The 144,179-nt window shown below is 46.8% G+C and overlaps 4 protein-coding genes, 1 long non-coding RNA gene and 2 pseudogenes across 5 annotated transcripts; 4 read left to right on the top strand and 3 right to left on the bottom strand.

Annotated features, from left to right (window-relative positions):
- The first annotated feature begins 19,038 nt into the window (after positions 1–19,038).
- On the top strand, positions 19,039–24,022 carry LOC109744914 (G-type lectin S-receptor-like serine/threonine-protein kinase At4g27290). The gene is made up of 7 exons (XM_020304051.4): positions 19,039–20,439; positions 20,797–20,907; positions 21,632–21,756; positions 21,966–22,182; positions 22,820–23,057; positions 23,128–23,260; positions 23,422–24,022. Exons 1-7 carry the CDS (start codon positions 19,080–19,082, stop codon positions 23,731–23,733), a joined length of 2,496 nt encoding a protein of 831 aa, XP_020159640.2. The 5' UTR covers positions 19,039–19,079; the 3' UTR covers positions 23,734–24,022.
- A 4,900-nt stretch (positions 24,023–28,922) lies between these two features.
- LOC141041304 (uncharacterized) lies at positions 28,923–29,390 on the bottom strand. The gene has a single exon (XM_073507441.1). It carries the CDS (start codon positions 29,388–29,390, stop codon positions 28,923–28,925), a length of 468 nt encoding a protein of 155 aa, XP_073363542.1.
- Positions 29,391–34,535: 5,145 nt separating this feature from the next.
- LOC109745100 (receptor-like serine/threonine-protein kinase SD1-8) lies at positions 34,536–42,328 on the top strand. The gene is made up of 8 exons (XM_073507440.1): positions 34,536–35,572; positions 35,668–35,924; positions 38,788–38,919; positions 40,444–40,736; positions 40,848–41,061; positions 41,179–41,401; positions 41,489–41,621; positions 41,708–42,328. The coding sequence occupies exons 1-8, from the start codon at positions 34,536–34,538 to the stop codon at positions 41,999–42,001; spliced, it is 2,583 nt and encodes an 860-aa protein (XP_073363541.1). The 3' UTR covers positions 42,002–42,328.
- Positions 42,329–69,088: 26,760 nt separating this feature from the next.
- Positions 69,089–120,144, bottom strand: LOC109745089 (S-locus-specific glycoprotein BS29-2-like; annotated as a pseudogene).
- A 4,863-nt stretch (positions 120,145–125,007) lies between these two features.
- On the bottom strand, positions 125,008–126,156 carry LOC109745078 (BTB/POZ and MATH domain-containing protein 2-like). Its single transcript, XM_020304220.1, has one exon. The coding sequence runs from the start codon at positions 126,154–126,156 to the stop codon at positions 125,008–125,010; it is 1,149 nt and encodes a 382-aa protein (XP_020159809.1).
- An 8,378-nt stretch (positions 126,157–134,534) lies between these two features.
- LOC109745061 (receptor-like serine/threonine-protein kinase SD1-8) lies at positions 134,535–139,610 on the top strand (annotated as a pseudogene).
- A 761-nt stretch (positions 139,611–140,371) lies between these two features.
- Positions 140,372–142,714, top strand: LOC120973775 (uncharacterized). The gene is made up of 2 exons (XR_012203381.1): positions 140,372–142,079; positions 142,403–142,714. It is a non-coding gene; the product is annotated as an uncharacterized lncRNA (long non-coding RNA).
- Positions 142,715–144,179: the final 1,465 nt, after the last annotated feature.

Raw genomic sequence — 144,179 nt, 5'->3', positions numbered from 1 at the left:
AGATGGTGAAAGTTGGAATTGGTTTTTAACTCAATTGAGATGTTGCATTGGCAGTGGCAACAAATTTGGAACATACACTATCATTTCTGACAGGCAAAAGGTTGGGAAGAATTTCATTGAGCAATTTATGTTATTACTTTTTTTAATTATTTCATTTTTTCAATTGTATTAATAATTTGTGAATGTGCAGGGCTTGCTTAAGGCAATAAATGAGGTATTCCCTGATTCACCTCAAAGGTATTATCTTAGGCACATATATGCAAATTTTCAATCTGCTGGATTTAGAGGCCAGGAACTAAAGAAGTGTATTGACAAAGCTAGCTACTCCTACACTAAACATGGGCATGAACTAGGCATGGCAGAGCTGAAAGCACAGTCTGAGGATGCTTGGAAATGGCTCAAAAAAATTGAGGTCTCTACTTGGGCTAGGTTTGCTATGGATCATACTTGCAAAACAGATTTAGTTGTGAACGATCTAAGTGAAGTCTTCAACAAGATGATACTGGATGTTAGGGCCAAACCAATAAGGACAATGTTTGAAGGGATTAGGACCAAGCAAGTGATCAAGAGGCAACAAACTAGGGAGAAGGTACAGATTAGCAGGTGGACAATCACACCAACCTACTCAGAGATTTTAGAAGAGAACAAGCAGTATGCCAAGTATTGTCAGGCTGACAGAGCTGGTCCAACAATTTGGCAAGTTACTAGCAAAGAAAAACAGTATTGTGTGGACATGGAAGGGTATACATGTGACTGCAAGAGATGGAACATGACTGGTGTACCTTGCAGTCATGGCATATCTGTACTGACAAAGCAAAAGCTGCATCCTGAGGACTATGTCAATGACTTTTTCAAGAAGCCACTTTATTTGGAGACATACAAAGAAATTATATACCCTGTTCCTGGTCCAGATTTCTGGCCTCACACAAACACTCCAGACATTGAACCTCCTGTGTTCAAAGAAAAGGCAGGCAGAAAACAAACTGCAAGGAGGAAAGGAGAGTTTGAAGTTCCTGCCCCAAGAGACACCAGTAGGATGGGAACAATTACCTGTGGAAATTGTGGGTTGGAAGGACACAAGTATACAAGTTGCAATAAGACTCTTAGGCCTAAACTGCAAATGAGGAAAAACAAACACCAGGTAATTATCAAGCATTAGAGCAATGTTTCCTTTTACATAGTGTAATCTAAGTTAAGTTGGACCTTTAATGTAGGAAAACAGGGCAGTCTATGCACCTGCTCCATCTACTCCAGTACAAACTCCAAGAGCACCAGCCCCTAGTGCAAGAGCACCAGCTCCTGCTGCATCAGCACCAGCACCACATGCAAGAGCACCAGCTCCTGCTGCATCTGCACCAGCTCCTACTACAACAGCTAAAAGGGGTAGGCCTGCAGGTGGAGGGAGAGGCAAGGGATTCAGTGCACCAAGATCTGTTGCTGCAACTTCAGATGTTTTGGCTGGTAACAAAAGGAAGAGGTTTGCAAGCAGCAGATTGAGGGGTTATTTGTATGCCAGTGGTAACTGACACTATAAAAAGGTAGAACTTCTCTCTTTGAACCTGTTTGAATTAGTTTAGAACCCGTTTCACTTTGTTTTGAACATGTCTGTACTTTTCTGCATGAGTATGTCTGAATTTGTGTGAACCTGACCGAACCTGACTGTACTTCTATCAAATTTGTGGTGTAACGTGGGCCTGATGGCGGGCTTCCGTGTTGGACCTAACTAACCCACCAAGCCTGCCACACTATCTACATAAGAGAGGCCACCAGAAACCACTGGATCCCTGCGCCTCATTCCCCTTGACCAAAACCTAGCCGCCACTGATGGATCCACAGTTAGGAGAGGTAGTTGATGAACAAGACGAGGTTGCTAGGGCTGAAAGGAGGGCCAACTGTCGAGCACAGGCACAGGAGCGATGCCAGAGGATTGCTGCCATGATTATGGCGGAACGCAACCAGAATGACGTGAAGCAGTTCAAGGAGGTGTTCCCAGAAGGAACAAACATCACAGATGAACTAATCATCTGGTGGGCCAGAGACAGGGCATCTTTCCATCGATTCCAAGCAACAAGGAAGAGACGGACTCAGATCCTGGCTGCAGCAGAAGGAAGACAAGATTGGGATTAGTTCAACGCGGTAGTTTCTGACTAAATTGTGGTGTTTCTGAATCTGCTTGTCTTGTGCTCAATATTGCCCTGAATCTTGTTCTTATTCTTGCTTTGAATCTTGTCTTGTTCTGAACTTTCTGAACTTTATGATTGCAGTGAAGGATGCAGTTCAGGAGATGCACCAACCATGATGAAGACGATGCAATGTGGCTGCCTGAATCTATGTTAAAGACTATGCTTATTTTCTGAACTATCTATGTTTGGGTTGTTGGAAAATCTATGATAAAGACTATGCTTATTTTCTAAGAAATGTATCCATGGCACAATATTTTTAAGTCTGAACTTATGCCTGAATCCATCTACCTGCATTTATCTGAATGTTTCTATACTTGGGCTTTGCTGAAATGTGATTTTTTGGTCACTCTAATTTGAGCACACAAGTTCCAAGTTCCAAGTTTGAGCACACAAGTTCCAAGTTGCTGGGTTTCAACAAAGACTTTTATTGCAACACAACTACCACCATTTCTCATCACTCAATCTACCACTTCCCCACTGTCACACTCCACCGCACTTCCTCCACTCCAACATTTAAGTAGCCCAACAACTCACTATATCTCTGCTCACTCTACCTCTCTCTCGAAAACCTCACTCCACCTACATCCATGGCTGGTTCTTCCTCTACGCCAGACCCATGGCTAAACCCCTTCCCCACCGGCAAGGGCTGGGTTGCCATGCTTTTTGGGTCGGCTCGCGGTGACGAAGACCTCTTCCTGGACTACATGAAGATTGCCATGAGATACAGCAGCGCACAAGGGCTCGTGGATGCATCAGAAGAGGTGAGGAACAAGGCGACGACTGAGGAGAAGCAGCGCATGGACCAACGCTATGCAACCCCAGGTAAGGGTATCATGCCCATCGACATGTTGCTGTGGGCAATGAAGGAGGCGGACTCCGGCGATGCTGGGCAGAGGGAACGGTGGGCAGCCCACTGCTATATCCCTCCAGCACAAGCTACAACTCCAACTACTATGGGCAACGACGACGAGGACCTACAGATCGTCGCCCCACCAGCACTGCTGGCTCGCCGACGTCCTCCTCCCATCATCGTCATCGATGGAGACGAAGAGGAGGTGCCAGAGCTGCCACCTACCACTCAAGTCAAGAAAGAGGTGCGACGGTCAGGTCGCATAGCAGGGCAGGGGCCTAACAATCTGAAACTGTAAGTTTCAGATTCAGTTACAGCAGTTATCGCCAGATCTATGTGAGATTCAGTTCTGTCAGTTTATGAAAGGATCTAGATGACGACTAGAGGGGGGGGTGAATAGGCGTTTTAAAAACTGTTACGGATTTGGCTTTATCCTAATGCGGAATTAAACTAAACGGATACCTTTCAAGCACAAATCCTAAATATGTTAGGCTCAACTAAGTGCACCAACAACCTATGCTAAACAAGATAGGCACTTAAGGAAACTAGCAAGCACAAACTATATCACAAGATATGGAAATGTAGGAACAACTAAGCAATTCAACTAGCACAAGATATATCAATATGAGCAAGTATGAATTGCGGTAAGTAAAGGGTGTGGGTAAGAGATAACCACAAGTGAGTCGGAGACGCGGATTTATCCCGAAGTTCACACTCGTGAGAGTGCTAATCTCCGTTAGAGCGGTGCCGAAGCCAAAGCTCCGGGGCGTCACCAAGTGACTCACCGTATTCTCCTTTTTGAGTCACCCCCAACGGATGAGCCTCGATTCACTCGGGGTTGGTCTTGAAGGCGACCACCACACCTTTACAAACTTCTCCTGAGCACACCATAAACAAGGAAGCTTCCGGAGGAACTTGACCACCTAGGCCACTTCAACACCCTTCCCCGGAGCACACCACAAGAGGAAGCTTCTGGGGGAACCTTGGCCACATAGGACTCTTTCACAATCTTCTCAATGTATCACCAAACCGTCTAGGAGGCGGAGGCCTCCAAGAGTAATAAACTCACGGGATCAGACTCGAACAAATCGATGCAGGGAGCTCAAACAAATGCAACCAATGCAATGCAAGGTCAAGAAACAAATGCTCAACTCACTCTCTCAATCTCATAAGATGCACTCTTGAAGGTAGGAGATTGAAGAGAGGGGATGCCTTGGATATGATCAACAAATGGCTCACTAATCCATCCACAAATCCCCCTTCACATAGAGGGGAGATAGGGGTTTGGGAGAGGTGGAGAGAGGCTCAAAATGGTGTTTAGAATGTGTGCGAACCAACCCCCAACCGGTTGGAGGAAAGGGCCCTTAAATAGCCAAACTCCGAAACTAGCCGTTGGGGCTCCAACGGGCATTTCCTGGGCACCCCGTGCGCACGGGGGTTGATACCCCGTGTGCACGGTACGAGCCCGTGTGCACGGAGTACCCAGAATTCTGGACACCCCGTGCGCACGGGGGTCAAAAGACCCCGTGCACACGGGGTCCCCAGGACAGCCAGCAGCAGCCCACTAAAACATCGATAACTTTGGCATACGGACTCCGAATTCGATGATCTTGGGCTCGTTTTGAAGCTATGGAAAAGCCCAAGGTCCTCACATAGAGAACCACCCAAGATCAACAAGAAAGAATGATGCAAGAAATGCAAAGGTTTGAGCTCTCTACATGCGACGTGATCAAGCTACTTGCCCGAGAGTCCCTCTTGATAGTACGACTATCAAACCTATAATCCGGTCTCCCACCAAGCGCTATGAGACCGGCAAAACTAGGAAAACCTAGCTAAGGTATACCTTTGCCTTGCACATTCAACTTGAGCTTGATGATGACTTTAATGCTTGCCTCAAGTTGGAATCCCTTTCTTGTCCATGACCACTTGGTGAAGATACTCGAATTGCTTCCTCATGATGCAATGAGGGAAGCCTTATCTCAAGCCCATCTTCACATGCACATTATCATGATGTGGACCGCAAGCTTCAAAGCATATAACCTCCGGCTTCTCATCTTGCACCTGGACTCCCCGAACTCGATGACCATCACCACCTGATGTCATCACATCTTGCACTTGGACTCCTCGAATCCGATGACCATCACCACTTGATGTCATCCACACATAGGCTACACGAGATCTTTCCTTTTGATGCAAGCCTATGAGAAACACCTAACCCACATAGACATAACAAACATATAGCATGGGTTAGGTAACAAAGCACAATTCACAATTACTTACCATACCACTAGATCACTTGATCTCACGTGGTACATTGTTTGTGCTTTGTGAGTTGACCACTTAGATATACTCTTCGAGCTTCATCTTGGTCAACCAACATCTTTACTCCAAGCTCCATCTTGGTTTCTTGAAAGCCACAATGAACTCTTCATTTCCCTTCATTGCTTCAAGACTATATCACCAAAGACTCTTCCATGACCATATCAAGTTCCACTATGAATATCATCTTGGTCACCACTTGCCCTTCTAAAAACTCCATCACAATCTCTTGAGAGGAATAATGAATTCGTCACTCTAGTTGCTTGCTTCAAGACTTGATCAACCGAAACCCAACACATGAGCTCCCCATGATCTTGTCTTGAGACCATAACTTGAATTCTTCTCTTTGATTATTCTCTCAAGCCCTTGATCCTTAAAAGCCCTCCATCATAATATCTTGAGAGGCACAATGAATTCTTCACTCTAGTTGTTTGCTTCAAGGCTTGATCAACCTAAACCCAACACATGAGCTCACCATGATCTTGTCTTGAAACCATAACTTGAATTCTTCTCTTTGATTACTCTCTCAAGACTTGATCCTCAGAAGCCCAAATATATCAATCTTTGAGATCCTCCAATGAACTCCATCATGAACATAATTAGATTAGGCATTGAAACCAATCTTGATGGCTTCAATAGAAGTACCCGAAGACCAACTTGAAACATCACTGGATATGGGATCTCGAGAGCCAACACCTAGGCCCCATGAGCACGGGGTATCCAGGGAGTTGACACTCGACCCCGTGCGCACGGTATAAGCCCGTGTGCATGGGGTATCCAGAGAGGGATACCATGAGGACTTCTTCGGATGCTTTGATGGCAATCTTCACATAACAACCCAAAGAACTTCAAGAATCACTATTGGAACATATCTTCATATAAGATCCAATGCACTTGATGCTCCATAGGAATTGTCATTTAATACCAAAGCTTAGAGCAAATATAACTTCATCTATATGGACTTCATCCTTGATTCCATCCAATATCCTTGAGGCATTATCTTCATATATATGGACTTCATCCTTGATTCCATCCAATATCCTTGAGGCACCATTTATGGACAAAACCTTCAAATATATCTCACTGAAAACATTAGTCCATAGAGATTGTCATTCAATTACCAAAACCACACTTAGGGGCTACATGCCCTTTCAATCTCCCCCATTTTGGTAATTGATGACAATCTCAACAAGAGGGTTTATATAATGAATTTAAAACAAGTATGCAATCTATCCGAGAATAAATTGAATACTTGAGGTGGTTTTGATAGCCTCAAATATCACAAAGATAGTTGATGTTATCAAAACCGGTTGTACTAGCATCGAAATACTACACAAGAATTTGATGCTAGTAGAACCACACTATATAGAGCAAACTCCCCCACAATATATGCATGGAAGAACTTGGTGGAGTTTCCTCCATATACACATCCATGCAACAACCACAAAAAATGTAGATATGCATGAACCAACATACTTTACCTAAACCCTCTAAACTTCTCCCCCGTTGGCAACAAGTGGCAAAATGGAGAAAAAAATCTAGAAGACCAATATAGTATGAGTTCCTCCTTAATTTGTGCATTTCTCATATTGTGAGTGGAATCAAATGCACATATCCAGTTATGAACAAATGAAGAAATTCACACTATATTGAGGATCCATAAAATGCACCAAAAAGATATTATGATATGAGCATAGGAGTGTTCTAAAGAACATAGAGAAGCTCCCCATGATTTGTGCATTATTTAGTTTTGTACTTGGATACAATGTGCACAAAATAGGATCATCACTTGACTAAGCAAGGGTCCAAAATATATCCAACAACTCATGAGTGCAATGATATATGCAATACATACAAGCACTCACTACTCAACCTCTTACCGGATCCACCAAAGAATAAAAAGAGACAATTCCAAGGACCGGCAAGGAAACGAAAGGATATCAAAGAGGGATATGCACTTTCTCATGTGTATAAGTTTCTTACGTGGCCAATAATCATCAAGATGAGCATCCACAAAGAAACTTGCACACACAAAAAGATACAAAAGATAAGAACATGATATCCAAGAATGAATCCATTATTTATACAAACTTGATCTTAGCGTAGGGCTTTGTCACATGGCACATGGCACAAGGCACATGGCGCAAACTGATCTCATTTGCATAAAAATGAATTACTAAGCATGAGAGCAAATACCACAACCAAAAAGATTGTTTCTTGCAATTTTATCAATATTGCACATAAGAGCACTTTGAGGAATTGGTATGCAATAAATTGCTTAATTGGCATATTTGGGATAAGTGAACCATGAGCATGGTTTTATAGATCCCCATGATATGCTTCTTCTCAAAAGACTCATAGATGCAATAAGGAGGTTTAAGCTGTTGCAAGAAACACAAACTCAACAAGTACTAAACATGCCATGATGCAACATACACAATGTTGACTCTAATTTAAACAAACGCATGAAGTAAGTACTTGTTACCGAGAGAGCATTGGTTCAAGGGGCCCTTGATCTAGCCCATGAACATGAGGGACTTGATCTTGTTCTTGGATAGGTAAATGATCTCCCATAGCATCTTGCTCTTGTGTTGGGGGTGATGACTTCCCTTGTGGTGGATCCACAAGAGGGGCTCTTACTCCTTCTTCTTCTACATGGACAAGGGGTGTTTCTTGTGGAAGAATACGACCAATCCCCATTGTACTTGTAGCTTGGGAAGGAGCCTCATCACCTACAACACTTGAAACAAATTGCTCCGCATGGAAGCTGTTATTCTCATCACACTCCACATTCACCATTTCCTCAATACATCCCGTGGATTTATTGAGAATACAGTAAGTGTGGGAGTTTGATGCATATCCAACAAAAAGACCCAAATTATGTTAACCGGGTTGAATTGATGAGAATGAAACACTTACAACCGAATCGGGTTTTCATTTATATTCTCCCTCAAGTCAAAGAATCAACCAAGCTTGGCTCTAATAATTTTCCATGGTGTCTCCACCTTCCTTGTGAATAAGCCAAGCATCCAATGCTTCTCCACAGTACCTAAAACACATTAAGGTACAATTTGGTCCCCAAACATATTGGGTCCGAAGTAGTTAGGACAACCACAATATATAGGGCAAACTCCACATTAAATATGTGCAAAAGGATATGAACTTGAAGTTCATGCACACTTTTAACCATTAATGATTTTATGGAGTTTACCCTACATAGAGGATCAAGTAGCAAGCAAGGCATGAAGAAGAATATAAATAAATATGCATGCTCATGCCTACCAAGATCCAGAGAGATACGATTTGGACAAAAGAACACTTAACCTAAGAATACTCCGATAATATCACAAAGTATTCAAGTTGTCCAAATTATATCAAAGTGACGAATCCACACAGGACCGCACACAAAGTACAACATATGAACTAATCAAAAACCAAAGAGCATATAGGATATACAATACACACATGCTCAAAGGCTTATCTTACTCAAGTAGATAATAGATAGCACAAGCAGTGAGATAAGGCAAGTTGAAGCACAAGCCGAGAAGAAGATGATCATAAGGTTCTACCACATGAGGGAATACCAATTGTAAGAGTATACAAATGGTATTTGGAATTAACACTCGGGGGTAGATTACGAAGATGCATAGGATCATCAACAACTCCAAAGCAAAGAAAGATAAATAAAGCGTACTTGGCCGGGTGGACATTTCTGCCCATAGGACCCCGTGCGCACGGGCTAGGTCAGCCCCATGCGCACGGTGTGTCCAAAGAAAAAACACCACCCCGTGCGCACGGGGGTCTAGGACCCCGTGTGCACGGGGTGTCCAGTGATTTTCACCCACCCGTGCGCACGGGGGTCCAGGACCCCGTGCGCACGGGGTGTCCAGTAAGTTTCGTGGTACCCCGTGCGCACGGGGGTCAGAGACCCCGTGCACACGGGGCGTCCAGAAACTTACTGAAGAACCTCACAGTACACCACGACGAAGCACGCAACAAAGGTAAATAACAACCAACAAGAGATAATTAGTGGATACTCTGAGAATTTGAATTTCAAATGAGCTTGACATACCACATAGTGACTAGATAAGATTGAATATAAATACTATGTGGCATTTCTCATATTCACATTTTGGGTTTGTGATGTGCACACAACAAAACACTCCCCCATAATGTGATGATCCACTAATATCTTGCAAGAGCCAATCATGATACAATACAGGCTTAAAACAGCAAACACCACTATATAATGTGCAATGCAACCTACACATGCTAGATAACACAAATCAAGCATACTAAGAAACACAACATATAGATGCACATGCTAGATACAAAACCTAAGCATGCAAGTGGCGAGCAACTTTCAATGTAAGCAATATAAATACAAGTTACCGCAAAGAGGAACATTGGATAGATAATATGAAGATAATCCACATGACTTGGCTCGAACAAATAAATGGTGGATATCCTTTTCTTTATGAACTAGCCAAATCTCCAATGTCCTCCACACACCTATTGATCAAGTTTGAGCTTGATGGTACCCAACCAAGTTGGGTCCTAAGAAGTTAGTCACAATAGGCTTGGCAACCCAAATGGCCTTTTCCATTTCCAAGCCACTTTGGGCGCCAACAAACTTGGCAAACAAATTGCCAACAACATCCTTCCTAAGCGAATAATGATCATTGACTAGAGGAGGCTTAGGGATGTTACCGTTGGGACAAGATGAGGATATGTGTCCCTTCTCACGACAATTATAGCAACATGTGCTCCCCCTTCTCTTCTTTATTTTCTCAACTTGGGGAGCATTATCTTGGTTCATCATTGGTAGTGGCCTTTCTTCAAGTTGAGGTTGACCTTGAGATTGAACTTGAGGCCGCTTCCCTTGTTGCTTCACATTTGAAGCCTTCTTCTTCAATGGACAATATCTCACATGGTGTCCAACATTCTTGCACTTGAAGCATGTAATGTTGGAATCATTCTTGACTTGGTCTTGTCCCTTCTTCTTTTTCTTGGACTTCTTGTTGTTGGAGATGAAACCAAGTCCACCCTTGTCATGAGGCGATTTTTGAACACTCAAGATAGTGTTGAGAGTGGAATTTCCTTCATGACACATTTCCAAGTCTTTCTTCAAATTAGTGACTTGGGCCTTGAGCTCTTTGTTTTCCTCTATAGGGTTAGTATCAACAAAAGTACTAGAGGAAGTAGAAACTTCATTGTTAGAGCAACAAGGCAAGGAGAGCAATTCATCACAAGAATTGGGAATAGTATGTCTAGATGAATCACTAGGACTAGCACATGTCAATAAAGCATTTTGAGTAGAAATAGTGCTAATGTCCACATGAGGCTCACAAGATGTTACCTTAGTCACAATAGCCTCATGAGCTAACTTTAGCCTTTCATGGGAGATTAGAAGGTCATCATGAGAGCCCGAGAGCTTTTCATGACTTTCTTCTAATTTCCCATAATTGCTAGTTAGCAAAACAAGTTGAGCCCGTAGCTCAACATTCTCCTTCAAGATAGATGCTTCACAAGAAGTAGAGTTAGTAGCACAAGCATCATTGACAATATGAGAGGAACTAGAAGAAACTAGAGACTTCACATGAGTAGCTTGAAGTTCCTCATAAGACTTAGAGAGTTTGGCGAGCTCTCCTTTGACATTCTTGTAGCCAAGGTCAAGGTGCTCAAAATCCTCTTTAAGTTTATCATGAGCAACTTCAATCTCTTCTTTGGACGATTCTAAGTCTCTAAGAGTTTCTAGAGCATTAAGAAGGTTACAATCAAGTTTATCATTTTGTTCTTGCTCTTCGTGAAGTAAATCATTACACTTTCCAAAATGAGTAATAAGATCTTTAAATATCTCATAAGTGTTCTTATTTACTCCACGAAGAGAATTACCAATTTCATATATTTCTTGACTCATATCCCTATCACATTCATCATCACTCTCATCATTATCATTACTAAGAGTAGATGATACCTCGGTAGTACCTCTTGCCATGAGGCACATGTAAACATCGGAGGTTGATGATGATTCTTTTGGAGAGGGAGATTCTTCATCATCAAGAGTAGGATATCCATGTCCATCCTCTTGACACTCATAGCATTTCCTCTCCAACATAGTGATTTCCTTCTTTGCTCTTCTAGCAAATTCTCCATTAGTGATGTGTGCACCATTTTCTCTTATTTCCTCTACATGGTTAGTCAAACAACAACTAGAGGAAATAGAAGCATAGATATCATGGCAACAAGGAGAATCAAGCATATCATCACAACAAGTATTCAAGGAATCTCTATATGATATGTAAGGACTATCAACACAAGAATGTATGTCATTTTTGCTAGATGTGTTCAAGTCCAAAGAAGCTACAAAATTAGCATTTATGCATGAAAGATCATCAATGTTGAGCACAACATCATCATCACAAATTATATTTCCACTCACCATGTCATTACCTTGGGACATGTCATATGATGGTGAGGTGGAAGAAGTTGAAATGTCCAAGCACACGGAGGAAGAAGCAATATGGAGTTCTTCATGATATGAAGATGTGGAGAACTCCTCAAGAGACACCTCCGAAATATGATTGACCTCATCAAGATTGGACCCACCATATATTTCTTCAAGTTTTGTCCACATCTCATGAGCCGACGCACACGTCATAATTGACTCAAACACTTCGAGGGATATAGACCGGATTAAGGCATTCTTTGCACCATACCCACAAATCATATCATCATTTTCCTTAATAGATGGAAAAAGTTCATCCTTCCATGGAGAAGCCCCTACAAGAACAATTCGCACAAAATTTGGACCCATGGCCCAAAAATGACAAAGCATGCGAATTTTCCACAAGTGATAGTTTGTGCCACTAAACCAGAAAGTGTCATCGTGCACTATACCACTAGTTGACATCTTTACTCTCTAGGCGGTGAAGCCTAGCAAGGAGAGACCAAAGCTCTGATACCAATTGAAAGGATCTAGATGATGACTAGAGGGGGGGGTGAATAGGCGTTTTAAAAACTGTTACGGATTTGGCTTTATCCTAATGCAGAATTAAACTAAACGGATACCTTTCAAGCACAAATCCTAAATATGCTAGGCTCAACTAAGTGCACCAACAACCTATGCTAAACAAGATAGGCACTTAAGGAAACTAGCAAGCACAAACTATATCACAAGATATGGAAATGTAGGAACAACTAAGCAATTCAACTAGCACAAGATATATCAATATGAGCAAGTATGAATTGCGGTAAGTAAAGGGTGTGGGTAAGAGATAACCACAAGTGAGTCGGAGACGCGGATTTATCCCGAAGTTCACACTCGTGAGAGTGATAATCTCCGTTAGAGCGGTGCCGAAGCCAAAGCTCCGGGGCGTCACCAAGTGACTCACCGTATTCTCCTTTTTGAGTCACCCCCAACGGATGAGCCTCGATTCACTCGGGGTTGGTCTTGAAGGCGACCACCACACCTTTACAAACTTCTCCTGAGCACACCACAAACAAGGAAGCTTCCGGAGGAACTTGACCACCTAGGCCACTTCAACACCCTTCCCCGGAGCACACCACAAGAGGAAGCTTCCGGGGGAACCTTGGCCACATAGGCCTCTTTCACAATCTTCTCAATGTATCACCAAACCGTCTAGGAGGCGGAGGCCTCCAAGAGTAATAAACTCACGGGCTCAGACTCGAACAAATCGATGCAGGGAGCTCAAACAAATGCAACCAATGCAATGCAAGGTCAAGAAACAAATGCTCAACTCACTCTCTCAATCTCATAAGATGCACTCTTGAAGGTAGGAGATTGAAGAGAGGGGATGCCTTGGATATGATCAACAAATGGCTCACTAATCCATCCACAAATCCCCCTTCACATAGAGGGGAGATAGGGGTTTGGAAGAGGTGGAGAGAGGCTCAAAATGGTGTTTAGAATGTGTGTGAACCAACCCCCAACCGGTTGGAGGAAAGGGCCCTTAAATAGCCAAACTCCGAAACTAGCCGTTGGGGCTCCAACGGGCATTTCCTGGGCACCCCGTGCGCACGGGGGTTGAGACCCCGTGTGCACGGTACGAGCCCGTGTGCACGGAGTACCCAGAATTCTGGACACCCCATGCGCACGGGGGTCAAAAGACCCCGTGCACACGGGGTCCCCAGGACAGCTAGCAGCAGCCCACTAAAACATCGATAACTTTGGCATACGGACTCCAAATTCGATGATCTTGGGATCGTTTTGAAGCTATGGAAAAGCCCAAGGTCCTCACATAGAGAACCACCCAAGATCAACAAGAAAGAATGATTCAAGAAATGCAAAGGTTTGAGCTCTCTACATGCGACGTGATCAAGCTACTTGTCCGAGAGTCCCTCTTGATAGTACGGCTATCAAACCTATAATCTGGTCTCCCACCAAGCGCTATGAGACCGGCAAAACTAGGAAAACCTAGCTAAGGTATACCTGTGCCTTGCACATTCAACTTGAGCTTGATGATGACTTTAATGCTTGCCTCAAGTTGGAATCCCTTTCTTGTCCACGACCACTTGGTGAAGATACTCGAATTGCTTCCTCATGATGCAATGAGGGAAGCCTTATCTCAAGCCCATCTTCACATGCACATTATCATGATGTGGACCGCAAGCTTCAAAGCATATAACCTCCGGCTTCTCATCTTGCACCTGGACTCCCCGAACTCGATGACCATCACCACCTGATGTCATCACATCTTGCACTTGGACTCCTCGAATCCCATGACCATCACCACTTGATGTCATCCACACATAGGCTACACGAGATCTTTCCTTTTGATGCAAGCCTATGAGAAACACCTAACCCACATAGACATAACAAACATATAGCATGGGTTAGGTAACAAAGCACAATTCACAATTACTTACCATACCACTAGATCACTTGATCTCACGTGGTACATTGTTTGTGCTTTGTGAGTTGACCACTTAGATATACTCTTCGAGCTTCATCTTGGTCAACCAACATCTTTACTCCAAGCTCCATCTTGGTTTCTTGAAAGCCACAATGAACTCTTCATTTCCCTTCATTGCTTCAAGACTATATCACCAAAGACTCTTCCATGACCATATCAAGTTCCACTATGAATATCATCTTGGTCACCACTTGCCCTTCTAAAAACTCCATCACAATCTCTTGAGAGGAATAATGAATTCGTCACTCTAGTTGCTTGCTTCAAGACTTGATCAACCGAAACCCAACACATGAGCTCCCCATGATCTTGTCTTGAGACCATAACTTGAATTCTTCTCTTTGATTATTCTCTCAAGCCCTTGATCCTTAAAAGCCCTCCATCATAATATCTTGAGAGGCACAATGAATTCTTCACTCTAGTTGTTTGCTTCAAGGCTTGATCAACCTAAACCCAACACATGAGCTCACCATGATCTTGTCTTGAAACCATAACTTGAATTCTTCTCTTTGATTACTCTCTCAAGACTTGATCCTCAGAAGCCCAAATATATCAATCTTTGAGATCCTCCAATGAACTCCATCATGAACATAATTAGATTAGGCATTGAAACCAATCTTGATGGCTTCAATAGAAGTACCCGAAGACCAACTTGAAACATCACTGGATATGGGATCTCGAGAGCCAACACCTAGGCCCCATGAGCACGGGGTATCCAGGGAGTTGACACTCGACCCCGTGCGCACGGTATAAGCCCGTGTGCATGGGGTATCCAGAGAGGGATACCATGAGGACTTCTTCGGATGCTTTGATGGCAATCTTCACATAACAACCCAAAGAACTTCAAGCATCACTATTGGAACATATCTTCATATAAGATCCAATGCACTTGATGCCCCATAGGAATTGTCATTTAATACCAAAGCTTAGAGCAAATATAACTTCATCTATATGGACTTCATCCTTGATTCGATCCAATATCCTTGAGGCATTATCTTCATATATATGGACTTCATCCTTGATTCCATCCAATATCCTTGAGGCACCATTTATGGACAAAACCTTCAAATATATCTCACTGAAAACATTACTCCATAGAGATTGTCATTCAATTACCAAAACCACACTTAGGGGCTACATGCCCTTTCAGTTTAGTTCTATCAGTTATCAGGGTGTTTGCAATCTCAGTGAGATTCAGTTCTGTCAGTGTAAGTGTCTTTGAACAATTTCAGTGTCCATGTCCTATCTATGTAAGACTAAATGCTATCTATGGGAGAGTAGATGTCTTCCAAACTTCTCTGAATTTGTCTGAACCTGTGATGAAGCAATTTATGAAGTAAACAGATCTCAGCAAGAACTTATGATACAAGACACACAAATAAACTACATCAGACTTAGATAATTTAGTTCTTAACTTAACTTAGCACCAGTTCTCAGCAGCAGGATAATATTTGGGCAGTACAGATCAGGGCAAACACCACCCCCACACCAACCAAAATGATCTGAACCCATTACAGTTCTTAGGTAGTTCAAAGGTAGTTCATAGGTAGATCAGGGCATACTTGCATCAGACTGAGTATTCCTAGGCCAATTATATATGGCCTCATATATACTTACCATCTAGAGCTGCCACTTCACTCCTCCATCACAACTTCCTTTATCTTGTCCAGCTTTTCCTTGCACCCATGACCAACCTTAAGGAGCTCAGCAATGACATTCTCCAGCTTCTTCTTCTCTTCTAAGGAGATCTTTCTCCACCTCTAGCTCCTTCATGGCCTTCCTTGTGTTTTGGATTATATCAGCTTGACTCTGAAGGATGCACCTTTGTTCTTTCTTGAGCTTAAGCTTCTCCATTTGAAGCTCAATCTTTGCCTGCTCCTCAAGTTGCTTCTTCTTCTCCTTCAGTTCATTGATTGCCTGGCTTGTGCAATCCATGTCATGAGATTTGATTCCATCCTGAAAATCAAACAACTTGGACACATCATCCACCAGCTGGCTATACTGATTGGCTAGAGAATCAAGCTCCTTCTGCAGTTTTGCAACCTCTATCCCATGAGCCTCATTATCCTGGGCTCTACCAAGGTTCTGCTCATGATACATATCCCAGAGCTTGCTTAAGCACCTTTGCAGAATTACAGGCCAGGGGGCATCTACCCACTCCAGAACACCACAGTTCACACCATCCTGAAAATCAATTTAAATTTACAGTGAACAAGCAAATTCAGAATAACAAATCATAAACAATAATGATATAAGCTACACTAGCTAGTTAGTTCTATACTAAAAATACAATATATCAATATGTTTCATATGTTTCCAGTGCTCTTTACTACAAGTACAGTATTCAGACATACCAATGTTTTCAGACTTAAGGAAAATTCAGAAAAACAGCAACTAAACAGTCTGTTTCCACTACATAGCAGAAATTCAAGCTAATCAAATCCACACCAACTTGGTCCATTACCTCAGTAGCACATCCTATGAATCTCCTGCCAGTGTCAGTGCCTTCAAATGCCACAAACTTGCCCGCCCTCTGCCTGTGCAGGATGCACCTACTGTCAGATTCAGTCACAAGCCCACAGAAACTAGGGTCTATCACAGTGTCAGGAGTTTGCTGCAAATGCAAAAGCATATCTATATCAAGAACAACTCACATATATCAACTTAAATAGAAAAATCTCAAATATCTTCAAACCCTAACCCTAACCCTAGAACAGAACAGACAGGAGAGGGAGAGGATAGACTGAGCTGACTTACAAAGTACTCCATCTGCATGCTGCTGAACTCGCTCATGTACTCGTCATCGTCGTCCGACGTCTCGTTGCTGTTCGGCCACGACGGCATGGTCGCGGCGTCGCCGGAGCGCGAGAAGAAGAAACAGAAGCAGAGGAGAGCAGAGAGGAGTGGAGTGAGCTCGGGGAGAGTGAGAGAGCTGGTGGGGACGAGCGGCCCGGTCGGCCAGGTTATGACCTGGTCCCGACCAGGTGCGACCGACGAGCGGCTCTAACGGCCCCGCGCGCGCGCCGTTAGCCGTTAGGCGGGCCGCCAGCCTGGCACGTGGGCCACTCAAGTCAGAATCGCGGTTAAAACGGTCAAAACAACCATTCAGTCAACCTGGTAGTTTTTAGTCACGTTTTTACGTATTTTTGGTAGTTTTCGGCCACTTTTAAAAAAGTGGTAGTTCTGTGGGACGCGAACCCCTAAACTGGTAGTTTTTTTGTCAAACACTCAATTGCAGTGCTACTGCCTCTTGACCAGCTCCATAGTAAACAAAGCTTGCTTCCATCTCTATCAAGTACTCTCTTTACAAACGTCTTATATTTTACAGAGGTAGTAGTACGTATTATTAGAACATTTCCAATAAAAGATGTATATTTTGGTGCTTCAAACCGATGATGTAAAAAATTACATCACCAAAAAATGCTTTTTACATCTCCGAAAAAGGTTTAACTCCAACCGATGGTTCAAAACGGAGATGTAAAAGAGCAACTCCAACAGATGGTCCAAAACGAAGATGTAAAATTCTGAAAATGACCAACTACTACTTCATCTCAACATAGTTCATACATCAAAATCAAACATAGTTCAAACATAGATGACATAAATTTAAACTAGCAGAACTACTCGTCGTCCGAGGGCATCCAGTACGACTCTTCGGAGTCATCCGAGAGCCCCCAAAACTCCTCGTCCTCCGACGATAACTCGATGGGGATCGCCGTCGAGGGGCCGGCCTCGTCCTCCTTCTTCACCTTCTCCTTCTTCTTCTCCTCGGCATCATGCTTCAAGTAGAACTCCTGCTCGGTCTGGACGTACTCGGGATGCTTCTGCGCAAACCGAGCCATCGCCGCCTCTCGCTCTCGCCGGGAGTGACGACAACCGCCGGTCTCTTCTTCTTCTTCGCCGCCATCTCCTCCATCCGGATGCCCTGCGGTACGAGCCACTCCGCCACCGCCCGGGTCTCGATCTCCGGAAAGTTGAGATCCGTCTTCGGCCGTACGGCACGCCACACAGCCACGTCGTAGGCACGCGCGGCCTCGTCGGCAGTAGGATACGTGCCAAGCCACCAACGCCGCCCGGCGTCGGAGAACTCCACTCCGAAGTTCCCGGAGGGCTTCTTCGGCGCCATTGGGTGGCTGTGGTGCCCGGAGAGAGTCGGGGAGGCGGCGGGTGGAGAGAGGTCGGGGCGATGGCCTAGCGGGGAGCGGGCGGCGGCGTGCGGCGGAGGCGAACGGGGCAGGGCGGCGGCGTGCGGTGCGGGCGTGCAGAGGCCGGAGCGGAGGCGGACGGGGCGAGGCGGGGCTGAGGCGGACGGGGTCGGGCGGCGCTGTGCGACGACGGCAGGCGGCGGCCCAGGTGGGGTGGAATCGGCGGTGGGGCGGCATCGGGGAGCTGCGGCGGGGCGGCGGCGGGCGAGGGGAAGAGGGGAGGGGGGGTTGAACTCAAGGACGGTTGGGCGTTGGAGCGCCGCCGCGGTTTTTACATCTCCTGGCTTCGGAGATTTAAATTTGCATCGCGAGGGGTTCTATTTTACATCTCCGGAAAACGGAGATGTAATTTTTTTTGCATATGAACCATTTGTTGGAGAGCTGTTTTTTGGTTCAGAAGTCCAAATGTTGATTATTTTTACATATGGACCGCCAATTGAAGATGTTCTTACTTACCAACTAAATTGGCCAAAGTAACTAACATGTTATATTTTCGATGAAAAATGTTATGTTCTCGGTCCAAGCCGAGTACCAACTTCAGTGCATGACCATCCTCTCAATTCGACTGTATATATTCCATGGCCCATGCATGAGCTCTACTGTGCAAGGCCAGTGCAAAGCAATGAGGGCAACCAGCCAACTTCTGGTACACCTCCTACTGCAGCTGCTCTTGATCACTCTCTTCCTCCTTTCGGTCCAAACCCCCGCCGCCTCCGGTGTCCGTGACAGGTTCGAGAAGGGCCAGAACCTCACCGACGGCGACACGCTCGTCTCGCCGGACGGCTCCTTCACCCTGGGGTTCTTCTCTCCCGGGGCGTCCACCAAGAGGTACCTCGGCATATGGTTCTCCGTGTCCAACGACACCGTCTGCTGGGTCGCCAACCGCGACCAGCCTCTGCCCGACAAGTCCGGCATGCTGGTGTTCGACGACCTGAGCAGCCTCGTCCTGCTTGATGGCTCTCGCCGGACGGCGTGGTCACCGAACTTCATGGCCGCCTCCGCCGCGGTGGTCCAGCTTCTCGACTCCGGCAACCTGGTCGTGCACAATGGCAGCAGCAACGCCGCCCTGTGGCAGTCGTTCGACCACCCGTCGGACACCTTGCTGCCCGACATGAAGCTGGGCAAGGACCTCTGGACCGGAGCCGAGTGGCAGCTCACGGCGTGGCGCTCCGCCGACGACCCGTCTCCGGGGGACTACCGCCGCACGCTGGAGACCAAGGGGCTACCGGACATCGTCCTGTGGCAAGGAGACGTCAAGAGGTACCGTACGGGCCCGTGGAACGGGCTCTACTTCAACGGCGTCCCGGAGGTGACGGCGTACGCGGACAAGTACACGCTGCGGGCGACGACGAGCCCGTGGGAGGTAACCTACGGGTACACCGCCAAGCCCGGCGCGCCGCTGACCCGCGTCGTGGTGAACTACACCGGCGACGTGGAGCGGCTGATGTGGGACGCGGGCACCCGGGCGTGGACGCCCTTGTTCAAGGGGCCGAGGGACCAGTGCGACACCTACGCGCGGTGCGGGCCGTTCGGCCTCTGCGACCCCGAGGCGGCGTCGTCGGGGTTCTGCGGCTGCGTCGTGGGGTTCAGCCGCCCCGCCGCCGGGACCCCGTCGCAGTCGGCTCAGGAGGTGAACGAGACCGCGGCGGGCGGGTGCCGACGAGACGCGGACCTGGACTGTGCCGGCGGGGCGACGACGGACGGCTTCGCGGTGGTGCGGCGCGTGAAGCTTCCTGACACGCAGAACGCGTCGGTGGACATGAACGTCACCCTAGAGGAGTGCAGGGCGAGGTGCTTCGCCGACTGCTCGTGCCTGGCCTACGCCGCGGCCGATATCCGGGGAAGCGGCGACGGCAACGGCTGCGTCATGTGGGCGGATGCCATCGTCGATCTACGTCTCGTCGACAGGGGGCAAGATCTCTACCTGAGGTTGTCAAAATCAGAATTCGGTATGTACAGATTATCCAACCACCTACCGTTGCCATGCACCTTTCTTCTTTGTCTTGACACAAATTGACTCAATTTTTTGAGAGGCAAATTGACTTGATTTACACCTACTGGACCCAAAAAGAGTTTCTATATTTTTAGTTCATGTTTGAACTGGTTGCTGCCATAACAGATGACCAGAGAGAGTTTCCTACTCTGTTTGTTGACTCGATTTACATATGCATGTAAATCAAGTCACAGTCATACACCTTGACCAAAATATTGACTCGATTTACACATGCATGTTGGGGAAGAAAGAGTTTTAATTTTTAGTTCATGCATGTTTGAACTCACAGTTCACCGTTTTGCTGCCATAACAGATGACCAGAAAGAGTTTCCTACTCTACTTATTGTCGCACCTGTAGCTTCTGGTGTCATTGTTCTTCTGGTCGTCTCTCTGATTTGGTGGAGACGGAAACGCAGAATCATAGGTAATTTCTACTCTGATGGGATGGCTCACTGTTACTGTTATTTCACATGGAGAAAAGGAAAAAATGCAAGATAATTGCACTGGTTTAAACTTAAACATGATTTCATATTTCGAAAAAAAATCAAAAATTACAGTGGGTGACATATAAAACGCTTTGAATTTTCTAGACTAGATTTAAAGTATATTCATGATTTCTTTGATTTTTTTGGTTATTTTGGCGAGGGAAAAATATCCCCATTTCTAGAATTTTAACACTCAAGTCCATAACCTCGTTAAGAGCTTTTTTTAGGGAACAGAGATATAATGTTATTAGGGATACAAACCGGGCTAGAGATATGTGGCAAACCAAATATGCCCGCCCTCAGAGAGGGAGGTCACAAACTTAACTAGCGCATGCGCATCTCTAACATGTTCTTGCCGTTCAGACTATGGAACAATTTCTCTTAGAACAGTTGCATAGGCTGCCATGAAACTTCTGGCAGGGCCTGAAGTTCTCCAAGTCTTGGTCTAGTGAACTTAGCCACTGCTAGATTAGTCTCGTAAAAATCCTTTTTTTTATCCCATGTAATTTGTTTTCTTTTGTCAGTGATTGTTCAATGGAGATCCAACAACTCACTATTAATCGTGACTTGATTTTCTTAGATCTCATACCACTGATGCCTTGCCAGACTTATACATGTTGTAACACAATTTCGAGCATAATAATCAATATGTTCTTGTTGCAGGTGCTATCCCTCAGAATCCTGCTATGGCCGTTCCTTCAGTTAATCTAAGCATTATAAAGGATGTCACTGGAAACTTCTCTGAAAGTAACATTATAGGCCAGGGAGGATTTAGTATCATTTACAAGGTAAGTTCTTTTTTCTACTAAAGAGATATGAGCAAAACCTCGTGTATAAGTGTGATGTGGGGTTTGTGATGTGTGTGGGTCTATCTTGTACTGTTCGAGAAACTCATGCATGGCATGACTATATCCTTCACATGATTTTTCATATATGGAAGCATCCATTGCAAACTCTACAGCTCAATTCTTATCATCTAAAATTTCAAAATCAACAGGGGCTACTGCCTGAAGGAAGAATGATCGCTGTCAAGAGGCTTAAACAGTCAGCACTAACCACGAAAGGCAAGAAGGATTTCGGGAGAGAAGTGGAAGTGATGGCCGGGCTCCGGCATGGCAATCTTGTTCGTCTCCTTGCTTACTGTAACGAAGGCAAGGAGAGAATACTCATCTATGAACATATGCAGAACAAGAGCCTGAACGTCTACATATTCGGTACACACTGCTACAAGAACTTGAGAATTTTCTCAAACTTATCATGAAAACTAGACCGTCTAATTCTGGTGTGTGTACCATCTCTCAAGTTTTATTAATCTTCTGTCTACATGCATGCACCTCCTAAGTCCACTCTTCCCTTATCCCCGAATTGTCCCCCTGACTTGTTAGCTTGACTCACTTACCCTCTCAAATTATATTTGAGCGCACCTAACACCATAAGCTATCACATCCAAGATATTTTTTCGGTCATGGGGTCAGTATATACGTGTCATTTGGTTACAAAATACAGCTATCTATGCAAAAAAAATAATTATTAAGTAGGTCCGTTAGGTCAGAAGTTGCCGTAGCATTTTTTCTTCAAATAGTTACTCTTATGTACTTCATGTTCAACTAACATATATGATTTTCTCCGGACTTTTGAAAATCTTTTTACAAAAAAATTCATTTCAAAAATATTTAAAGGGTGATGTGCTCTAGGATGGACAGTCAGGGTTTAAGTGAGCTAGAAACAACTAGAGAGTTAAGTGTGTGCAATTAGGGGAGTAAAATGAACTTCTACCTTTTCAAATGCATTATTTATGAATATTATCATAGTAGGTGTAGGTATCTAATAACACATATTTGGCACTCACAGGTATACCTAAACTACGTGCTTTACTGAACTGGGCAAGAAGGTTGGAGTTACTGCATGGCATCGCGCATGGTGTTGCGTACCTACATGGAGGATCGGGTGAGAGTGTAATCCACCGGGACCTCAAGCCTGGGAACATTCTCCTAGATGATGAGTGGAAGCCTAAAATTGCCGACTTTGGCACCGCTAAGTTGTTTGTCGTCGACCAGGCGGGGCCTGATCAAACAATTGTAGTTTCACCGTAAGTAGTCAAATATATATGCATCTTCACCACCAGATATATACCTAACATTGTTGAGTTGTTTAAAAAGGGGATACGCAGCTCCAGAGTATGCACGGAGAGGGGATATGACGCTGAAGTGTGATGTCTATAGCTTCAGAGTTGTACTCCTCGAGACGCTCAGCGGGGAAAGGAATGGTGGCTTGCAGAGGCTCCTTTCTCATGTAAGCTCAGATACTTAAGGAATTCATATTTATTCGCAAACTAAGGCATGAGCATCCATGTACAATATATATTGATGTTGGTGTTCCGGCACTCAGTCTTATTTTAATATTTCTCTTCATGAGATGAAGCAAGACATAACTTGGCAAAATCTTTTTGGCAGGCATGGGAACTGTGGAAGCAGAACAGGACTGCGGAGCTTCTTGACACCGCAGTGGTGCCACTCGCCAAATCCGAGCCTGAGCTATTGTCTGAGTTAAAACGATGCATCCAAATTGGGCTCCTCTGCGTCCAGGAGACGCCATGCGAAAGGCCAACCATGTCCACAGTTGTCGCTATGCTGACTAGCACGGCATCGCAAATCGATCGGCCGAGAAGGCCGGTGCTGGATAGCGGAGGAGTTGTGCAACCTTCGAATTCGTCACTTGGGCTTGAGACGGATCTTTTGAGCCCCACTACTATTGATTTGACGTAAATTTCTATTGGGTGCCATTAGTTGTTGCTGCAGCCTCGCTTGCAGGCGATTTACTAAAGGCTCGGTTTGTGTTTGTAAAATTAGGTTCAAAAGTGGTCCCTCAAAAAAATAAAAAGGCGGGTGAAGCAAACACTAAAATTGGGGGGGGGGGGGGGGGGGGGGGGGGGGGGGGATTGGTTGGGCAATCGTGATTATGAGAATCCAGCGCAGTGTAAAACGTAGTCTAAGTTGCATATAGGAGTTGTCTTTGTTCATGTGGTTATTCTTGAGTACACGCAGTTACTTACTGTACTATATGTAGACATGGATTTGTCTGTCAGTCTTTCTTTTTTGGGCAGTGATAGGCGCCGGCAGTCCGGCCGAACTGTTCGGCCGGACTAGCCCCAGCCACCCGATGCGCGGGATAAGAGCCGTTGGATCTGGCGGAAAAAAAACGGTTGGCTCGCTGCTTCTTCTTCCGCTCGCTGAATCGCATCTCCCGCTCGGTGCGCACCTCCTCTCCCCTTCCGTAGCCATCCTCGTCGCCGCCCTCCTCCCCCCCCCCCCCCCCCCCTCCCCGGTCGCCAGTCACCGTCCCTCGCCACCGGACGTTGCACCTCGCTGGCGTCGTCTTCTGCGTTTCTCGCTGACTACGCGCGTGCGCTCGTGGTTGTAGCTCCCCATGGTGACAGTCGCAGCTCCGGTGTGAGGCCTTGGCTCCGGTGGTGTCGTCGCCGGTCGCGGCACCCTGCCGACGAGCTCACCGTGAAGGGTCGCAACAAATTGAGTCGCTGGTTGTAGCAAATGACGCCGCTGGTTCCAGCAAAAATGACATCGTCGCAGGTCCCAACATTTTGGTTGAAGCTTTCTCGGTCTTTGGTAGAAGCTTTTTCATCTGCGGGATGAAGCGTTTTTGTAAACGGTTGCAACTTTTCATGTGTACCTAAAAGGCGATTGAAACTTTTGTAGTGGCTGGCTGAAGATTTTCAATCTCTGGTTGAAGCTTTTTCATCTGCGGGATGAAGCTTTTGTTAAAACGGTTGCAGCTCTTCATGTGTTCCGAGTCTGGTTTGAAGCTTTTTGATCTACTAGATGTAGCTTTTTGCATTCATGATTGTAGCACGAGCATTGCCGTCTGCAACTGCAGTTCCAGCAAAATTTAGCGCTCGTTCCAGCAAAACAAAACTCTAACCTAGCAAAACTTCAGTAGGGTCGGCTGTAGATTTCATGAATCTCTGGTTGAAGCTTTTTTCATCTGTCGTTGAAGCTTTTCTTCCAACAGTTGCAGCTTCCTATTTGCCAATGTTTGGTTGAAGCTTTTTTTTTATTGGATGTAGCTTTTTGCGTCAACGATTGTAGCATAGGGCACCACCCTTTGCAGCTCCGCGGCCGCTGCCATTGCAGCACGGGAGCACAGCCGCTTCCCCGAGGTTCCAGATCCGCCAGAAGCTGACTCCAGCAAAAAATGGACGCTGACATGCGCCTCGCCGGCTCCTACACAGGAGAGAGAAGAAAGAACGAGAGGAAGAAGAGAACCAGAGGAAAGAGATGATAGCGATCACCAGAGAAAGAAAAAAAAGAAAAAAAGGAACGGTTGGTGGCGGGCCCAGGCGATAAGTCAACTTACACGAGGGCGTGCGCGGTCGCAGGATCCTACACGATCGAACGCACAGCGCGCGTCCGGCCGAAGACTCGGCCGGACTGCCGGCTATAAACATTTCCCTTTTTTTTGGCAGGTAACGGGCAAAGGTGCTTTCCTTTCTTTCTTCACAACTAATCCCCTGCAGCCCATTCATCCAGTGAATCCTATCCAGGTCCTCTTTGACTGTCAAGTTGCTTCGGCGAGCGAGCAAAAATAACCCCGGCGCAAGCAGCGCGAGCACGTTGCCATGCAGCCATCTGTCGACCCAGAACTTTGCGCGAGCTCCATACCAATGAATATTTGAGTGCAAGGAGAGAATATTTTTTTTTCGAGGGTAAAGGGAGTTTTATTGCAAATTCACAGAGTTACAGTCGAGAGGCCACACATCCTCAATATAAGGAGGAACTGAGCGTAGCCAGACAGCAGTGGCTCGCTCCGGACGGCTATAGTTTGCCAGACGATCGGCAACTCTATTTTGAGAACGACTAAGTTTTTGAGGAACAAACTCCCTACTACCAGCTAAGTACTTGATCTCCAACACTAAGTGGCCATAAGTTGAACGCTAGAGAGCATCCGTAGATAGGCATGACAACGCTTCAGAAGAGTCCGATTGTAGTATCACCGGAGCATCGGAATGTTCAATAGCCAGCGCCATACCTTGCATCATCGCATGTAGTTCCGCCTCCAGAGAATCATTGTAGTGAAAGACATATCTGTATGCTGCAAATAGAATCACCCCTTTGTGGTCCCTTAGGACCATCCCAACCGCCGCAGTGCCGTCCTCCGGATGGAATGAACCATCGACGGACAGGGCCACGGAGCCTTGCGGTGGTGCCGGCCACGGCGTGACAGCCGCTGAAGCTTTTTGGCGCGGCGACACCAGGGATACCGAGGGCATTTTGCCTTTAACAATCTCCTCCACTGTGAACCTGCCCGCTAGGTTAATGGATTTATAGTAGCTATCCAAGAACTCTACCGAGGCCAACACAGGAGGGGCTTCCTTGCCATGGTATATATCATTACGGATCTGCCATATCTTCCAAATCAGCAAAACCACCATGTCTGCAACCGCCTCAGAACAGGAGCTGAGAAGGAACATGAGCCATTCCTTCCCATTATCAATGAGAACATCATCATTAGGTAGCGGCCATCTCCTACGCATATTAATCCACAAGGTCCTCGCCTGTGTGCATGCAATCAGAGCATGAAAAGTAGTCTCCTCCTCTACCCCACAGAGAGGGCAGAGAGAACGTGTAGCCAAGTGCCTATGATTTTTGCACTGTTGAGTTGCCAATGTACCGGTTGCCACTCACCAGGCATTGATTTTCATCTTCTGAGGCACATTTGCCGACCAAATACGGTTCCACACTGAGCGGTTACCCTCCGGATTTGAGCTAGATGATCCATTAGCAAAAGCGACGTTATGATCGCATGTGGCCAACTTGTAGGCGCTCCTTACCATGAAAGCGCCACACTTCTTCGGGAACCAAGAGACGAAGTCATCGCGATTGCGGGGAGATGTTCTGATTTTCAGTATGTAATCCACGTCCATAGGCCAAAAGAATTCCCGTAGGCGATCCTCACGCCAAGCACCGTTGTCATTGATAAAATCCGCCACCCGGTTTAGACGACAGTTACCCTTGGGTGCAATAGGGCGAAACGTCGACGGGCGAGGGATCCAAGGGTCTCTCCACGTACGAATATCTGCTCCATTGCCAACCCTCCAAATAACACCTCTCTTTAGCAGGTCAAGACCATGTAAAATACCCTTCCAAACTGAGGAACCGTTGCCTGAGAAGGACGTATCCAACAGCTGTCCCGAGGGGTAGTATCTGGCCTTCATTAGTCGTGCACAGAGGCTGTCCGGCGTGTCAATCAAGCGCCAAGCTTGTTTGGCCAACAAAGCTTGGTTAAAAGCCCTCATATCCTTAAACCCCATGCCACCCAGAGATTTAGGTAGCCTCAATCTGTCCCAACTCATCCAGGCCATCTTCTTCTTCCCGTTTTCAACTCCCCACCAATATTGAGGGATCATACGAGTCAACTTGTCACAAACCGAAGCAGGAAGCTTAAAGACACTCATGACATAAGTAGGCAGGGCTTGTGCCACAGCCTTGATCAAAATCTCCTTATTGCCAGACGAAACATATTGCTCACTCCAATCAATGAGTTTCTTGCGCAATCGATCCTGGATGGTTTCAAAATTTCCTTTGTGTATTCTACCTTCCGGGACCGGAAGACCCAAGTACTTTGGTTCAAAAACTTCTTGTGTAATCTCCAGAACAGATTTGACCTCTTGCACCACACTTGGCAAGCAATTATCTAAGAAAAGGATGGAGCACTTCAACGGGTTGATTAATTGTCCAGTCGCCGCCGTATACGTGTTCAACACACCTTTAACCAAACGAGCTTGCTGTTCTGATGCGTGAAAAAACAAAAGGGAGTCGTCCGCAAACAAAAGATGTGATATAACCGGAGCACTTCTGCATATCTTGAGCCCTTGTAGTCCTTCTTTTCTCATTGACTTATTCAACAGAATAGAAAGAGCATCAGCCACAAAGAGGAAGAGGAAGGGGGATAACGGATCACCTTGGCGGAGCCCTCTTGAAGGGGAGAAGGGCTCCAACAATTTCCCATTGAATTTCACTGAGTACTTCACTGATGTAACGCATGCCATAATGCGGGAGATCCATTGATAAGAGAATCCCCACTTAGAAAGCGCCCTCTCCAGGAAGCTCCAATCAACACGGTCATAAGGCTTTGACAAATCCACTTTATAAGCACACAATGATGGTGAATTTGCCTTGGCGGTTTGGATGTGATGGATGCACTCAAACGCAATGATGGAGTTATCAGAGATGAGCCTCCCGGGGATGAAGGCACTCTGATTTTCAGAAATAAGCTCAGTTAATAGAGGCCGAAGCCTATTTACCATGCACTTTGACACGATCTTATACACCACATTACACAAACTAATGGGCCGGAAATCCTTCAGCTCTCTCGGATGTGGCACTTTGGGAATTAGCACAATGGACGTGTCATTAACCCCATCCGGCATGACACCAGTGGTAAAAAACTCCTGCACAACTGCCACTATCTCATCCTTGAGAACGGCCCAATTCCGTTGATAAAACCTGGCCGGAAAACCATCACAACCCGGTGCTTTCAACGGACCGATCTGAAACAGCGCGTTGGATATCTCCTCCTCCGTGTATTGTTGACACAAGGCCTCATTCATCTCCGCGGAGACCTTAGGGGCGATACTGTCCAGCACTTCGTTCTTATCCAAGGTCAGATCTTTAGTAAAAACCTCCTTGAAGTATGAATTGGCCATCCATTCCATCTCTGATGGAGCCACGCACCATGAACCATCAGCCTTCATAAGTCTCTGGATAAAGTTTCGCCGAGCCCGCCAAACTGCCCGGCGGTGTAAATATTTAGTATTGCGTTCCCCCTCTTTCAACCATGTAATACGAGATCGTTGAAGCCAAAGCATCTCTTCTCTATACAACAACTCATCCAGTTGATTCATCTTTGCACAGATTTGTGTGCGGTCCGCACCTGACAGCTAGAGTTCTGCTAGCTGACCACACAAACTTTCTATCTCTTTCAAAACATTCCCAAAGGTAGCTTTTCTCCATTGCCTCAAATCGTTCATAACTTCTTTCAGTGAGAGGGCCACTGATCCCAAGTTGCCATCTGGGCGGTGCTTCGCCCAGGCCTCAGAGATGATCGTGGGGAGCTTGACGTCCTGCTCCCACATGATCTCATAACGTGACGCAGGTGGCCTGCGCCTCTGCTCCTGCACCCCTTCTAGGTTGACCAACAGTGGGCTGTGATCCGAGCAGGAGGTAGCTAAGTGCACCACCCTAGCCGCGGGGAAGAGATCCCGCAGCGCCTCATCCGCACACGCCCTGTCCAGGCGCACCTGAACATTGCGATTCCCATCCTGACCGTTATTATATGTGTAGGGGAGGCCGGAAAACCCTAGGTCCTGCAGCTCGCAAGTCACCAAACAGTCCCTGAACACTTCCATTTGTGTCTCCGACCGAGTCGTCCTTGAGAGATGCTCGTGCTGCCAGAGAGCTTCGTTGAAGTCGCCACAAACCACCCAATGTTCTTGCGAGATTGCCCGCAGCCGACAGAGATGATCTCACATACGCTGACGATTTTCCAGATGCGGCTCGCCATAAACAAAGGTTCCTCTCCATGAAATACCGGAACCACCATCAAGAACTCGAACATCAATGAACCTTTTACACGAATCGAACACTGTCACTGTAAGCGTCTCCTCCCAGAATAGTGCAAGACCGCCGCTTCGTCCATCAGTACTAACACCGTGAAAGCCCTTTAGGCCCAACCTCCACTTCAACTTCTCCACTTTAGTTGCATCTTGTCTAGTCTCACAGAGAAAGACTAGCTTGGGGTTATTGGCTTTTGAGAGGGCCAAAACCTCACGAACTGTCCGGCGGTTCCCCCCCGGCAGTTCCAAGACAAAATATTCATTGCGTCCGGCGGTCCTCCTCGCGGGAGGCCGCCAATATCTCGTTGTTGTCGCTGTCCATGGTTACTTTCAACCTCTTGCTGCTTGAACTACTATTTGTGGGTGAGGCACCACCTTTCAGATCATTGCCATTGCCATCAGTTATAGCCAACAACGCCTTCGGGGCCCCAGAGGCATCCCGCGGGATAATCTGGGCCTCATCCATGTTCAGTCTCCTCCTGGGTACATTATCAACTTCTAATCTCTCTCCAGATTTCTTGACCGGGCTCGAAGCCATATCCATGACCTCAGGATCATATGGTGCGTGTTCCGGATCAGATCTGCCATCCTTCCGGGTTTCAGCCTGATTAGACTCGTTGCATGTCGCCTTAGTGGGTCGTCCTTCTGGCCATGGCTTATTGGGGGCATATGCATAGATCCAGTCCCCAAACTTGAGAGCCTTCTCATCATGGATACCTAGGCCACATTCTTTGTGCTCATGGCCAATAAGGCCACAAAACTTACAAAACCTAGCAAGTTTTTCATGTCGAACCAGGTATACCTGGCGCTCCTTAGCCCGAACAAAACTGACGTACTTTGTGAGGGGCTGTCGGATATCATGTTTCACCCTAACCCTAACATAACCACCTCGGGTGTTCCCATTCAGACGCATCTCCATAATCTCTCCTGCATCTTTCAACATCTTCTCCACAATATTTTGCTTGCAATATGGGTCTGGTAGCTTGTGAATCTGCAGCCAAAATGGAATATGAAAGAACTCCACGTCCTCAGCCTTACTGAAGCTGTCATACGGGCACAAGAGCACAGCCATATTGCGGAACAGCCAAGGTCCTTGCATCATGATGCGTTCCCAATCCCCCAAGAAGCTTGGACGACAAAACGATTAGGGCCAACCGGCCGAAATCTCACGTTCTGCGAGCGGTTCCATGCCGCCCTCATATCCTTGTAGAAGGCAGATGGGCTGAAGTTCCTGCTTGTATGGACCCTGGCTAGGGCAAGCCAGCGGACGCTTTCTTGAATCGCAGGATCATCCTCATCGATCTCCACATCAGCAAAGTCATCATCGTTCAGATCCAGTTGTTCGAGGAAGTCACCCAGATCCGAACGTGCAGCCGCGGCGGCGCCGCCGCCACCCGTGGCGGAGTGGGCGTCGGAAAGAGTCGCCATCACCGGTTCTGTCTCGTTGCGGGCACAACAGGGACAAGGTTGGCGAGGGCGGATGTATCTCGGGGGCGATCGGGCGGAAAGTATGCGGGCAAGACTCAGAGGCGATCGTGATCGCCTAAGAGGAGAGAAACCCTAGCCGCCAGGCATAGGGGAAAGTTGCAAGGAGAGAATAGTTGTCGGCCCGAGGAATCGCAACGGATGGCAGTGTCTTTCCAATGTATCTGGTTTTTTTTTGCTCCACTCGTACCAAGCCCAACGAACCCGAAGTGCTCTGTTGTAGCACTTGATGACTTGATTCCTAGACCACCAACAAAAATTCGTACTACATACAAGCCGAGGACCACTATAAAGATGCATACAGATAATGACTTTGCCAGGTAATGACTTTGCCAGGAGACTTCCTTGGTGAGCAGCGTGGCTAAAGTTTCTTCAGCCCTCGTATCACCTTCCCTAATTCATTTGCTAGGTAATGACTTTGCCTAGTTAAAATGTTCACATGTCATATTTCTTGTCAATTTTTTTGGGGCGGACCACCCTGATGTCAAATGCTAGCTCCGCCACTGCGCACCCCTGCATAGTGGTGGAGACCGGATCCCGTCAGGAGGGAGCCAGGGAGGATACGGGATCAAAGGCGGACGGATCTGGAGTGGAGGCCAGTCGCAGCCAAGATTTTGGATTTCTTTTTGGTTTTTTATCGGGCCGAACGAAAAGGGCAAAATCCGGTTTTCGCTAATTTTTTTGAAAAACTTGGACGAAATGCATAAACTAAAATTTGAAATTTTGAACGAAAATGAACGGAATTTCTCAAAAAGGTCCGAACCAAGCAGAACAAAAACGTATACCGGGGGAATACTGAAGCAAAATCAACGAATTCCAGAATTATCAATCTGAAAAGTAGTGAACAAGCTAGGCCTTTCATTGTCATCAAGCTAAAAGAAGCAGTATAAATGATAAAGGCCTGGCTTTGTAGTGCTGCAGCTCCAACGCCGGCCTTTATCTCGTTCTCTATCACCGCCTGAGCAGACATTTGGTGATGAGTAGATGCGAAGTGAACGAGGCTGTCGACTGCCAGAGGAGAAGTGGATGCGAAGTAGGAGAACGAGGAGGATGTGGACTGCCGGAGGAGAATGATGGGAGGAGGAGGCGCTACCGTGCTTCGCTCGGCTTCCGTCGCCAACAACCGCTGCCGCGCTGTAAACAGAAGTGGAGGACGAAAGGATGAAATTAGGGTTGGAAGGCTTCAGTACGGACTTTTATACCATCGGGTACACCAGCGACCTACGGTGGATCCATGGAACGGGCCAGAAGTTTGAAAAGGGCCGAATTTTTTGGCCGGCCTATATTTATACCGGGCCTTGACGAAATTGACGGATTTCGGACAAAAATAAAAATCTCGGACGAAATCCAAAACTCTGGTCGCAGCGCCCCATCGCTCGCTTGAGGGTGGAGGAGGTGCCGAGGATGATAGGGACGCCGAGGTCACGACCACAACGGCGGATTTCTCCCGCTCCCAGCCGTCTGCATGGCCCCTGGTGCCCCGGACGCGTTTTGCGAGCGTGGGTGGCAGCGGCGGATCTCACCTGATGTTCTAGGGTTGTGTGCGGCGGCGACTGGCCGGCGGAGGGAGGAGTGGAGCGGTGGCGATGCAATTGGAGGAACCCTATGAGTGAGGGCGTCAAGGAGATAGGAGCGGCAGAATCGGGGTGGTGCATCAAGGAACGAGTTAATGGGCCGGCCCAAGTTGGCCGCTATGAAAGACGGGTGAAACATAGAAGTGGTGGGTGAAAAATAGGAGTGGTGGGATAAGGTGAGAGTGAGGCAAGACTACCAACTGAGACATTACGAGTAGAAGATTTGGTAAGTGCAATTAATTATTTTGATAAGTGTGGGAAGGCCACAACGTACCATTATATGGAAGAGTTGAATGATGAATCATCATTCACCAATTTTTCTTTAATAGTAGAAGATTTGGTTGTTAGGAAAGGTAAGGAGATGCATTAGGAAAGTCAAGATTTTAGCATTGATTGTCATGAAACTGGATTTCATTGTTTGATAACGTGCTACCGGTTCCTACCCATTTAAAAAGTGGCTAGTTAGGAAAGTTTTTTTTAGACGATGAAAAAACCAATGTGAAGGGGGTGGTGGTGGGAGGTGAGACGGAAAAAAACCGGACGAAAAAAAGCCAGACGAAAAAAAACCATGAACGGAATCCTACCAACTGCTTCATTAGGAGTAGAGATTATAGTAGACTTAGCACATATAATCACAATACGCTCAAACTTTGCGACATCATATACACTCAAACTTTGTAGGCGCTTGTAAGATTTCATGCAAAAAAAATCAAGAAGCTCTATACAAGAAAGAGATTTGAGTGCTCACAGTTTTAAGCACAATTTTTTTTTTGTGTGTACACCTTTCTCTAAAAGGTGTGGCTAGGTCTCAGTCGACTGATACTTAACCTAGTCTCAGTCAGGTGACATAGCATATAAGAAAAAAAAAAAAATTGTAGGAATCTCCATGCAAGATTAAAGGGATATACCATGGACTAAGACATAACGAAGTCTCAGTCGACTGAGACTTAGCAAAGCTGTTTTCTATATGGTATTTCTTGATGAAAATTTGCATGTGCCTAAAACGTTTGAGCATATTCGATGACGCAAAATTTCAGAATTTTTTTATCTTGTTTTCTATTTTGTTTGAATTTACTATTATGGAGGTGTAGGGATACCCGGGAGCTACCACACCTTTCTCAACAAGAAAACGTCTCGGTCTTCTGTTGTTCCTTTGCCTGCTCCTTTCTCCGAGAGCTAGGCCTTCTGTAACCGGCGCACAGCAGGAAAGAACTTGTCAACGGCCATTTTTCTAACTCGGCAAATAGAGAAGAACTCGACAAGACCATTTTTTTTTCAGTAATGGGCGTATCTGATCTGTTGAACGGGAGCAGCAATATTACCGACGGCAACACGCTTGTCTCAGAGGCAATTACGTCAGTAGGTAGGTCAGAACTCAGAAACATGGCGGGAGGGGGTGGGGGCGCCGTGGCGACGGTGCGCTGATATGTTCTTTTTTGCCTGTTTTTGTATCGCTTGGCCCAGGGCTTGGACCAATCCTAGCTGCGCCACTGCCGACAATGAACCTTCCTGGCAGCATTGAAGATGCATCTTGTTCCTTGGAGTACTTTTTTTTTTGTAACCTTGGAGTACATCTTGTTCTTTGACAAGTTCAAACCTCTACCAGGTGCTTCTCAGCCTAGTTGCCGGTTGAGTTGTAGCATGTATTTTAAACACTAATTCTGGCATTGTAATGCCCGTTTTATTCCGGATTAAGATTAGTGTTTATATTCCCCCGCAAAAAAAAAGATTAGTGTTGATATTATCACTCTCATCTTGCAACCTCAGAATGGATGGGGATCTCGCAAGGAATGATTGCTTGTCAGTTTGCGGACATCACTTTCCGGCGCCAGCCTTGAAAAGCCCCTATCTTTGCCGTCAATCATACTCGTAAGTCGTAATGGAAGTAACCAGAGACCATCTCGGTCTTACTCTTCCCCTGTTCCTCTTCCTGCTCCTCTCTCCGGGAGCCTTGGTAACCGGCGTATCCGATCTGCTCAACGAGGGCAATAACATCACCGACGGCAACACGCTGGTCTCAGCCGATGGGTCGTTCATCCTGGGCTTCTTCTCTCCCGGGGTGTCCACCAACAGATACCTCGTGATATGGTTCTCCGTGTCCAACACCACCGTCTGCTGGGTGGCGAACCGTGAAAGGCCCGTGAACAGCACGGCGGGGGTTCTGGTGTTCAGCGACACCGGAAACCTTCTCCTGCTCGATGGCTCAGGCCAGACCGTATGGACATCCAACTCCACCACAAGGGCAGCTCCTGGGGTTGCGCAGCTTCTTGAATCCGGCAACCTGGTCATCCGTGAACAAGCCGGCCACACCACCGTGTGGCAATCCTTCGATTATCTGTCTGACACGCTGCTTCCTGGTATGAAGATGGGCAAGAACCGATGGACAGGGTCCGAGTGGTACCTCTCGTCGTGGCGTTCAGCCGACGACCCGTCTCCGGCCTATCGGTTCGTCACGGAGGCGAACGGGCTACCGGACAACACCCTCTGGGACGGGAGCACCAAGGTCTACCGCACAGGGCCCTGGAACGGACTACGGTTCAGCGGCACCACGGAGGACGCGACGTACACCGACATGTTCAAGTTCGTCGTCACCATCAACGACGGGGAGGTAACCTTCGGGTACACGGCGACACCCGGCACGCCCCCTTCCCGCATCGTGGCGACGTCCACCGGCTTTGTCAAGCGGCTGGTGTGGGAGGAGAGCAGGAAACGATGGGAGACCTTCTTGCAGGGGCCGAGGGACGTCTGCGACGCCTACGCCATGTGCGGGCCGTTCGGCCTCTGCAACGCCAACGCTCCTTCCACGTCCTTCTGCAGCTGTCCCAGGGGCTTCACGCCCGCGTTCCCCGCGGAGTGGGACCTGAGGGAGAACTCGGGTGGATGCCGGCGAAGTGCCGCGCTAGACTGCGCCCAAGGGAACGAGGGCGCCAGCACCAGCAGCACGGACGGGTTCATGGTGCTCCAGGGCGTGAAGCGCTAGACTGCGCCCAAGGGAACGAGGGCGCCAGCACCAGCAGCACGGACGGGTTCATGGTGCTCCAGGGCGTGAAGCTCCCCGACACGTTCAACGCATCGGTGGATGCGAGCACCACGGTGGAGGAGTGCAGGGCAAGGTGCTTCGCCAACTGCTCCTGCTTGGCCTATGCCCCTGCTGATATTAAGGTAGGCGCTGTCGCTGGGTGCATCATCTGGACAGGAAACATCACCGACCTACGCTACGTGGATGGAGGGCAGGCTTTGTACATGAGGCTGCCAAAGTCTGAACTAGGTGCGTACAACCTCCTCCTCTCGCCATTTTCACCGAAAACAACAATTTCAATTACAGTGGGTGGTTAAATAATTTTGCTTCACATAAGTGAAATGCCAGTGGTCGGTCACCGACTCAACATTTGTGTAAGAGCACCATGGGCGAACAACCCGATCACTGACCGATAAAAAAAGCCGACTTAAACAGACGCCTCATACCCCCCCTCCCCCCCCCCCCAAACTCCCGGGCGGACGGCTCGGTCATTGACAAGCCAAATCCGACCCAGACAGACGCCTAATAACAGCCCCAAATGTCCGGGCAGATAGTCCATCACTAACCGGTCAATAAAACCTGACCTAGATGAACGCCTCATACCGGCCCCAAACGCCCGGGCTGACCGGCACCCCACATATCCGGCCCAAATTTGGAGTAGATATGAGGAGGCATGGATGCGTCCGCCACATCGAATCCGGTCCATGCTGGACCACCCCCATCCCACATACATAGAAGTAGATGAGCGAGTGAAGTTAGATAACCCCGTTGCTAACCGGGAAGAAGAATGAGATCCAACTCAATGTCAAGGATCTTTGTCATCCGCTCCTTGAAGCAAACCCTAATAACTCCACTCCACTCCACTTCACTTCGCGCGCAAGCTCCCCTCTGATGATTTCTGGCCCTCTCCGGCATGCCGGGCAGTGGATTTGACTCTGACGACTGCCGATCCGTCGTCTGGGGCGTCCTCCCATGCGTGCCAGAGGAGGCTATGGCCGTCCGCCGCTCCCGGGAGGAGTGCGTCCGACCGATGTTGAAGTTTGTCTGTCACGAAACCATTGTGACGGCGCAACTGGCGCTCGGATCCGGCGGTGCTGGAAGCTCGAGGTCCGTCTACGACACCCTCCGGTCTGCCGGTATATGAGTGTTACAGGGATTGGTGTTCGCCGTAACAATTAGAGGGCGCGGGAGCGCGAGGCCCAGCTCGCTGCCGATGTGGCGGAGGCGGAGCATGCGCTGTCACGAAAGAGGAAGCCATCCGTTCACACATCCTCAGAAGCGGCAGAGGAGGAACACTCGTGCCCTTGCCCGAGAGCAAGCTCGGGTGGTCCATGCCATGACTGGGCTGCCCCAAAGAGGAGGAACACTCGTGCCCTTGCCCGAGAGCAAGCTCGGGTGGTCCATGCCATGACTGGGTTGCCAAAATGAAACTAGTTTAGTTGGGCTCTCGTATCAGGGAACACTCGTGCCATGAATTCAGTTTTCGAGGGCTTTTTCTTCCAGCTCCTACTAAACTAGAAAATGATTGGCGGGAGGGAAGTTTTAGGAGAAACCGCGTTCGCCCCTGCGCCTCTGCCGCTGCTAACCTCGCCGGCAGCTCACCGTAGCACCTCCCTCGGCCGGCCACGCGTCGCCATGGAGCAGCCGGAGCCTCCTGCATCTAGTTCCGAGGTCGCGCCATCGGAATCGAGTCTGCATCCGCCCCTGCCTCCCGTAGCCACGACCACAACCGTGACACTGGAGTGTGTGTGGAGGATGTGGTGTGTGCGCGCGCCGACCGTCGTCTGTCGTGGCTTGGCCGTCCTGGAGGGTCACCACGCGCGTGGAGTGCGCCATCGTTGAGGGACACGGCGAGCATTGGGTGCGTAGTCGTGGAGGCCTGCCGCGCGCGTGGAGTGGACTGTCGACCGCCGTGTGTCATGGAGGACCACCGCGTTGAGCATCGAGTGGCCTTGCGGCGGCGAGAGACACGGTGGGCTATGGCCAGGGACCCAATTGTTAATTGGTTTTTGTTTTGAGGGTGCTTTGTGCTATTTTTCAAGGACCATGATGTAAATTTAGCTACTAACAAGTGGGCTGCACATCTGAACCGAAGCAATTTTATGGTATCTGCTCTGGCACGGAACACATGCCATACTGTAAAACATTTTGCAGTATACTGAAAATAGATTTTGTGGTATGAGAATTTGAGGTATGTGCTAGAGTTGCTCTTAATCTAAATGCACTTCTCTTCTATTACCTCTTCTCTTTCTTTCAATTAAGAAAAAAAAGTATTTAAATCTTTTTAACCCACTTACATCATCTTATTATTTATACCTGTTAATAAAAGAATATGTATTCTTTGTCCGCCATGTTATTTTATAGAAAACCCTCTGATGTTTCTATTAATCAATCCGCAGGCTAGTTTTAAGTCAGATTTTCATTTTTGGAGAAAACCCTGTGATGTTTCTGATAATCATGCCACATGTCAAATTTAAGTCAGATTTTCGCTTTTGCAGGATAGCCCCTGGTATTTGGGTTAATCAACCCACAGTGCAAATCAAATGCTTTTTAAAAATATCCATATTTTTTAAATCCAAACTCCAACAACTTTAACATATTATATATGGAATTTTATTAGCAAAATGTATAGAATCTGAATATGATATTATTTTACCTGCTAACCATTTAAAAGAAGCTATTTAGGGTGCAACCTTAATAAATAGTGCATGATACGTATTTCTTTCATACCGGTGCTGACCTGGATAGAAAACATACTAGCAAAACTAGGATTGAAGATGAAAGAAATCATATATAACCATGCATGCAAGCATCGCAAAAACCTCATTGAAAAAGCAGATTTCTCATCTTATGCCGAGAGAGAGACGCCTTAAGATTGACAAGATTCAAATACGTTCTAATTGTGTGAGCACTGAACCACCATCGGCGAGGGTGGGAAGGAGGATAAGTGGCAATACAGATGAAAAGCTATGTGTTAAAATAAAGGATGTGGACCTACTGGAGTCTTGAGTCATGATTACTAGGTTAGGAGAGTGTGGTATTCTTTTTTCCGATGCAACAGATGGGCTCTTTTGTTAATACTCGTTCTAATGCGAAACTACTTTGCTCACAGGTGATGCGCCACATCATTCGTTTCCATATGCGATGGTTATTGGTGGAGCTCTAGCCTTCCTTGTTGTTTGTCTGTTGATCATAGTTGCGGTCTGGAGATATGGCGGGCAGCGACAAAACAATTCACCTATAGGTACAGTTAAAATGCTTCTCATATATATATATAGACACACAAGATTGACTATTTCGTCACCCTGGGTCAGGAATAATTATTCTTCACCCCCCTCTATTTTCACATGAATGCACCATAATTTTACGTGTTATGTAAATTTTGTCTTATTTCTTACGTAAAAGGGAATGTAAGAAAATATAAAATTGTTGTAAAAAATGTTTTATGTTACGTAAAATTACGAACGTAAAAATTACGTGTAAAATATACATAAAATACAATTTTTATGGGCTTATGACCTATATTTCTGTTTTCTTATGTCAAATTTTACGTATTTAATCAATATGAATGCAATTATCTGTATTTCAAATGTAGGTTATTTATGAAATAATCATAAGATTACCTCGGGTGAAGAGTAGCTTATTCTGCATCCTGTGTGATGAATAGTCAATCTATACACACCCATTGATCAGTGTGTTTTATGTAGATCAATATATTACTGTGTCTCTCAACTGCAAAGTGTATATATATTATATTCTTTCTGTTTCTTTTTGTCTGCATCTAGACTTTGCCAAGTCAAACTCATTGTAAGTTTGACCAAGTTTCTAGAAAACAATTAACATTCATAATACAATGTCAATATCATTAGATTATGAGGGAACATATTTTCATATCATAATTATTTTGTATTGTAGATGTTGATATTTTCAAATATAAACTTGATCAAACATTACAAGTTTGACTGTAGACAAACCTAAAACACTGAGTAAAAACAAACATACGGAGTATATAAGAACATACTGTGATTCCTGTTTTCCCGCTAGCTGCCGACGACATCACATGCCTTAAAGAAGGACAACCTACTATATAGTTGAATAGAAGATGGGCATGGTGTTTTGGCTCTCGGGAGCATTTCTTCATGTAGCATCCAACTTGTCAAGATTAGAATTTCATCAATGGAGAAATGCCAAAAATTTGTTGTCCCATTTGTTTTGTCTTTTGCACGGGGCATCCTACATTCTTCAAAAGTTCATCTCCACTATAAGCAATTCTCAACGTGTAGCGATCCGCCTCACCAAGTGTGCCATGTTCGCATCCACTAGCACTATTTTTGAGACATGCACCACATCCATGACATTTAATTCCTACAACATCCACTCTCTCATCTCACCAAGTCATGCATGTCTGCCACATCATGATTTGTCATTAGCATGCCACCTTATTCATGTGGTATACAAAATTAACTAGAATTGGTGGTAGCAATTGATCGTTATGATGGATTAAAGAGTGAAAATATGAAATGTGGAAGGCAATACGTGCATACAATTATTCGATGGTGTGTCGCCCATTTGTAAATACTAAAATATTTTTTCTTATAACTACAATGCTACTAGACTTCTCGAAGATATGTTTATGGAAATTAATAAAAAGGAATATCAAATCTGACAGTCTGACTTGAGATGTTTTTTCATTAGAAAAAAATATTTTTTTAGAAAATCCCTTGAACCATTAAATTGCTAACTTATCAAAACGACTGTTATGATGCAGTAATAATATTTCATACCTACATGTCGCGTGGAAACTGTCTAGTTTTGTACTACATCTCATATGGTCAGAGTCTTTCAGATGCTACCGACCCCGCTGCTAGTCGTCGAGATCCTGCTTCGACTGTCGGGTCGGTCCCTGCAGCTGATCCATCGACTATGATTGAAGCCACGGAAGAATTTTCCCAAGCCGGCATATGTGTCCCTGCAGTAGATCTGCCTTCTATAAAGGCGGCCACAGACGATTTTTCTGATAGCAATATCATTGGCAAAGGCGGATTTGGCGTGGTTTACAAAGTATGTTCTTTCTTTAATTCCTCTCTATATATACTACTATTACTCCTCCAATGTAAGTTGGGATAATTTTTGTTGGTTGACTTGACTGTATTTTTGTTGCACAATCATCAGGCCCGACTAAATGGTGATATCGTCGCTGTAAAAAGACTTAGACCATCTGGCCGAACGGAAAAAGGCAAGAATGACTTCACAAGAGAAGTGAAAGTGATGTCAAGGGTCACGCATATAAATCTTGTGAAACTAGTTTCCTACTGCCAGGAAGAGGACGAGTGGATACTAGTCTACGAGTACATGCCCAACAAAAGTTTGAGCCCCTACATATTTGGTACTACTCAATACTCACTTGAACACACAATTGTGCTAGACTAAATATATTTATTTGCTAATTCTCTCATCTGTGCGTTGGCACATGGACCTATTAATTTGTACTACTTGACAGGAGAAAACTCATCACCCCGTCCATCGTTGACTTGGTTTCAAAGGCTAGAGATAATCCGTGGTATTGCGATAGGTGTTGAGTACCTTCACAACAAGGAAGTCATCCACAGAGATCTTAAGTTGCCGAACATACTCTTGGATCACGAGCTAAAGCCTAAGATAGCGGACTTCGGCACCGCAAAGCTATTTATTGATGATCAGACGAACCCAACATTAGTACAAACACCGTATGGTTTAAACCTAAAATTTCAAATGCTCCCTTATTTTTCTGCATTTAAGATTTCAGCCGACTGACATGTCTGTGATTTATGAAGGGGATACATTGCTCCAGAGTACGCAAGGGAAGGCAACCTGACGCTCAAGTGTGACGTATACAGTTTTGGAGTGGTCTTGCTAGAGATAGTCTCTGGCAAAAAGATCACTTCCGCAAAAACGTTTCTTCTTGATGTAAGTACTGTACTGTACAGTATCACACCACATTGTTGAATGAAATTTCCTTTATCTAAAAAATATCTCATGTGCGTTTGTTGCAGGCATGGAGGTATTGGAACAAAGGAAAAATCAAGGCCCTTCTTGATTCGCAGGTGGCTGAACCTAACCATCAGCTCTCGTTGGATCTATCCAGGGTTATCCAGATCGGGCTTCTCTGCGTTCAACCAATGCCCAATGACAGGCCTACCATGCCAGAGGTGGTCGTAATGCTAACCGACAGCAGTTCATGGCTCGCTAGGCCCAAGAAGCACGAGGTCGGCCCTGGTCAAGCAACCGGATACCCACAGACATCGAACTATTCTCTTGCACACTGTCTCTGTTTAGAACAGAGATAAATAGGGGAGGGAGGTCTAGAAGCACCCCGGGCAAACATTGCAAGAACAAGTTTTTGTGATTTTTTTTTGGACTGGATCCTTTCAGATTGAATTCTTGTTTAAACATACTGTCCATTTCAGTTTAATGGCTATATGTCACAATGACAGTGGTCTGTACATACCTCTAGCACGCATCTTGCTCGCGAGCGCTCGGGACGAATCAACCTATTTTTAAGAAAGGTTTTACCTGTCTCACCTCTCCTGGACCGAAAAAGAAAGGGAAATGATATCTAGCGAACTTTGCGCCTGCTGATCATGCTTCAGGATCATTTACGCGTCCGAGGCCTTTTGTTCTTCTTCACATCTGTTATTTTTGCACCAGTTTTTTTGTTCTAAAAAAGAAACAGTTTGAAAAGGTTCAATTGTACGAAATGAATCTCTCTCTCTCTCTCTCTTTCTCTCAATAAGCTTCCGCCCCGCTTCATAGATAAAGCATGAATCCACACAAGCAAGTTCCAAGCACCCACACTAAGAAGACTGCTGGAGCAACATCACAATCGTGCCCAAGAAGCAAAAAAGAAAGAGAAAACAAAGCCACCGAGTGTCAACCTAACAAGCATCCGTACGTCGCGGAGCAGCTAGATGTGCGTCCAGCAGAAGCCCAAGGCGGTTGCAGTCCCGACTCCTAGCAAGCGGGTGTCAGTGCAGTAGGAGGGCAAGAAATTTGAAGTATGAGTCAAAAGCCTGCCGCAGAAATATCCACTCAATCACCATTTTATTGTGAGTAGTCCCCGTATTTCTTACCATCGAATTGGTAAAAGGCCTCGATTTATTGGCAATTGCTAGAATTATCTATGATCAATTTTGAAAATCCTTTCTTGTTTAGACTGTTTTTGGTTTACCAGATGTTTGGAATTCCTAATCTTGATGTGAGAAAAATTGCCACATGACGGTTTTAGGAGAGTTCGCTCGGAACAACTCGAGTGCGAACGGCTCACTCGCTCACCTTGTCCACCACACCTGCCACAATTCCCCACCCGTCGGTCCTCTTTCTCAAATGCATAGTCGCAACTCCATCACACCCATTGCTCGTCGGCTCCGTCGACACCGTGCGCCGCTCTCTCTGCTAGGCAACGGGGAGCTCGGCAGTGTCAGAGCTCGAAGGAGCGACGCTGATGGAGGTGGCCTCGGTGGCGCGGCAGGCGAGTTGGGGCCGGAGCGGCCGGAGGCGTCTCGGGCATGGGGCGCGCAGCGGCACGGCCATTTTTAGCGGCATGTCGAGTATGCTGCCTCTGCTCCTTTTTTCCTGGTTCCATTCTCCAATGCATTGATTCAAAAGCTACGAAGTTGAACATTCTTGTGTAGATTCATTCAAATGTTATACATCCATGGCAATATTCATAAAACTATGGAACATATTTATTCTAGGTACATGGCATTTTCACATGCTAACTGTTTCAATGCATAACCATTTTTATAAACAAATTTATTCTAGGTACCTGACATTTTTATAAACAAATTTATTCTAAATACATGGCATTTTCCGAAGCAAATATATTCTAGGTACATGCCATTTTCATAAAGATATTGAAATTTAGAAAAAAAATTGTTTCTCTAATAATATTTTTGACACAAAGACTGTAAAGGAGTCCTCTACAGTATAATTGGTGCAACAAGCTCAAATTACAAGTATCATTCCTTGAACCTAGGTGAGTAGGAAGGCATCATTTCCTTTCCACCACTAGGCTACGCCTTAGTTTGTTGTTTCCGTAATAGTTACATGGCAATTTCAGTACCATGGCAAGTTATAGATAAGACGGTCTTCTTTTTAATAGTTGTTCGGCCTACATGGCTATTGCTGTAATGGATGATTTTAATAATATTTTACTTAATTAATATATGGAAAGGTTTTTGTCAAAAAATACCATGGCAAGTTTACTACTTAGACCATGGCAATTATATTAGTTCGGCCATGGCAAATTTATTAGTTACACCACGCCAATTTCTAAACTACACCATGGTAGTTTATCTTTGTAGGTTCCATGGCAATTTTATTTATTTTACCAATGGCAAGTTTTATTTATTCAGATAATTACAATTTCAATTTAGGTACCATATCAAATTTATTCTTTTTTAGATCATGGCATTTTTTATTAATTATATTGTGTGCATTTTCGTAGACACCTTGGCAAATATGCTACATGATTTGTTATTAGAGCATCATGGCAAGTAGTATTTATGCATGATGGCAATTCTCCAGAAATTACAATTTTTTATTTCATTTTTTGATCATGGCAAATTTTTAGTAGACTTAACATGGCAAATTTACTAGACTTAGCATGGCAAATATACTAGACTTACCACGGCCTTACCATGGCAGATATACTAGACTTACCATGACAATTATATTGTAGGTAGCAATTTATTTTGGCATCCTTTTTGATTCCAAATTCCAAATACATCATATCCAAAAATTTGAATTGGCATTGAAGCTCAATATCAATGTCTGGGATAATTGGCATTGCAGCCAATTGAACGACAAGTTTTTGAATGCCTACATTGAAACAGAGCATTATGTATTGCCAAAATATTTTTTTCATGTCCAAATATTGTTTAAATATTGGTACAATGTTGTTTTACCGCAAAACATGCATTCAATTGTGCACAAAAATAATATTTCTTCATATATCATAAATATTGTGGTAACCACATCTACCTCGGGTACGGACTACCAAACAATGTGTCAACACAACATGCCTCAGTAGATACAACACACCATACAAGATCTTAGCTCAGCATGTCAAAATATGCACATGCTACCAAACAAATTGCAGTCATATGCAGCAGGCCTATCACCAGGTAGCCGTTGCACTCATAGGAGGCCGATTTTAGTTGCTCAAAAAAAAAGGAGGCCGATTTGAATGCACCTCCGCGACTCACCCGAGAGCTCGGGATCCAAGCGATGCCTTGCCGGCACCACCCTCACGTCCAGAAGATCCCATCATCCTGCGCTCCTCCCATAGTTTCCAGGCCTTCAAAACTCAACCAACCCGACCATGAAAAAATAGCATGATACAATGCGATGCTTTATCTGAATGGGTTCATCTCCTTGATAAGGCAACACGAGTAATATGGTTTCGGTGTAGTCTAGTGTAGTTACCAACGTACGTAATAAGGCTTGGCACATCACTATTTCTGCGACCACTCATTATCTCCAGCAATACGACGCCGAAGCTGAAAACTGATAGATCCTCTGGATCACTAGGCTAGATTAGATCCGGTAAACCTACCTTGTGCAGCAGAGGATGAACTCGAGCTGGAGGCCATCGTGGTGCTAATGCGCACGGCGATGGCGGAGAGTAGGTGACGGTGGTGTGCTTCCCGTGAGCACCGCGCTAACCCTAGATCGGTAGGGCGTGTAGGTAGGGTTTGTGGCAGCGTTCAACCTCGTGAATTGCGCCCCGGCCCCCACCTCTGTTTATATAGCGCGGGTCACAGGGGCCCACCAACCATGGTTTGGTTGGGCGCCCCCGATCAGGGCGCGAGTCAAGGGCCCGTTCGACCCGTTGGGCTCGAACGGGAGAGAGATCAACCTAACATTCTCCCCCTTGATCTCAACTTTACCTTTAACTTTATACTTTCTAGTTTATCTGTTTCATTACATATTGGTACATAGAGCATGTTTCATCGTCACGGCTTAATTGCCGTTAGAATCATACAGCTACAACATACTTTATGTTCAGAAACAAATTCTGTTCCTTTTGGGCCTATCCAGGAATCATAAGGCTTTCCCTTAAACCCATGCCGGCTAAGTGTTCCTTGTACACATTGGGTGGTAAGCCTTTCGTTAGCGGATCCGCAAGCATATCCTTTGTCCTTATATGCTCGAGACTTATAGTTTGATCCTGGATTTTATCTTTCACAACATAATACCTTATCTCTATTGTTTTGGCAGCATTACTCGACTTGTTGTTGTGAGCGTAAAATACCGCGGGCTGGTTGTCGCAGTACATCTTTAGTGGTTTGTGAATACAATCTACCACTTTCAAGTCGGGTACAAATTTCTTTAGCCATATCGCCTGCCCCGTGGCTTCGAAGCATGCTATGAATTCTGCATACATCGTGGATGATGCAACTATCGACTGTTTGGAGCTTTTTCACGAAATAGCTCCCCCAGCGAGGGTGAATATGTATCCTGACGTGGATTTTCTATCATCTCTGTCCCCCGCAAAATCTGCGTCTGAATACCCTTTTATCTCTAGGGAATCACTTCTCCTGTATATTAGCATGTAGTCCTTCGTGCCTTGCGCATAACGTAATGCTTTCTTTACCATCTTCCAGTGCTCTAGGCCTGGATTCTCTTGATATCTACCGAGTACCCCGGTGATAAAAGCTAAGTCAGGGCGAGTGCACACTTGTGCATACTGTAAGCTGCCAACTGCCGAAGCATATGGTACTGCTTTCATTTGATCGATCTCATACTGGTTCTTGGGACATTGAAATTTCCCAAAACTATCGCCCTTAACTATTGGAGCAGGTGTGGCTTTACTCGCATGCATATTATACTTTTTAAGAACCTTTTCTAAATATGCTTGCTGAGATAGTCCTAAGACTCCATTGTTCCTATCTCGGTAAATTTCTATGCCAAAAACATATGATGCTTCATCAAGATCTGTTATGTCAAAATTTGAGGATAAGAATTTCTTTGTTTCTTGTAGTAGACTAACATCACTACTAGCAAGCAGGATATCATCCACATACAAGATTAGGAAAATATATTTCCCATTTTTAAACATTGCATAAATGCAATTATCCTCAATATTTTCTTTAAATCCAAAACTTTTAATCGTTTGATTAAACTTTAGATACCACTGCCGAGAGGCTTGTCTTAATCCATAAATGGATTTCTTCAGGCGGCACCCCATATTTTCCTTGCCTTCCATGATAAAACCCTTGGGTTGTTTCATGTAGACCTTTTCTTTTAAATCACCATTCAGAAATGCCGTCTTAACATCCATTTGATGTAACTCTAAATCAAAATGAGCAACTAATGCCATTATGATTCTGAAGGAATCCTTACATGAGACTGGAGAAAATGTCTCATTGTAATCTATCCCTTCTCTTTGTGTAAATCCTTTTGCCACGAGTCGTGCTTTATACTTTTCTATATTCCCTTTAGAGTCATACTTAATTTTGTAGACCCATTTACAGCCTACTGTTTTGGCTCCTTTGGGAATTTCCTCTAAGTCCCAAACATCTTTGGAACTCATCGATTTCATCTCATCTTCCATTGCCTTCATCCACTTCGATGAATGAGGGCTTCTCATGGCTTCTTCATATGAGGTGGGATCTTTTTCCATATGAAGCATTTCTGTGTTATAAACTTTAAAGTCAGTAGAAATAGCTGACTTTCTTGGTCTTGTAGACCTTCTAAGGGCCTCAGTTTCTGGCACATTTTGTGCCTCAACTTCTGGCACTTCTTCTAAATTTTGCTGTTGCACCTCCCTTTCATGCTCAACAACGGGTTCAGTCGGCTCCTGACGGACAGGTTCCGGATCTTTCCCCATAGCTGTCATGGGTGGAGTTGCAACTGGTAGTGAGAAAAATGGCTCCTGAATCATCGGATTAGGTGCATGCACCCTCTTCTCCTCAAGATCAATTTTCCGAGCTACCAAGCTCCCCCTCATCATTTCGTCCTCTAAGAAGACTGCATGTCTCGTTTCTACAAACTTTGTATATCTGTCAGGGCAGTAGAAACGAAAACCTTTTGATCTGTCTGGATAGCCAATGAAGTGGCAACTTACTGTTTTGGGATCTAACTTTGCAATGTTTGGATTAAACATTTTGGCCTCAGCAGGGCACCCCCACACCCTGAAGTGTTGTAGGGAGGGCATCCTTCCTGTCCATAGCTCGTACGGTGTTTTGGGCACCGACTTGCTTGGTACTCTATTGAGAATGTGAATGGCGGTTTCAAGCACCTCCATCCATAATCCCAATGGCAAGTTGGAATAACTCATCATGCTGCGCACCATATCCATAAGTGTACGGTTGCACCTTTCAGCTACTCCATTCTTTTCTCCCAGAGTGGGATACATTAAAAGGACACGAGTTATCATATCTTTCTCTTGCCAGAATTTCTCCCGCCATACGGGATTTTTGACATAATATTATGTCAGCTTTACCCCGTTACGCAGGTATTTTCCCAAACTTTTCCCGTCATGCAGGTTTTATCATAATCATCTTTTCCCGCCATGCGGGTAATTCCCTGTAAGGGAACATAAATGACAGAATTGGCTCTTTTGACTGCATATTCAATCATCAAATTTAGGAATAAATCCGAATGCTCTTTGACACACATGCTTGATCCGACGTTGGTCAAATTAAACACGCATGTTACTTGTTTCATCTCAAATCATGTTGACTGAAGAAACTTCTTCATAGAGAGTACATGAAAGACATTCATCAACCAAGACTCTCAATGATATATTTCTTTCCTTTTGATGCCATTCTTTAGAGAGAACATACTCCCTCACGTTATGACCTTTCTTTCATCTTTCGGGTCACAAGTACCCAGCCATTCGCTTTCACGAATGAAAGCATGAAAACTTTTAGTCTGAGAAAACTTAGTCAATAATCAACAACAATGGGCATAAAAATAACCCTACGTTGGTCTAGTTAAAAGAAATGCACATTAAAATTTTGAAACTTTCTTTTATATTCTAAATCACCATTGTGGTAGAATTAGAATAAACATCATCTTTCTACATTAATCCCATATCACCGTTGGGCGGAAATGGAAATAATGCATATAACTCATAAACAATGTGATGATAGTATTTGTATTAAACAACTTTGCTAAGAATTAATCATCATCATCAACTTTATTGCAGCGGGAACATAGCAATATACATTTCTCTAGTTCAAGAGCATTTCTTGAACTTTATCCGTTCTCTAAAAAATTGATCACTTTGATACCAAATTTATCAGAGATTTAAACTTTAAACATAAGACTCATAGAATTATAGCATTGTTATCATCAACGTTGGTCAGAAAATAACAATACCATATTTTTAACTTTAAAACAAATATCTTTTCCTTTGTCATAGCGGAAACTATCTGCATCTTATTTCACCCACAGGGGAAAAACATTGCTTAGAGCATTTCTTCCAATTAAACTTTCCCGTTGGTTCCAATTTAATTGGAGGATAAAACTTTTACTTTGCAGCGGAAACTTTACAATATTCTACTCAAAAACAATCTGTACTCTTTTACTCTTTAAGGAATTTTAACCGGTTGGTTAAAAAATGCATTACAGAAGCAACAATTTAATCTTTTACTTTAGTTCTATTCACTTTTAAAAGAGCACTTTTATTTTCAATAATAAACATGATCATGTTATTAACAACGTTGGTCATAAAAATAAAATAACCATATTCATTTTAATAATCACTTTAACATGCTCTTAAAAACTTAATTCTATCTAAACTTTTATTTCTTTGTAAAAGAGCACTATTAATTGTTTACGCAGCGGAAAAACATGAATAAAAATTCATGAACTTTTTATGCTTTACAGAAACTTTTCTTTGACAAAATAATAAATCACGAGCTTTTTAATTTTCTTTATAAAATTCATGAACTTTTCTTTTCAGAAAATTTTTGTTCTCTGAAAAAACAAAAATTAACTGCCGCAGAGCCCAGCACGCGCAGCCCGAAACGGAAAAACCCCTGTCCGCGGCCTGGCCTGCGCGCCGCCCGCGGCTGTGGCCTCGGCCCAGCGCCAGCGCGCGCGCCGCTGCCGGCCTCGTCCACTTTCGGCCCAAAAGGCCCCGGGCGGAGCTAGGTTTTCAATCTGCACCGTCTGCAGAGATCCGACGGTCGCGCACGCGTTGCGGTCGAACAAAACGACCAACCGTGCCGCACGGGACAAACCCTAGGCCATTCTCTTCCACGCGCGCCGCTCTCCTCTGCTCTCTCGCTCTCGCTCTCTCTCTCGACGGCGGAGGCAGGAGCTGCACCCCGGCCGCCCGGTCCGGCCGCCGGCGGCGGCGGCGAAAGCCACCGCGCCGCGCGCGCCTGCTCTCCTTCCCCCTTTTTCCCTTTCTTTTCTCCGGTCCGCAGCGTTGCGCCTCCGGCCGTCCAGCCACCGCGCGAGAGCGCCGACCGCCGGCCGCCGGCGACGGCTCCACCACCGCGCCGCGCGAGCCCGGCCACCGTCTCTTCCTTTTCCTCCCTTTTCGGTTTTCACAAGAGAGATAGAGAGGTTCAGCGAGAGGAAGCGGAGCTCGGCCAGGACGCGCCGTTGCCATCCTCCTCGCCGGTCGCGCGTCCTCCCTTGCGGCGGGCGCGCCGCTGTCGAGGGACTTGGCCGCGGCGCTGCCCCCCCTTTCTTTTGACTTTTTGACTTTCTTTTCCGGCGAGCTTGGTAGCTCCGGTGGTTCTTCGTCCCCGCACCTCGGCATGCCGATGCGTGTGGGGATCGAGAGGAACAGGCGCGGCCGATGCGGCGGCACTCTTTGCCGTCGAGGCCCAAGGCCAAAATTTGGTGGTTTACTTTGCCCTGTCTAGGGTTCTTGGGGGAGGGGAGGGAGTTCTTTTTCTTTCTCTTTTTCATCTTTTTACCGAAAATCATCTAGCCAAGATGGCTCTGATACCATTGATAGATCCTCTGGATCACTAGGCTGGATTAGATCCGGTAAACCTACCTTGTGCAGCAGAGGATGAACTCGAGCTGGAGGCCATCGTGGTGCTAGTGCGCACGGCGATGGCGGAGAGTAGGTGACGGTGGTGTGCTTCCCGTGAGCACCGCGCTAACCCTAGATCGGTAGGGCGTGTAGGTAGGGTTTGTGGCAGCGTTCAACCTCGTGAATTGCGCCCCGGCCCCACCTCTGTTTATATAGCGCGGGTCACAGGGGCCCACCAACCATGGTTTGGTTGGGCGCCCCCGATCAGGGCGCGAGTCAAGGGCCCGTTCGACCCGTTGGGCTCGAACGGGAGAGAGATCAACCTAACAAAAACGTCGCACTTCAGCGTCATATCCCCATCCCTGGCGTGCTCCGGCGGCACATATCCCCTACACATAACTCAGTCATGTTAGCAAATTCAGTCCGACTAAAAAAAATGCTAGCATATTCAGTGCTCTCATTAATTCACCATTCGGATGTTGAAGAACATACTCCCTCCGTTTCTAAATATAAGTCTTTTTAAAGATTGCAATATGGACTACATACGGAGCAAAATAAGTGAATCTACACTCTACTGTGTCTATATACATCCGTATGTAATTCATATTGAAGGCTCTAAAAAGACTTATATTTAGGAATGGAGGGAGTATAATATAATCAAGTGATAGATAAGGATATACGGGGCATGAAATAGACTGAATGTGTGAGGTTCGGTGTAATCACTACTGTCTGTGTTCCCGTCTGATCGTCGCGGAACAGCTTCGCGGTGCCGAAATCTGCTATGTTTGGTCTACACTGGTGGTCCAGCAGCACATTGGATGGCTTGAGATCTCTATGAGCTACATTTTTTTCTGAGCCGTCGTGAAGGTACCGGACGCCCTGGGCTATCCCACGAATTATCTCCAATCTCTTCATCCAATTGAGTGAAGCCCGTACGCTGGGCGTGCCTGTCGGTTCCACCATTCACAGATAGTTCAGTTTATGGTTATCAGATCATCATTATGTTTGCAATTGCACTTCTACCAATTTGATTAGCAAGAAATACATACCGAATATATATAGATTCAGGCTCTTGTTCTGTACATACTCGTATGTTAGTATTCGCTCATTGCCTTCGTTACAATATGCGAGGTGCCCTCAATTGGACCTTGAAGGCTGATGCTATGACGGCATATTTCTTTGCGATCGCGAATGGCAGATGCCGCAGATGTTTCATTGACACTCTGTTGATTGACGGCGTCAGAATTTTGGACCAGTCCCTCATCATGAATCACATTGTTAGCTTCTATTCCAATCTACTCGGCTCTAAGCCGGATCCTGGGCTTGACCTCTGCTCTGGCTTCTGGGATGAGGGTTCTAAGATTTCTCCGGGCGAAAATTTGGGCCTGATGGTCCCTTTATCTGACGAAGAGATCTGGCAGGTGATTAGCTCGGCTAACCCGAATGCTGCTTCCGGCCCTGATGGTTTTTCTATCCCCTTCTTTAAAAAATTTGGCCGCAGTTGCGGGTTCTCATTTGTACAATTATCCAAGGGTTCTGGTTGGGTACGGTGGATATCTCTCGCCTTAACTACGCTGTCATTACCCTTATTCCTAAAGTCAAGGGCGCGGACTTGATCTCGCAATTTAGGCCGATTGCCCTTATTAATAACTTCGCCAAGTTTCCGGCCAAAGGGTTAGCCACTCGCCTCTCCCCCATTGCCCACCGTATCATCAGCCCTTTTCAGTCGGCTTTCATTAAGGGTCGTTTCATTCTGGACGGGGTTCTTTGCTTGCATGAAATCGTGCATGACCTTAAGATTCGCAAGTCGAAAGCGGTGATTCTTAAACTAGACTTTGAGAAGGCCTATGATTCGGTGAGTTGGCCTTTTTTACGTAGAGTTCTATTGGCCAAAGGGTTTGAGGGGCCCCTTGTCCATAGAATTATGCAGTTGGTCTCGGGAGGCCACACTGCCATCAATGTTAATGGTCAGGTTAGCAAATTCTTTGCCAATGGTAGGGGCCTGCGGCAAGGCGACCCTGCCTCTCCCATTCTATTCAATTTCGTTGCGGATGCTTTATCCCGCCTGCTCTCCAGGGCAGCTACTTGCGGGCACATTACTCCGGTTAGTTCTAATCTTATTCCCCATGGTCTGACCCACCTCCAATACGCGGACGACACTATTATTATGGTTGAGCTGAATGAGGCCTGCCTTGCCCACCTCAAGTTTATTTTATTATGCTTCGAGGCGATGTCGGGGCTTAAGATTAACTTCGCCAAAAGGGAAGTGGTTTTTACTGGTGTGGACGAGTCGGAAGCCGTGCGAGTGGCCCACCTTCTCAACTGTAAGCTGGGCTCATTTCCGTTCAAATACTTGGGTTTACCAATTTCCCTGGACGTGCTTCATGCCAAAGATTTTGCCCCGGGTCACAAAGGTGGGCAACAGGGTCCTTCCCTGGCGGGGTAGATATAATACGAATGCGGGTAAAGTGGCTCTAATTAATGCTTGCCTCTCCTCCCTCCCATGTTCCTGATGGGCTTCTATCTCTTGTCGGCTGGGATTCATGCTGGTTTTGATAAACACCGTGGGGCGTTTTACTGGAATGCGGCGGACAATCGTCACAAATATCGCTTTGTTAAATGGAAATTGATGTGTAGGCCCAGAAACCTTGGGGGTTAGGGATTCTTAACACTTCCATCATGAATCAATGCTTGATGATTAAATGGTGGTGGAAGATTATGAGCGCTGAGGATCAGCCCCTCTGGCTGACGATCCTTAAGGCTAAATATTTTCCGTCCTCTAGCCTGATGTTTGCTCTGGCGCGTGGTGGTTCTCAGTTTTGGAAGTCTCTGGTCAAAGTTAGACCTGTTTTCAATCTTTCGTTAAGTTTGTTGTTGGGGACGGATCCTCGATTAGGTTTTGGCTAGATTGGTCGTGTGGAGAATCACCTCTCTCGGTGACCTTCCCTACCCTTTTCTCTTATTGCTCTGATCCAAATATTTCTATTGCGAAGCTACCTTCCCAGGGGTGGAACCTGGCCTTTCGCCGCTCCCTGTCGCCTGTAGAGTTTGAAGATTGGCAACGTCTTACTGCCCTCTTCCCTACGCTCTCGACGGTCAGGGATTCGGTGCTTTGGCCGTTGTCTGCCTCTGGACGCTTTTCTGTTAAATCTCTTTATTCTAAGCTTGTTGGTGGCACGCCTACCAATCGTTTCTCCCAAATTTGGAAGGCCCGTATTCCCCCTAAGATTAAAATTTTCTTGTGGCAAGCTTTCCGAGGCCGGTTGCCCTCGGCTGGTCAAATTCGTAAGAGAAATGGACTGGGCTCCCAGTTTTGTGCCCTTTGCGGTGATGTGGAAGACATGGAACATATTTTTTTTCACTGTCACCTGGCTAAGCTCATTTGGAGTTGCGTGCGGGACTGGCTACGTGTTTCTTGGGCCCCTGCCTCCTTTGCCGAGTTGCGCAACTTGGCATCCAACCTTTCCGGTGTATCCAGGCGCATCTTTTGGGTGGGCTTGGGAGCTTTATGCTGGTCCCTGTGGACGACTAGGAACAAATTTACTATCGAGCACGTGTTCCCGGCTAAACCGGCTGACTGCTTATTTAAATCGTGTGCTTTCCTGCAGCAGTGGAAATCATTGACTAAGGTCGACGACCAAGAGGCGCTCTCTATGCTGATCTACAAAATCCGGGCGACGGCGTCTCAGTTATGCAGACAAGAGCAGGATGCTTAATTGCTTCTTTTGGGCCGGATGCTTTAGTTTTAGCTGGATCTTTCTATTCCGGCCTGCGTGCCGTGTACTGGCGAGGGTGCCATGTACTTGACTTTCTCCCCTGTCGTCTCGCCCGTCGTTGGGGCTTGGGTGTTTTTGACACTTTTCTGTGTGGTTGTTGCTACCTTCCTGCCTTTTGGCTTTATTTATAAAGTCGGGCGTATGCCTTTCCTCTAAAAAATATGCGAGTAGACGGACAAGATTGTCATGCCGGAGCTCCGACACGAGCTCCACTTCCCTTGTGAAGTCATTTAGGACTCTGTTGGGTAGAGAAGAGACTTTGAGCCTCTTGACCGCGACTTTTCTCCCGGGAAATCCTTTTACAGAATGATCACTCGGTAGTTTTTTTAGAAAAGGAGGATGATCCCCGGCCTCTGCATCTGGGCGATGCATATGGTCACTTTATTAATTATTCTCATAAGACCTTACAAAGCCATACAACAGCAAGACTAAAGCCACCGTTTAAGCAACAACTGTCGCTACACCTATCCAATTGATGAAGGGGTGCAGATAGTCTGGGCCTAATACCAAACAGACATCGCAGCCAAACCTAAACATCTAAGACCTGAGGTCCTAACCAGGACGCCTGCCGGGTATGGGGCACCTACCAGTCCGGTGCACTCCTCAACCGGGACGCCTGCCGGGTATGAGGCCGCCGCAGCCACCTGCCACCAATCCATCTTCAGAGCTGTACTGTTGCCTGTACCGTGCCAGGTCTCTCTGCCATCAATGCCACCATGACGCCCGACAGCGTCGTCCTCCTGCGCGAGTCCATCCTCCCACAGCAAACTCCGAATCTGCACTGCGCCATGCCGTCAAGATCCGTCGCCATCAGTGTGTAGGATGAAGCACCGCTCCACCAAAGAATCCGTCCTCTGGTCCCTCGATCACGTGTGTACCTCCAAGAATGACGCCCCCAAGGGAGGAACGACACCAGAGTGCCGCCGTCATCCGATCATCCGATCTAGGGTTTCCCCCGGAGGTAGCAGAGAGTGGCCTTGAACTTCTCCATGGCGATGCCTTCAAGAAGGGAACGACGCAGATAGCGCCGCCACCGCCGGCCTTAGCAAAAGCCGAAGGCAAGCTTTCACCCAGATCAGTTCGAGGGGATCCAACTCTCGTGCACGGGCCGCCGTCACCACCAGCACCACCAGGCAGACCCTGGAGTACCGGCAGATCAGCGAGCCGCTAGCACCACCGCATCCAGATCGCCGGCCACGCCGGGCCGCCGCCATCCCTCGCGCCGTCCGGGTCAGAGACGGAGCCGCTGACCGTGCACAGGGACCGCCGCCGCCTGCACACGCCGGAGCGCCGCCGAGAGCCCAGCGCCCGCCACCGCTTGCCGAAGCCAACCGCCGCCCGAGCACTGGCGCCACCGTGGAGCCATCAGATCGGGGAGGAAGACGTCGCGCACCGACCACCCTCGCGGACCCCGCCGCACGCTCGAGCGCTGGCGCCACCGCGGAGCCATCAGATCGGGAGGAGGATGTGACGCCCCCGATTTGACCGTACACTAATCATTCACGCAAATGTGTACGATCAAGATCAGGGACTCACGGGAAGATATCACAACACAACCCTACAACATAAATAAGTCATACAAGCATCATAATACAAGCCAGGGGCCTCGAGGGCTCGAATACAATTGCTCGATCATAGACGAGTCAGCGGAAGCAACAATATCTGAGTACAAACATAAGTTAAACAAGTTTGCCTTAAGAAGGCTAGCACAAACTGGGATACAGATCGAACGAGGCGCAGGCCTCCTGCCTGGGATCCTCCTAACTAACTCCTGGCCGTCGTCAGCGGGCTGCACGTAGTAGGAGGCTCCTCTGGTGTAGTAGGAGTCGTCGCCGACGGTGGCGTCTGGCTCCTGGGCTCCTGCATCTGGTTGCGACAACCAGGTAGAATGGAAAGGGGGCAAAGAGGGAGAAAAGCAACTGTGAGTACTCATCCAAAGTACTCGCAAGCAAGGATCTACACTACATATGCATGGGTATCTGCGTAAAGGGGCTATATCGGTGGACTGAACTGCAGAATGCCAGAATAAGAGGGGGCTAGCTAGTCCTATCGAAGACTACGCTTCTGGCAACCTCCATCTTGCAGCATGTAGAAGAGAGTAGATGGTAAGTTCACCAAGTAGCATCGCATAGCATAAACCTACCCGGCGATCCCCTCCTCGTCGCCCTGTTAGAGAGCGATCACCGGGTTGTATCTGGCACTTGGAAGGGTGTGTTTTATTAAGTATCCAGTTCTAGTTGTCATAAGGTCAAGGTACAACTCCGGGTCATCCTTTTACCGAGGGACACGGCTATTCGAATAGATAAACATCCTTTTACCCAACACGCTCGATCCCATTTGGCCGGACACACTTATCTGGGTCATGCCCGGCCTCGTAAGATCAACACGTCGCAGCCCCACCTAGGCTCAACAGAGAGGTCATCACGCCGGTCTAAACGCTATGCGCGCAGGGGTCTGGGCCCATCGCCCATTGCACACCTGCACGTTGCATACGCGGCCGGAAGCAGACCTAGCCCCCTTAATACAAGCGCGAGCTTACGGTCCAATGCGGTGCGCGCCACTCAGTCGCTGACGTCAAAAAGAGCTTCGGCTGATACCACGACGTCGAGTGCCCATAACTGTTCCCGCGTAGCTGGTTAGTGCGTATAGATCAAATGGCCAGACTCAGATCAAATACCAAGATCTCGTTAAGCGTGTTAAGTATCCGCGAACGCCGACCAGGGCCAGGCCCACCTCTCCCCTAGGTGGTCTCGACCTGCCCTGTCGCTCCGCCATAAAGTAACAGTTGGGGGCCGTCAGGAACCCAGGCCCACCTCTACCGGGATGGAGCCACCTGTCCTTTCAGCCCCCTCACCAGAATCACTTGCGGGTACTCAACGAGCCGACCCGACTTTAGTCACCACATGTGTCATGTATATAAAGTATATAGTATATACCCGTGATCACCTCCCGAAGTGATCACGGCCCAGTAGTATAGCATGGCAGACGGACAAGAGTGTAGGGCCACTGATGGAACACTAGCATCCTATACTAAGCTGTAGGATAGCAGGTAAGGGTAACAACTGTAGCAACAATGATAGGCTATGCATCAGAATAGGATTAACCGAAAGCAGTAACATGCTACACTACTCTAATGCAAGCAGTATAGAGAAGAATAGGCGATATCTGTTGATCAAGGGGGGGCTTTCCTGGTTGCTCAGACAAGAAGGAGGGGTCGTCGGTGACGTAGACGACCACAGGGGCATCAGCATCGTCACGGGGTCTACCGAAGAGAAGAGGGGGGAGAAACAGTAAATACATAGCAAGCAAGTGCATAACAGTACACAGGCAGAGCTAGACGTGTTCTAACGCGGTATGAGGTGATACCGGTGAAGGGGGGGAACATCCGGGAAAATATCCCCGGTGTTTCGCGTTTTCGGACAGATGAATCGGAGGGGAAAAGTTGTGTGTTCATTATGCTAGGGATGCGTGGCGGACGAACGGGCTGCGTAACCGGATTCGTCTCGTCGTTCCGAGCAACTTTCATGTACAAAGTTTTTTCATCCGAGCTACGGTTTATTTTATATTAATTTTAAAAGATTTAAATCATTATTAGGATTAGCAGAATTAATTAAATCAAAAGGCATTTATGACGTCATCATGACATCAGCGTGATGCAAGCGGTCAAAGTTGACCGTTGACCAGTCAACTAAATGGGTGGGTCCCGCATGTCATAGGCTGTTATCTAATTGACCGTAGTTAGATTTATTAGCAGGTTAATTAGGTTTAATTAACTAGATTAATTAAGTTAAATAATTAATATTTAGTTATTATTATTATTATTATTTTAAATTCCTTTTTTTAACGTTCAGGGGCTGGGTTCGGGCGCTGGGTGCGAGCGTGGTGCCCGTGCCCGAGACCGAACGGGGCTGGCCCCGGACGCAGCCCGCGGCGTGGGCGCCAGCAGCCAGAACGCCGGCCAGTGGGGGGGCGATCCGCGGTGGACGGGGCGAGGCCAGGGACGGCGATGGGGCGGCGGTGTCGGAGCTAGTGACAGAGGTGGGTGACGGCGGGCGAGCCACGGCAATCAGTGGCGAGGCGCGGGGAGCAAGGGCGACGGAGCGTGCAGAGGAGGGCGAGGCCGTGGTGAAGCGTGTAGTCGCCGGTGGGGGACGCCGGGGCCCTAGCCGTGGAGGGCGCGCCCGCGGGGAATGCGGTCGCCGCGGGCGAGCGGCTTGGCGAAGGCCGGCGCTGGCCAGGGGGCAGCGCGCGCGGGCCGTCGTCAAGCAGGGGTGCGCGGGCGCGGCCAGGGCGGCCGGCGCGTGCGGGCGTCGGTGAGCGAGGCCATGGCCGATGCGGTGAGCATGTTCGGGGCCCGGTCGGCGAGTGTGCACGGCGACGAAGGGGAAGAGGTGGAGGGGGAGAGGCCCGGGGCCTCACCGGGGTTCGCAGGGTCAAGGGCCATGGTGCTCGAGTTGGGGGGACGGGGACGACGTGGACGGAGTGGAGGCAGACCGGTGGGGAGGAGGTAGCAGGCCGGCGAGGGAGAGGACGGGGCGGACGACGGCGAGCTCCGCGCGGCGGTGGCGTCAGGGCCGAGCCCGAGTTCCAGATCGGGGCGGAGGGGATGGGGCGGTGCAGACGGGCGTTGGGGCCGGCTCGGGGCTGCAGAGGTGCAGAGGGGGGAGACGAGGCGGCGTTACCGGCGTCGTGGCCAACCGCCCCGATCCAGATCCGATCGGGGGGGGGGCAGAGAGGAGAGGTGGGGGTCGGGGGGAGAGGGGATCGGGGGGGTGGGGGGTTGTGCGGTCGTGGGTTAGGGTTACGGAGTAGTGGGGGGAGGGTAGTAGTGGGTTAGGTGGACCGGGGTGGGCCGGCCTGTTGGGTCGTGGCCCAGTGGGCCAGGGTTTTTTTTGACTTTGTTTTATTTCCTTTATTTTTATTTATTCTTTCCTATTTTATTTTAGTTACATTTTATTTTAGTTTTAGTAAAAATTATCACTAACACCTAAATTGGTACTTCTAAATAAACTACTGCCACATTAATTCTTATCCCAACTAAAATAGTTTAACATTTTATAAAATTTAAAAGGCATTTATTTTATTATTTAACCTACAGTTTTAATTATTTTGAACACTTAATCATTTTATTAAATTTAGGTTTCTTCACCACTATTACCCAGGATTTATTTAACACATTTACAACATTTTAGTTTTCACTTTTGAAAACTTTAACTATTCGACTTGATCTTAAATTTGAATTTGGATCGGTTCTAAACTAGCACGAGATTAGCAACAGTAATCGTGGGGACGTGGCATCATTACCAGAGGGTTACTGTAGCTTGATTACCCGGGCGTTACAATTCTCCTCCACTACAAGAAATCTCGTCCCGAGATTTAAGCGGTGGAGTAAGGGGGAAAAAGTGCTGGTAGCGAAAACCTAACGAGTCTTGTCGGTCTTGGCTGCCCCTTTCAAAGAGGTTGATCCCTTTCGTTGATGTCTTCATTACTCTGCTTCAAGTCACCATGATCAAGTCGTCATCCTTTCTTCGGGATTTTCATTGTACATATGAAGGACAAGGGGTAACTTCGGAAAAACGGACCTCTGAAAGGTTGACTATCTGGTTGATAACATCGGGGATGGTGGCGGAAAGTAACTCTTGAGTGGAAACTTAAGACAATATCGAGAGCAAGGTAAGTAGGTACCATGAGAAGTTTCGAGCGGGTGAATCGTTCGATGCCCGAAACAAAGTGTGAAAGGGGTTCAAGCAGCGAGAGTAAGTATTGCGTCTGATACTAGAATAGATCAGTAGGACGGTGGTCCGTGAATTACATACGAGGCCACGTGCGATGAATAAAGTTGGGAACAGGGGGTGCACAGGAGAGTCAGGTTTTGATCCTATGGAACTGTGGGTTATGGGCCCACCATGTGGTTAAAGTAGGAAGGGCGGTGACATCTTGCACGATCATGATAGCAAGGCATGTCAGAGGGTAGCCTGTCAGTTATATGTCAGCAACATCGTCGGTACCAAGGGCGAGGGACGAAGAGAACCATTTTCCTGCTCGTTGAAACGAGGCGGACCAATAGGCAAAGTTCTCGTCCATGGGTGGTTACCGGAATGTCACAACAATAGTAACAGGGTCTTAGTGACAGAGTTGTACACCGAGGTGTTTGCACAAGCAGGGAATTAATACTGCTTAGATCATAATGATCACCAGAAACGTTAAACCAACCAATGGAAAGGAAAATATGATTATCAGATTAAATAGAACAAGGGAAAGGAAAATGTGTTTAAACACACAATTATTAGGAGTATATCCTTCCCATGCACAAGCAGAACATGGCATACAGGGTAGGAGAGCAAGTACCCAACCATTCAGATAAGAGGCAAGGATTAATCGAGATGTTACCCATACATCAGTGTTTGGATAGTTGAGCAGGAAACATTTAGCATTGGGCTTCAAATGTTCCTGTTGAAAATCGGAGTACCATAGACATGCATCAAGATAGCCTTGACATGGTTATCAGGTGAAGATCAGACTTTAGAAACAAAAAGGGTCCATCGGGAACCGCTTGTAGAATAAGTCTTACAATTTCCTCATGGAAGAAAAGGATAGCCTTGCTAAAAAGGAAAACTTATAACAATAGGTCCTCCGGCCAGGTGTGTTAGGCATGACATCACCTTACCGGGTCATAAATAGACCAATGTTATAACTCTTGGAAATATGTTCCAACCATCATATCTGACCGAGATTCAGATCTGATTGGTGTCAGGATAACTCAGATTCAGGATGCCTGAGAAGAAAAGGTGCAACACAAATTGTCGAGGTGACATCGTATGATTCTCGGGAATTAAACCATGGAAGCGAGTTTCAAAACAAGAGTTCATCATTAATTTAAGGAGAGGATGAGGGGGTGGCTGATGGACTCAGCGACAATTCCTCGAGATTTCCAAAAAGATGGATTTCCATAATCATGTGAACAAGGAGATAACATTTGTCAGATCAAATGGTATAATGATGTATGCTCGAGGAAAACATACACAATTAAACATTGGTTGAAAGGTGCACCCGAAATATGGGCTGGGTTGCACGACCAACGTCGGAATGGTGATTCAATAATCAATAGTCTAAGAATGAACGGCCGACCATTAACTTCAAAGCAATAGGGTTGCTAGAAGGGCAGGATCCAAACAGCACCGCTCACTCGTTGGTACCCCGGTTGGAATCAACACGAGGACCCAAGAAGGAATGGTGATGGTGAGAAGTATCACCATACCAAGATTTCTTAAGAGGTGGTGAAATTCTCACAACATTGAGGACAAAAGAGATGTTAATGTTCCAAGGTAAAGAAGAACAATTGGTGGATAGCAAGGAACTTAAAGTTCATTCAAAACAAGAGCAAGTCTGTGTTTGAAAGGAAGGCATGGATGTGGTCGATGATAACACAGATCATCGAGGGACAAGCATGGAATTTCTCATCATGAATTCAATTGATATCTCGGAAGAAGTTAAAATGTTGACGATGATCACGACACACTTGTCGAGAGGTTTCTTGAAGATGTAATCGATCGGCAATGACATCAAGTCAAAGGAATGGTGAAGCGAAAAGTTATTGGAACCAAGGGTACGACACAAACTCCAAACCAAGCTTGTTGTTGGAGGTGAAACGATAAGATGAGGAAGATCGACATAAGGTTAGCTCATCATCGAAAGTTGTGCTCCACGGTTAAGGACCAGGTAGCACAGTTAAAATTTAGCACGCTAATGATATAGCTGATCAGGCTAGGAATGACTTAAATGATTATTAAACTCATAAGCAACAAAAATTACTTAGAGTTATTGAATCGGAGTGTGGAATTGATTCACTTATCGGTGTCCTTGAGGGGTTCTAACAACTCAGAACCCGTTGGAAAAATGGAATCGGCAAGAATATTAGTTGATGAAGAACTCATAAGAAGTTAAGTAGTTCCTTGGCATTCTCGAGATACCAGGGGGTAATACTCGATGACAGACCAAAGTAGAGGTTGGACGGGGTATTGCTCTGCAGAGGACAAGTGCTTAAACTTGCACGAGAAATGGTATTTAAAGGAGAACATGGTCGGAACCACGTCCGCGGATACCAGATGAACTTATAACAAGGGGATAATTATTTTAAGAGAAGCTTCCATGATAAGGTATACATCGTGTCCATGGGCATGAACTCAGGGTTCAAGGTCGACTCCCACTAGTTCAACGCATAACCTTTCATTCACCTCTAGTATTTCGAAAATGACATTAGTTGTTGAAAGTTTTTACCTGGTGCAATACCAGATAAGTATGAACCGTGTAATCTTTCAGGTTCACACGGATTAGGGAAGGCGTAGGTTCAACCGTTAGGGTATCGTGGAAACATATACCACAAGCTTCAATAGTAAATATTACAAGCTCGAAAGTAGAGCATTGTTCAAAAGCAGATGATACAATTTACCAAAGGCATTATATACCCATGGAAAGGCTCGCAAGGTTATTCAATATGACAGACACTGTCGGATAAAATCCAACAAAGGAACCGATGGTCCACAAGGGATCTGATGTGCGCATCGGTACTCAACCAGAGGAAGAAGAATGCAAGGAGATCTGATTATAGAAACAACTGACTAATTCAAAGTTCAAATGCAAAAGAATTATGATTTCCAAATCAGGGGATCAGGAGCAACGCTTTGATCAAGGATGGATAAGTTCAATAGACATAGGGGCAAAATCGACGACAATTTGATTGGCGAGAACCAGCTCACGTTTCAAATGATGTCTGAGCCGGAAGGATGAATTCTAGGCTCTGATTGAGGATTGCGAGCATTCAAAACAGATTGAATCAACGGACTCAAAATGATAATGACAAGAGATGCCAATAAGATTACGAGACTTAAGATTAATCATAATGCAAGTAAGCAAGAATTTCAAGAGCAAAAGGCTCCTGAGGATTTTCGGAAGATCGAATGGTATTTTGAACACTTTTGTGAAATACTTGAATCAACTGGGGATGAGCGGATACTCGGTAAGTGTGAGAATTATCCGTAAGGGTATTCAGGTGACAAAGAACAGCAAGGCAGTAAGCTCAAAGGATTCTCGGAACAACAGAGAGAATTTCGGGGTATCTTGTAATAACAAGATCAACTTGGAAACATTGTATGAATGGCGAGTATACATGGTTATCCATAGGAGTTCATCGATGAAAGGGAATTGCAAAAGCGATGAACACAAGTTCTCGGGTTATCAGCGGAGAGTATCTTCAGGGTCTTCACGTGCAGCAGACGATCATCAGTAATAAGGGGCTCTCCGGGTGAAAGTGATAACGAGATCCTAATGTTATATTTAGTAAAATCGTTTAACCCGAATAGAAGAGATGTCAGAGTCCCAGAGTACAGGTTGAGGAATAAAAGATCCTAGTACCACCCAATGGCGACGTGGGCCCGTAAGCCACACAGCCATGTTAGTAAAACAGTTTTCACTGACTAGACTCAACTTCTGCCAAGGAGTTGGAAAGGGGGATTCCTACAGGCAGTTGGCTCTGATACCAACTTGTGAAGCCCCCGATTTGACCGTACACTAATCATGCACGCAAATGTGTACGATCAAGATCAGTGACTCACGGGAAGATATCACAACACAACTCTACAACATAAATAAGTCATACAAGCATCATAATACAAGCCAGTGGCCTCGAGGGCTCGAATACAATTGCTCGATCATAGACGAGTCAGCGGAAGCAACAATATCTGAGTACAGACATAAGTTAAATAAGTTTGCCTTAAGAAGGCTAGCACAAACTGGGATACAGATCGAACGAGGCGCAGGCCTCCTGCCTGGGATCCTCCTAACTAACTCCTGGCCGTCGTCAGCGGGCTGCACGTAGTAGTAGGCTCCTCCGGTGTAGTAGGAGTCGTCGCCGACGGTGGCGTCTGGCTCCTGGGCTCCAGCATCTGGTTGCGACAACCAGGTAGAATGGAAAGGGGGAAAAGAGGGAGAAAAGCAACCGTGAGTACTCATCCAAAGTACTCGCAAGCAAGGATCTACACTACATATGCATGGGTATCTGCGTAAAGGGGCTATATCGGTGGACTGAACTGCAGGATGCCAGAATAAGAGGGGGATAGCTAGTCCTATCGAAGACTACGCTTCTGGCAGCCTCCATCTTGCAGCATGTAGAAGAGACTAGATGGTAAGTTCACCAAGTAGCATCGCATAGCATAAACCTACCCGGCGATCCCCTCCTCGTCGCCCTGTTAGAGAGCGATCACCGGGTTGTATCTGGCACTTGGAAGCGTGTGTTTTATTAAGTATCCAGTTCTAGTTGTCATAAGGTCAAGGTACAACTCCGGGTCGTCCTTTTACCGAGGGACACGGCTCTTCGAATAGATAAACTTCCCTGCAGGGGTGCACCACATAACCCAACACGCTCGATCCCATTTGGCCGGACACACTTATCTGGGTCATGCCCGGCCTCGTAAGATCAACACGTCGCAGCCCCACCTAGGCTCAACAAAGAGGTTAGCACGCCGGTCTAAACCCTATGCGCGCAGGGGTCTGGGCCCATCGCCCATTGCACACCTGCACGTTGCGTATGCGGCCGGAAGAAGACCTAGCCCCCTTAATACAAGCGCGAGCTTACGGTCCAATGCGGCGCGCGCCACTCAGTCGCTGACGTCAAAAAGAGCTTCGGCTGATACCACGACGTCGAGTGCCCATAACTGTTCCCGCGTAGCTGGTTAGTGCGTATAGACCAAATGGCCAGACTCAGATCAAATACCAAGATCTCGTTAAGCGTGTTAAGTATCCGCGAACGCCGACCAGGGCCAGGCCCACCTCTCCCCTAGGTGGTCTCAACCCGCCCTGTCGCTCCGCCATAAAGTAACAGTTGGGGGCCGTCAGGAACCCACGCCCACCTCTAACGGGATGGAGCCACCTGTCCTTTCAGCCCCCTCACCAGAATCACTTGCGGGTACTCAACGAGCCGACCCGACTTTAGTCACCACATGTGTCATGTATATAAAGTATATAGTATATACCCGTGATCACCTCCCGAAGTGATCATGGCCCAGTAGTATAGCATGGCAGACGGACAAGAGTGTAGGGCCACTGATGGAACACTAGCATCCTATACTAAGCAGTAGGATAGCAGGTAAGGGTAACAACTGTAGCAACAATGATAGGCTATGCATCAGAATAGGATTAACCGAAAGCAGTAACATGCTACACTACTCTAATGCAAGCAGTATAGAGAAGAATAGGCGATATCTGGTGATCAAGGGGGGGGCTTGCCTGGTTGCTCAGACAAGAAGGAGGGGTCGTCGGTGACGTAGTCGACCACAGGGGCATCAGCATCGTCACGGGGTCTACCGAAGAGAAGAGGGGGGAGAAACAGTAAATACATAGCAAGCAAGTGCATAACAGGACACAGGCAGAGCTAGACGTGTTCTAACGCGGTATGAGGTGGTACCGGTGAAGGGGGGGAAACATTCGGGAAAATATCCCCGGTGTTTCGCGTTTTCGGACAGATGAATCGGAGGGGAAAAGTTGTGTGTTTGTTATTCTAGGGATGCGTGGCGGACGAACGGGCTGCGTAACCGGATTCGTCTCGTCGTTCTGAGCAACTTTCATGTACAAAGTTTTTTCATCCGAGCTACGGTTTATTTTATATTAATTTTAAAAGATTTAAATCATTATTAGGATTAGGAGAATTAATTAAATCAGAAGGCATTTATGACGTCATCATGACATCAGCGTGATGCAAGCGGTCAAAGTTGACCGTTGACCAGTCAACTAAATGGGTGGGTCCCGCATGTCATAGGCTGTTATCTAATTGACAGTAGTTAGATTTATTAGCAGGTTAATTAGGTTTAATTAACTAGATTAATTAAGTTAAATAATTAATATTTAGTTATTATTATTATTATTTTAAATTCCTTTTTTTAACGTTCAGGGGCTGGGCCCCTCCTGTCATTGGCCCTAGGGGCCATAGTGGGTTCGGGCGCTGGGTGCGAGCGTGGTGCCCGTGCCTGAGACCGAACGGGGCTGGCCCCGGACGCAGCCCGCGGCGTGGGCGCCGGCAGCCAGAACGCCGGCCAGTGGGGGGCCATCCGCGGGGGACGGGGCGAGGCCAGGGACGGCGACGGGGCGGCGGTGCCGGAGCTAGTGACAGAGGCGGGCGACGGCGGGCGAGCCACGGCAATCAGTGGCGAGGCGCGGGGAGCAAGGGCGACGGAGCGTGCAGAGGAGGGCGAGGCCGTGGCGAAGCAGGCAGTCGCCGGTGGGGGACGCCGGGGCCCTAGCCGTGGAGGGCGCGCCGGCGGGGAATGCGGTCGCCGCGGGCGAGCGGCTTGGCGAAGGCCGGCGCTGGCCAGGGGGCAGCGCGCGCGGGCCGTCGTCAAGCAGGGGTGCGCGGGGGCGGCCAGGGCGGCCGGCGCGTGCGGGCGTCGGTGAGCGAGGCCATGGCCGATGCGGTGAGCACGTTCGGGGCCGGTCGGCGAGTGTGCACGGCGACGGAGGGGAAGAGGTGGAGGGGGGAGAGGCCCGGGGCCTCACCGGGGTTCGCAGGGTCAAGGGTCGTGGTGCTCGAGGTGGGGGGACGGGGACGACGTGGACGGAGTGGAGGCAGACCGGTGGGGAGGAGGAAGCAGGCCGGCGAGGGAGAGGAGGGGCGGACGACGGCGAGCTCCGCGCGGCGGTGGCGTCAGGGCCGAGCCCGAGTTCCAGATCGGGGGCGGAGGGGATGGGGCGGTGCAGACGGGCGTCGGGGCCGGCTCGGGGCTGCCGAGGTGCAGAGGGGGGAGACGAGGCGGCGTCACCGGCGTCGGGGCCAACCGCCCCGATCCAGATCCGATCGGGGGGGGGCAGAGAGGAGAGGTGGGGGTCGGGGGGAGAGGGGATCGGGGGGGGGGGGGTGGGGGGTTGTGCGGTCGTGGGTCAGGGTTACGGAGTAGTGGGGGGAGGGTAGTAGTGGGTTAGGTGGACCGGGGTGCGCCGGCCTGTTGGGTCGTGGCCCTGTGGGCCAGGGGGGTTTGTTTGTTTTTTTTGACTTTGTTTTATTTCCTTTATTTTTATTTATTCTTTCCTATTTTATTTTAGTTACATTTTATTTTAGTTTTAGTAAAAATTATCACTAACACCTAAATTGGTACTTCTAAATAAACTACTGCCACATTAATTCTTATCCCAACTAAAATAGTTTAACATTTTATAAAATTTAAAAGGCATTTATTTTATTATTTAACCTACAGTTTTAATTATTTTGAACACTTAATCATTTTATTAAATTTAGGTTTCTTCACCACTATTACCCAGGATTAATTTAACACATTTACAACATTTCAGTTTTCACTTTTGAAAACTTTAACTATTCGACTTGATCTTAAATTTGAATTTGGATCGGTTCTAAACTAGCACGAGATTAGCAACAGTAATCGTGGTGATGTGGCATCATTACCAGAGGGTTACTGTAGCTTGATTACCCGGGCGTCACAGAGGAGGAGCCCGCGCCTCGCCGCCCCGCGCAGACCACGCCGCCGCCATCGCCGCAGCGCCACCAAAGGGGAGCCCCGCAGATCTGCCGACGGCCCGACCTGCCGCCGAGCTGAGCGCCGCCGCGAGGGCCGGCCGTCCCGCGCCGCCCAGGAGCCTCGCGAGGAGGGATGGAGCCCCGCCGCCGCCGACGCACGCGCGGGCTTTGCCCGGCGGCGTCCCCTGGCGGCGGCGAGGGAGAAGGAAGGCGAGAAAGGGGAGCGGCGCCGGCGATCTAGGTTTCCGCCCAGGCCGCTCGCGGGAGCGGCACGGGGGACGGGCTATTTCCCCGGGGGAGACGTCAACGGGGGAGAATAAACTGATGAACAGAAAGGTTGTCCGTGAAATTGACCCTGTAATTGTATGATAGGACATGAATTTCATGATGACATCGGGGTTTTTTACACGAAAAGAAGGATAGCCCTAACCTATATTTCAGGTACTTAATCAGTGTTTGTTATTTGTGCTACTGTCACAATATATACAAGGGAACTGAGTTGTGATGTGACCTGGTAGACGACGAAAAAAGCACCTCGACCAATCACATTCCTCGTAGAGAAATTTCTTGTTGCGGTCTTGATGGTGGCCAGATCAATGGAGGCGACATTCGTAGGACCCAGGGGTTTCGCTGCTTCTAGACTAGCCGCAACAATCTGCGTCTCCTCTTCCTCCAAATTATCAAGACCACAAAGAGAATGATGAACACCGCCACACACACGATACATATGGTTATAATGGCTGCCGTAACTGCCACACCAATCTTCCTCGTCCTCGTATCTTCAGCTGAATGAAAATAAGGTTCAGTATTTCAATGGAATTTCCACGATGGTGGATACCTCAGCTGAATGAGAGTAAGGTTCAATATTTCAATGAGACTTCCACGATGGTTAGTACCGAAATGTTTGTGACCTCAAAACTTCAGGCCAGAATCAAACCAATTTTAAACAAATACTATGTACTATGCTAGTTCATTGATAGATAAAATCCGAAAGAATTTTCAAAATCTCTGAAAAATTTTATATCTCGTAAGACCAAAACATTTCCGTTACCAAATTTAAAGTTAAACCTTTGAGATTGCCGAAAACAAACAAAAACTGGGAGAAATTTCTGTGAAATTCAGAGTTTTTTACACATCATACAGAGTCAAAAAATTCCAAGGCCTCGCCTAGTTCAGACCTTACCAGTCTAAGGTATAAATCTTCTCCTTTGTCCATGTACCGGATATCTACGATGTTATACGACCAAATCATGCACCCACGGCGAACACCTCCTCCTCGGGCGTAGGCCACGCACGAACAGTTAGCGAGGCACCTCTCCCGGCACTCCTCCAGCCCGATGCCCGCGTCCACCGACACGTTGTGCGTGTCCGGGAGCTTGACGCCGCGCACCACCGCAACCCCGTCCGTGGTGCTCATGCTGCCGTCGCCGGCGCAGTCCAGAGGCACTCTCCGCCGGCATCCGACGGAGGTCTCCCTCATGTACCACGCCGACGGTGACGCGGGGTCGAAACCCTTGACGCAGCTGCAGAACGACATGGACGCCGCGTTGACGTCACACAGGCCGAACGCGCCGCACCGGGCGTACGCCTCGCACACGTCCCTCAGCGCGCTCACCCCTAGTGAAACAACACAAAGAAAAGAACCTGATCTCACTCCCCCCCGTCACCCCCGCTCGGGCGGGATCGCAACCATAGCCGCCGGGGCTCCCCGTCCTTCCATCCCTCCCTCCGCCGCCGCCGAAGGACGCCGCCGGCCTATAGCCCGGGGGCTGATGGCGGTGGCGGGGGCCTTTCCCTCTCTCCTGCGTAATGGGGGCGGTGCGGAGCCCCGTGGCGTGTGGTGGCACGGCCGATCTGGCCTTGGTGCCGTGGCGGGCCTGCCTTGACCGGTTGCGGCGCGGCGGCCGCCTCGGCCTAGGGCGGCCATGGTGGCGGGTGCGGCGGCCGGCCCTGCTTCGGGCAGCGGCCTTGGCTGCGTTCGGCGGCGGCGGCCGGGTCTGCCGCGACGGACCATCTGAACTCGGATCGGCGGTGACGGCATGGAGGGCCTGGTGGTTGGGTCGGTGTCATACGTGGTTTGCCCTCCGAACAGATCTGATCTGACCGGTGCGGCTTGCTCGATGTGCGGCGGCTCAGATCGGCGGCGACCCATGCACACGATGCTTGATGGAGGTTCTTCGAGCGGATCCGGGTGAAAACCTCGTTCTCGGCTTGATGCCAAGACCGGCGTTGGCGGCACTCTTTTGTGTCATTACATTCTTGAAGATATCGTCGTGAAGAAGCTTCAGGCCTCTATCCGCTATCTCAGGGAAAACCCTAGATTAGTAGATCGGATGACGGTGGCACGTTGGTGTCGTTTCCTCCTTGGGGACATCATTCTTGGAGGCGTCCACGGGATCGAGGGACCAATGGGCGTCTTTTTTGGTGGAGCGGTGCTTCATCCTACACATTGACGATGGCGGATCTCGGCGGCGTGGTGCAGTGGAGACTCGGCGCCCGATGCACGGTGATGGACTCGTGCAGGAGGAGGTAGTTGTCTCGCGTCATGGTAGTGTCGATGGCAGAGTGGCCTGACAAGGTAGAAGCCTCAATATCTGCTCTGAAGATGGACCTGTGGAAGATGGCGGCGACGACACACGTGAATACGTCAGACCAGTTTATGCCCCAGACCCGGTATATGGCTCGGCTCGGGCTTCTGGCTTTTGATGATAGACTTAGGTGAGTGGTCTGGGTATTTGGCCCACCTAGCACCCCTTCATCATATGGATATGAGTAGTGGCATACGTTGCCAATGTGGAAAATATGAAACTCTAGAATTATATGTTGTATTGATCTGACCCTCGTAGGGGTATATATAGAGTACAAGGTAGAAGAGGCTTGGAGTACAAGGCAAGATATTGTGTGTTTAAACTAAAGTCTATCTCTTTCTCCTTATCTCTAGCTAATCATGTTTATACTTCTAACATTCCCCCTCAGTCGTAGCGGGAGTGAAGCGGACGATTACGATTGAATTTGAAGTCTTGTGCTTCCGTCGTCTTCTCCGCTGCTCCATCATCAACCGCATCTCTGATGGGTCGGCACCTAGGGCGGTGACTGCGTCCCCTTCTAGTGCCTTCCTTGTCTCTTCTCTCTTCCCTCCCGCAGTCACAGCGGGAGTGGCGTGAACGCTGGTGACGACGCGGACGCTGTTGACTGGAGTTGTTGCCTTTATGTTGCTGTAGACCAAGCCATTAATGTCGATGTCGAGGTAGCCGATCATGGTGTTGTAGCCGTGGTCGAGGTAGTCGTGGTCGATGATGTAGTCGTCGTGGATGATGAAGCCGCACAAAGCCGGAGGCGCAAAAAAATGCGCTATGACGGAGCTGCAGACGTGGACGATGCAACTTGCGGATTTCAGAGGGTGTCGTCGGCGATGAGTTCGCCGGTTTTGCCAAGACCGGAGGAAGCCCATCGAGCACACATCGTTTTCGCCAGAACCGTGTGGCTATGTAGGGTCGTCAGTGTAGTGACGCCGTGTCGATGCAGTCGTGCCGTCGTGGATGACGCGGTCGATGTCGTCGTCGTGGTCGCGTCTTGCAGAAAGCCTGTCAGAGGACGCTAGGTGTCCATGTTGTAGACAAGGCAGCGGCGGTGTGTTGACGAAGATGTTGATGAAGACCGCGTTGATGAAGACCACGTTGATGAAGACTGAAGTGTCGGCGATGAGGCAGCAGGGGTGAAATAGTGTATCGCTTGAAGGCGTTCCTTACTCGCAACGTGTGTCGATGCCTTGCTGTCAGAGATGAAGTCATGTTCCACACCGATCTGCGTGCGGTTGATGCTTCTTCTGGATGTACTCGACGAAGTATGTGGTTCGTAGCCTGACCGTAGTCGTACAGCTTAATGCAGATGTAGTTCGGCTTGGTGAAGAAGTGGATCGTCCTCGGCGCGGGGCCGGCGGCTCGGTGTAGATGAGGCAGGTCTTGCGCGTCGTTGCTCATGTCCCGCGCGCAAGTGCTGGAGTCGAGCGGGCGTGGCACGTATCGTTGAAGAGCTCGGATGTGGCCTCGGAAAGTCAGGTGTGCAGCAGTATGCATGCACATACAGGATGGCCCTAGGACTTGCAAGTACATACCGTGCGCATGGCCCGTGCTTGCTTGTAGTATAGATCGATCTGCTGCATGAAGTCCCTGTTGCTTGGGGTCGAGGCGTGTGCTAGAAAGCTGCGGCCGGGCGGTGTAGCCATTGGGCTTGCATCTCGGCTACTGGAACACGCGGTCGCGTGTTGAGTCTGCCGTAGACGGGTAGTCGGAGATACAAGTTGATGTCAGCCGTCGGGAGATCCGTGTACGTACGCCCTCCAGCGGCGCTGACCTGCAGGTCAGGTCCCCATGGATGCATCGGTCTTTGAGATCTGGATGCAGAATCGCTCGTGGCTGCCGTTTGTCGCCGGATCGATGCTGCAGGCGCGTGGCCACGGAGCTGGAGACGCGCCGGACTTGCTGGTGTGTCGCGCCGCCGCCGGGCACGTCGTCGTTCCACGAGTGTACGTCAACTTGGTGTTGATGTAGATTGAGGAAGTCGCCCGGTAGAGGCCGGATTCGATCGAGTCCATGTGACCCACCTCGCGTCGAGGCTTGTGGAGAGGCGGAGCCGCTGCTTGCATGCGTGGATGGAGCCTGCCGGTTGCACTTGCACGCGCCTGGGCGAAGCTGCCGTCGATGTTCTGATCTGCACGTCTTTTTTCCACCGGATTTGATCTGGCTACGGGTTTATTTGTGGCTAAAAAAAACTAATCTACTGGGAATTTGAAATTTGTGTAATCTAACCTATGAATCGATCTAATCGATGGAACTGATCTCATTTTTGACACGATCGGGTGCCACGCCCCCCGGGGAGAGGAGATTAATCTCCCCGGGGGTGGCGCGCTGCGGAAGTGATGGAAAGTCCTAGAATCGGCGTCGTGAGACTAACCGCTCTGATACCATGTGGAAAATATGAAACTCTAAAATTATATGTTGTATTGATCTGACCTTCGTAGGGGTATATATAGAGTACAAGGTAGAAGAGGCTTGGAGTACAAGGCAAGATATTGTGTGTTTAAACTAAAGTCTATCTCTTTCTCCTTATCTCTAGTTAATCATATTTATACTTCTAACAGCCAAAATGTCGGATTCAGACATATTGTTGTAATACTTTGTAATGTCATCGAGAATAATCAACAAAGTGGCCGCATGCATTTTCTAGATACAGAGGCCTGAGGTCATCCTCCTTTTAAAAAAATAGAAGGTCTTCCACGCCCGGCTGCTCGTGTCCCACACCAGGCGCTGGATCGCGCCGGCGTCGGTCACCACGACGCGCGAGAACGGCGCCCCGGCCTTGGCGTGGTAGGCGTAGGTGACCTCGCCGGGGCTTACCGTCACCTGGTACGAGAACATGTCGGCGTACGACGCCATCTCCGCGACGCCGTTGAAGTGCACGCCGTTCCACGGCCCGGTGCGGTACTTATTGACGCCGTCGTGCCAAAGCGCGTTCTCCGGCAGCGCCTTCGGTAGGGGCCGGGAGACGGGTCGGTGGCTGAGCGCCACGACGTGATGTACCACTCGGCCCCCGTCCACAGGTTCTTGCCGGTCTTCATGCCGGGCAGCAAGGTGTTCGACGGATGGTCGAACGACTGCTACAGGTGGGCGCCGCTGGCCTGGTTGCGCACGACAAGGTTCCCGGAGTCCAGCAGTTGCACCACCGCGGAAGCGGCGCCGGTCGAGTTCGTCGACCACGCGACCTGACCGCGGTCCATCAGGAGGAGCCTCCCGGCGTTGCCGAGCACCAGCACGCCGGAGGTGCCGGTGAGTGGGCTGTCGCGGTTGGCCACCCAGCACACGGCGTCCTCCGACACGGAGAACCATATCCCGAGGTACCTCCGCGCTGGCACCCCAAGGGAGAAGAATCCCATGGTGAACGCCCCACCGGCAGAGACAAGCGTCTCGCCGTCAGTGACGTCGCCGCCGCTGTCGAACATGTCTGCGCCGTAGGCTGGTGTTCCGAGATGAAGGTGAAACAGGAACACGCAGAATAGGAGGAGGAGAGAGCCTCAGACATGGCTTGCAGCTGAGCTCATGAGTGGTGGATGCTTCTTCGTTTTTGGCAGTCGAAGGTCATGCAGCACTCCCGCGACTGCACAAACTGAGATTGCTGCTCAGATCGGTGCTCTCTAATGGTTTTCAAGTGGCAGCAACAACTCAACGGTTGACAACTTCACGCTGCCCTCGTTTGCTGAGGGAGAAAGATACTAGCAATGTTCGGTACCTAGATTAACATAAACTATATAACACAGTAAAACGTACTCCCTCCGTTCGGAAATACTTGTCATCAAAATAAATAAAAGAAGATGTATCTAGACGCATTTTAGTTCTAGATACATCTTTTTTATCCATCGTTCTTGATACATCCTTTTTATCCATTTTGATGACAAGTATTTTCGAAGGGAGAGAGTATGTGCATACGGCGGTACAAAGGGCACAGTAGACAGTAATGTATGTGTGCTTGGGATCACTAGCGGATCAAGGAATTGAACTTAGCCGGGCGAAACATTTGAGGTATAATTTTTTATTGACAAATGCATGTCCGATGAACAAAATTTCATAACAGTCAAATATGAATCTAGATGCAATCAAAAATTTACATAACTAATGGTTTAAAACAGTTCAATATTCTTGACAACTAGTTGTAAGAGCATCTACAACCGGACCTCTCAAACCCGCCTCATTTGCCCGGGCGGACCTCCCGGTCACTGTCTGGTCACGATTTTTTGACCAAGACGGCCCCCCTCAAACGCCCGGGCTGACCGGCACCCCCAATATCCAGCCCAAATATGGGACGGATATGGGGCGCCCGGGCGTGCCCGGGCACGCCCGTCACGTCGACCTGACGGCGTGGCCCCGCACAGACTCGCCGGGAAACCCGAGACGGTCCGACGGGCGCCTCGACCGTCGCTGCGGTGTGACCGTCGCGTGGCGCCGCTCCGGCTCGCCGCCCCAGGCCGTAGCGGGCCATTTAAACCGGCCGGCGCCCCCAGCCCTAGCACATCCGCCTCTTCCCTCCCTCCGCCGCCACTCGAGCCCGTTAGCCATGCCCCCACGCCGCAGCTACTACACGATCCAGCACCGTCTCTTCCTCCTTGAGCAGGTCCGGATCTGTAGGGAAGCGACGCTACCTCTGGAACCGGAGGAGGATTACGAGGAGGTTGAGGAGGAGGTGCCGGGGGGGAGGGGGCGAAGAGGAGGAGCAGCAGGAGCCGGTGGAGGAGGAGCAGGAGCCGGCGGAGGAAGAGGAGGAGGCGCCGCTGCTGGATGTGGGGGAGGAGGCGGCGCCGATGATGGAGGAGGACGTGGGCGTGTAGCCGGAGCAGCACGCCATCCTAAACTCCATCCGCTTGGAGTCGGCTACGGAGGCCAGACGTCGTTGTCGGCAACAGATGGAAGCGGCGCAGGCAGCCACAGAACCACCTTTTATACAAAGTTTGCATTGCATATTTGCATGCACCAATGTTTGACTTCATTGCTCCCTTATGATTATGTGTTGTATATAACAAGGCAAACAAGATCAAGAACCCTAACCTGTCTTAGTCTCGCCCCCGTCGGAGGGTGCTCCTTGGCAAGGTTGGGCCGACCCCAAAGAAGGCGGCCGTGGGGCACTGGTTCTCCTCCGCCGCGGCTCGGGAGTGCTAGCGATAGGGCGCGATGGAACGTCTTGGAGGCACTTAAGTGTTCACTAGTAACATTCTATATATGTAGACTATTATTTTAAAGATTATACTAAGGGCCCCTTGTTCTAGTCTCGCCATGGGCCCCCATAATCTTAGGACCGGCCCTGTCTTGGAACCTGTATGGCGGCCCATGGGCTTCTAGGTGGCAGTGATTGTCCACGGCCATGCAGATGGCGTGACGATCGGGTCTGATATGTTGGGCGGCCGTGACATCAGTGCCGTCCATGGTCGACCCAACGTGGTTACACTAACTCAAGTCAGGACGGCTTGGTGGTGTTCATCCAAATCTGGTCAACCGGATGGTGGTGGCTTCAAACTGTACTGTAACGACCTCCTGCGGCTCTACGACGGCCGTGATCACCGAAAGGTCTTCAAGAAGGTTTATCCCTCTAGATCCGGTGGTTGACTTTGATGGTGAGATGGATGAAGGCTCGACGCATGAGGATGGTTGTGCATCGGCGATGGTCACACATCACAGGTAGTTGCTGGGATCATGAAAAAGTGATGGCTACAACACACGAGTGACTTCAATGGTGGTGTTGTCATGGACCCGGCCTCGAGCTCCGGGGAGGAAGCCTAGGTCTGACCCAAATTGGTTATACCTGACAATGCCGCGTTCTTTACGATGTTACCTTGTCGAAGGTTTTGCTTGGATATGTTAGGACTAACTCTTCAGGGTGAAAACCTAGATTCATGCCTTATGGTTGGATCCGGTGATGGCGTCACTTGACTGGTGTTCCCATCCTGGAGATGTTGTTGTTCAATAATCTTGTTGTCTGTGTGGTGTCATGAGATGATTGGTGCGGATATGATCATTCTTGCAGTTTGCAATCGTGGATCTGATCGCTTTGGTTTTTTTTCTTTTTTTTCTCGTCTACACATAACTTTGTCTTATATGACTTTGCTAGTTGTTGGCGTATTTGTGTGTGCGTATTGGTGTTGGTGTGTGCATTTTAACCATGCAGAGGCCGAGTGTGTGCTCATCGTGTTTGTATCCTCTTGATAACGATATGTCTACTCTTTAGTGGTGAGACTGGGTTCTTCTTTGTTTGTTAACGATATTTATGAAAGGAACTAAGATATCAAATGATGCATTAAATAAATTCGGTTTCAATAAATAATGTACATATTCAATTTTTGTATATATTGATGGCCCAACCAGTTAAATAATAATAATATATTTTGTTAAAACATAGTTCATATGAGATGTGATATTTGACATCATGTTGGAGTCTATACTTATTTTTCCTTTGCATGTTGTGTTGTGTATATTTCTAAGAGCCATGGAGCATAATTACAAAGTTCCTTGTGACAATATCTAATGGTAATTTCTGTTAATCCAGCCACAGAGCATATATCTACAAAACAAAAATTGTTTTTGTTAGAAAATATCCATCGCATGCAAAGAATCTATACAAACAAAATACTATACAATGACAATCTACTACCTTTAATAGCAACCTTGTCACATGGTTCCTTGGACGATTCAGATATTAAATATATTATAGTTCCAGCTATTGATATAGCATTCCTTCTGCACAAGTAATAGATTTATTCAATATACAATTGCAAAATGTAAACATGTTTATTGGGAAATATTAAATTATGTAATTCCACAATTGACACCCTTCAATTATTAATTTTAGTTTCACTTTTTTGTGCATGTATGAATATATTGATTAAGTAATGTAATTACACATATGATAATATATACCTTATATCAAGTCTCTGCACTCGATTTGCTGCTTCTTCTGCTGCTTGAATTGCTTTGTTTGACATTCCAAGTGTTGAACAAAAACGTCGCTACAAAGTGTGAATTATAGGGTAAATTTTTGATTGAAACTATTAACTTGAACACATTTATATTCTGCTACCATTTATCAAAAAATGAACTACTAGGCGTACTTCATAAAAATGTTATGATGTAATGAAGTAACTATGAAAAATACTTACCACGAGATCCCTAGGACGAACACTACTGATTTCCATGCATTCGCCTTTCTTCTCCACAATATGGTGCACTAGTAAATCTTTTGCTCGAGAAACTTCTTTTTTTGTAACTCCATTAGTGACGGTGCAAATCTCTATTTTTTAGATAGAAATGAAGAAGTTTATTGATAATGTATGATAAAACGTTCATATATTAATATAATAAGTTTCATACCTTTTATAGTTCGAGCCTTATTAGCTTGCCTGCATGCTATGTACAAGCAAGCAGCACAAAGAGAATGTTTCTTCCTTATATTAAATATCTTAAGATCATTAGCTTTCATGTATAAATTTGTTGCTTGAAGCTTTATGTTATCCACAATGCCCAACCTAAAAACAATGCGGTTAGTTCACTTAGTTTTTTGCTACACTTCTTGTTTGAATTATCTTAATTTTTCTTGTGCACTATATTATAAATATTATAATGAACTTTCGACAAGTCAAAATAACAAATATATTAGTAAAAAATTAATTATCTTAAAGTTCACATGTACATATAATAGTTCATTCCAATATATTAATATGACAATCATATTAGTGAAGAAATATTAAAAAATCATATTAGTAAAAAATAAATTTGAACTAAATGTACATAATTAAGAATATGAATTCACCTGTCAGCCATATCAGCTATATAGTGAATTGCATTGCCGGCTTGATGGGAAGAAAAATCAACAGACTTCTGTATATTGCCGCGGAAAGAGTTGTGGTGATCAAATATGTTTTTATCAAATCTCATAGCAGGTGTAGAATTATGCCTTGATTTCAGATTATTTGGGGATTTCACTGTAGAAATAGGGTCATAATTATCATCTTTTGATGCTAAAGGGGTGAATGTACGCCAATCATCTTTCTCATCAATGTAACGACTATCCAATACAAGGCCGCACTCTGAGCATATGGTGTCTCCAGTTGCGCGATCGAATACTATCACTGTGCTAATGTTACAATCTTTACAGTATGACGATTCCATTAGAATGTGTGGTTATCAAGAGGCACAGTTTGAGTAGGTTAGATAGCTAGGAAACCACTAAGACTATAACCAAATAACAACTACACTAATGCTTTAATGGCTTGTGTGCTATTCCACATTTATATGGCATTTAGCCAAAATGTTTTAAGCATGACTGTGAATAGTAGATATTTTGTTAGACCCACTTAACTAGAAGGTGGTTGTCTCGTTGACACACAAAAGTTTATATGCAGTTTGGTAGATTATGAAAGTTTGTGTCAGATATTTCAAGTTAGCTAACGTAGAAGTTTAGTTGAAGTTGTAAATTAAGTGAAGAAATTGCATGAAGGTACAAGACAATAATATCAAAGGGTAACCAATTTTTCTGGCTATAAATCAAAATTTAACAAAGATTCTGCTAGAAGAAATTGAGTGAAATCCAATATGTAACATGTATTATCGGCACTTCAGCTTAACTTCCACGTTGTACCCTTGCAAAGTTGAGCATTGTTAACTCAAATACACATGCAAGGAATTAACATATTGTTTAAGAAGTTGAGAGGGACTGAATAAATTTAGTGCGAAAGAAGAGTACATGTTGTTTGCCATGTATCAGCAGTAGTTTTGCTTACGTGTGCATGAGTTGAAGACTATTGGTTTTATAGATATGTCTATTGCATGGACAGAGGCCTCTCACCCTTTAGCTTTGATTGCAACTTTGTTCCTTTTCTTGTTAATGTAGATGGACAATACTTGATCTATTATGTCTTCATTCATGTAGTCATCTATTATGTCTTCATGTAGCCATAAAGACCGTGTTAAGTATCTGAAAGAGGGATGTACAAGCCCTCAATAATCAACATATAACAACACACGTTTGAGTTGTATTTTGAAATAGGACAAACTTTCTTATTAGACCTGACTAAGTGAAATAGAAACAGATCATATTTTTTAGTTCTACATAACTTTACCTTAAAACATCATACATATTACATCTACATGGCGGTAACTAAATAGAATGCACTCTCTCTGTTTCTTTTTTACTTTGCATATAAGATTTGTCTGATTTGGGATGCTACCCGGATCGTGCAGTAGTCCGAGTGGTGTGATGGCTGCAAAGGTCCAAGTCAATCTACCATCTTCCCACGCTGGACATAGTGAGGTTGAGAATGCTATGAGTGTGGCTTTTTAGCTCCCATGTAGGTGTATCCTCTATCCTCACCGTTCTGATGGCATCGAGATCCAGGTGTGCACAGAACTATGAAAGCGATAGGCTTTTACGCAAAATAACAGAAGCGCCTATGCATTAGTGGATTGATTAGAACAACATCTCTCTTGTTTTAATTAAGAAAATTGATGTCAGTGATAGGTTCTCAGATATTGCAACCTCGACGCTACTACAAGTAAGTCGGGAGGTCCGTCAATTAATTCAGAGATAGGTTGTTAGTTGTTACACAATAATGGATGCACCTATGCATCTGTCGACTGATTTTTTGGGAAGTCCTAGCGACTCCACACAGATCTCGTTGGATTGAAATCCAATGGTCACCCCTCTTCTTCGTCCTCTGGCAAGTGCTATTGTTCATCTTCTACCTCGCGACATACGGAGTTTCTTTTCTCCGCCTCTTCCCTCCTCTCCACATGCCTCACCCCTGTTCCAGCCCTCGTCGGCGACCCCGCTGCCGGCCATGGCGTCACCAGGTCGAGATCAGGCGATGTTTAATCAAAGAAGGAATCAAAAGGAATAGCCCCCACCCCCATCCACACCAAATAAGCTTCATCGTTGACTACATCGGCGACACCGCAGCTAACCGCGTTGTCCCTATTTCCGACAAGGTCCTGGCTCGACCTCTTTGAGATGCATCGACTGCTTGCATCATCCTGGTCTTGGCCTCCGGCTATGCACTGTTACTCGCAAGCAGAATTGACTTACAAATTTTTTATTTTCAGGCAATTGATAAAGAGCTGAAGCGTACGATAATTTGGCTTGGTAAAATGCATGGTTTGTTGACCTGATGATCAACTTGAGAAAGACCCCGCGTAAGTGATAACTAAAGTTCCTATCCTTCCCTTAGCCAAGGGCTCTCATAATTTCTTCTTCTTTGTGTTTGCTTTGTAATCTCTACCTCATTGGCAACATGATAGTGTGAAAAGACAATAGAACAAGTTCATAACCCAACGAAAAACAAAGAACATGGAAAGAAATTCTTGCCATGTGTGGTGTGAAGTGCAAACTCTCAAGACAATTAAGCCGTAGATATGACCGTCTCTTTCTCACGACGATTAGAGCTTGTAACAATATAAAGAGTACTTTAGCACACCAATTGGCTAAAAGATTCAAACTTCCAACATAAAAGAGTTAAATACATTGGAGGTGCCTCAACTTGCTTGCACGGTCAGTTTGGTGTCTAAAGTTAACACAAAACTGGTGCTAGAACTTGTCCGGCCATGCAAATACGGTGCCTCCTTCCGTATTCGAACAAACACCAGCCCATGTGGCGGTGACCACTAGCCGAGTGGACAGAAACCCACTCGTATTTTATTTAATCACATAGGAAAGATCTGAAATATAGTGTATGCTAGTGAGAAATAACATGGAAAAGCAATCATATTGGAGGGGTTTCAAACCTGGCAGCTCCTGGCCAAATACGGCTCGATTTGTCCACTCGGCTGAAATATGACATGCATTTACCTATTAGCTACAACACTATGTAGACACTTTCCACGCATTTATCTGCAATTTTCCTAATGTGTTATCTATCGGTTTTACTCTTATTATTTCCAAGTGCATGTTTAGTGTCATGGCACATAAATTTCCCATATAAAAATACAATATGAAAATATTTTTTATATTTTCATTGTTGAGAACTTTGAAGTGGTAGACATGAACTTTTTCAAAAATTTATGGGGATTGAATTAGTTCATCCTATATCATAAATTATTGTGTCAATTTATGTATGTTCATTCTGGACAACAAGCACACACTATTACTGTTTATCTTCATTGTATTTCTACAATACCCAATTATTAACAAATTGACAAAGTTGTATATTTTGTAAACTACTCAACATGCATTAAAAAAATATTGTGTTGAACTTCTTAATAGAAATTTTCAAGATGCTACAGAATAAATTTTTTAATACACAGTGAACTTTAAAAAAATACACATTGCCAATTTTTAAATGCAATATGAACATTTTTCAAAAACACTTGTTAATTTTTTAATACATTTGAAACATTTCCCAAAAACACGTTGAACATTTTTCAAATGCGCCAACACTTTTCTTTAAGTTTATGGCAGTTGTTATTTTTCTTACATTTCTTTTTTCATGATAAAAATAATATGAAAAATAAAAATGAAGAACTTGAAAAAGTAAAATAAAACTTGTGAGGGTCCATAAAAGCACCATATATAAATGAAAGTCACTTGAAGAGGTACGTAGCAACCAAAGCGGACTTTTGGAGCACGGTAGCTAATGACCATGCTTTTTCTGAAAGGCTAAAACTTGGAACCTAAAAGTTTCAAAAAGAGTTGTTTGTTTTGACACAAAAACGTAATCTGCTCTAAGTGACTTTCAAGTTTCGTTCAAAATTATGGTATATTATACCCTGCAAAGAAAGACAAAAATCCGGCAAAAAAAAAAACAAGCTGATTTTTCAATGTATTTGTCTTTTTTATCTCTCACGTACAAACATAGATTTTGATGAAAATTCATACAGATATATTCCACTTCTATGTGTGCATGTACAAAAAAAACAATTTTTTAGCTTTAAATATTCTTTTCTTTGAACTTCAAAAAAAAGGACACAATGTTCACATGCTTCAAAATTACTTTTCACATAGCAATGCAGTATATGGAGTTCGACCACGTCAATATCTACTGAGCAAGAATATGGCATCGTGACCAACCCATGAGTGCAATTCAATCCACAATCACGAGTAACACATTTTTTTAATTTGTGGGGTTTTCCTACATGATTAAATAAAATATGAGGTTTTAAGAAAAATCCTCATACATGGGCCAGTCAGCACCTTTCCAACTCTGGCACTGCCAGGCTGGCACGCCGCCCAGGCTGGACGTACGTCCAAGTACGGGATGAAGACACCGTCTCATTTTCTGAAAAAATACACCAACAGGAATCGAACCCTGCACCTGCAGACACACTTCTTCTGACGAGAGGAATCGAACCCTGCACCTGCAGACACACTTCTGAGTTTGACAGTACCTGTTAACCATCTCAGCCAACCGCATGTGGCAAAATTTTGTGTTTTGACCCTTTTCACGTATAAAATCAGGATCTGACCTCGGTTTGAATTTTTTTCAACATTTGACCCTTTTGGCTACCGCCGGAACCTTTAGCGGTAGATATGTACAGGCTACCGCCGTCCTCCCTGGCGGTAGGTTGCTTTGACGGCCGTCTGGCCGTTAACGGGGTCTGACATGGCAAAGGGACCTACCGCCGCACCCCTCGGCGGTAGGCTCCAACACCCTACCGCCGAGGTCTCTGGCGGTTGGGTCCTGGAGATAAGGTTTGGTGGGGTCCACTCACCACCCACCCACTCCACTCATCTTCTTCCTCCCCGAGCTCACACTCTCTCCCCCTTTTCTCCCCCACCCAAGCACCCACTAGATCCCCCTCCATTGCTTGAGATTTGTCCCGTGGATCGAGGCCATTTGCATCGCCCAAGGTACCTCCCCCATCCCCCCTTGATTTGGTTGGTTCAAATCATCTAGTTTTGTTGGAATCAACTAGTTTTGCAACCCCCCTAGTTCTTCCTCTAGTTTATCATTTATTGTGCATTTATGGCACATTTATGGGGCATTTATGGTGTATTTATGGTTGATCTAAGTAATATGTGTCACTCTTTGTTGTGGCAAGCTAGCTTAAGTGTTAGGGTTAGGGGTTTAGTTAGGTTAGGGTTAGAGTTAGGGTTAGTGCTATGATTAAGGTATACTAGTTGTTAGATTCAAAATCTTATATTTTAGATAGTTCATCCATATGAAATGACCGGTCCATGGATGACTCAATTTTGTTCCATTGTTTTTAGACGGATAAACTAGTGAATGTGCATTATTTGGACAAGGCGGCTTTCATGGATGGAAATGCCGACAAAGGGGAGGAGGCCATGGTTTTTGACACAAGCCCGAGCTATGATGATATTGTCGTGGAAGTGAGAAACGTCCTCAATTGGATTAATCCAAGTGATGGTGTGAAGCTTATTGGACGGTATGATGTGGGAGTCGGAGTAAGATCCCGATTAAAGAGTATGCCCATCACCTCTCAATTGCATTGGGATGTGTATAAGGAGAAAGTTGAGGGATCACAAGACAAGTCACTTGAGTTATTTGCCACAAGACAAGTAAAGGTTGAAGTTCCTCGACCACTACTTGACTTGAACCGGAATGTGTCCTCCCCAATACATGATGCTGTCGTGGCGTATGATCACAATGTGGCTAGCCAACCACCAAGTAGCCAACCAAATGAAGAGGACATCAATGCTAGAGAAATAGTTCTTGTAGGTGATGATCATGTTGGAGATGAGGCCGTTGCTCATGTTGATGAACATGCAAATGTTCATGTTGATGAAGATGCCATTGCTCATGTTGATGGAGATGCTATTGCTCAAGATGATGTGTATGCGGAAGAAGAAGAAGAGATTCATTACAATCCCATTGGTGACTTGGATGTCATTGTGCATCAACAAGACATGGACCGAAACCTACCTTATAGCCGTATGTGTAGGTATGAGTCGGATGATGAGGGTCCACCGGAAGAATTGGATGAGGATGGATTCACGCCGCAAGAAAATCAAATTTACAAGAAGGTCAATGGCAAGGAAAGAGGACCCTCTTTGTTTCGTGATCTTAGCCTTGCCGACAAGGCCGTTGTTGATGGTGGCATGAGGTTGGGCTTGATGGAACCATCGCCTTGCTCGAGGATGGGTGATCCAAGCCCACCGGGTGAGGACGAGAATGCTCATTTGAAGAAAGGGATCAAGTTTGGTTGTTTGCAAGAGTTGAAGATATGGTTGAGTGACTATGCCATTCAGAACCATAGGCCGTTGGTTGTTGGTCATTCCAACAAAAAATTGCGCTAGACAATCAAATGTGACAAAGAAGGTTGCCCATGGAAGGTCCGTGGAAGAAAGATCAAGGAAACCGGGCAATGGGAGTTGAAGAGTTGTGTGGCCACCCACAAGTGCATACCGCCGGAGAAAGCGGACCGAAGCAAGGGACACCGCCAACTCACATCTGAGTATTTAGGCTATAAATTGTTGAATGAGATATCCCATGATCCAACCGTGAAGGTGAAGTTCCTCATGAGTTCGGTCTTCGAAAGATTCGGGTACCCGGTCAAGTATGGAAAGGCATGGATGGCGAAGGCAAATGCTATAAGGATGTTGCATGGTGATTATGTCGCCACGTACAACATTCTTCCGAGAATGTTGGGAGCCATTGCTCATCGGAACCCGGGCATGCGCCATAGGGTCGAGTCAATCGAGGGAGTGTTTCATCGAGCTTTTTGGAGCTTTGGGCAATGCATCGATGCATTTAGGCATTGCTGCCCCGTGTTGTCAATTGATGGCACGTTCTTGACCGGAAAGTACAAGGGCACGTTGATGGTAGCAATGGCCCACTCGTCCAATGACAATGTGTTGCCGGTGGCATTTGCGTTGGTGCCTTCGGAGCACGATGATAATTGGCAGTGGTTTATGGATCATGTGAGGACGAAGGTGATTGGCCCCAAAAGAGAGGTGTGCATCATATCGGATCGCCATCATGGGATTCTCAAAGCAATAGAACTTGACATTCCACGCTATCCAAAGCTCCAACACCGTTGGTGCATGAGGCATTTCGTGGCAAACTTTTACCGTGCATGCAAGAGTAAGGAGTTTTGCAAAGATCTTACCCATGTTTGTGTGGCATTCAACACCGACACATTCCAAAGCCGCTATGATAAGCTATTCAAGGCGTTGGAGAAGAACAAAGGAGGGAGAGAATTCTTGACAAGGAATTTTCCAGAGAAGCATAAGTGGTCACGTGCTTACGACGAAGGAGGTTTCCGATACGGAGACATGACAAGTAACATGGTGGAATGCTTCAACAATGTGCTCAAGGGTGTCCGTTCTTTGCCGGTCACTGCAATAGTGAAATATACCTTCTTCAAGCTCAACGAGTATTTTCTGAGGCATTCCGAAGAGACGGCTAAATGGATAGGTGAGAAAATGGAATTTCCCTTCAAAGTTGAGGATTGGTTGAAGCATCAAGCGCGCAAGTCTTGGCGTCAACAAATCATTAGTTTCAATGAGAAAGAACAAATCTACCAAGTCGATGAGCCGGGTGGCACAACAAGGGACGGCATGACATACGGTGGAGTAGCATATGAGGTGCGCCTCAAGACCCGGTGGTGTCAGTGCGAGAGACCTCACAAGTATCATTGGCCTTGCTCGCATGTGATGACCGCCGCAAGGTTCAGAAACTTGAAAGTATCCGACGGTACCACCTTGCGGTTGCATGAGTTCACATTGGAACGAACGAGGTTGACCTGGGCTCCTAGGTTTCATCCCTTCCTAGATCAGTCACAGTGGCCTGAGTATCATGGGCCACACATCGTCCCCGACCCCGAACTCATGGTGCCTACAAAGGGAAGAAGAAGAAAGAAGAGGTTTAGGGGTGACATGGATGACCTAGCTGGATACACCGGAATGAAACAATTTGGTAGCGGCCATTTCATGGAGGCACCGGGCATCAACAGTTGTGGTAAATGTGACGAGCCGGGACACAATGTTAGGAAATGCACCAAAAAGCCACGGACCAATGCCAACACTCCGGATCCTAGTCAAAGTGGTGCCCGAAGAGGAGGTACCGGTGGCACACGAGGAGGTAGGAGTGGTAGTGGACGAGGAGGCAGGAGTGGTGCACGTGGAGGACAGACGAATCTTGGCGGTAGTGGACGAGGAGACAGTATTAGAGGGCGCGGGGGACGATCTCGGGTACCGGTGGCCGTGGTCGTAGGACGAGAAGGGTTGATAGAGGAAGGCCTATTGACATCTTGCTTAACCCAGATGGTTGAAATAAGGTGAATGGTACTTGTTATTTGGTCTTGTTTATTTGTTTTTTTGCATACATACATGTTATTTGACTTTACTAACTACCAAATTTGTCTTTATAGGCATGGCTTCTTCCGGTTCCGTGACGAGGCCACCGTGTGCTAACCGCGAGGATATGCCGGACAAGTGGACAGACGCCGAGTTGGATAAGGTGAAGGACAAAGATATGAGAACTCCAACATGTTGGTGTGGAGATGTTTGCAAAGTTAAGGTATCCACCGACCGCAAGAAATCATGGACAGAAGGAAGAAGATATTTTGTTTGTCCCAACTATGCCTACGATCGTCCTCGTCCAGCTCACGCCTATGATGTACCGCCGGTAAGTTGTTCAAGTTCAAACATGTCATCAACTGATAACCAACAAGTATAGGGGATCGCAACAGTTTTCGAGGGTAGAGTATTCAACCCAAATTTATTGATTCGACACAAGGGGAGCCAAAGAATATTCTCAAGTATTAGCAGTTGAGTTGTCAATTCAACCACACCTAGATAACTTAGTATCTGCAGCAAAGTATTTAGTAGCAAAGTAATATGATAGTAGTGGTAACGGAAAAGTAAATAAGCGAAGAACAATATGTGAAAAGCTCGTAGGCATTGGATCGGTGATGGAGAATTATGCCGGATGTGGTTCATCATGTAACAATCAAAACATAGGGTGACACAGAACTAGCTCCAATTCATCAATGTAATGTAGGCATGTATTCCGAATATAGTCATACGTGCTTATGGAAAAGAACTTGCATGACATCTTTTGTCCTACCCTCCCGTGGCAGCGGGGTCCTAATGGAAACTAAGGGATATTAAGGCCTCCTTTTAATAGAGTACCGGAACAAAGCATTAACACATAGTGAATACATGAACTCCTCAAACTATGGTCATCACCCGGAGTGGTCCCGATTATTGTCACTTCGGGGTTGCCGGATCAGAACACATAGTAGGTGACTATAGACTTGCAAGATAGGATCAAGAACTCACATATATTCATGAAAACATAATAGGTTCAGATCTGAAATCATGGCACTCGGGCCCTAGTGACAAGCATTAAGCATAGCAAAGTCACAGCAACATCAATCTCAGAACATAGTGGATACTAGGGATCAAACCCTAAGAAACCTAACTCGATTACATGATAGATCTCATCCAACCCATCACCGTCCAGCAAGACTATGATGGAATTACTCACACACGGCGGTGAGCATCATGAAATTGGTGATGGAGGATGGTTGATGATGACGACGGCGACGGATTCCCCTCTCCGGAGCCCTGAACGGACTCCAGATCAGCCCTCCCGAGAGGTTTTAGGGCTTGGCGGCGGCTCCGTATCGTAAAACGCGATGAATCCTTCTCCCTTATTTTTTTCTCCCCGAAAGTGAATATATGGAGTTGGAGTTGAGGTCGGTGGAGCGTCAGGGGGGCCACGAGGTAGGGGGCGCGCCCTAGGGGGGCAGGCACGCCCTCCACCCTCGTGGACAGGGTGTGGGCCCCCTGACGTGGATTTTTCTTCCGGTATTTTTCTTATTTTCCAAATAGATGTTCCATGGAGTTTCAGGTCATTCCGAGAACTTTTGTTTCTGCACATAAATAACACCATGGAAAGTCTGCTGAAAACAGCGTCAGTCCGAGTTAGTTCCATTCAAATCATGCAAGTTAGAGTCCAAAACAAGGGCAAAAGTGTTTGGAAAAGTAGATACTACGGAGACGTATCAACTCCCCCAAGCTTAAACCTTTGCTTGTCCTCAAGCAATTCAGTTGATAAACTGAAAGTGATAAAAAAACTTTTACAAACTCTGTTTGCTCTTGTTGTTGTAAATATGTAAAGCCAACATTCAAGTTTTCAGCAAAGATTATGACTAACCACATTTGCAATAACTCTTAAGTCTCATGTTTACTCATATCAATGGCATAATCAACTAGCGAGCGATAATAATAAATCTCGGATGACAACACTTTCTCAAAACAATCATGATATGATATAATAAGATGGTATCTCGCTAGCCCTTTCTGAGACCGCAAAACATAAATGCAGAGCACCTTTAAAGATCAAGGACTGACTAGACATTGTAATTCATGGTAAAAGAGATCCAGTCATAGTCATACCCAATATAAATTAATAGTAATGGATGCAAATGACAGCAACGCTCTCCAGCTAGTACTTTTAATAAGAGGGTGATGACTCAACATAAAAGTAAATAGATAGGCCCTTCACAGAGGGAAGCAGGGATTTGTAGAGGTGCCGGAGCTCGGTTTTGAAATAGAGATAAATAATATTTTGAGCGGCATACTTTCATTATCAACATAACAACCAAGAGATGGCGATATCTTCCATGCTACGCACATTATAGGCGGTTCCCAAACAGAATGGTAAAGTTTATACTCCCCCTCCACCAACAAGCATCAATCCATGGCTTGCTCGAAACAACGAGTGCCTCCAACTAACAACAGTCCCAGGGGGAGTTTTGTTTGCAATTATTTTGATTTAGTTTGCATAAAGCATGGGACTGGGCATCCCGGTGACCAGCCATTTTCTCGTGAATGAGGAGCGGAGTCCACTCCTCTTGAGAATAACCCGCCTAGCATGGAAGATACGGACAGCCCTAGTTGATACATAAGCTATTCGAGCATACAAAACAGAATGTTTATTTGAAGGTTTAGAGTTTGGCACATACAAATTTACTTTGAACGGCAGGTAGATACCGCATATAGGAAGGTATAGTGGACTCATATGGAATAACTTTGGGGTTTAAGGGATGGATGCACAAGCAGTATTCCCGCTTAGTACAAGTGAAGGCTAGCAAAAGACTGGGAAGCGACCAACTAGAGAGCGACAACAGTCATGAACATGCATTAAAATTAATAGACATTGAGTACGAGCATGAGTAGGATATAATCCACCACGAACATAAATATCGTGAAGGCTATGTTGATTTGTTTCAACTACATGTGTGAACATGTGCCAAGTCAAGTCACTTAAATCATTCAAAGGAGGATACCACCCCACCATACCACATCACAACCATTTTAATAGCATGTTGGCACGCAAGGTAAACCATTATAACTCATAGCTAATCAAGCATGGCATAAGCAACTATGATCTCTAATTGTCATTGCAAACATGTTTATTCATAATAGGCTGAATCGGGAACGATGAACTCATCATATTTACAAAAACAAGAGAGGTCGAGTTCATACCAGCTTCTCCCATCTTAGTCAGTCCATCATATATCGTCATAATTGCCTTTCACTTAAACGACCGAACGATGTGAAAATAATAAGAGTGCACGTGCATTGGACTAAGCTGGAATCTGCATTCAATAAACAGGAGAAGACAAGGCAATATGGGCTCTTGGTTAAATCAAAAATAATGCATATAAGAGCCACTTCAACAATTTTAATTATGGTCTTCTCCTAACAACCCCCAAATAAAAGAAAAGAAATAAAACTATTTACACGGGAAAGCTCCCAACAAGCAAAAGAAGAACATGAAATCTTTTTGGGTTTTCTTTTTAATTATTACTACTACAGCAAGAAAAATAAACTAACTAAAAGCTACAACTAATTTTTTTGGTTTTTCTTAAGGTTTAACAAACCCACAAGAAGAAAGCAAGAAAAAGAAAATAAACTAGCATGGATAGTACAATGAAAAAGTATGAGCACCGACATCTAGCAATGAGTGTGTGAACATAAATGTAATGTCGGTGAGAGATACATACTCCCCCAAGCTTAGGCTTTTGGCCTAAGTTGGTTTATTGCCACGGATGGCCTGGCGGATATCCATAGTTGTAGCCGGGGTCGTACTGAGATGAAGAAGACTCTGACTGCCACTGGTTGGCAATCATATCCGGATCCCACTGGTAGTTAGACTGTCGTGTAGGTTCAAATTGTGGTTCCGGTTCCGTGGCTGGTGTAGGGTTCCCGTAGGCATGAATGGCCGCCAACCGAACGAGATAAGGACCTTCGGATAAATTAAACAAGGAGGGAGCAGGCAAGGTAATAGTCTCAGGGTGAAAGAACAATTTGTATTTAAGCGCTCCTTCCCTATTCTTAACAATAAAGTCATGCGCTACCATACTCTTATAATCTAAATAAGCATTGGGCAGCAATTTTTCTTCTTTTTCATAGTGCCTAATAGGTATGTTATAATGTGCAGCAAGGCGTGAAGCATAAATACCTCCAAAGATGGGGCCCTTTGTACGGTTCAGACTTAACCGTTTAGCAATAATACCACCCAAACTAACAGTGTTATCGCAGAATAAACCATGGAACAAAATGATAATATCAGGAACACTAAGGTTTCCACAGTTTCCGCGACCAATTAAGCAACGACTAGCAAATATGGCAAAGTAGCGTAAAACAGGAAAATGTATGCTAGTGATTCTAGTATCGGAAACCTTCCTAGTTTCCCCCACACTGATAGTTGAAGGAAATATGCCCTAGAGCCAATAATAAAGTTATTATTTATTTCCTTATATCATGATAAATGTTTATAATTCATGCTAGAATTGTATTAACCGGAAACATAATACTTGTGTGAATACATAGACAAACAAAGTGTCACTAGTATGCCTCTACTTGACTAGCTCGTTGATCAAAGATGGTTATGTTTCCTAGCCATTGACATGAGTTGTCATTTGATTAACGGGATCACATCATTAGGAGAATGATGTGATTGACTTGACCCATTCCGTTAGCTTAGCACACGATCGTTTAGTATTCTGCTATTGCTTTCTTCATGACTTATACATGTTCCTATGACTATGAGATTATGCAACTCCCCTTTATCGGAGGAATACTTCGTGTGCTACCAAACGTCACAACGTAACTGGGTGATTATAAAGGTGCTCTACAGGTGTCTCCAAAGGTACTTGTTGGGTTGGCTTATTTCAAGATTAGGATTTGTCACTCCGATTGTCAGAGAGGTATCTCTGGGCCCACTCGGTAATGCACATCACTATAAGCCTTGGAAGCCTTGTAACTAATGAGTTAGTTGCAGGATGATGTATTACGGAACGACTAAAGAGACTTGCCGGTAACGAGATTGAACTAGGTATTGAGATACCGACGATCGAATCTCGGGCAAGTAACATACCGATGACAAAGGGAACAACGTATGTTGTTATGCGGTCTGACCGATAAAGATCTTCGTAGAATATGTGGGAGCCAATATGAGCATCCAGGTTCCGCGATTGGTTATTGACCGGAGACGTGTCTCGGTCATGTCTACATAGTTCTCGAACCCGTAGGGTCCGCACGCTTAAAGTTTCGATGATAGTTATATTATGAGTTTATGAGTTTTGATGTACCGAAGGTTGTTCGGAGTCCCGGATGTGATCACGGACATAGCAAGGAGTCTCGAAATGGTCGATACATGAAGATTGATATATTGGATGACTATATTCGGACACCGAAATGGTTCCGGGGGTTATCGGATATATACCGGAGTACCGGGGGGGGGGGGGGTTACCGGAACCCCCCGGAGGCTATTGGGCCTCATGGGCCCAATTGGTGGAAGAGGAGAGGCGGCCAAGGGGCAGCCGCGCGCCCCTCCCCCCCCACTCCAAGTCCGAATTGGACAAGGAGTAGGGGCGGCGCCCCCCCTTTCCTTTCCCCCTCTCTCCTCCCTCTCTTCTCCTAGTCCAACAAGGAAAAGGGAGGGAGTCCTACTCCCGGTGGGAGTAGGACTCCTCCTGGCGCGCCCCTCCTGGCCGGCCGCACCTGCCCCCCTTGCTCCTTTATATACGGGGGCAGGGGGGCACCCTAGAGACACAACAATTGATTTGATCTTTTAGCCGTGTGCGGTGCCCCCCTCCACCATAGTCCACCTCGATAATACTGTAGCGGTGCTTAGGCGAAGCCCTGCGTCGGTAGAACATCATCATCGTCACCACGCCGTCGTGCTAACGAAACTCTCCCTCAACACTCGGCTGGATCGGAGTTCGAGGGACGTCATCGGGCTGAACGTGTGCTGAACTCGGAGGTGCCATGCGTTCGGTACTTGATCGGTCGGATCATGAAGACGTACGACTACATCAACCGCGTTGTGCTAACGCTTCCGCTTTCGGTCTACGAGGGTACGTGGACAACACTCTCCCCTTTCGTTGCTATGCATCACCATGATCTTGCGTGTGCGTAGGAAATTTTTTGAAATTACTACGTTCCCCAACAGTGGCATCCGAGCCTGGTTTTATGCGTTGATGTTATATGCATGAGTAGAACACAAGTGAGTTGTGGGCGATATAAGTCATACTGCTTGCCAGCTTGTCATACTTTGGTTCGGCCGTATTGCTGGATGAAGCGGCCCGGACCGACATTACGCGTACGCCTATGCGAGACTGGTTCTACCGACGTGCTTTGCACATAGGTGGTTGGCGGGTGTCAGTTTCTCCAACTTTAGTTGAACCGAGTGTGGCTACGCCCGGTCCTTGCGAAGGTTAAAACAGCACCAACTTGACAAACTATCATTGTGGTTTTGATGCGTAGGTAAGAACGGTTCTTGCTAAGCCCGTAGCAGCCACGTAAAATTTGCAACAGCAAAGTAGAGGACGTCTAACTTGTTTTTGCAGGGCATGTTGTGATGTGATATGGTCAAGACATGATGCTAAAGTTTATTGTATGAGATGATCATGTTTTGTAACCGAGTTATCGGCAACTGGCAGGAGCCATATGGTTGTCGCTTTATTGTATGCAATGCAATCGCCCTGTAATGCTTTACTTTATCAGTAGCGGTAGCGATAGTCATAGAAGCATAAGATTGGTGGGACGACAACGATGCTACGATGGAGATCAAGGTGTCGCGCCGGTGACGATGGTGATCATGACGGTGCTTCGGAGATGGAGATCACAAGCACAAGATGATGATGGCCATATCATAACACTTATATTGATTGCATGTGATGTTTATCTCTTATGCATCTTGTCTTGCTTTGATTGACGGTAGCATTATAAGATGATCCCTCACTAAATTATCAAAGTATAAGTGTTCTCCCTGAGTATGCACCGTTGCGAAAGTTCTTCGTGCTGAGACACCACGTGATGATCGGGTGTGATAGGCTCTACGTTCAAATATAACGGGTGCAAAACAGTTGCCCACGCGGAATACTCAGGTTAAGCTTGACGAGCCTAGCATATAACAGATATGGCCTCGGAACACGGAGACCGAAAGGTCGAGCATGAATTATATAGTAGATATGATCAACATAGTGATGTTCACCATTGAAACTACTCCATCTCACGTGATGATCGGACATGGTTTAGTTGATTTGGATCATGTGATCACTTAGAGGATTAGAGGGATGTCTATCTAAGTGGGAGTTCTTAAGTAATATGATTAATTGAACTTTAATTTATCATGAACTTAGTCCTGGTAGTATTAGCATATCTATGTTGTAGATCAATAGCTCGCATTGTTGCTTCCCTATGTTTTATGTATGTTCCTAGAGAAAACTAAGTTGAAAGATGATAGTAGCAATGATGCGGACTGGGTCCGTGATCTGAGGTTTATCCTCATTGCTGCACAGAAGAATTATGTCCTTGATGCACCGCTAGGTGACAGACCTATTGCAGGAGCTAATGCAGACGTTATGAACGTTTGGCTAGCTCAATATGATGACTACTTGATAGTTTAGTGCACCATGCTTAACGTCTTAGAATCGGGACTTCAAAGACGTTTTGAACGTCATGGACCATATGAGATGTTCCAGGAGTTGAAGTTAATATTTCAAGCAAATACCCGAGTTGAGAGATATGAAGTCTCCAACAAATTCTATAGCTAAAAGATGGAGGAGAATAGCTCAAGCAGTAAGCATGTGCTCAGATTGTCTGGGTACTACAATCGCTTGAATCAAGTGGGAGTTAATCTTCCAGATAAGATAGTGATTGGCAGAATTCTCTAGTCACCATCACCAAGTTAGTAGAACTTCGTGATGAACTATAATATGCAAGGGATAACGAAAACAATTCCCAAGCTCTTCGTGATGCTGAAATCGACGAAGGTAGAAATCAAGAAAAACATCAAGTGTTGATGGTTGACGAGACCACTAGTTTCAAGAAAACGACAAAGGGAAGAAGGGGAACTTCAAGAAGAACGGCAAGCAAGTTGCTGCTCAAGTGAAGAAGCCCAAGTCTGGTCCTAAGCCTGAGACTAAGTGCTTCTACTTCAAAGGGACTGGTCACTGGAAGCGGAACTGCCCCAAGTATTTGGCGGATATGAAGGATGGCAAAGTGAACAAAGGTATATTTGATATACAGATTATTGATGTGTATTTTACTAGTGTTCGTAGCAACCCCTCGGTATTTGATACTGGTTCAGTTACTAAGAGTAGTAACTCGAAACAGGAGTTGCAGAATGAACAGAGACTAGTTAAGGGTGAAGTGACGATGTGTGTTGGAAGTGGTTCCAAGATTGATATGATCATCATCGCACGCTCCCTACACTTTCGGGATTAGTGTTGAACCTAAATAAGTGTTATTTGGTGTTTGCGTTGAGCATGAATATGATTTGATCATGTTTATTGCAATATGGTTATTCATTTAAGTTAGAGAGTAATTGTTGTTCTATTTACATGAATAAAACCTTCTATGGTCATACACCCAATGAAAATGGTTTGTTGGATCTCGATCGTAGTGATACACATATTCATAATATTGAAGCCAAAAGATGCAAAGTTAATAATGATAGTGCAACTTATTTGTGGCACTGCCGTTTAGGTCATATTGGTGTAAAGCGCATGAAGAAACTCCATGCTGATGGGATTTTAGAATCACTTGATGCTTGCGAACCATGCCTCTTGGGCAAGATGACTAAAACGCCGTTCTCCGGAACAATGGAGAGAGCAACAGATTTGTTGGAAATCATATATACAGATGTATGTGGTCCGATGAATATTGAGGCTCGTGGCGGATATCGTTATTTTCTCACCTTCACAGATGATTTGAGCAGATATGGGTATATCTACTTAATGAAACATAAGTCTGAAACATTTGAAAAGTTCAAAGAATTTCAGAGTGAAGTTGAAAATCATCGTAACAAGAAAATAAAGTTTCTATGATCTGATCGTGGAGGAGAATATTTGAGTTATGAGTTTGGTCTTCATTTGAAACAATGCGGAATAGTTTCGCAACTCACGCCACCCGGAACACCATAGTGTAATGGTGTGTCTGAACGTCGTAATCGTACTCAACTAGATATGGTGCGATCTATGATGTCTCTTACTGATTTACCGCTATCATTTTGGGGTTATGCTTTAGAGATGGCCGCATTCACGTTAAATAGGGCACCATCAAAATCCGTTGAGACGACACCTTATGACCTGTGGTTTGGCAAGAAACCAAATTTGTCGTTTCTTAAAGTTTGGGGCTGCGATGCTTATGTGAAAAAGCTTCAACCTGATAAGCTCGAACCCAAATCGGAGAAATGTGTCTTCATAGGATACCCAAAGGAGACTATTGGGTACACCTTCTATCATAGGTTTGAAGGCAAGACTTTTGTTGCTAAATTCGGAATTTTTCTGGAGAAGAAGTTTCTCTCGAAAGAAGTGAGTGGGAGGAAAGTAGAACTTGATGAGGTAACTGTACCTGCTCCCTTATTGGAAAGTAGTTCATCACATAAATTTGTTCCTGTGACTCCTACACCAATTAGTGAGGAAGCTAATGATGATGATCATGTAACTTCAGATCAAGTTACTACCGAACCTCGTAGGCCAACCAGAATGAAATCCGCACCAGAGTGGTACGGTAATCCAGTTCTGGAGGTCATGTTACTTGACCATGATGAACCTACGAACTATGAGGAAGCGATGATGAGCCCAGATTCCGCAAAATGGCTTGAGGCCATGAAATCTGAGATGAGATCCATGTATGAGAACAAAGTGTGGACTTTGGTTGACTTGCCCGGCGATCGGCAAGCCATAGAAAATAAATGGATCTTCAAGAGGAAGACGGACGCTGATAGTAGTGTTACTATCTACAAAGCTAGACTTGTCGGAAAAAGGTTTTTGACAAAGTTCAAGGTGTTGACTACGATGAGATTTTCTCACTTGTAGCGATGCTTAAGTCTGTCCGAATCATGTTAGCAAATTGCCACATTTTATGAAATCTGGCAAATGGATGTCGAAACTACATTCCTTAATGGACTTATTAAAGAAGAGTTGTATATGATGCAACCAGAAGGTTTTGTCAATACTAAAGGTGCTAACAAAATATGCAAGCTCCAGCAATCCATCTATGGACTGGTGCAAGCATCTCGGAGTTGGAATATACGCTTTGATAAGTTGATCAAAGCATATAGTTTTATACAAGACTTGCGGTGAAGCCTGTATTTACAAGAAAGTGAGTGGGAGCACTACATCATTTCTGATAAGTATATGTGAATGACATATTGTTGATCGGAAATAATGTAGAATTGTTCTGCAAAGCATAAAGGAGTGTTTGAAAGGAGTTTTTCAAAGAAAGACCTCGGTGAAGCTGCTTACATATTGAGCATCAAGATTTATAGAGATAAATCAAGACGCTTGATAAGTTTTTTCAATGAGTACATACCTTGACAAGATTTTGAAGTAGTTCAAAATGGAACAGTCAAAGAAAGAGTTCTTGCCTATATAGCAAAGTATAAAGTTGAGTAAAGACTCAAAACCTGACCACAGCAGAAAATAGAAAAGAGAATGAAAGTCATTTCGTATGCCTCAGTCATAGGTTCTATAAAGTATGCTATGCTGTGTACCAGACCTATTGTGTACCTCACCATGATTTTGGCAAGAGGGTACAATAGTGATCTAGGAGTAGATCACTGGACAACGGTCAAAATTATCCTTAGTGGAATAAGGAAATATTTCTCGGTTATGGAGGTGATAAAAGGTTCGCCGTAAAGAGTTACGTTGATGCAAGTTTTGACACAGATCTGGATGACTCTAAGTCTCGATCTAGATACATATTTAAAGTGGGAGAAATTAGCTAGAGTAGCTCCGTGCAGAGCATTGTTGACATAGAAATTTGCAAAATACATACGGATCTGAATGTGGCAGACCCATTGACTAAATTTCTCTCACAAGCAAAACATGATCACACCTTAGTAATCTTGGTTGTTAATCACATAGCGCTGTGAACTAGATTATTGACTTGTAAACCTTTTGGGTGTTGGTCACATAACGATGTGAACTATGGGTGTTAATCACATGGTGATGTGAACTATTGGTGTTAAATCACATGGCGATGTGAACTAGATTATTGACTCTAGTGCAAGTGGGAGACTCAAGGAAATATGCCGTAGAGGCAATAATAAAGTTATTATTTATTTCCTTATATCATGATAAATGTTTATTATTCATGCTAGAATTGTATTAACCGGAAACATAATACTTGTGTGAATACGTAGACAAACAAAGTGTCACTAGTATGCCTCTACTTGACTAGCTCGTTGATCAAAGATGGTTATGTTTCCTAGCCATTGACATGAGTTGTCATTTGATTAACGGGATCACATCATTAGGAGAATGATGTGATTGACTTGACCCATTCCGTTAGCTTAGCACATGATCGTTTAGTATTCTGCTATTGCTTTCTTCATGACTTATACATGTTCCTATGACTATGAGATTATGCAACTCCCGTTTACCGGAGGAACAATTTGTGTGCTACCAAACGTCACAACAAAACTGGGTGATTATAAAGGTGCTCTACAGGTGTCTCCAAAGGTACTTGTTAGGTTGGCGTATTTTGAGATTAGGATTTGTCACTCCGATTGTCGGAGAGGTATCTCTGGGCCCACTCGGTAATGCACATCACTATAAGCCTTGCAAGCATTGTAACTAATGAGTTAGTTGCAGGATGATGTATTACGGAACGAGTAAAGAGACTTGCTGGTAACGAGATTGAACTAGGTATTGAGATACCGACGATCGAATCTCGGGCAAGTAACATACCGATGACAAAGGGAACAACATATGTTGTTATGCGGTCTGACCGATAAGATCTTCGTAGAATATGTGGGAGCCAATATGAGCATCCAGGTTCGGCTATTGGTTATTGACCGGAGACGTGTCTCGGTCATGTCTACATAGTTCTCGAACCCGTAGGGTCCGCACGCTTAAAGTTTCGATGATAGTTATATTATGAGTTCATGAGTTTTGATGTACCGAAGGTTGTTCGGAGTCCCGGATGTGATCACGGACATAGCAAGGAGTCTCGAAATGGTCGATACATGAAGATTGATATATTGGATGACTATATTCGGACACCGGAATGGTTCCGGGGGTTATCGGATATATACCGGAGTACCGGAACCCCCCGGAGGCTATTGGGCCTCATGGGCCCAATTGGTGGAAGAGGAGAGGCGGCCAAGGGGCAGCCGCGCGCCCCTCCCCCCCCCAAGTCTGAATTGGACAAGGAGGGGGGGCAGCGCCCCCCCCCTTTCCTTTCCCCCTCTCTCCTTCCCTCTCCTCTCCTAGTCCAACAAGGAGAAGGGAGGGAGTCCTACTCCCGGTGGGAGTAGGACTCCTCCTCGCGCGCCCCTCCTGGCCGGCCGCACCTCCCCCCTTGCTCCTTTATATACGGGGGCAGGGGGCACCCTAGAGACACAACAATTGATTTGATCTTTTAGCCGTGTGCGGTGCTTAGGCGAAGCCCTGCGTCGCTAGAACATCATCATCGTCACCACGCCGTCGTGCTGACGAAACTCTCCCTCAACACTCGGCTGGATCGGAGTTCGAGGGACGTCATCGGGCTGAACGTGTGCTGAACTCGGAGGTGCCGTGCGTTCGGTACTTGATCGGTCGGATCGTGAAGATGTACGACTACATCAACCGCGTTGTGCTAACGCTTCCGCTTTCGGTCTACGAGGGTATGTGGACAACACTCTCCCCTCTCGTTGCTATGCATCACGATGATCATGCGTGTGCGTAGGAATTTTTTTGAAATTACTACGTTCCCCAACAATAGTGTCAATAAACCCATCCACATCTTTACGATGTGGTTCCTCTAAACTACCCTCAAAAGGTATTTTGCAAACCTTGCAAAATTCATCTAGTGGCATCTTCTTAACAACATCATATAAATGAAACTCTACTGAAGGAGGTGATTCCTTAGGAAAATAGTAGAAGTTTTGCACAAAAGTATTGGTGAGTAAGAGATACTGATTGCGTTGGTCGCGGAGGAAGTCGGTGAGGCCTGCATTCTCAGCCAATTCATAAAAATCATCATAAATCCCGGCTTCTCTCAAGAAATCATTGGAAGGCCATTCACACGGTCGGACCTCCGCGGTGCGAGGCAAATTATATTTGGGCCTCTGTGCTTCTTCACTTTGCTTTTCCTTCGAGCTTCGGCTCGATGAGCCCCTCAAAAATCTCTTCATTATTTTCTGAAAAATTCTGAAATTTTTAGTAACATCTAATAAAAGTGAACCAAACTCAATAAAATTGATAGCAACTACTCCTACAAGTGCCTAGAGCCTATATCAAGCATTAGAACTACTTGGAACCATATAAATTTGACATGCAAGCTCAAGAACATGGTCACCTAGGCAGCACAAATTTGCAATGAATAAAGCACTAGAACGAAAACTAATTGGACCAATGGAGGAGTCACATACCAAGGAACAATCTCCCCAAGCAGTTTTGTGAGAAGTGCTTTGAGCAAGGAGATCGAAAATCGCAGCAAAATGAGCTAGAACTCGTGCTTGAGCTGGATGGTGATTTTTTTGGGAGGAAGAAGAAGTGTGTGGGTGCAGGAATAAGTGGAGGGGAGCCACCATGGGCCCATGAGGCAGGGGGCGCCCAGGGGGGTAGGGCGCGCCCTCCACCCTCGTGGCCAGGTGCTTGCCCCTCCTGCTGTGTTCTCAGTGCCAGATATTCTCAAAAATTCTAGAAAAAATCATATTCCATTTTCAGGGCATTTGGAGAACTTTTATTTTCGGGGTATTTTCATATTGCACGGATAAATCAGAAAACAGACAGGAAAATACTATTTTTTACTTTATTTCATCTAAATAACAGAAAGTAGAAAGGAGGGTATAGAAGGTTGTGCCTTCTAGTTTCATCCATCTCATTCTCATCAAAAGGAATCCACTAACAAGGTTGATCAAGTCTTGTTAACAAACTCATTCCGAATAACATGAAACCGGAGAAATCTCGAATAACACTATGTTACCTCAACGGGGATATGCACATCCCCAATAATAAGAATATCATATTTCTTCTTGACAGTAGGTAGAGGAAATTCAAAACCTCCAAAAATAATCGATGGAATTTTTCCAATAGAATTGATACTGTGGACTTGAGGTTGTTTCCTCGGAAAGTGTACCATATGCTCATTACCATTAACATGAAAAGTGACATTGCCTTTGTTGCAATCAATAACAGCCCCTGCAGTATTCAAAAAAGGTCTTCCAAGAATAATAGACATACTATCGTCCTCGGGAATATCAAGAATAACAAAGTCCATTAAAATAGTAACGTTTGCAACCACAACAGGCACATCTTCACAAATACCTACAGGTATAGCAGTTGATTTATCAGCCATTTGCAAAGATATTTCAGTAGGTGTCAACTTATTCAAGTCAAGTCTACGATATAAAGAGAGAGGCATAACACTAACACCGGCTCCAAGATCACATAAAGCAGTTTTAACATAGTTTCTTTTAATGGAGCATGGTATAGTGGGTACTTCTCCAAGTTTCTTTGGTATTCCACCCTTAAAAGTGTAATTAGCAAGCATGGTGGAAATTTCAGCTTCCGGTATCTTTCTTTTATTAGTAACAATATCTTTCATATACTTAGCATAAGGATTCATTTTGAGCATATCAGTTAAACGCATACGCAAAAAGATAGGTCTAATCATTTCAGCAAAGTGCTCAAAATCCTCATCATCCTTTTTCTTGGATGGTTTGGGAGGAAAAGGCATGGGTTTCTGAACCCATGGCTCCCATTCTTTACCATGTTTCCTAGCAACAAAGTCTCTCTTATCGTAATGTTGATTCTTTGATTGTGGGTTATCAAGATCAACAGCAGGTTCAATTTCTACATCATTATCATTACTAGGTTGAGCATCATCATGAACATCATCATTAACATTATCACTAGATTCATGTTCATTACCAGATTGTGTTTCAGCATCAGAAATAGAAATATCATTTGGATTCTCAGGTGGTTCAGCAATAGGTTCACTAGAAGCATGCAAAGTCCTATCATTTTTTCTTTTTCTTCTTTTTAGAAGAACTAGGTGCCTCAATATTATTTCTCTGAGAATCTTGCTCAATTCTCCTAGGGTGGCCTTCAGGATACAAAGGTTCCTGAGTCATTTTACCAGTTCTAGTAGCCACTCTAACAGCATAATCATTTTTCTTACTATTCAATTCGTTGAGCAAATCATTTTGAGCTTTAAGTACTTGTTCTACTTGAGTGGTAACCATAGAAGCATGTTTAGTAATGAGTTTAAGTTCACCTTTAACTCTAGACATATAATCACCCAAGTGTTCAAGCGTATCGGAATTGTATTACAATTGTCTACCAAAATAAGCATTGAAGTTTTCTTGTTTGACAATAAAATTATCAAACTCTTCTAAGCATTGTCTAGCAGACTTATAGTGAGGAATAACACCTTCATCAAAGCTATATAGAGAATTTACCTTTACTACCTGTGTCGGGTTATCGAGACCATGAGTTTCTTCAATAGGTGGAGGATTGAGATCACAAGTTTCTTCAACAGGCGGTAAATTAAGACCATGTATTTCTTCAATAGGAGGTAAATTCTTAACATCTTCAGCTTTAATACCCTTTTCTTTCATAGATTTCTTTGCCTCTTGCATATCTTCAGGACTGAGAAATAGAACACCTCTTTTCTTCGGAGTTGGTTTAGGAATAGGCTCAGGAATTGGCTCAGGAGCTGGCTCAGGAAGTGTCCAATTATTTTCATTTGTCAACATATTATTCAATAGAATTTCAGCTTCATCCGGTGTTCTTTCCCTGAAAACAGAACCGGCACAACTATCCAGGTAATCTCTGGAAGCATCGGTTAGTCCATTATAGAAGATATCAAGTATTTAATTTTTCTTAAGAGGATGATCAGGCAAAGCATTAAGTAATTGGAGAAGCCTCCCCCAAGCTTGTGGGAGACTCTCTTTTTCAATTTGCACAAAATTATATATTCCCCTTAAAGCAGCTTGTTTCTTATGAGCACGGAAATATTTAGCAGAGAAGTAATAAATCATATCCTGGGGACTACGCACACAACCAGGATCAAGAGAATTAAACCATATCTTAGCATCACCCTTTAATGAGAACGGAAATATTTTAAGGATATAAAAGTAGCGAGATCTCTCATCATTAGTGAACAGGGTGGCTATATCATTTAATTTAGTAAGATGTACCACAACAGTTTCAGATTCATAGCTATGAAAAGGATCAGATTTAACCAAAGTAATTATATCAGGATCAACAGAGAATTCATAATCCTTATCAGTAACACATATAGGAGAAGTAGCAAAAGCAGGGTCAGGTTTCATTCTAGCATTAAGAGACTGCTGCTTCCATTTAGCTAATAACCTCTTGAGCTCATATCTATCTTTGCAAGCTAAAATAGCTAAAGCAGCTTCTTTTTCAAAAACATAACCCTCAGGAATAACAGGAGAGTCTTCATCATCACTTTCATCAATATTATCAGTTTCAATAATTTCTTTCTCTCTAACCCTAGCTGTTGAGGATATAGCTACTGGTGTAACCCGCCCAGGATGGGCCGAGTTACGTTGCGACAGCTCTTCATTCAGAAGCCCAAGGACAAATTAAAGATGGCGGCTTAGTAATGAGCCCAAGGCCCAGAGACGACTTAAGGCCTGTAGTGTTAAACCGCCGTTATGGCGTGACTTGTAGTGTAAGGCAAGAATAGTTAAGAGTCTGAGCCGGACATTGTTTATGAGCCGGCCAGGACTCTGAGAGCCGCTAGGCGTTAACCTCTCTATATAAAGGGACGACCCGGCGGCGGTTCAGAACAGGCAACATCAGATCGATAACCAGGCATAGCGGTTTAGCTCCCTGGTCATCGAAACCCTAAGTAATTCCACCTCAACTGGAGTAGGTTTTTACCTTCACCGTAAGGGGCCGAACCAGTATAACCCTCGTGTCCTTTTTGTCCCGTTTAACCCCTTTAAGCTTCCTAGCTGCGATGGCTCCATGACTAAGTCCTTGCACATGGACATCTGCCGTGACAATTCCACGATAGTTGGCACCCACCGTGGGGCCAGCGCACGGTGGATTTGAGTTCTTGAAGGGCAGCTTCGAAGGGCTCAAGGGATACGCTGTGGGCCGGATGACCAAGAGTCGTCATGGCAAACTCTACATCAACGACGCAGGCTGGGGCCCCGACGCCGGCTCAATCGAGTACGGGTACCGGGTCCCCTTCGGCGGAATCCACGTGTTCATTGGCAAGATCGGTGAGCCGGGCCCTGAGCCGGACGTCGGCACCGACCTCATCGAGACAGCTCAGCGTGCAAGACCCGCCCGGACTCTGCCCGCCTTGAAACGTGCTTTCGTGGGATGTATCCACGAAGGACTCTCCGAAGGATCTAGATCTAGCGATGAGACGACCATCGGCTCTGATGAAGAATCATCCACAGGGGAGATGGACTCGTTATATCAACTTCAAGATGGCAGGCCCGGGGGTTGTTCCGATGGCAGCAGTATTCCGGACGCTTTTGAGCCGCCAAGCTGGGTTGGAATCTTCATGGCTGGCACGCAACCTGTGCAAAACTCTGCCGCTTGGGCAGGAGGCCCTGCGCACTCGCCGGCTCAGGTGCTGATGGATCTTATGGATAAGATGACTGCCCTGCTAACCGCCACGATCGTCCCGGCAGATCAAGCTCAACATGATGCAGAGGTGGCACAGTTAAAACTGGATATAGCACGAGCTAAGGAAGATCTTAGCAGCGGAGGGGATCAGGATGGCTGCAGAACGGGCGGCTCTAGACGCCTAGACTCAGCTGGTTCAGGCACAGTCTTTCCGGCTCACGATGGATCAGAACGCATCCAATGAGATCATGAGAAGGAGGCATCAGAAGGCTCAATCTCGACTCCCTCCGGTTTATGATCCTCGAAACCTTTTCAACACGCCTGGTGCAGGGCCCAGTAACCCGCCAGAGATCACGGTACCCAGGGCTGGGACGCCGGTTCAGCCGCAAATGATGGGGCCTCCGCATGTGACTACTACCCCACCCCAATACGTACCAATACCACCGGGTCATTATTCTAACCCGTTGGAGAACATGATCGCTGCGGCGGCGCGACTGGCGGCTCTCCCAGTTGAGGGCGACTCTCTGACGGCGGTCGAAACCCGTCGGGTCAGAGAACTTCTTCAGACGGCTCTGGCGCAACAGGAGGCATATTCATACAGCCGGGACAGGATTCATTCGACCCCTCGTCCGAGCCAGAGCCCAAGTTATAGCAGACACATGGTTTCAGCGACCGGCTCAAGCAACGTCCGGCGCCATGACTTGCCAGTTGGCCATGGCCCGGCGCATAATGGAGCCTTTAATGCAGTAGACCAAGACAGAGCACTTCAAGAGGTGGAGCAGGCGGCTCAGCTGACGGCTTACCAACCCCTCCCGGTCTATCCAACGGCTCCTATCGAGGCAGGCATAGCTACGAGGGCCGGAGGTGTCCCCTGTCTAGTGCCGGCTCTCCGTAACGAGCGTCTACCTAAGGATTTCAAAGGACCTAGGAAGGTACCTAATTACACGGCGGATTTACAGCCCGGAGCATGGATTGAGAGCTACGAGATGGCTATGGAATTGCTGGAAGTCAGTGAAGCGGCGATGGCCAAATACTTCACCATGATGTTGGATGGGACTACCCGCACTTGGTTGAAAAGCCTGCCACCTAATTCCATCGGGTCATGGGCAGAGCTAAAAGCCCGGTTCATCCAGAACTTTAAAGATACATGCAGGCAATCTATGTCAATTGTGGATTTGACTAACTGCAAACAACAAGAGGGCGAATCTACAACCCATTGGGTACGCCGGGTCAAAGAGATAATACATTCGTCTGATAAGATGGATGCCGGTTCTGCAGTCTTAATGTTGGAGCAGAATTGCCATTTTGCGCCCCTGAAGATGAAGCTCGGGCGGCTCAAGCGCGATTGCAATGATATGGGTATGCTGATGGCGGCTCTGGTCAAGTACGCCGACTCTGACAGTACCAAGGATCCCACGTCTGATGATGAAAGGACAGGGAAGGGAAAGAAGAATGGCAACGACAAGGGCCCGCAGCATAACCCGGCGAACCAGGGAGGTAACAAACGTAAGGCTGATGGCAATATGGAGTTTGTGGCCAACACCAATGCGTAGGGCAATAGCCACCGGCGTAAGGGGAGACCACCTCCCCGATCCGGCGGGTCAGGCCCGACACTTGAGCAATTGTTGAATGAGCCCTGTCCAAGGCATGGCTCTAGGGAGAAGCCGGCCACTCATCTATGGAAGGACTGCGCAATCATGAAAGCCTTCAAAAATTCCAACGCCTTTAATGGCAACAATGGGCAGGGCGGCAGCTCAGGCGGCGGCGGTTTTCATGGCCCGGGCGGCGGCTCAAATTCCAACTCTCAGCATTTTCAAGGTAATCAAGGAGGTTTTAATCAGCAATCTGGCCAGGGTAATCAGCAGCAGCAGCAGGGGGATACCAGGCCAATCCAAAGCAGCTCAATAGTGGACAATATCATGTGTTTACTACCAGTTTGTGCAAGCGAGACCAGAAGCTTCATAAGAGGGTTGTGAATGCTGTTGAGCCGGCGGTTCCACGTTATTTGAGATGGTCTGAGCAGCCTATTGTGTGGAGTAGGGAACATCACCCTCCCCGGGTTGATAATCCGGGTCACCTGGCCTTGGTGGTGGCCCCTCAGGTAGGCGGGTATAAATTCACTAAGGTGCTCATGGATGGAGGCAGTAGCATCAACATCCTCTATTATGAGACCTTCCGTCGTATGGGATTAACTGATAAAAACCTCAACCAGTCCAACACTGTTTTCCATGGTGTGGTGCCTGGTAAGTCGGCGTATCCAGTTGGTAAGATCGAGTTGGAAGTAGCCTTTGGAGATGAGTACAACTACAGGGCGGAAAAACTGACTTTTGAGGTGGTTAAAATAAGAAGCCCGTACCATGCTTTATTTGGGCGGCTGGCTTACGCCAAGTTCATGGCACGGTCGTGTTATGTATACTTGCAGCTCAAGATGCCGGGTCACAACGGGACCATCACGGTTCATGGCAGCCGAAAGATAGCCTTGGAGTGCGAGGAAGGTGACGCTGCTTACGCTGAATCTGCTTGTGCAACAGAGGAGTTGACGTTTTACAAGGATAATGTTGACCCGGCAGACATGACGTCTTTGAAAAAGCCAACCACGGAGCATGAGCCGGTAATGAAATTTAAGTCGGCCGATGAGACTAAACTTGTTGACTTTGTTCCAGGTGATTCATCTAAGCAGTTCGGCATCAGTGCTAATCTGGATCCTAAATAGGAAGGCGCGCTCATCGAGTTCATCCGTGAGAACCGGGACATCTTTGCATGGAAACCTACTGACATGCCAGGTGTACCAAGGGAACTCGCTGAGCACACTCTCAATATTGATCCGAAATTTAAGCCAGTCAGGCAATTCCTCCGGCGGTTTAATGAGGAGAGGCGGAAGGCCATTGGTGAGGAAGTAGCCCGGCTCTTGGCGGCCGGGTTCATCGTTGAAGTCTTTCATCCAGAATGGTTAGCTAACCTGGTGCTCGTGCTCAAGAAGAACGGCACCTGGCGTATGTGTGTGGACTATACGGATTTAAACAAGGCTTGTCCGGCTGATCCTTTTGCTCTCCCCCGTATTGATCAAATTATTGATGCTACGGCGGGTTGTGAGCGTTTAAGTTTTTTGGATGCTTACTTTGGATACCATCAGATCAAAATGGCAGTTAAGGCCCAAGAGAAGATGGCGTTCATCACTCCCTTTGGAGCCTTCTGTTATGTGTCTATGCCCTTTGGGCTCAAGAGTGCACAGGCGACTTACCAGCGGTGCGTGCAGAATTGTCTCCATAATCAGATTGGGCGCAATGTTCATGCTTATGTGGATGATATTGTGGTAAAATCCAGAGAGAAGGAAACCTTGGTAGATGATCTGAAAGAGACCTTTGATAATCTCCGGGTCTACAAGATGATGCTTAATCCGGACAAATGTGTTTTTGGTGTTCCTGCAGGCAAACTCTTGGGTTTCCTGGTTTCTCACAGAGGCATTGAAGCTAACACAGAGAAGATCAAGGCAATCACCTCTCTAGCTAAGCCGGCGTGCATAAATGACGTCCAACGTTTGGCGGGTCGTATCGCTGCTTTGAGTCATTTTATAAGCCGGTTGGGCGAAAAGGCCATGCCACTATATCAGATGATGAAGAAAACAGAGAATTTTGTCTGGAATGATGCTGCTAATGCTGCTTTTGAGGATTTGAAAAGACAGCTGGCTGAGCCGCCAGTCCTTGCTGCTCCTGTCGATAAGGAGCCCTTATTGTTATACGTAGCCGCTAACACACGGGCCGTCAGTGTGGCTATGGTGGTGGAGCGTAAGGAGGCAGGTAAGGAACATCCGGTTCAGCGGCCGGTTTATTACGTCAGCGAAGTACTCATTGAGTCCAAGCAAAGGTATCCACATTGGCAGATGCTTGTTTATGGGGTGTTCATGGCAAGCCGGAAACTTAAGCATTATTTCCAGGGCCACCCTATCACTGTGGTTAGTTCTGCTCCCCTAGGAGATATCATCCAAAACAGAGAAGCCACAGAAGAGTTGCTAAGTGGGCCATTGAGCTTGGGCCTCATGGTCTGAAGTATGTGCCACGCACGGCTATCAAATCACAAGCATTGGTAGATTTCATCAACGATTGGACAGAGCTGCAGATACCTGAAGAAAAGCCGGATAATACATACTAGACTATTCACTTCGACGGGTCCAGGCAATTGGAGGGCTCGGGGGCTGGAGTTGTGTTAGCTTCCCCTCAAGGTGACAAATTTTGTTATGTCCTACGATTGATGTTTCCCTATACTAACAATGCAGCTGAGTAAGAAGCCTTGCTCCATGGACTTCGGATAGCCAAGGAGATGAGCTTAAGCCGGGTAAGATGTTTTGGTGACTCAGATTTGGTGGCCCAACAAGTATCAGGCAAGTGGGATTCCAAGGACCCCCTCATGGCAGCTTATCGCCGCGAGGTTGATGCCATTGCTGGGCATTTTCAGGGTTACCAGGTAGAGCACATTGATCGCAGGAAGAATGAGGCGTGATGCATTAAGCCGGTTGGGCTCTCAGCGAAAGCCGGTGCCGCCTAATACTTTCTTGGATATTCTGCATAACCCTTCTGTCAAATTGCCTACAGAGGAAGACTTGGCTGTTCCTGACCCAGAAGCACAGTTGGTGGCGGCTCTCCACGTTATCCCAGATTGGACAGTGGCATACTTGGCTTACATGACCCGGGGAGAATTGCCTGAGGATGAAACTTTGGCCAGACAAATAACCCGGCGGTCTAAGTCAATGGTAGTTGTCAATGGGGAGCTGCATCATCGCAGTGTCATGGGAGCTTTTCAGCGTTGTGTTTCCTCTGGGGAAGGTCAAGAAATTCTACGTGAGATTCACGAGGGGGATTGTGGTCATCATGCTGGCTCAAAATCCCTTGTAGCCAAAGCTTTTCGTCATGGTTTGTATTGCCCGACGGCTCACGCGGATGCAGAGGACTTGGTCAGTAAGTGTGACGGTTGTCAGAAGTTCTCAAGACGGGCTCACGTGCCGGCTCAAGAGTTGAGGATGATTCCAATCACTTGGCCGTTTGCAGTCTGGGGGCTTGATATGGTTGGGCCTTTCAAAAGGTCCAAGGATAAGAAGACCCACCTCTTGGTGGCGGTTGATAAGTTCACAAAGTGGGTTGAGGCAGAGCCAGTTAGTAAGTGTGACGCAGCTACGGCGGTCCAGTTCATGAAAAAGGTGATATTTTGCTTTGGTTTTCCACACAGCATTATAACTGACAATGGTACCAATCTGTCTAAAGGCGCCATGGAGGAATTTTGTCAACGAGAGCATATTCGGCTTGATGTTTCATCAGTGGCTCACCCTCAATCCAATGGTCAAGCTGAGAGAGCCAATCAGGAAATCTTGAAGGGCATCAAGCCCCGGCTTTTGGTCCCTTTGCAACGGACGCCGGGTTGTTGGGTGGAGGAGTTACCCTCCGTATTATGGAGCATCAATACTAATTCTAACAGGTCTACGGGTTACACGCCTTTCTTCATGGTATACGGAGCTGAGGCGGTTCTCCCTAGCGACATCCGTCATGATTCGCCTCGAGTGGCGGCTTATGTCGAGGCGGATAACGAGCGAGCGCGTCAAGATGCTCTTGACTTGTTGGACGAACAGCGTGACGTAGCAGCGGCTCGCTCGGCGATTTGTCAACAAGACCTGCGCCGCTATCACAGCCGCCGGGTTAAGTCCAGGGCCTTTCAGGAAGGTGATTTGGTGCTCCGGCTCATCCAGGATCAAACAGATGCACACAAGCTATCCCCACCTTGGGAAGGGCCCTTTGTGGTCAGCAAGAACTTGCACAACGGGTCATACTATCTCATCGATGTTCGGGAGCATAAAGATTCACGTAAGTCGGAGGAGGAGACCCACCGGCCGTGGAATATAGCTCAGCTTCGGCCTTATTACACTTGAGCCACCGGTTCTCATAATGTACATACTTCTATAGCCATGTATATATTGTGATAAATAATAAAGCAGGACCTCTGTCCTTTTTTCCTCCAAAGGTAAATGTGTCATTGTTATTTTCATTGTAATATTACATGGTCACTTGGAGGTTGATCTGGCTTATGATCGTATTCGAATCTAGCCGCTAAAAATATGGTCATTTGGGGGCTTCCTGTTCAAACATAGGTCGTATTCGAACCAAAGAGAACATAGCTGTCGATACCCGCTTGATTGGCATATTGCCGAGCTCATTGGGGAGTTTTCTTGATCATATTTGAATCATAGCTCAACCCCCTTTGGGAACCGACGTGGATCGTATTCGAATCAGCGTCGTTAAACAACTCTCAAGGTCATTTGGGGGCTTCCTGTTCAAACATAGGTCGTATTCGAACCAAAGAGAACATAGTTGTCGATACCCTCTTGATCGGCAACGCCAAAGCCACTAGGGGCTATGATCGCATTCGAATCTTAGCGTAACCCCTTTGGGACGGTTCTCTGGTCGTATCCGAATCAGAAGCCCCTAAATTTTTGAGATCTCTTGGTTTGCAAACAAATTCTCTTGATCATATCAAAGATGTTCAAGGGTGGTTCTTATTCCACCGGCTTAACCTTGATTAATAATGTTGGTAGCACATAATAAGCATTATATGTGTTGGTGAACCGGATTTGAGTTCTCACCCTCATTATTCAGGTTACATAAACCGGAAGTGTACTTGAAGGTTTGCAGGTATACTGTTATGGTTATCTCAAAGGTATAATTGAGAGCCGGTTTATTATGACTTTGGTTCATATTCCGGGTTATATGTAAAATATATGACTCTCCATGCGGTAAGCCGCCTAGGGACTTGTGATTTGTTTTCTATGCAGGACAATTAAAGACAACTCTTTAAACTTAAGGAAAGCAGAGGATCTAACATAACCCGGAAGAATATAAAAGGGCGGTTTAAACAAGAGTTAAGCACTACACACGTGCACGATGGCACGACAAAATTAAGTGTTTGTCCTACTCTATTACAGGACTCCCCGAGTCCAAAAGGTGAGGCATTATTTTTAAGACATCGCCATGAGCCGCCTAAGAAATCAAAGGTGATGTCGGGCTGAAGCTTCCGGCTCATCCCTCTCCGCTCCTCCGGCTGTTTCCATGTCCTAGAAGGTTGATGATTTCCAGTCAATGCCACTCAAGGCTTCAAATTGAGCTTCATCATCAATTAACCCGGCTGGGTCAACTTCAGGGGCAAAGGTATGCTTACGAGTCGGAGGAATCAGGCTGACTGCTTCATAACGCGGTGTTGGGATCCTCTGATTCTTCGCATCATAGCCCGGTTGATATTTGGTAAGGTCTGTGTCATTACCAATCAAAGTGGCCACATGGCGTACGCTCTTCACACAAGCGGCGAAGTCTTTCTGGTCGAAGGGAGTGCCATCTTCCTTCAAGCTAGGATACCCAAGGGCGATGTCGGCCGGGTCTAGCTCCGGTAGAAATGCCTTGGCCCGGCTTAGAGCGGCTATGGCTCCGGCTCTTGCAGAAGCTCGTCTTAGCTCTTGGAAGCGTTGAGGAAGCACGGCAAGCCGCCTGAGTACATCCGCCCGATGAGTCGGAACTTCGTTTAACAGAGCCACAACGGCTAAGGCACGTTGTGACCCGGTGTATAGTTGCTCTACCAAGGTATAAACCGCCTTCAGTTTGGTCAGCACGTTCTGGTTAAGATTGGCACTCCTGGGACCTGCATTACAAAGTCAAGTGCGCTGACAGTAATTAAGATACTTATGGGAAATAAATGATGTAAACTAGCAAGAAGCTTACAGAGTAACTTACCAAAGATTGCGGAGACCATCTGCGATACATGGCGTTTTAAGCCGGATAGCTCGGCGGTTCTTTCAGTAAGAGTGGCCTCTGCTTGTTCGGCCCGGCTGAGCAAGGCAGTTTTTTCATCCGCCCAGGCTTTTCTTTCTGCTTCAAACTTCTTCTTCAGTTTCTCTTGTGCAGATACACTGAATTCAAATTTGGAGTTGGCCTTTTGGGTTTCACTTTCCTGAGTCTTCAGGCGGTTCTTTAAGTCAGAGATTTCCGATTCAAATTTCTTACAGGCGGCCTGTACAAATTCCGGGTTATAGTTAGGGTGGTTATAATGCAACATTAAGTCCCAAGCACTTTGCAAGTAAAGACACTTGGCACTTGGGGGCTAATGTATGTTGAAGAGCTCTGTTTACAGTGCCGGGTCATGAAAATAAGTCCCAAGCACTTTGCAGGCAAAGGTACTTGGCACTTGGGGGCTAATGCGTAAAGTTGCTCAACTACTTGATTAACGTAAGTAATTATTAAGCCGGAATTAAGTCTACAACATATTTCATCATAAGTAATAGACTTGGGGGCTGGTATGGTAAGGATAACTATGGAGTAAGCAAGAGAGTCATACCTCAGATTTTGGCTGTATTTGCTTCACCATATCAATTTCCAGGTCCCGGCTATTGTGCACTTGATTAAGATAGCCAGAGACAATATCTTCAATGCTTAGATGAGCATAATCAGCGGTGACCAGCTTGGCCTTGCGGCGTTCCAAAAGTTCTTCCTTGGCAGAGCATTTGGCCAATACGGTAGGTCTTCCCGGCTCGACAAACTCGGTCCGGGTGATTACCACGTCCGGATCATCTGGATGAGCCGGGCTGGGGATCTCCGGGTTATCAGAGCCTTCCATAATTTGCTCATCAGATGGAGCAGTGGTGGCATCAGGAGCTGGTGCAAACGACGGCTCATGAGCAGAAGCATCAGGCTCAGTCAGGACCGGCTCTTCGGCCGGCTTATTTTTCTTCGCCCTCTTGCTGGGCTTTACTTGAACGCTGAAAGTTAAAGGGTTAGTGCAGAAACATGAGTAAGATAAGTACAAGAAATAAGCTGATCATTATTACCCGGGTGCGGTTTTGAAAACCGGCAGGCTGGACTGCATGGAGTCGCCGGAGGAAGGTGAAGTTCCCTGGTAGTTTGAGTCAGAAGAATTGAGTGGTTGACGAGTGACACCCGCCAAAGGATGAAAAGGATATAAGTCGGAGATAACCTCAGTCCGGCGCTTCCTTGATGCTTCAGGTAAGCCGGAGGAGAGGTCTGCATCCTTGCTGGTCCGGGTCTGCCTCCGACTCTCATAAATCTGTCGCTTCAAAAGAAATTGAGGATCTTGATAAGCTAAAGGATGTGAAAATCTTACTTTCCGGGTTACTCTTCGGACTTTTTGTCTCGGCAAAGCCTCGGAGTCGGAGGAAATTATAGTTACCTCTTCAACTGGTTCATGACTCGCTCCGGTGTCCTCGTGCTGATAATCTATGTCAATAAGATGGTTAAAAAGGAGCCTAAAGAGTCAAGGGCTACCTCTGGCTCAGAGGTGTCTTCCAGGTGAAGCAGGTCCGAGGCGCTAGGTTTACTCCCCTTCTTACGAGGAGCGGCTTTCCTGGCGGCTTTCTTAGCCTTTCTGGCTTTTTTGGCAGCTTCATGGTCATACCTGACCTTCCAGAATTTATCATTAGCCTGTAAAATACAAAAAAGATTTTTGAAGTTAAGACGAAATCGTTAAAATGGAAGGTAAGGGGTTCAGGTCAATGATTTACCGCTGGTGCCGGGTTAGCCTTGCAGAAAGGACTTAAGCCTGTTCTCCCGCAATTTGCCAGGCTCTCATTCAGAAGAGACTTGGTCATTTCATCAATGACGTCCTCAGGTAAGTCGTCGGGGCTGTGCCAAAGAGGATCATCCTTCCGGCCCGTGTAATCTCACATCAAGCCGGGGCAGCAGCTTAACGGAATCACCCGCCAGGCAATCCAGACCCGGACCAGATCAATGCCATTCAGGCCGTTCCCCAGAAGAGCTCTGATCTTGTTAATGGTGGGAGTAAGAGGTTGACGTTCAGCCTGAGATAGTTTATCTGGCAAGGGGTGATTTGATTCCAGACGCCGGGCGCGAAAGCCGGGCAGAGGATTCTCATCAGCCGGAGAAGTGTCTTGGCAGTAGAACCATGTCTGGTTCCAGTCTTTCGGGTGGCTTGGCGGCTCAGCGTAAGGAAAGAGACAATCCCTCCGCCGTTGGATGGAGATTCCACCGAGCTCCAGGCTGGGCCCATTGGCACACTCATTTTGGCGGTTCAGATAGAATAGCTCTCTAAAGAGCAGCAAGCTGGGTTCTTCTCCAAGGTACACCTCACAGAACACTTGGAAGTTGCAAATGTTTGACACGGAATTGGGTCCAATGTCTTGAGGTCGCAGGTCGAAAAAGTGCAAGACATCCCTGAAGAATTTTGAGCCGGGAGGAGCAAAGCCCCGGCTCATGTGATCAGCAAAAATGACAACCTCTCCGTCCTTAGGTTGAGGTCTCTCTTCAGACGGGTCAGGAGCACGATAGGACATGACTTCCTTCTTGGGCGGATAGCCCGTTTTCACGAAGTCAGCTAAGGTGCTATCAGTGACGTTGGATCTAACCCAGTTGCATGTAATGGGCGCCTTGGGAGCTTTGGGCGGCATGGTGAAGAATGGAAGCCTATGACAAAATAAAATTTCCGGTTCAAATTTAAGCCGGAGGAAAATTTCGGTTCATTATTTAAGGTGGCGGCTTATGAAGGGGCCTAATGACATATGGCTAATTGTGTCAGGTTATTTAAGCCGTTATGGATATCATGAGCAATTAAGTTATTTGAATCTATTATGAATGAGCCGGAATATTCATGAAGCATTGCCTCTTTGAGCCGGAGATATGAGCCGCTATGGCTAACAGATGCAGTTTTCTGTTTAAGTGTCGCACAAACAAGTTTCACAGATTGTGGGGATTATTTTGGATCAAACGGTCGTCCAGAAAAGAAAAATGTCTAGACCTAAAAACTGATACAGAGAAGTTCGTGAGCTCTAAGGAGGTCTTTGTACAAAGAGAAGGGATCCGCTAGCATAAAAAATGGATGCGAAACAACTACCGCAGGAGCTCTACTTTTGGATCAAACATAACCGCAGTGGAAGAACTACAAGGAAATCGTGATGAACTGCGAAGAACAGGGAAGAACTTGGAAACCCTAATGCAGATCTGACGTTGGAGAAGGATGAGACTTACGGATGCAGGTTCGCTGCGGAGAGTCGCCGCCGTTCTCTGGACTAGCTCAGGTTGATGCAGCGGCCGAGGTTGAGGAAGACGAGATGCGCGGCGGCGGCGGAGCTCGAGCGGCAGTACAGTAGCGAGAGGAGGAAGATGACGAAGACATAAGGGTCGGGCCTAGTTATAAGGGAAGATTGATGAGTGGGCGCGGAAAATGAGGAGGCCGAAAACATGATTATCCCGCTGCAAAGACGCCTCGATTCTCGGGACGGTCATTAAGATAAAGATCCGTTGGGATATGACAGAATAAAAAATGAATTTAATGTAAGATGACGTCATGGCAGGTTACCAAGAATCCAGAAGATGACGTCACGGCGGGTTATAGCCTTTACACAAACAGAAGCCAGAAGTTTTTTCCTTAAGGTATTGAAGATTGACATGAACCGGTTCAAATCAATCTGGGGCCTAATGTTGAGGATATAGCTACTGGTGTAACCCGCCCAGGATGGGCCGAGTTACGTTGCGACAGCTCTTCATTCAGAAGCCCAAGGACAGATTAAAGATGGCAGCTTAGTAATGAGCCCAAGGCCCAGAGACGACTTAAGGCCTGTAGTGTTAAACCGCCGTTATGGCGTGACTTGTAGTGTAAGGCAAGAATAGTTAAGAGTCTGAGCCGGACATTGTTTATGAGCCGGCCAGGACTCTGAGAGCCGCTGGGCGTTAACCTCTCTATATAAAGGGACGACCAGGCGGCGGTTCAGAACAGGCAACATCAGATCGATAACCAGGCATAGCGGTTTAGCTCCCTGGTCATCGAAACCCTAAGTAATTCCACCTCAACTGGAGTAGGTTTTTACCTTCACCATAAGGGGCCGAACCAGTATAACCCTCGTGTCCTTTTTGTCCCGTTTAACCCCTTTAAGCTTCCTAGCTGCGATGGCTCCACGACTAAGTCCTTGCACAAGGACATCTGCCGTGACAATTCCACGACACTAGCAATTTGTTCATCAAGAAATTCACCAAGTGGCACAGTAGTATCAAGCATAGAAGTAGTTTCATCATAAGTATCATGCAAAGCAGAAGTGGCATCATCAATAACAAGCGACATATCAGAACGAATAGCAGAAGCAGGTTTAGGTGTCGCAAGCTTACTCAAAACAGAAGGTGAATCAAGTGCAGAGCTAGATGGCAGTTCCTTACCTCCCCTCGTAGTTGAGGGATAAATTGTTGTCTTAGCGTCTTTCAAGTTCTTCATAGTGACCAGCAGATATAAATCCCAAGTGACTCAAAGAATAGAGCTATGCTCCCCGGCAACGGCGCCAGAAAATAGTCTTGATAACCCACAAGTATAGGGATCGCAACAGTTTTCGAGGATAGAGTATTCAACCCAAATTTATTGATTCGACACAAGGGGAGCCAAAGAATATTCTCAAGTATTAGCAGTTGAGTTGTCAATTCAACCACACCTGGATAACTTAGTATCTGCAGCAAAGTAATATGATAGTAGTGGTAACGGAAAAGTAAATAAGCGAAGAACAATATGTGAAAGCTCGTAGGCATTGGATCGATGATGGAGAATTATGCCGGATGCGGTTCATCATGTAACAATCATAACATAGGGTGACACAGAACTAGCTCCAATTCATCAATGTAATGTAGGCATGTATTCCGAATATAGTCATACGTGCTTATGGAAAAGAACTTGCATGACATCTTTTGTCCTACCCTCCCGTGGCAGCGGGGTCCTAATGGAAACTAAGGGATATTAAGGCCTCCTTTTAATAGAGTACCGGAACAAAGCATTAACACATAGTGAATACATGAACTCCTCAAACTATGGTCATCACCCGGAGTGGTCCCGATTATTGTCACTTCGGGGTTGCCGGATCATAACACATAGTAGGTGACTATAGACTTGCAAGATAGGATCAAGAACTCACATATATTCATGAAAACATAATAGGTTCAGATCTGAAATCATGGCACTCGGGCCCTAGTGACAAGCATTAAGCATAGCAAAGTCACAGCAACATCAATCTCAGAACATAGTGGATACTAGGGATCAAACCCTAACAAACCTAACTCGATTACATGATAGATCTCATCCAACCCATCACCGTCCAGCAAGACTATGATGGAATTACTCACGCACGGCGGTGAGCATCATGAAATTGGCGATGGAGGATGGTTGATGATGACGACGGCGACGGATTCCCCTCTCCGGAGCCCCGAACGGACTCCAGATCAGCCCTCCCGAGAGGTTTTAGGGCTTGGCAGCGGCTCCGTATCGTAAAACGCGATGAATCCTTCTCCCTTATTTTTTTTCTCCCCGAAAGTGAATATATGGAGTTGGAGTTGAGGTTGGTGGAGCGTCAGGGGGCCCACGAGGTAGGGGGGCGTACCCTAGGGGGGCAGGCGCGCCCTCCACCCTCGTGGACAGGGTGTGGGCCCCCTGACGTGAATTTTTCTTCCGGTATTTTTCTTATTTTCCAAATAGATGTTCCGTGGAGTTTCAGGTCATTCCGAGAACTTTTGTTTCTGCACATAAATAACACCATGGAAAGTCTGCTGAAAACAGCGTCAGTCCGGGTTAGTTCCATTCAAATCATGCAAGTTAGAGTCCAAAACTAGGGCAAAAGTGTTTGGAAAAGTAGATACGACAGAGACGTATCATCAACCATTGAATCTATCTTACTAATGACCACATTTGTTCTTTATTCGTACCTAGTCGCCGCCTCCACTTTGTAAGTACTTCACATGGATAGATCAAGATGTGCCAGAAGATGTTAAGAAAGATCAACATCGAGATTGTCTAAGGAGGCAGCGGTTGTTTGAAGAAGCATTTCAGAGAGGCTTGGATGAAGAGCGTCGTGAAAAGGAGAGAATGGAGCGCAAGAAGCGTGAAGAGGAGAGGGCACGCAAGGAGAAGATTGCTCGTCAAGAGGAGAGAGCAAGAAAGCTTGCAAGGGCTCGTGAAGCCCAAGAGGAGGACGAGGCACGCGACAAAAAAGGAAAATGGCCTCGTGTGACCCAATAAGGCCTTCGTTTCGAAAAACTAGTCATGAACTATGCCTTCGATTCGAGAAACATGTGATGAACTATGTCTTTGATTTGTGATACCTATCATGAACTATGTACTTTATTTGTGAAACCTGTCATGAACTACATCTTCGATTTGTGAAACTTGTGATGAACTACGTCTTCGATTTGATGAAACTATGTCATGAACTATGTTTGTTTTGCTGTTGCTGTGACTTGATTTGTCTTGAAGTGATGAAGAAGAAAAACAGAGCAAACTCTGCTCTGCTTTGCACCCTACCGTCAGACCTCATGGCGGTAGGATATGAAACCTTACTGCCAGAGGGTATGGCGGTAGGTTGGCGAAATGTTCTGTGACCAAAACAATCCCCTGTTCTGCGGTAGGGTTGGCCACCCTACCGCCAGCCTGCTCGGCGGTAAGCTCCTACCGCCAGGGATCATGGAGGTAGGGTTGGCCATCCTAACAGCCATTTTTCTGTGACCAAGTCGGCCACTGATTTTACGGTAGGGTTGGGCACCCTACCGCCGGAGCCTATGGCGGTAGGTTGGCCATTTGTCTGTGACCAAGCCGGCCACTAATTTTCTGGTAGGGTTGGTCAACCTACCGCCGGTGCCTATGGCGGTAGGGTTGGCCATTTTTCTGTGACCAAGTCTGCCATTATTTTGCCGGTAGGGTTGGTCACCCTACCGCCGGAGCCTATGGCGGTAGGTGCTGATCTATGTCCCCCTGCCTTTATTTTTTAGCCCTTTGCCTTTCCATTTCTTACAAATTTCTATGAACTAAGCATCCACAAATGATCGAGTAGCAAAGACATCAATAATTGAGCATAGTTCATTACATCTACAAATGACACTTTTCTAACGATTCATGTCCCCCTTCTAATGATTCAAATGACATAAGTTCAAACCACAAATGATCAAGTAGCAAAGACATACATAACTGATCCATGTCCATGTCCCCCTTCTAGCGATTCGAATGACATAACTTCAAACTACAAAGCTCAAGCTCGGAGCATACCTTTTCTACTTCGGAAAGAAAGATCTAAAACGCATAAGACGTTCAATTTGTGCGTCACGATCAGGATTAGGCTTCAGTTGATAATCCGACGATCCCGCCCAATTCTCCAACAACCTTTCGTTTCGCCGAACCAGGCCCATCGAGCACGGCGTTCCGGAATCTTTGACTTGCCTTGTGTGATTGCCCATCCAATGACCTGTCCGGGTTTTCTCAAGTCCAGCTCGCGGAATTCTTCTATGTTCACAGAGAAAAAGATCTCTGTTGCCACAGAATGTCTGCAAGCATATGCCTTCTCATGCAGCTCATTAAGTATCTTCTGTTTTTCTTTCACAAGCCTACGGAAAACTTTTCTCTCCTTAAGATCAGAAGGTTCCTCCATGAATGGATACTTGCTGAAATCCATCATCGCAGCAAACTCCTCATCATTGCTCTTGAACCATGCTTCAAGCTCCCTCTTGATATCAAGTTGTCGCTCCGGTATAATCTTCTCAGACGCTGCCGCCAAACTCTTAGATGCAATGCCACAACACTTCTCATATACTTTCTTCAACTGCTCCGGGGTCATGTTTTCCATGCTACATGAAATGGAACAAACCATAACTCAAATCAAATGATACAATACAAACACAAAGCATAACTTATTTATAAAGTTCTCACTGGTTCAAATGACATAGGTTGCATAAATGATAAGGGTACATGCCATTACAGTCCAAATGACACTACAACATCATTTGTTTCAACCCCCTCTACTACTCCATCAACAAGACATATTTGTCGTACGGCCCGGGGTTGCAACAAATGACATCATTTCTTTCACGGACCCAAGCCCAACGAGTTGCCCGACTAAGTATCGCCGATGATGGTTGCCTAACTAGCCAATCAATGATCTGGCCAGGGTTGTTAAAGTCCATCTCATTCACTTCATCCCTTGTTCCACACAATGCAATTTGCCTTGCAAAAGCGCATCTATGATTTTTCTCTTCATTCTTGAGGTTGCTTATGTTTTTCTCTTTAGCTCGTATAACTTAACTCTGGCATCGTCGCACTTCGACACATAATACTTTGAAAAATCTCTAGAAGCCGCATTCGATGCATCAACGGCTTTGACCCACAAGTCCATCTTTTCCTCAATGACTGCACGTTCATGCTTCGCCGCCGCCTCCACGGAAGTCTCAACAAAGATGATCGATCCCATCCTACAAGTCGAGGGATTACTATAACGGTCATCCAAGGCAAAAATCCTAACCGTCTCTTGACAAAAACTAGAACCCTAGGAGTAGATCGAGCTATAATTCGAGAGGTAACTACTCTAACAAAACCCTAATTAAACTATAACCATAACATTCGTCATATAGGCATTTACTTAAGAATAACCATAACCACAACCTTAACCCTAACCATGTCATTAACCCTAACAAAACCCTAAATGATATTTCTTACTACCCAAACAATGCTAGTGACACAATACATTGTCAAAGCACAAACATTACCCTAAATGCATCATATACATTGATTTCACCACAACAAAACCATGAACTAGTGATTCCAACAAAATGAGCAAAATGCATGATTTGAACCAACCAAATGAAGGGGGATGGGGAAGGTACCTTGGGTGATGTAAATGGCCTCGATCCACCGGCCAAATCTCAAGCAATGGAGGGGGATCTTGTGGGTGATTTGGTGGGGGAGAAGAGGGGGAGAGAGTGAGAGCTTGAAAGAAGAGTGGGGTGAATGAGTGGGTGGGGGAGTAGCACAGCCCCCTCCTTCAAAACCTTATCCAGGATCCTACCGCCAGAGAGCCTCGCGGTAGGTTGCAACGGCCTACCGCCGTAGCCGGCGGCGGTAGGTCCCTTTGCCACGTGTACACGACCGTTAACGGCCAGACGGCGACAGGGAACCTATCGCCATGAGGGGCGGCGGTAGCCTGTACATATCTACCGCCGGGGTCTCCGGCGGTAGCAAAAGGGTCAAGTCTCGAAATTTTTCCATAACGGGGTCAGATCTCGATTTTAGATGTGAAAAGGGTCAAAACACGAAATTTTGCCACCGCATGTTCTGTTTGGAACTGGGCTAATAACGTAGATATGTGATTACCGCGAGTAGGCCACTGCTATGGTGCAGCCCTCCATTTGTTTTTTGTTTTTTTGTTAGGAATTGGTACTACTCGGATATACTTCTATAGAGAATGCATTTCCGGTTTTTCTTTCACTCATGGATCATTTCGTGGTTCACTTCTTGATGGAAGTAGGCATCCCCGCGAGCACTCCAATTATGCCGAGAACGATGTTTCTGATGGGATCAAAGAGGATTCTACATGAGATGCACTTGGACAGGTGGGAGATGTTGGCAAAGGAAAGGTGGCGCGTCGTATCATGGTAGAATCCAAGCAAATATTCGTAGTAATTTGGTGAGAGAGGGGTCATCATAGGAGGGAAGACTATATGTAGTTCCAACATAACAATTATGTAGTCACCAGGTTGTAGTTATCAACATGGTTATTTTTATAGTTACCAAGTTGTATATGTTATAGAAACATGATTATTGTAGACCGACTTCCCATTATTTTGTTACAAAAAATGTTGAAAACATACCTCGGCAACTATTTGTGAAAATAGCATGATAATATAGACTTTTGGACCTGATAATTTAGATGCAAACACCACGATAATTTTGACCCGTAAGAAAAAGTTGTTGAAAACATACCACCGGTAACTTCTAAGTAATAGAATGGTAAGATACTTCCCCTGACCTAATAATTTAGCAACAAACACCACGATAACTTTGACCCATGGAAAAAAGTTGTTGAAATTAAAACATACCACCGATAACTTCTAAGTAATAGCATGATAATATACGCCCTCGGACCTGATAACTCAGGTACAAACACCAAGATAATTTTGACCCGGAGAAAAAGATATTAAAACATACAACCAATAGATTTTTGTGTAAATATCATGATAATATAGTCTCCCGGACCTGATAACTTAGATACAAACACCACAATAACTTTGACCCGTGGAAAAAAGTTGTTGAAAACATACCACTGATAAATTCTATGCAAAAGCATGATAATATACGCTTTCCGGACCTAATAACTTAGGTACAAACACCACGATAAATTTTGACCCATGGAAAAAAGTTATTGAAAACATACTCTATAAATAACATGGTAACACAGGCTCCCAGACCTGATAACTTATGTACAAACACCACGATAACTTTTGACCCATGGAAAAAAGTTATTGAAAACATACTCTATAAATAACATGGTAACACTGGCTCCCGGACCTGATAACTTATGTACAAACACGACGATAATTTTGACCATGAAAAAAGTTGTTGAAAATATACGCACAACTAAGTTGATAACTTACTTAGTCCAGGTGTGATAACTTTTGATCGGGAGGGGGAGGGACTTGTTGAAAAACACCCTTCGATAATTCGTGTGTGAATATCATGGTAATATACACACAACAGAGTTGATAAACTTAGTTAGTTTAGGCTTGATAACCTTTTGACCGAAAGAAATTGTCGAAACATACGAACATTAGATCTAGTTTCGAAGGCCCTGTCGCAACAATTTTATGTGAAAATGGTTTTTGTACCAGAGCAGCTATTTGAGTTACAAAATATTTTAATTTTTTAAATTTTTGGTGGAATCCTCCTTGATATTAGCATTTTTTCGTTCTCTAGGGCGCGTGCATGTGCATGTGAGGAGAAGGTCAAAGAAACCATTTTTTATGCCTCGGTAATTTCTGTGTAAACAACACGATAACTTACGCTCAACTAACATGATAACTTGCGTAGCACATGCGTGGTAATTTTTTATCTGAAAAAAGTCGTCGGAGCATACTAACATGGAATCTAATTTTGAAGATCTCGTCTTGATGAATCTTTTATGTGAAAACAGTTTTTCGATCAAAGCGACAGTTTGAGCTATAAAACATTTTGAAGTTTCGAAATAGGAAGAACCTATGATGACATCATAGTTTTGTCATCTAGTACATATATGCATGTGCACATGAGAAGAAAAGTTGGAAGACCATCTTTTTATGCTCGGTATTTCCTATGAAAACATCTTGGTAACTGTGTGTCACAGTCGTGATAACTTACGCAGCACATGCGTGGTAACTTTTTACCTGAAAAAAGTCATCAAAACATACCAACATGGGATCTAGTTTCGGAGGCTTCGTCGCGGCGAATCTTTTATGTGAAGACAGGTTTTTAATACGGCCGATGGTTTGAGCTACAAAACATTTTAAATTTTCAGTCTCCAAAAAGAATTTGCTAACAACATCAGTTTCTTTCTTTCTGCATCCATGTAATTAGGAGATTCCAATTAAATAAGGATTGGTGGAAACACATATAGAAAAGCATGCATGCATGCATGGGAGGTCGCCGGAGGAAGATAAAAATGATCTTTGAAATCGTGCGGATATGTTGCTTAACGTCCAGTCGACTGGACATTAGCACAATCCTAAAACAAAACTAGCTATATCGATCAGATCAGCACTATACAGTCGCTACTAAGTACTGTACTGTATATATACGTACCATAATGTATGTAGTCTGACCGGTTACCCTAATAAGTATACGTACGTACCATATGCATGCATGCATGTACACATACATCGGTGGTGAGGGGGGTCGCCGGATCCATGCATGTGGATTGTTTTAGGCATTAGTTTCTTAGAATTTTGGGTTGTTCATCGTCATGGCTTCGGCGATTGCGATGGCGGCGCCGACTAATAAATCTTCAGATCCTTCCCAACAAGACGATCCGCTTTAGGGGTGGATTTGGAAACCAGACTGTTCAAGCAAGGATGGTGCGGCGGCATCCTCGTGGTGAACCTGTGTCCTCGGGCTTCGCTGTTGCGACGGCGTTTGCTCCAGCGCCGGCGTGGAGCTTGGGAGGTAGTCCAGGAGCGGATGCAGATTGTGGTCTGCGTCGACGGCATCTGGAAGATGGTGGATCTGGGTTCGTGGTTCGTGGCATGCAGGTATGGTTTCCTCCTCCAACGTCTTAGTTGGGCGGGGGTGCCAGATCTGGAGTTCGATGACGTGTCGAGGGTGTTGCCCCGGTCTGATTCATTCAACGGCAATGTCTTCGCCTTTATTGGCGAGCCACCTTGGAGGTCCGCAAAGCTGCATATCAGCGATGGAGCCGCGTCGAGCTCGGGTGTGGAGGTGATCCGTCATTTCCTCCTTTGATGGCTGCTATGGTGTTGCCCGAGGCAGGTGACGGGCGTTGGTGTCAAGCTCAGAGGATTCTTCAGTCTTATTTGTAATTTTACTTCTTGACTGATGTTCCTGTGTGCAAAGGCTAGCGTTCTGCTGTCTTTTCAGTTTTGTTAGGTCGTTATGTACGTGACTTATATTATGGTCGTTATGATATAAATGAGACACGTATTACCATGAAAAAAAAACTTCACTCAGTGTCAGCGCCACTCGTGGACGCCATGTCCATGATCCTCCTCGTCGCCGGAGCAGCGGCGCCGCTGGACGTTAACCTCTTCCTTATCGCGCTCTGTATGTTTCCTAGGTTAGGCAGCAATCTCAACCCCCTGCACGCCGCGAAGTTCCGGCACGCCTCCTGGAGGTCCTTGCACGAGTAGGCCTCCGCGATCTCCATGAGCGTATCCACGGTGGAGTCCTTGATGAAGTCGCCCAGCCTGCACGCGCACATCAGCTTCAGCCTGTCGATCAGGTAGTAGTCGGCGGCCTCGAACAGCCGCAGCGTCACATCGTACGACCCCCGCCCCTTGGTCGCATCGCCGGGGAGCTCGTCGGTGTAGATGAAGTGGAGCACGCCCCTGAACGCCTCCGCGGTGACAATGCCGCCGCCTACTTCGAGCAGTAGATCTTTCCCCGCCTCGCGGCCGTGGCCGTAGAGGAGGCCCTCCAACCACGACGACTGCGCGGCCACCACCATCCGGTGCGCCTCGAACACCTCGCCGTCCACCTCGAACCGCACGTCGAAGGGGGCCTTCCTGCCGGCGAGGAACCGGATGGCGTTCTCCCCGTGGTTCGACGGCGGCGGCGGTGGCATCTTGACGAGGCCCGGGCGGTTGACGGCGAGGCTCCTCCTCCGCGCCTTGTGGATCGTCACGGTGCAGCGCACGGTGATGGAGTCGGCGTGGATGGCGCCCAGCGCCGCGCTCTCGAGGTGCGCCCGGGTGATGTAGCGCCGGATGCCCCAGCTGCTGCACAAGGTGTCGTACTTGCAGGCCCGGTCGGACCGCCGCGTGTGGCGGACGTCGCCGTCGGGGCCGAGGAGCTGGAAGGTGAACTCGGCGCTCACGGGCCGGAACTGCGGCTTGTGGAGCGTCTGCGCGTACAAGGCGATCCACCCGCCATCCGCCGTGCTGTAGCCGTCCGGGTAGAAGCGGATGTGCCACCGGCGGCCATCGACGGAGAAGTGCTGCGACAGGATCGACTTGCCGACGCCCATGCCCTTGGTACGGCTGTACTCGCGAATCGTGAACTCATGCGTGCCCGTCACCATCGGCACCTCGCTCACCGCCCCCGTCACCGCCGTGACATTGCGGCCGTCGGCAACAGAGGGGACGGCTGCCATATCGATCCGGGCTGTTTAGGTACGTCGGTCGTGGTCAGGGTTGAATATATAGTATACCCGCGAACGTCACGATCGCACGTTGATCAAACTCTAATCCCAGCAATCGTCGTCCGGCCGTCGGTCTCCGTTGATTCAGTGTTTCAAACTCCATGTCATAAAAAAAACGCGTTTCAAATTGATCTAATCCTATCTCTTTTTCCTTTGAGGGAAACGTTGCCATTTTATTCAAAGTTCATAGCCTCCTCTGCGGTAATCTCCGAGCTAATACACTCTAGAGCCACATGAAACCAAGTTTTACATAATGACTTACAGCAACCCTTTCTAGCTAGGATATGCGCGACTTTGTTCTTAAATCGACGCACCCAGGAAACTCTAGCATCTTGGAACGTAGACAGCAAAGCCTTAATTTCCTCTACTAATTGCCCACTAACTGATAGATCCCTCTGTTCACTTGGCCACAGCTGCGAACCGCCGACGCCTAGCTGTACCGGCAAAGGCGGTGCTGCAACCAGCAAGATGGTGAGCACGACCCCAGCCGAGTGCAACAACTGCGGCAGCAAGATACTAGGACCATAGCTTAAAAAACCGAACCTGTGATAGAACCGGCAAGGCCGCCGGTACAGGTTTTTACCAGTCGGATTGCCGGTTTCGCCGGTTACATTTCTGTTTTCTTATATCATATTTTTTCCGTGTACTAGTGTCGTACTAAATAGATGTAAAATACAATCATTTACTTAAATTTGATACGAAAGTTGGATAGCCAATATGGTTATAGTGCCAAAGCTACAACTTACACACATATATCTAGCATCTTGGATTCAAATCCACTTTGACACAGGTTACTTTTCTATATTTGTGCATGCCACTGGTTCAACTGCCGGTTTTATACCTCTGGTTCATGCGAAAACCGACCGGTTCACTCGGTTTTTTCTGGTCCAATTGCATGGCGGTCTTTTTAGCTAAAAAAATCGATAGCGGTGCCTGTTCCGGGTTTAGCGGACCATGATTTAGCGTGTTTGCAATCAACAGTAAAGTAGCAATTCTGGTATAGTTTAAGCAGCAACATAAGAAACTGATCATAAACGGTAGAAAAGAAATTATAGTATAATTAATCAGCTTCATAAGAAATCGAGCAGAACTATTGGCTTTGACGACCCATATATTACACAGATCTGATGTGCACACTAGTCGGGCCATGGCGCGCCTGTCGTTCACTACGACGTCGCGGCTTTACAATGATCTTTGAACCACACACGTAGCGAGACACGTAGTCGATGACGTTGCATGGCCGGGCATCGCCAATGTAGGCTCGGTTGTGGTGGCCATATGAGAGACCAGTGGCCCCAATGGCGCTTGATGACCGGGCATCGCCATAAAGGAGGCGGCAGGCCTCAATTCTCGGCGGGTCAGCAATGGTGGCGTTGCACAAGTAAACGGTGTCACCAAGCACATGAGAGAACAGCCCGGCGGGCAACAAAAGAGCACGCCCTGGCCCCAGGTGGCTTGGCGTGCCGACGAACAAGGCACGTCCACCGAACCCTTGTTGCATGGGCAAGGTGATTCCCGCTTCCAAATCCACCCGGTGCACCTCGTAGCCACCCCGAAGAGGGTTTTTACGGTCAAGCGGGATCCGACGCGCCAAAACCAGTTCCCCATCATTGTCCACTAGTTTCATGGTCCGATCGTACCGCACATTAGTGGAATCAAAATCACCCAGTCCGGCGGCTGCCGCTGGCTGGTGTCCAGCACCATGATGGCCTTCTCGGTGACGCAGTAGAAGCGGCCTGCGAACGGCAAGGTTGCAATGATCATGTTGTCCCATATGTGGTGCAACCGTGTCCACTGCTTATCGCCGGGCTTGGCGGTGGCCAGCCAGGTCCCGCCAAAGTGGAGGGCCACGGTCGAGTCGTCGGCGAGACCAGCTCCAAACACTTGGAGGAACTTCAGTGTGTACCCGCTGGTACGCTGTTGGCTGCTCGCCGTGTACTGCAGCGTGGTCGCGTCTGGGAGGCTGGTGAGCTGCCGGGTGAGCGGGTTGATGAGGCGGATGACGTAGGTACGCCTGTCGCACAGCACCATGAGGCCGTCGGAGCTGGTCCCGAACACGTGCTGGTAGCAGAGCTCCGGGAGGCTCACCTGGAGGCGCTCCCCTGTCGAGACGTTCATGAAGGTGCGGCGCTTCCGAACGTCGCCCATGGTTTGCGGGAGCATGATCCACCGCCGAGGGTGGAACCGGCGGTCTAGGCTGCCGTACGCGTGCGGGGACGCCGTGCACTGCCGCCACGTCCGGCACACCCCGCGGAAGCGGAGGTAGTCGGCAACATCGTCCGCGAGGACACGCTCGGTGATCAGGCCTGCCGGCCCGGCGATCAGGTCCGCCCAATCCCTCCTGCAAGCCGCATGGCGTGATAGAATTCCATCAGGTGAGAAGACATATCCCTGTCATTGATCGGGGTAACAGGAACTACACTTTACCAGTTAGGGTCCATGGTGATCCCGGCGATGCGTGTCTTGCCGGCAATACGTTGCCACGACTTGGTTGGGCAGCCCAGTGCTCGATGCCATGTTGTTCCGGCAAGACTGGATCTCTGCCGCCGTAGTGCGCCTCAGATCGGAAGCCGGTTTGGTAGGCGGTGGAGCAAGATTGCGGTCTTTTATGGGCCACCTATGTGAATGAGTCCGTAAGAACTCTGACTCCCGAACAGGCATACCTATATGTTGGCGTGCGTCCGCCGTCTCTATCGCCCGTTGGATCTGATTTTAATCAGATGGCTAGGAGCAACTATTTACCTAGACTAGGTTTAACAACTAAGTTGTTGATGCAATTTCCTTCAGCACAACATCTGATGTGTTACGGGATCTAGATCTGGATCCCCACAAGAGCAGTGGACACCCATGCTCCTCCCGAGCTCCCCGTCAAGGCCACGCCTCCTCACGCTGCTTCGAACGCCGCCACCGACGCTCGTCGCCGGCAGCACGCTGACGAGGTTGCTGGCGTGGGCGCCGCCGCTCCTGCCCGCCTCTCAACCGCCGCCACATGTCGCGCTCTTGGCGCTCCCTTCGAATTTTTTTACGCGTTTTGGGCTATTAGATTTTTTTTGTTTTCCTGCTTTCCGGTATTTCCTTGGTTTATCTTCGGTTTTGGAACCAAAAATTTTGAATTTCTTTTTGCGTGAAAAGCATGTTTATATTTTTACTTCTCGCGGAGGCACATGTTTACTTCTCGCGGAGGCACGGATTCGCTTCCGTGAGAGGCACGGCCGTGCCTCTTGAGAACATGTTTTTTCCTTCTGCGAGAGGTACAGATTTACTTCTCGTGTAGGAACGGATTCGTGCCTCTCCGGAAAAGGGAAAAAACATCTTTGTTTCGCGAGGGGCATATATTTACTTGCTTTGCTTCCACGAGAGTGCCTCTTCGTAGAGGAATCCGGGTTTTTTTTTTATGAAATAAAAGGTTTGTCAGAACGTATCAACATGAGATCTAGTATTAAAGATCTCGACGCAAGGAATCGAATAGTGAAAATGGTTCGAGATTTGGACGCACTGTTTAAAAGATAAAACATTTTGAATGAACGAATCTATGGAAAAAAAGAAAAACTTCCAGATTGCGACAAGTAGTGTACATGGAGTGTGTCATTTATCGCAACCTGAAAAGATGTGAATAATCTTTGCAAAAAGTACTCCGTAATTAGCGATTTCGGCTACGGCCAATCGCCATATTATGCCTCAGCCAGCACTCAGCTGCTCGGCCTGCTCCTGGTACACACAACCGTAAAAAAAACCTTCGCTAGCAGCTTTGAACCAATGACTTAATGTCATCTCTAACGTAGACTCTCAAACTAGCCGCAATCATTCGGATCGTGTGGTCCGGACGTATTTTACATCTAACACAGTCCTGTATCGATCCGCTCGGTAGTCCGGTCGCTATTTTTCTCGCAAACCGAAAGCGAATGGGGTTTTGCGGTCGTTCGAACTGCTGCCAAGTAAGCGTCCGACAACCCTGGCGCACCCAAGCCCTCTCCCTCGCCCGTGCCCTTTCCTGCCCGAAGTCATTTTACCACATTCATGCAATTCTAGAGCAGACACTCCATATTGACACTGGCCCAGAGTGGACGTGAGCTCTCACTCGCGTCGAAACGACTCACCGGCCGAGGGCACTGTTGAGTATATTGTGTACGTGTATATTTGTGTGTAGGGCCCACCTTCTGTTTCCTTTGTATAGTTGAGGTTGTGGCCCACCTCTGCACTTATATATATGTGCCTGGTGCACCGACCAATACATCGCGATTGCAGAGCCCGCATCTTGTCCTTCTACATGGTATCTATCGCAGCACGATCCTAAAACCCTAAGCCGCCGCCGCTCCTCCCCGCCGCCACTCCTCCCCGCCGCCGCCATCAGCCGCCGCCGCGGCCACCGTCTTCTCGGTCGCCGCCGCCGCCGCTGGTTTCCGCCGCCCCTTCCCCACCACCCCGCCTTCCGCCGCCGCCGCCTCTCCCGAGGCCGCTTCCGCCGATCGCCCCCGCTTCCGCCACTGCCTCCCCTCCCGACACGTTTACTTTGATGAGATGGTGTTTCCGTTTCAGCAGCAGGTACCTCTTGTCGGCTCGTCACCGCCGGCCACCGGCGGCCCTCTGGCGACTCCGTCAGGTGGACGGCCCCGTTCGACCCGTGGACCGCCTCCGGGCTTTGGCGGTCCTCGCACTCCCACGCCGGCGCCTGCATCCTCGGCCTCCTCGGCCGACCCCGACGGCGCGGCTGGCGCCCCTCCTTCACCCGCCGCCCCCGACTCGGGCGCCACTTCGGCTGCCTCGACGATGGCCGCCTCGCCGGCCCCGACGCCGGCCGCCTCGCCGGCCCCGACGCTGGCCCCCTGGCTGGCTACGACGCCGGCCGCCTCACCGGCCCCGACGCCGGCCGCCTCGCCCGTGTCGCCGGCCGCCTCGCCGGTGGCTCCGATGGCGCCGACTGGCCCTGTTACACGGGCCCGCACCGGTGTTCATCGTCCGAGCCTCCGGTACTCGCACGATGAGTATGTCCTCGCCGCCTCCACCGTGGAGCCGTCTCCTCTTCCCGCGTCCGCTCGCGCAGCCCTTCGTGATCCACACTGGCTTGCGGCGATGCAGGAAGAGTTCGACACTCTTCAGCGGAACCGTACCTGGACACTGGTTCCCCGGCCTCCTCGCGCCAACGTCATCACCGGCAAGTGGGTTTTCCGCCATAAGACCCGCTCAGATGGTACTCTTGAGCGCTACAAGGCTCGCTGGGTGGTTCGTGGTTTCCGCCAGCGTGCTGGAGTGGACTTCACTGAGACGTTTGCCCCAGTTGTTAAACCGGGCACGATCTGCACCGTCCTCCAGCTTGCGGTGTCCCGAAGCTGGCATGTTCATCAGATGGATGTCTCCAACGCTTTTCTCTACCGCCATCTTGAGGAGCAGGTGTATTGTGAGCAGCCCACCGGTTTTGTCGATGCCTCACTTCCTGGCCATGTGTCTCTGCTGTCCCGATCTCTCTACGGACTCAAGCAAGCACCCCGTGCCTGGTACCAGCGGATTGCCGGGTTTCTTCAGACACTGGGTTTCAGCGTCACTCGTTCGGACGCCTCATTGTTTGTCTATCGCCATGGTGACACGACTGCATATTTGCTCCTTTACGTCGACGACATCATCCTGACGGCCTCCTCCGCAGCTCTTCTTCAGCAAATTACTCTTCGGCTGCGTGACGAGTTTGCCATCAAGGACTTGGGTGCTCTACATTATTTCCTTGGCATTGAGGTCGTTCGGCGCCCGGACGGTTTCTTTCTTCATCAGCAGAAGTATGCGCATGAGCTTCTTGAGCGTGCTGGCATGCTCAACTGTCACCCTGTTGCTACTCCTGTTGACACGAAGGCCAAGGTTTCTGCTCTCGAGGGCTTGCCAGCGTCGGATGCTCCTTTCTACCGGTCTATCGTCGGTGCTCTTCAGTATTTGACTCTCACCAGACCGGATCTTCAGTATGCTGTTCAGCAGGTGTGTCTCCACATGCACGCCCCTCGTGACTCCCATTGGACTCTCGTGAAGCGGATCCTCCGTTACATCCGCGGCACGATGACCCTCGGGCTGACACTCACGGCGTCCACTTCTCTGGAGATGATGGCCTACTCTGATGCGGACTAGGCTGGCTGCCCAGATACTCGTCGGTCCACCTCTGGCTACTGCGTCTACCTCGGTCCTTCCCTCGTCTCGTGGTCATCCAAGCGACAACCCACGGTTTCGCGCTCCAGCGCAGAGGCTGAGTACCGAGCTGTGGCCAACGCTGTTGCTGAGTGCACCTGGCTACGATAGTTACTTCAGGAGCTGCATCACGACGTCTCCCAGGCTACGGTTGTCTACTGCGACAACGTTTCCGCGGTGTACCTCTCCGCCAACCCCGTTCAGCATCGCCGGACTAAACACATTGAGCTGGACATTCATTTTGTGCACGAGCAGGTGGCTCTCGGATGCATTCGGGTTCTTCATGTGCCGACTGCACAACAGTTCGCCGATGTGATGACGAAGGGTCTGCCGACTTCCACCTTCGAGGAGTTTCGTTCCAGTCTTTGCGTCACTGGCGCCGCTTCGACTGCAGGGGGGGTGTTGAGTATATTGTGTACGTGTATATTTGTGTGTAGGGCCCACCTCCTGTTTCCTTTGTATAGTTGAGGTTGTGGCCCACCTCTGTACTTATATATACGTGCCTGGTGCACCGATCAATACATCGCGATTGCACAGTCCACATCTTGTCCTTCTACAGGCACCACCCGCATCGCGTCCTTGGTGTCCGCGTATCTTCAATGCTGGAGAGGTGTTTACTGGACGTGACGGTTATCTACTCATTGAATTATGTAAGCATGGCATATGACCCTGTCTTCCTAACATAAGTACAAGTCATGAGCACCCCGGTGTTATATCAGGCAATTGCATTATACTTTTTTCACGCGATTCAGCATTTTCAACTTCACTCAGTACATGAGCATGAGTCATGGACTTAGCACTACGGGTGGAATAGAATATGTTGGTAGGAATAAGGGAAGACAATAGTAGAGAAAATCTAGTATTAACTCGGCGGATCGATAGGCAATGGAGATGCCTTTCAATGGATATTGATGCGAGGAGTAGAGATTGCCATGCAATGGATGCACTAGAGCTAAGTGTATGAAAACTTAATACTGAAACTAAGTGTGTGTGCATACAACTTGTTTGCTCATGAAGACCTCGGGCATTTGAGGAAGCCCGTCATCGGAATATACAAGTTAAGTTCTATAATGAAAATTTCCCACTAGTATATGAAAGTGACAAATCAGGAGACTCATACATACGCGTATACACTCTCCCCTATGAAAGCACACGCACACCCTACCTCTATTAGCACCTTCTAGAGACTGAGCCGGCATATCGTCTTGAGATTTACGAAGTCACCGTAGGCACCACATCGTCGACGGAAATGCCTCCTCCCACTTAAAGCACATCGTCGGAAATCCGGAAATAAATTCAGAAATAATGTGAGCACCAGGACTTAAACCCAGATGGGCTGGGGATACCAGTGTCCCTCTAACCATCCAACCACAGGTTGGTTCGCATCGCCCGCTCTAATCTACCGTCCATGATTTCTTAAGATCTAATCGAAAAAGTATTGATTTTTATTAAGTATTGGGTTGACAAAATTACGGCATGGAGGCCTGTAGATCATGGCAAGTTGGCAACACCAGTGTTGATAGTAGCGATGACCAGTTGGCAACACATTGGATAGTCACATCCGACGCGCCTAGCTTTGATCCATTACTCTAATCAGTCTAGCTAGAACCACCTGCTTGAGCTAATACTATTTCTGAAGCGTATGACCTCTCCTCCCCTCACATTGACAATTGAAATCAATTTGGATATACGGTTGCAAGTTCTTGGAAATTTAATTCAGCGATTTAAAAAAATGCCATTTTCAAGTACCGACCAGCTGGTTAGCCGGCGTTGAACTAGCTAGACTAGGATAATTTATCTTCTGTTTCGGATGCCAAGAAACGCCTTCAGTGCATGACCAACATTATTTCTCCGATGTGCAGCAACAGAACAGCACAAGCAAGCAAACATCCGTCATGAGGGCAACCGGCAAGGTTATCCTCCTCCGGCTGCTCTTCTTGGCATTATGCATCTCGCTCCTTCCCATCCAGGCCCCCGCCGCTGACAAGCTCGAGAAAGGCCAGAACCTCACCGACGCCGACGGCGACACGCTCGTCTCGGCCGGCGGCAGCGGCACCTTCACCCTCGGCTTCTTCTCTCCCGGGGCGTCCACCAAGAGGTACCTCGGCATATGGTTCTCCGTGTCCAACCACACCGTCTACTGGGTCGCCAACCGCGACCAGCCTCTGCCCGACAGGTCCGGCATGCTGGTGTTCAACGACGCGGCCACCCTCGTCCTCCTCGACGGCTCCCGCCGGACGGTCTGGTCTTCGTACTTCTCCGGCGGCCCTTCCGCCGCGACGGCTCAGCTTCTCGAGTCCGGCAACCTGGTCGTGCGCAACGGCAGCAGCGACGCCTACCGGTGGCAGTCGTTCGACCACCCGTCGGACACCTTGCTGCCCGGCATGAAGCTGGGCAAGATCTTGTGGGCCAAATCCGAGCTGCAGCTCACGTCGTGGCGATCGGCCGACGACCCGTCTCCGGGTGACTACCGCCGCACGCTGGAAACCAAGGGGCTCCCGGAGCTCGTCCTGTGGTACCGCGACGTCAAGGCGTACCGCACGGGGCCGTGGAACGGGCTCATCTTCAACGGCGTCGAGGAGGCGTCGACGTACGCGGACATGTACCCGCTGCACGTGAGTGGCCTGACGGACAGGTCGACGGAGATAACGTACGGGTACACCGCCGTGCCCGGCGCGCCGCTGACTCGCGTCGTGGTGAACTACACTGGCGTGGCGGAGCGGCTGGTATGGAAGGCGGACACCGGGGAGTGGATCCCCTACTTCACCAGGGCGGCGAGGGATAACACCTGCGAAGCTTACGCCAAGTGCGGGTCGTTCGGCCTCTGCAACCCCGAGGCGGCGTCGTCGTCGTTCTGCGGCTGCGTGCCGGGGTTCAGCCCCGACTCGCCGTCGGCGTGGCGGATGAAGCAGTACGCGGGCGGATGTCGACGAGACGCGGGACTGGAGTGTGGCGGCGGGACGACGACTGACCACTTCAAGGTGGTGCCGAGAGTCAAGCTTCCCGACACGCAGAATGCGACGGTGGACTTGGACGTCGCCACGCTGGACGAGTGCTCGGCGAAGTGCCTCGCCAACTGCTCGTGCTTGGCCTACGCCGCCGCCGATATCCGGGGCGGCGGCAACCGTAGCGGCTGCGTCATGTGGACGGATGCCATCGTTGACCTGCGCCTTATTGACAGCAAGCAGGATCTCTTCCTGAGGTTGTCAAAGTCAGAATTCGGTATGTACACATTATCCATCCACGTAATCCTGCCTTCATGTCATTCTATCATGAAAGAAATTGACTGGGCTTACAAATACATATCTTTTTTATCTAACGGGCGAATGATTTCAGAATTGACTTACATGCAAATGGACATTATAAATCAGCATTGCTAAATCTCAGTCGATTGAGATTTAAACAAAGTCTCGGTCAATGTCATGTTCGTGAAATCTTACATTGAGATTCATGCAAAATTTTCTTTTCAGTTTTTTTGGCATGTTATGTCATTTGACTGAGATTTGGTTAAATCTTAGCTGAGACCTAGCCACACCCATTGTAAATAGAGAAAAGTCGATAATCCACTTTGGAGCCCGGGTTCAGAAAAGCCTGGTGACGCCAAAAATAGAAAAAAAATCTTAAATTTTTTATATAAGTAAGATGCGCATGTGTGTGATGTTCATGCAAATTTTGATGACATTTGGACATTCGGGGCGCGGGCGGCAAAAAAGACAAATCGAGGCATGAATAGTATAGTTTTTCAAATGCTTCTCTTAGACCTGGATTTTTTTTGCCACGAGCTCCTCGAATGTCCAAACCTCACCAAAATTTGCACGAGCATCCCAGGATTAAGCATCTTTCACCACAATTTTCTTTGAATTTGTTTGATAATTTAAACGCATTTACTGTTCAATCCAGGGCTCATCTGAGTCGGGAACCAAAACCCTGCTCTCGAGAAAAGTATACTTTTTGTTCCTTAACTCTTGGCGGAGTCTAGATTTGGTCCCTTGACTCCGAAACCAGACAACTTGCAACCCCAACTACTGAAATCGTGTACATGGTTCATACCTCGACTCAGTTTTGACCAGTTTTATTGATGATTCACCCTGGTTTTGACCATGCTGACTCAAATTAACGTACTTTTTTCGTATGCATCAACTCTTTTGAAATTCACATACTTCTCTAAGGTCGCATAATTTTTTCAAATTCGTGCACTTTTTTAAATCCTTGAACAATTTTGAAATTCTTGTGCTTTTTTCAAATCCGCATACTTTTTTGAAATTCATGTAATTTTTGCAAATCGGCATACCTTCTCCAAGTTTGCAATTTTTCCAAATTCGTGTACTTTTTCCAAATCCGTATTTTTTTAAATGTGCATGCTTTTTTCACATCCGCATATTTTTTCAAAATTACATACTTTATTTGGAAAAAGTTCATGAATTTCTAAAAATCGCAAACTAGAAAAGGTACGCATACTTGAAAAAGGTATGCTGATTTGGGAAAAACACTGGATTTCAAAAAAGTTCATGGATTTGAAAAAATTACAGCAACTTGAAAAGTACGTGAATTTTATAAAGTTATGCGAATCAGGAAAAGAACACGGATTTGAAAAAAAATACACTCTGATTTGGAAAACTTTCACAGATTTGAAAAAAAAAGAACGTGATTTTAAAAGAGTACACGAACTTCCAAAGTGTACGCGGATTTGAGAAAGGTATGCGATTTTCGACAAAGTTACCCAATTTTAAAATAGTATGCGAATTTAAGTCAACACCGGCTAACCCGGGGTGAGTCAGAACCAAAACTAGTCAAAACTGAGACTAGGGACAAACCTTGTCCGGTTTCAGTAGTTGGGGGTGGGATGGGGGTGCAAATTGTCCGATTTCAGAGTTGAGGACCAAATCTAGATTCCGCCAAAAATTGTGAGACAAAAGATATACTTTTTTCTTATAAATATTGCACCAAAAAGATCAGTGTTTAAGGTCACAATCAAACTATTTATGAAGTTTTTGCATATGGATAAGTACTGATTTGCACTCTGATTTTTTCCTTTTGCTGCCATGCATAGCAGTAGCAGATGGCCATGGCCGCAAAAGTAAAGGGTTTCCTACTGCACTTGTTGTGGCACCTGTAGCTTCTATTGTTACTCTTCTTCTGGTCGTCTTTGTGTTTTGGTGGAGATGGAAGTGCAGAATCTTAGGTAAATTCTACTCTGATGGTTCATTCTGCTGTTTATCTTTCATTGAGGAGAAAAGGGAAGCTACCAATATTTGCTACATAAGACAGTTTCAAACTTGTTAATAGCCAATTAATCATACCACTTGTTAATACATAATGACATGATGGTCTCGTTTCAGGCGCTATTCCTCAAAATCCATCCATGGCCGTTCCTTTGCTAAATCTAGCTACTATAAAGCATGGCACTGGAAATTTTTCTGAGAGTAATATTATCGGTCAAGGTGGATTCGGCATTGTTTATAAGGTCAGTGCTTATTGTATGAAAATTTTGTTTTCCTTTTACATATATACATCATGTCAACTGGAATTTTTTGCATAGACTTCGTAAAATTTCGACAATAGCATATGGAAAGTTTAACATTCTAAAACTAATGTTGAAGGGTGAGCGGCGTGACCATAATTCACGGAAAAAATTCATCAGTTTTGATACTGGCATACAGAGAACTGTCATTGCCAAGCTCTGAATTCAAATTCCTGACTAACATCTACAACTTCAAAATCACAGGGGCAGCTGCCTCAAGGAAAAATGATTGCTGTTAAGAGGCTTAAGCAGGCGGCTCTCACTAGGAAAGGCAAGAAAGATTTCGCGAGAGAAGTAGAAGTGATGGCCGGCCTCCGGCATGGCAGTCTCGTTCGCCTCCTTGCTTACTGTAACGAAGGCAAGGAGAGGATACTCGTCTATGAATACATGGAGAACAAGAGCTTGAACGTCTACATATTCGGTACTACCTACTTTCTGAAACTCATAATATTTTTCCACTTATTATGAAAAATCAAACTACGCACCTCTCGGAAACTTCATGCGTTTGGAACGCATTCATGCCTCCTAGCTCACTTGGTCACTTTGTTTGAAATTTCTATGTGTCAATTCTAGGTGTTGTTGTACTATAATACTAGATGGAAGTATGTAATGAAATTATTTTTATATATTTGGTGTGGATAGGCACACCTAGCCTTCGTGCTTCACTGAACTGGGCAAAGAGACTGGAAATAATCCACGGCATCGCGCATGGTGTTGCATACCTTCACGGTGGATCGGGCAAGAGTGTAATCCACAGGGACCTCAAGCCGGGCAACATTCTTCTGGACGACGAATGAAATGCCAAGGTTGCGGACTTTGGCACCGCGAAGCTGTTCGCCGTTGATCAGATGGCGCCTGATCAGACAGTTGTTGTTTCACCGTAAGTAAAAATATATATCTTCACTAGAAGAAATTGAGACGACATGATTACTCGATATATACCTCACATTGTTGGTTTCATGAAGGGGATATGCAGCCCCGGAGTACGAGAGACAAGGAGAGATGACACTGAAATGCGACGTCTACAGCTTTGGAGTTATCCTCTTGGAGACGCTCAGCGGGCAAAGGAACGGCAGCATGCAGAGGCTACTTTTGCATGTAAGTCCTGCTTTAGTTAGCGGTTGCTTAACCATTGTATGCTAAATTTATTTTCTAATATGTTGTTCGAAAATAGCCAGATCGAAATAAGAAAAACTTGAAAAAAATGGTTCAGATGCGTTTTACACGAAGGGGCGATACCTCAATTTGGTTTATTGCAATGCCAGCGTTGAATACATTGAAATTTAAATTTCAAGTCAATGCATCTGCACAGTTTTTCAAAGTAAATAAAGACAATTCACCATTTTTCATTTTGAGATGCAAGACCATTATACACGATTCTACATGCTCGAATAAAAAGTCAGCAAATCTCCTTTGGCAGGCTTGGGGACTCTGGGAACAGAGCAAGACCGTGGAACTTCTTGACACATCAATAGCATTGCCACTTCCTGAATCTGAGCCTGAGCTCTTGTCCGGGCTGAAACGATGCATCCAGATTGGACTCCTCTGTGTCCAAGAAATGCCCAGCGACAGGCCAACCATGTCTGCAATAGTTGCCCTGCTGACAAGCACAACTTCTCAGATCGATCGACCAGGAAGGCCGGCGATGGATAGCACGGCCGTGCATTCATCACATGAGCTTGAATCCGGCCTCTCGAGTCCGTCTACAGATGATCTGACATAAATTGCCTTCTTCGAGTGATCAAGTTGGACAAACTATTGTTTCTTAACAATTAATCAGTTCAAGTTGCATGTGGGAATTGTCTTTGTCACTTGGTCTTTTTGGGTATGGGTGATACCTCTCTATAGTGCTGTACTTCCCTTTTTGTTTGCGTTATTATTTCAGTTTTCCTAATTCTCTGTTGATTATCACCTAAAGTTGTACATTATTCGCGGTAAAACTGAAGTATAAAAGGAATGCAATTTAGCAACATGTAATTGCAATAAATCTTAGTGTGTAGGTTATTATATATGAATGAGTCGTGCATGGGAATGGTTGGATGTTGATCGTACACAATGTTCACTAGGTGACTTGGATATAGAAGGAAAAATAAAAAAAATTATGAATTGATAATCCTACTTTTTCCCTATGAGATGGCTTGTGTTATTGTGTCATGATGCTTTTTTGCAGGTGATTGTGTCATGATGCTTGTATAGACTAACATGGTGTCATACACCTTCTTGTATGCACTAGCTCCAGGCCGTGTATTCCCACCGTCCCACAATATAAGACGTTTCACAAGCTACATTAGCTTGCAAAAAAGTCTTATATTATGGACAGAGTGAGTATTTTAGATATAACTAACAAACTTGCCCTCGAAAATGTGAGGGATTCATCTTTTGTTCTATCGGAGGTGTCATACCACGTTCCGTGGGAACTTAGTCTTGACACACGCAGGGCTGGGCCAAACACAAACGGGAAACATCACCTTGGAGGTCTTTTTTTCTTTTAGAACACCATTATATATATGTTGGGGTGTGTGTGTGTGTGTGTGTGTGTGTGTGTGTGTGTAATACTCTGGTTGTACAGGGTCTAAACTGAAAAGAGTTAATAAAAGGGAGAGGGTGTCCAGGGGGAGAGACACGACAGATATTTTCCCCCAAATCCAATATGGTATTAGAGCTAGGTTTCCAAGGGGTGGTGGTGGCGGCGGCGACTATGGAGGAGTGCTGCTCCATGGTGGCCGGAGGTGAGGGGGGGAATTGACCGTGCGTGGAGGTGGAGAGCTGCTCGCTGGCGTGCAGCTGGTGAGGCTAGCCAGACGGCTGGCTGTGCAGGATTCGAAGGCTGGGAAGAAGGGGATCTGCAGCTGGAAGATTGCTCACAGGGGTGAGTAAGGGGAGGAAGAAGACAGCTGCTGGGTAGGAAAGGAAAGGGAGTGAAGAAAGGAGGCTTGTTTCTACTCCCTGTTGTTTTCTTATGTGAGGAAGTGCAGCAGTTGGGGAGCTCTGTTCTTGCGTTCAACGGAGATGAATCCTGAGGAGGTTGAAGCTGCAAAGAAAGCAGCACAAGATAAGCTGGAGAAGGAGGCTCAGGGAGAATCCACACTCGTTACGAAAGGTGATATGAGAAGTTTGCTGCAGGATCTTATGGCAATGGGGATAATGGGATCAAAAGCTCCCGTGGGAACACCCGAGTTGAAGCTAGAGCTGACGCCGAATGAATTGAAGTTAGACGGGAGCAAGAACTATCTGAGCTGGTCAAGGAGGGCGAAGTTGATCTTGAGGACAAAGGGTGTAGAGCACTGTGTGCAGGAAACATTCATAGAACCTGCAGATAGAACAAGTGTTGATTGGCGAGTGTGGAACACCACCAACTCTGTGGTTGCAGCATGGTTGATGAATTCCATCTCTCCATCGATTTCTAGGATGATAGAAGCAATTGCAAGTGCACCGACGATTTGGAAGACGTTGAGCAATATGTACTCTGGGGCTGGCAATGTGATGATGATGGTGGAGGTCCAGAGTAAGGTGGGTGAACTCAAGCAAGGGGAGAAAACTGTCCAAGAGTAAGCCAGTGAGCTGCAGCAACTATGGTCTGATTTGGACCACTATGATCCATTGCAATTGACATGTTCTTGTGATATTGAGGCTGGTGAAGCTTGGCAGCAACGTAGAAGGGTTACACACTTCTTAAAGGGGTTGAATACATAGTTTGAGCCAAGGAGGGCTGCCATGTTTCACCAGACAACATTGCCTACTATGGAAGAGGCGATTTCAGCAATGGTCCAGGAGGAGGTTCGCCTGCGGGTGATGGTGGGTAGCAGCAATCCTGTTCGGTCAGTGTATGTGGCTGACAATAGAGAATGCTACAATTGTGGAAGGACAGGACATCTGAGCTATGAGTGTTATGCTCCACCATCTGGAGGACGCGGACGCGCGACCCGTGGTGGTGGCCGTGGAGGCCGGGGTGAGGGCCATGGAGGACGAGGTGGTGATCATGGGGGTCGTGGTGGACGTGGCAGAGGTCGTGTCAGCACTAGAGCCTATGCTGTTGCAGGGGAAACATCACACATCATGCTTACGGGTGAGCAAGCAGCACAATGGGAGAAATGGCAGAAGAGCCATACATCAGAAAGTTCACAGGGATCTGACACGATACCTCAGGCGGATCACTTTGGTAATTATGCCAACTATGCCCAAGTGGGCAAAGGTACTCCGGCTCAGGCTCTTGCATCTACATATATACATCCTCATGTTGACTCGATTATAGATTCAGGGGCATCTAGACATGTTACTGGTTCCCTTGATGCATTTGCATCTTATACTCCACATGATTATTCAGAGACCATTCAGATAGCAGATGGAACCTTTCAACCAATCAAGGGTGTAGGTTCTGTAGAATGCACACCGTCACTAGCATTAGCTTCAGTTCTGCATGTCCCTTCATTCCCAGTCAATCTCCTTTCAGTGAGTTCTGCTATTAAACAGTTCAAGTGCAGAGTTATATTTGATGAGGATGATTGTTTTTTCCAGGAGAATAGGACCGGGAAGATGATTGGAACTGGAACGTGGCGTAATGGACTGTGGTATATTGATCAAGGAGAAATCACGCTCGTTGTGGCTGTAGGAGGTGTTGAGGCTGAGATTTTGTTGCATCATTGTCGCCTAGGACATCTTTCTTTTGGGAGTTTGAGTCTCTTGTATCCTGAGTTATTTAAGAAAGCAAATTGAAGCAAATTAGTGTGTGATGCTTGTGAGTTTAGCAAACATACCCGAGCAACTTATCCTAGTACTGGTCTCCGAAGTAATGAACCGTTCTTATTAATACATTCAGATGTTTGGGGTCCTTGTTTTGTTACATCTATGAGTGGTTTTAGATGGTTTGCCACATTCATTGATTGTCACACTTGTATGACGTGGATCTACTTGATGAAGCAGAAGAGTGAAGTTCTCACATGCTTCCAGGACTTCCACAAAATGGTGGCCACTCAATTTGACAAGAAGGTTCGAATTCTTCGCTCGGATAATGGGACAGAGTATATTAATTATGTTTTTGATGCTTATCTCTCAGATCAGGGAATGATTCATCAAACCAATTGTGTTGGGACCCCAACACAAAATGGAGTTGCCGAACGAAAGAATAGACACCTCTTGGAGGTTACCAGATCATTGATGTTTCAAATGAATATACCGAAGAATTTATGGAGTGAAGCTGTGATGACAGCAGCCTATCTGATAAACCGTATGCCATCCAGAGTTTTGGGTATGAAGTCTCCATGTGAAATTCTACTGGGTGAAAGAGAATTTTAAATTACCTCCGAAGGTGTTTGGATGTGTGTGCTTTGTCCATGATCACCATCCAGGTATAGACAAGCTGGATCCCAGGGCAAAAAAGTGTATTTTTGTTGGCTATGCATCAAAAAAGAAGGGATATATGTGCTGGAATCCGATTGAGAAGAAGTTGTTCGTGAGTTGGATGTGACTTTTCGGGAGTCTGAGCCATACTACAAGAATGCAGGGGACCTGGAGCAGTTTTTGGGTGAGTTCTCCCCTATCATTAAGGGTGATATCATTAAGGGTGATGACAGGAGAGAGGGGGAGAGTGGATGCACTACGGGAGAAGAAGCAGTTGTTGGAGGCACTATGGGAGAGGAAGGAGTTGTTGTGGGAACCATTCCCTACCCTATGGTGATTTCTTCTCCTGAGAGACCGGTTGCAACCAAGGAGTTGCAGGTGTACCAGAGAAGGCATCTTCGCGATCAGGGGGTGCGAACAATAGTTGAAAATGAGCAAGTTGCGCGAGCTGAGGAGGAACTACAACAGACTGAACCCCTAGAGCAGCCACAGTGCCAGGATGACATTCGTGTTCCAGTCATCTCTCCGGGCCTCTCACCATCAAGATCCTCACCGTCATTAGAGATAGGTGATGATGCTTCTCCCTCTCCATTGCATTTAGAATTACCTATTGCCCAACGCAGAGCAATTAGAAGTAATGCTGGAAAGCCCCCAGATTTGTATGGTTTTGAACATGACATTGCTAATTTTGTGTCATACTCATGCATTTCACCTGCATACAAAGCATTCATTTCATCTCTTCAATCTGTATCCGTTCCAAATGATTGGAGAACAGCAAAGCAGGATCCCAGGTGGAAGGAGGCTATGAAGGAAGAGCTTAGTGCTCTCCAAAGAACAAGACATGGGATCTTGTGCTACTCCCACCAGGAAAAAGGATAGTGGGCTGCAAGTGGGTGTTCACAGTGAAGCAAACCCCTGAGGGGAAGGTGTACAGGTACAAGGCAAGATTGGTTGC

The sequence above is a fragment of the Aegilops tauschii genome, chromosome 2 (genome assembly GCF_002575655.3).
Source record: "Aegilops tauschii subsp. strangulata cultivar AL8/78 chromosome 2, Aet v6.0, whole genome shotgun sequence".
Lineage (NCBI taxonomy): Eukaryota > Viridiplantae > Streptophyta > Magnoliopsida > Poales > Poaceae > Aegilops > Aegilops tauschii.
This window is presented reverse-complemented; position numbering and strand designations above follow the sequence as displayed.

Excerpts from the sequence above, each read along its gene's own strand:
- LOC109744914 (XM_020304051.4), top strand. The coding sequence starts at position 19,080 with ATGAGCTCTACTGTGCAAGGCCAGTGCAAAGCAATGAGGGCAACCAGC. Across the intron at positions 20,908-21,631 it reads ACGGAAACGCAGAATCATAG|GTGCTATCCCTCAGAATCCT; the intron begins GTAATTTCTACT and ends TTCTTGTTGCAG. Across the intron at positions 22,183-22,819 it reads CCTGAACGTCTACATATTCG|GTATACCTAAACTACGTGCT; the intron begins GTACACACTGCT and ends TGGCACTCACAG.
- LOC141041304 (XM_073507441.1), bottom strand. The coding sequence starts at position 29,390 with ATGGAAGTGTTCAGGGACTGTTTGGTGACTTGCGAGCTGCAGGACCTA.
- LOC109745100 (XM_073507440.1), top strand. The coding sequence starts at position 34,536 with ATGGAAGTAACCAGAGACCATCTCGGTCTTACTCTTCCCCTGTTCCTC. Across the intron at positions 38,920-40,443 it reads ACAAAACAATTCACCTATAG|TAATAATATTTCATACCTAC; the intron begins GTACAGTTAAAA and ends GTTATGATGCAG. Across the intron at positions 41,402-41,488 it reads CCAACATTAGTACAAACACC|GGGATACATTGCTCCAGAGT; the intron begins GTATGGTTTAAA and ends TGATTTATGAAG.
- LOC109745078 (XM_020304220.1), bottom strand. The coding sequence starts at position 126,156 with ATGGCAGCCGTCCCCTCTGTTGCCGACGGCCGCAATGTCACGGCGGTG.